At 38.8% G+C, this 144,179-nt stretch overlaps 3 protein-coding genes across 17 annotated transcripts in view; 1 reads left to right on the top strand and 2 right to left on the bottom strand.

Annotated features, from left to right (window-relative positions):
- csrnp1b (cysteine-serine-rich nuclear protein 1b) overlaps nt 1–17,978 on the top strand; it is a 127,050-nt gene extending 109,072 nt beyond the window's left edge. For 3 of the 6 annotated variants that reach the window (XM_077244592.1, XM_077244595.1, XM_077244596.1), the window contains 4 exons: nt 10,949–11,151; nt 13,488–13,747; nt 13,840–14,136; nt 14,751–17,978. In XM_077244592.1, the coding sequence (XP_077100707.1) occupies nt 10,949–11,151; nt 13,488–13,747; nt 13,840–14,136; nt 14,751–15,713 (1,723 nt within the window). In that variant the 3' untranslated portion in view covers nt 15,714–17,978. Of the gene's footprint in view, nt 1–3,029; nt 3,432–4,562; nt 4,584–4,806; nt 4,898–10,948; nt 11,152–13,487; nt 13,748–13,839; nt 14,137–14,750 lie in introns of those variants that run through there. The other 3 variants (XM_077244594.1, XM_077244597.1, XM_077244593.1) reach the window with 3 other exon arrangements.
- Nucleotides 17,979–28,823: 10,845 nt separating this feature from the next.
- Nucleotides 28,824–81,907, bottom strand: slco5a1 (solute carrier organic anion transporter family member 5A1). The gene is made up of 10 exons (XM_077244591.1): nt 81,802–81,907; nt 80,111–81,365; nt 53,788–53,920; nt 53,349–53,560; nt 47,186–47,350; nt 39,882–40,080; nt 36,344–36,503; nt 32,592–32,833; nt 32,043–32,107; nt 28,824–31,814 (listed from the first exon to the last, which is right to left on the bottom strand). Exons 2-10 carry the CDS (start codon nt 81,063–81,065, stop codon nt 31,369–31,371), a joined length of 2,577 nt encoding a protein of 858 aa, XP_077100706.1. The 5' UTR covers nt 81,066–81,365; nt 81,802–81,907; the 3' UTR covers nt 28,824–31,368.
- Nucleotides 81,908–100,582: 18,675 nt separating this feature from the next.
- sulf1 (sulfatase 1) lies at nt 100,583–140,069 on the bottom strand. Of its 10 annotated transcripts, XM_077244583.1 has the most exons (21): nt 139,772–139,965; nt 124,281–124,508; nt 122,492–122,731; nt 121,075–121,226; nt 117,975–118,144; nt 115,469–115,619; nt 115,199–115,374; nt 113,566–113,694; nt 113,207–113,263; nt 111,129–111,264; nt 109,051–109,261; nt 107,649–107,904; nt 107,435–107,531; nt 107,254–107,348; nt 106,284–106,355; nt 105,469–105,641; nt 104,742–104,884; nt 104,316–104,439; nt 102,636–102,669; nt 102,169–102,222; nt 100,583–101,504 (listed from the first exon to the last, which is right to left on the bottom strand). In XM_077244583.1, exons 2-21 carry the CDS (start codon nt 124,447–124,449, stop codon nt 101,471–101,473), a joined length of 2,673 nt encoding a protein of 890 aa, XP_077100698.1. In that variant the 5' UTR covers nt 124,450–124,508; nt 139,772–139,965; the 3' UTR covers nt 100,583–101,470. The 10 variants fall into 10 exon arrangements, with proteins under 10 accessions (XP_077100698.1, XP_077100702.1, XP_077100701.1 ...); XM_077244587.1 differs by lacking the exon at nt 106,284–106,355 and having other exon boundaries at nt 139,772–140,069; XM_077244586.1 differs by lacking the exon at nt 102,169–102,222.
- Between the last annotated feature and the right edge of the window lie 4,110 nt (nt 140,070–144,179).

Below are 144,179 nucleotides of genomic sequence, written 5' to 3'. Positions count from 1 at the left end.
ATAAAAATTATTAAAAACTGGAGATGTCGAGATTTCAAATACATTTAAACGCTTTTATTCAAAGCAACTTACATTGGATTCACATTTTTATCATTTGTTGCTTTCCCTGGGATTCGAACCCATACTTTTGTGTTGCTAGCAATACAATGCTCTATTGTTATAGCTATAGATGAAAAAGCACCATAAGAGTCATATATGACCCACTATATTTCAAGTCATGTGAAGAGATCAAGTTCCTTTATGTAGCGGACAAACTGATATTGAAGTCATTATTCACTGATTATCAATCCCTCCAGTGGGCTGTTAACTATTCCAAACAAATCATTGAATCAATGAGAAATGGTTCAGTCTGACTGGTGAACAAATCTTTCACAATGGATTTATGAACTGAAACAGATTCACTAAAAACCTCAGACTCAATTTGTTCAATATTGATCAGATATTGTTACTTCTCTCATGAGCATGCAAGAAGAACTAGGGGATTTTCTAGATTTTAGTGCACTATAGTCATTTTTATGATAATAATGTCTTTTTATTTATTTTTTATTTTATCTCTTGACAAAAGGGGATCTTCTTAAAAAAAATCATGAAGTTGATTAAAGTATTGTCAGAATTGTCATTTGGGTGAACTTTTTAATTGGGTGAACTTTCCCTTTAAAACCTGCATGTGAGACTTGTATGTACACTTTTTCTAGCGTATGCTAACTAAGGAATATGAGGCCAGCTCAGTAATGTGTGATATACGAGTCGGTTCATGTGAGGTGCTCCCATGAACACGTGCAGCAATGGCTTTTTTCCCTCTCTGCAGATGGTAAGCATTGAGGGCCATTATTGTTCTCGATGTGGGGCGTCCTCTGCGGTAAAGTCTCTGGCACACTTTTAAAGACACGGTGGGTAATATATGCAGGCCTGACTCAGTGGCCCTGGCAAAAGCATTCCCCGAGCCTTCTTTTCTTGGAAGAGAAGACAAACATTTGTGAGTATCAGTGTTCATCCCCTCAACATTTTCCCCTTTAGGAATTTGTGATGAGTTCTTTCATGTCCTGATCTTTTAATCAATATTTTTGTGTGTAACAATAATGTCTTAATGTTAGAAGCACACTGAGTTTCTGTTTCTCTCTTTAACAAGTTTTTCAGCAAGACCACAACAAAGGACAACCTATGTCTTTAACTAACAGATAAGTGGTTTTGCTGGCGAGAGTTGAATAGAGAAAGTACCAAAAGTCTGACTATCTAGATACGCCTGAACAGTGTTTAAAACATCAAGGCGTCTGCCAAGTTAATCAGGAAGAGACTATCTACATTCCAGGCACTTTAACACACAATTCTTATGGTTTTGTTGTCTCAACACGTGCACTAATAAGTAATCCAACACTGATGAATCACACCAGCAATTATAAGTAAACACCCTTTATAACACAGAATTAGCCCTGTAAACAACAACATGAATTGAAAAAGTGCTCTAGAGAAGTGATTTGAGCACAGCTTAGCCTAACAGTTTGATTTGTGTATTGCAGCAACAGCAGACCTGGGATTCTCAGCATGCCAACAGACCTGCGTATTTAGTTTTGGGATTGAGAAAGATAATGCTCTTTACAGGACCCTGAGGACCGAAGCCCTCTTAAATGACATCCGTGATCGTATGTTCAATCTGTACACAAACACTAGTTGTCTTTTGGTGGCTCCACCTAGACACATTGGCTGCATTTTACACCTGTGTTGACACTGGCAGCACTCCCTTTTTCTCTAGAAAAATGAAAGTTTACTCCACCTAAACACGAATGTGCTGCGTACCATTCTGATCCTGTGAATCCTGTGTCATGCAGGTGTGCGCAGTTAATGATGACACGGATGACACTGATGGTTTAGATAGGAGACATAATGTTCAGCCATACATGAAATCACATGACCCATCTTGAACTTGTCATCAACCCCAGCCTGACTTTTTTTAAATAAATGCCAAATGTAAAAAATGACGTTAAATTACTTATTCAGTATGTCGGAGAGTTGTTTCCATGTCAATACTGCACGTCTGCAACAATATGACCAATAAATGAGGCAATAGTTTTACAAGTTCTTCTACTGAATGATGCAAAAGTATTACAGGATTTACTAAATGATGGAAAAGGTTTATGACTCATTAATTTAGTGGAGGCTGACTCAGGAAATTATGAATAATAACCAACCAGACAACATCAAACTGCGTATATTAATTTATTTGGCTATAATTCAGCAATATCACACTATCAAGAGTGCTTATATTAAAATATAAATAAAGTATATAATGTGTGTGTGTGTGTGTGTGTGTGTGTGTGTGTGTGTGTGTGTGTGTGTGTGTGTGTGTGTGTGTGTGTGTGTGTGTGTGTGTGTGTGTGTGTGTGTGTGTGTGTGTGTACTGTAAATATATATAATAAAATAAATACATTAAATTTCCTTAAAAAAATTGCAAGATATTACATTTAATGTAAATATATATACTCAAGTTCATTTTAATGATATATATATATATATATATATATATATATATATATCATTTAAAAAAAAATATATATATATAGCAAAGGGACATTCAACTGATCAAAAAGGCAGTATAAAGTATATATATGAAGTTAATAAATATTAAAAAAAATACATATTCATTATATATTAACTGTGTTTATCAATAATAATAGTCAATAATCAAATATAATAATCAGCTTTGCCACCATGGGAATAAATTACATTTTAAAATATATTGCAACAGAAACCAGTTATTTTAAATTGTAAAAATATTTCACAGTATTACTGTGAATATTATATTTTTGATCAAATAAACGCAGTCTTGGTGAGATTAAGAGACTATACTTTAAAAAGCATTAAGAAACCTTCCAAATTTCTGACCGGTAGGCTATTGTATATGAGTGTACAGTATATAATCATTGTAAACATAGTACAATGTCTTACAGTGTTTTAAGGAAATGTAATTTACTGCGTAGCCTACTACGGTATTTTGGTTACCATAGTAGGCTACATTTTTCAGGGTAATGAAAGATTTAGGCTACTGTTTCCCATAACCCTCAGGTAGTTGTGTTCCGGTCCTTTCTCAATCATGTTACTATAGTGATTTTGTGTCAGGATGCGAGCGCGCCAGGAGGAGTGTCGCTCCGCGCGGAAGGCAGGAAGCGGCGCGTGGGCAGTGTCACCGCCTGCGTCACACGCCAGGAGGGAGTTTTCCACTGACGAAAAGACTGCGCTGCTCAGCGTCTGCTTCAGACAAGAGGAACAGCTTCAGCTGCTGCTTCAGTACGCCGAGCGCACAATAGCCACACGAACACAACGGGATCTATAGCTACACGCTCGATAAACGCTCGGTCGTGGCACTTGGATTATCACCACTTCATATTTGTCTATATTGTGGTATAGCCTACTAATGCTGATCGGACACCTTATTGGTGAGTAGCGGAGGTCCGCGCTGTTATTCACTGCGATCTGTAATACTGTAATGTAAACTGTAAAAATGTAATGTGTCTAATAGGTCAAGCTTGGTGCTGGAGTCCAGCCATATAGTTTCAATGTTCTTTTGTCGGCCGGTGTAAACAGATAAAATGTGTTGTGTAACTATTTCAAGTAGCCAAAGCAGGGGAAATTGTTGTGTGCTGCCATGACATGGAAAAAACTAACTTAACTTTACATAATTTAGGTTGTCTGGTCTTTTCAGTGTTAATGAATGTATGCGTTTTATTTCACTAATAAACTCATAAACGATTTATTATTTAAACCCTGATGCTTGAGTGTAGGCTGTGTTAAATGTGTATTGTTCGGAGTAAATATAAGCGTTTTCTCTGTCAGATTTTAAATGGCTGGGTTTGATTAATAGATAACTCTCATAAGCAGCTGTTGGCGGTTCTGATCGGATCAATTGGCAGAATTCCAGCATGGTGGTGCGTGCGTGTGTGTGTGTGTATCCGATAAGCCATAATTGCTGGTTTGGATATGTGTTCATGTGTTGAGTGCATTCCCCGTTCACGTTTGTAGTGCTGGTGTGTCTTCTGAAGCGCGAGCGACTCCTTAAGGTGCCACACCGCATCATTTCAATAGTGTGCCTGCAGAATCAGATCTGCTCTCAGCCTCATATGCTCTTCCAGTTCTCAGTGACGTCACCGGGGGTGCATGCGAGGCTGAATGCAGGTCTGAGGGAGACCTTACTTGATCCGAACCAAACTTCAGTTTGTTGACCAGTGTAAATATTTAATATTTTCTTTTATCACTTTTAGCAAAGATCCATATACACAAATTCAAATCATTTTACACCTAGCTACATTCTGTCACTGTTAAAACAATATATAAATCAGTCCTCTGGCTTTTTTGTTACTTAAATAATTGAATATTCGATGTTTCATTATATTGTATGTATGTATGTATGTATATATTAGGCCTACAGAAGCTCAAAATGTCGCATAAAAAATTCCAGACGCTTTTCAGTAATTCGTTGATTGCTGTGATTGACATCAGTCAATCACGAGAGAAGAGGCAACAATCACTGACACGTTGTGCACTGCGTGATTGGAAAAACTGACGGGAATTGATGTTCTCATTTCACACGGGTTTGTTAGTTGCTAACTTGTTACATAGTTTGTTATTTGCATATTCTTTGGATTCTTTTAAGAGATAATAATTCACAGTCCCTGTAAGCAGGTTGCATGTTTGAAAAGGGAAGTTATTGACTATATTCACTTATGAGCTTGTATGTAAACTTTAGTTATATTCTCTCGGTATATTGTTAAAATACCAACCAGCAGCACTTGTTATTATCTTCTTTGTTTTTGTTTTGTTTTTGGACTGTTCGTAAGTTTGAGGCTGTTTATGTTGCGCGTGCTTCTATGTTGAGGGAGTCGCGGTCTTTCGCGCGACTTTGTGGGTAGGCTACACTTAATACGCAATGCTTTTTTTTGTTTGTTTATTTATCTCACCTACATGCTCGCGTTTATTCCTTAATTGACCTAAGTACGTTATTATTTATTGTGTTTTACGTCTGTTAATAGGCTATGTGGGTGTCACTCAAGGTGGTCCACTGGTCACAAGTGAGTTGTTTTCTATGAAACAACAGTGTTGTTTTGAATTGGAGTGCACGCTAAACTTATCAAATATGACCTATAAAAGATAAGCATTATTTATACGTACTTCTGGGTTGATGAGGTGCGAACTTGCACGTGTGCATGGTCTGTGAAATCAGCCCTTGTCTGGGTAGTTTCCTTCCCTCTTTTCAAATGAGTCTTCACATGTCCCATTTAAACCAGACATGCTTTTTTTTAATCATTAGTGTATATGTATATCACAACATGTCATCTTTTTTATTAAACTCCCACCAACAGACTGGGTGTTCCTATTTGGGCTATAGTTCAGTGTGTGGCTTTTGTGCACTGGTATTGGGGGAGGTGGAGGTCCTGATGTCTCAAAAACAGAGAAGCAGAGGGATCCCATCTGTTTTATCACTCTCAAGCATTCCTCCCAGCTTGTGAGGTACCAGTGTGCGCCCCAGACATGAGTCGCCGACCCCTGAGCTCCTCCACCCTAGACGCACATGCTCTCCCTTGAGAGTCTTAAGAGACTGGTAAAGATGGCTGATATTTGTTTAGCCACCATTAAGTTAGTCATGATGACTTATCAGGGAAGCTACACTTTGCACACTCTGTTGTAAGTTTGCATTTTGGATATTGATGCAAATTTTTCCCGGTTCAATGGAAATATCTCCTTTCAATTTTGACAATTTCCTGAGCGGTCATATTTTCCACTCGTTGACTTAAAACGTGAGGACCGATTCACTCAGAACTGTTAAATATCTGTTTTGAGATGTCTTATTTTGTTATTCCTTTTAATAATCTAAGTCAGGAATTTTCATTGTTTTAGATGACACGAACCCCCAAATATGATCATAGTCATGTGAGGAAACCCATTCTAAAATTGAAAAGGCAGCTATATATTTTCATGTCTAAAGACTGTGAAAAAGTCATATAAATATAAATTAGGATTTAAAAAAAAAAATCTTACATTTAGATTTTTTTTTTCTTTGAACTAAACTGTACGGTTAGATGTATTTAGATATTTTATTTATTTCAATTATTTGAATTATTTTTAATCAAATGTATTTATTTGTTTAGTTTCTTTTTTCAAACATTTATTTTTACTTAATTGTTTTTCTCTAAACTTTGCACGGACCCCAGTTTGAAAACCAACTAAGTCAGAATTATTGTACATTTTTGTAGTTATTTAGATACTAAATATCACTTTGGATATCAGTAAAGTAAACTTATAAAACTTGTGTTTTATAAATCTTGTTTTTTCTGCATATTTCAAATTTGAGTCCATACAGCTACGTTTAGACAAATCTTCATCTCCACCATAATAACGTAATCTTTAATGACTCGTGTGCCCCATCAGGTGTTTTTATAGATGTTTTTGTCTGTGAGGCCAATAGTGGTCTGGATTACACAGACACATCTGGGATAGATAGAATGTGTCGCCGTGCCAGAGGAGAATTCCTGTGGGCTGGAGACATTGCATTATTTATATGTTTAAAGTTCTCGCCCGCTACCCTCCTCCCACATCATTGCACACTCCTATTTGGGATGAATGTGTACTCTGCATTGGTTGAAGCTCAGGAACAGAATGTCTCTGGCGTAGATGAACATCTAGAGTGATCGGGACAGCACACACGACTCCCTCCTGCCGCTGACTGCAGTTCTTCAGAGCTGGCCAGCAGGGGGAGCGTTTTCTTTTATTCTGGTGAAATTGTGGAATCTGGTTTTGATTCCAGTTATCTTGCAAGTGATTTTACACCATCTATAGCAGCCAGGTTTTATAGCCACACTTTTGTATATTTTTAGATAGTTTAGATAAGGTACATGCTCCTCATTACATTATCTGGATGGAAGCCGTGAGTTGTCAACTCTCTTGCATTAGATGAGGATGGGATTCCACTGTTTGCAGTTCAGACAGGCTGCTTCATAGTGTTGGCTGTTTTTAAGGTTTTTTTTTTTTTTTTTTTTGAAGCAGGGCGCTGAGTTAAATAATTTTTAATGAAGCTTTTTTTTTTGTTTAACTCATGCTATACATTAAACTGCAGTGAGCCCGCCGATTCAGTTTCAGTAATCTGCTGCTTTTGTCGCCATTCTCGCTTTCTGTGCGAGATTTATATCCGCCGTCCTTGGTGACAACAGCATTGAGAATTCCTCATCAGTGCACTGCCTTTATTGGAATGGCAGTCCTGCATAATTTATGCTCCAGTGCAAACGTCTCACCTGCTCTGAAAGTCTGGGATACCGCGGTGGTGACAGCTTTTGCTTAGATGTGAAATCCAGACCTGCTCTGTGGCGGATTTATGGGTGGATGGTGCGTTTTGACTTCTCGATTTTTATTTGTGAGATTCTTGCTCATATGCTGATGTTGGAGTGCAACAGGACAAGCTCCAGATTGACCTACAGCTGAGCCCGCCACATCCCCTCCTCTCTTGTTCCTGGGATTAGCTCGTCGTCATTGTTTCTGCCTGTTAAGCAAGATTAACAAATCAATGTGTCAGGTAGTCTGCAGTCAAGAGACAATGACCCACTTCTAACACCCAGGTTTTGCACGGTCTCCCCCTCTATCTCCATCTCTCCCGTGCCGTCCTCCCCCTCTCCTCACTGTCCAGAGTCCTTCATTAAAACTCCTCTGCTTGCTAGGCATTCATGCCGTCGTCAGGGAATTCTCTCTTTTTCTCTGGCAATTGAGGAGTAGAGTAGTGGTGATGGTTGAATGTGAAGGTAAACGTGTCTGAGACTCTGATAAGAACGAGGGTGTGGTGAGCACCAGATACCGTGGTCAGGTGGTTTCTTGTACAAACTAAGAGTGAGTGGATTGCATCTAGATATGTGACTGCCAATTTACTAGTCAAATGAGCAGATGATGATGATGATGAATTCTTCGTTGTTTTGCAGTCTACTCCACTTGAGTGGTGAGTCGAGTGTCAAGTTTTCTGCGATATTATATATATAAAAACTAAAAGATGTTCCTGCTAAGGTTTGTGCTGGTTTCAAATCAAGACGTAGCATGTAAGGGTTCACGCTCCCTGCGCTGGCTCTGTTTACATGCAAATGAGGACAGATCTGGACACATACTGTTTGGAATAAAAATAGATTATGTCCTTAGCCTGTACTGCCGTCTTCAGACAAGTCAGCTGTTTGTGGTGTCATTTTTCCATTTAAAACCCGTGTCCGAGTATTAACACGTGGCACAAACTATTGCATAACTTTCCAACTGTTTGGCTTGTAGAGTTCCTCTAGTCAAGGTTCAAGCATTGTTTGCTTCCAGCCGGTGTTGCACGAGCAGATAAGTTTGACTCATGGAAGATATTGTATGGTTCAGACGCAGATAAGATTCACCTTGTGCTTCCTGGCAGCGACATTTGGCAGCCGGGGAGACGCGGCTGAATGTGCAGACGGCACAGACTCACCCCCGATGTCTGGCACATTTACGATGGCAGCACTAATGTGTGAAGCGCACATGATGCATAGAGAGAGAGAGAGAAAAAGAGAGAGAGAAAGAAGTTCAGCTTGTAAACAGAGCAACCTGTGGGAAATGAAAGTCTACCCAATCTTGTCTGAAGATTAGGGACGCACCAATATCGATAAATCGCCAGTATGTAAAATTCTTCACTATTCTGTACTGTGCTTCATATAAATTAAAAATGAAACGCTTAAAACTATAAGTGAATTTAGGCATCACATCATTGTGTAAAAATAAAATTACATTTTTGCAATGTGCTAAAGATTTATCAGCGTTAGATTAGTGTTATTAAAGAATAACTTAAAATGAGAGTTTGATGATGGCAAAGGTAATCTAAATGGAATAATATTGGAAATTAGCATGCACAATTAATTATTCAGTAACTGTCAATATTAAATAAATGTACACATGTAATTACATGTTGTAAATACAATTAAGTTAAAAGTCCAACATATAATATCTAACATATACTTATACTTCCACAAAATATCAAATGTTGGTTATATCGTGCATCCCGAGGGAAAATTAGGCCAAATGAAACAACATTAGTCAAAGTATTGTTACGCAACTGAATCGTTGACTGCTAACAGTCAAAGTCAGTTAAAGTGCTCAATTTGAACTCAAACCAAAAAGTATTTGTACACTTTAGTAAAATTAATTTCCAAGGGTTGATTATTAGACAAATAGCAGACTACTATTGAGTCATATTGTGTTAGTCACACTCTGTATGGCAGGGATGAATCAGTGTCAGTTGGCTCTTTAATTTTTTTGTCGATGACACACCATAGACCAACATCATGAGCTGTATAATCTGCCAGTCACAACCGTCTGTCACTTTTTCTCTGAAGTGACTGTCTTGCTGGGAACAAGCCTTGTTATGAAACATTTATTTACTGCTCATCACTTCTAGGGAAAATGGCCGTGTTTTAGTCCGGTTGTCATAGGATATAACTCCAGAACAGACTTATGACGACTAGTTGTCACATCTTAAGTTCATTTTTTTTTCCGCTTCACTCAAGCAGCAGTAAAAACTATCTCTAAATCAAACTTTTTTCTTCCTTCCCCACTTCCTTCCCTCCATTCTGCCTGTTTCAGCACGAATGTGTCTGAGCTGTGGAGTGCAGCGAGAGGCTGAGCCTGAGGTGAACTAGCTGACCCAGGTTTATCTCAGGGCGGAGAAACAAACGAGTCCACAGCCGCCAGTATCAAATGATGGTTTTGTTTCTGCACCGGCTCTGACCCTTAAAAGCTGATGGGCTAGACTCTTCCTGCCAAAGGATTGATTGCTTTTATTGCCCAATAAGCAACCTCTCCACGGGAGCAGCGACAAATGCAGCCTAGTCTTACATAAACACGTTTACTGTGCCAAGCTGTACACACATTTACTACGGAGTCTCATAAAATGCATTTAGCAGCTGTGTAAAGTGTAATTGCCGCTACTGGCTCAATGATGTGTGCTTTTTGAGTGGGGTAACCGAAATTTACCCTCCTCACTAATGTGGCTGTGTAATCAACCCCCATCCTAATCAATGTATGTGTCTATGCGATTGGATTTGGAAGTGGGTGAAGGGTCTGGTAATTGTTGACTTGCACCGAGGGACGTGATTGATTACTTCCTGTTTTCCTGGCCGCTCAGAGGCAGCATAAACCGCCGTCAGCTGCTTGTTTGGAGTGTAATGCTCATAGCCTGTATTTAAAAACCTCACTGGACATTTAACTGCTATTAGGACAATAAGACTGCTACACTAGCTGATAACATCTAAGCACTTCTTGTGATCTCGATACAATTCATAGCTAAATTAGCTGTTGGTCAAAGCCAGATTGCTTGGAATTGCAGCTTTTGCCCCTTTGGTTACGTCTACACTAATCCAGATACTCTTGAAATTGCATATTTTCTCTGCGTTTTGGCCTTCCACCTACACTGAGATTGGTATTGTAGTGTGGAATGTGAAAATTGAATTATTTGTTAACGATGACACGTTTAGTCATGTGACATACCTTACCGGTATGTCCTGCTATGTGATTTTCACTTTCACAGTGTTACTAAAGATAAATGCTACTTTGTACAATCTTCATTTTACGTTCTTGCAAAGATGAGAATTTAATTGCAATTGCTGTTCTGCGGCAAAACATGAGGGCAATTGATTTTTAGACCAAGCATGAAATGGCGATTGAGTGTGACATGGGCGCACCAGTAAATTGCGACATATTTTGCTAATAAAATGATCGTGCCATAAGAATAGTGTGAGAACTTTATTATGTCCGGTCTCTTGGTATCATCTTACTGAGCTTTTATTAGGTGAAACTTGAAATCTTATGGAATATGCTAGTGTGAATGGAGCTCATTTTTAAATGAAAACACCATTTTCAAATTAGTGTAGACGCATCCCTCCTATAATGCTTTTCTGTCTTTGCTTGTTTCCCACAGATCACCAAACGCTAGCGCCATGAGCGGGGTTCTCAAGAGGAAGTACAAGGAGGTGGAGGAGGACCCATGCTACTCTTCCTCCTCCCCTTCCTCTCTCTCCTCCTCCGCCTACTCCGAATGGGACTCGGATGGGGAGAGCTGCTACTCCGACACCCTGGATTCAACCCCCAGCAACCCCAGCTCCCCTGCAACGTCCTTAAACAGTGAGTTTCCCCTTGATCGAATCATTTATTCTCTGATTAGGGTGGATGGTCAAACTCCCATTTCCAAGGCTATTTATTCATGCATAAGGGCTTATCTCAGCCATTCTGTGTCCTACCTGATAAGGTGTTATTGAGATACAGGATTAATTGCATGGATGCAGCTAATTACACAGGATGTTTTGGTGCATGCCACACTCCTGCAGGCCCTTCATCCAGGTTTTTTTGGGGTGAGTCAGGGAAGGGAAAGCAAACAGTTGTGAGTTTCCCAGGATGGCTGGGCAGGAAGCCAGAGAGTGTGCCATGTGACGGAGGCAGAATGAACGCAGAGCTTTGTCTGAGCACCGGGCATGAACCCAGAACAGGTGCTGAGAAAGACCGAAGGGGCACGGAGCAGGAAGACAGGCATGAAGAGAAGGGGAAGGGAAACGATATGGCTGTCTGCTTGTGTTTATGAAACAAAGTCAGACAATAGAGCTCAGTCAGGTTAGACGGCATATTTAATTTAATTTAGCGTGAATTGAAACTAAGCCGTGAGCGGCAGACATATAATAGCTTTCAAATGGACCGCAAGATTTTTGTTTTGTACAGAGCTCTCTTATATCACCAAGGCTGCAATTATTTGGTAAAAATACAGTAAAAACAGTAATCATGTGAAATAAATTCAAATTATTATTTGATTTTTTGAATATATTTTAAAATGTAATTTATTCCTGTGATGGAAAAGCTGAGTTTTCAGCATCATTACTCCAGTCTTCAGAGTCACATGATCCTTCAGAAATCATTCTAATATGTTGATTTGGTGCTTTTAAACAGAATCATTTTTTTTTATCATCAATGCTCAAAGCACTTTTGGTGTGATACATTTTTTTTTCAGGATAATTTGATGAATAGATAGTTGAGAAGAACAGAAAAAATCTTACTGACCCTAAACTTTTGAACAGTAGTGTACAGTCTGTTCAGTAGCATGCGCATGACTAATATATTCACAACAACCCATGTTTTTTTTGGATGTGTTTTCAGAGTTGCATAATGACTGGCACCAACACACTTAACAGTGCAAACCACTGAACACTCTGTTTGTCTATCCCTTACCGCCTACTTCTCATTCACTTAAAATAAAACATGCTGTCTACCCTGACTAACATCCATACATTATCAATTTATGGTATATATTTATGGATAATATCCATACATTATCAACAGCATATTAGATAAAGTCTCCAGAATCTGACTCCTGCATAACTGAGAGCTTGTTTACTCTAATTCATAATATCACCAATATCAACTTGACAATGCATAAAGCTGTTCTGTTCTTTAAACAACAGGTCATTGTGTTTCTGAGGTGCTGCTGCCTATCAGGTTCATGTGAGACCACAATGTACTTTTAGATTTGTCCATAAGATCTTTTTTTTTTTTTTTTAGATGAGCAAAACATATTTGCACAGGCTTGTGTGAGTTTGAGTTCCCATCATTGCAAGTCTAATATAAACCAGCTGTGGGGACAGTGAGATCCATCCCCTCCATTCCCTTCAGATAACAATCAGTGGCCCCGAGGGAAAATGAGCTTCTCTCTCACAGAGTTTAACAATTCAATTTACAGTAAAAAAATATTGTGTTTTTGTTTCAAGAAGAAAATTCCTCCCTTTGAAATGCTTCGTCCACTGACTGATTTTTGACTGGTTGTAGGAATAATTAGCAAGGAACGTGTGGACAGATGGCCTGTCTTATTTAAACATGGAGTGTATTTTATTAAAAAGCAAGTGTCTTGAGTGCTCTCTCCACTTCCAGAAACCTCAAACCTCCCGATCATCCAGCCGCTGGGTTGTGATTTTTGAACGCTTTGCTCCTCCTGCACATTTCAGCGCCAAGGGGAAATTCCTGGGTGGATTGTTTGTCAAGACACGAGCGAAGAGGAATACAGTTGTCTTTGCATGTGACTGGATTTGATTGAAAACTATTAGCTGAAATATTTGCACATCTGTTCTGATGTTGATGGGTGAAATATATATGTATAGTGCAGTTAGATGGAATGATTGTAGCTCTGGCATTTACAATATGCTGATTTGCTATGTGTGGACTGCCATCTGGTGGCGATGTAGTGCACTCGCAACAATGTTAATGTTATCTTGACGTTTACACAAGAGACTCCCAAGTCTTCCCATTAGGCTTGACACACTTCCTACTCAAATACTCCCCAATGAGATACTAGGAACAGAACTTTCTTTCTTTCCAACACTCTCTCAGACAAGTGCTCTTAATTTTCATTTCTCAAGTCCACCACAAGCTGGAACGTTTTATATATATATATCCTCTCTTTCTGTTCTTCTTTTTTCCAGCCACATCTATCTTGAAGAAAGCCAAGCGCACACGGCGAGGCAACGTGCAGTTTGACCAGGTTACGGTGTTCTTCTTCCCTCGCTGCCAGGGCTTCACCAGCGTGCCCAGCCGGGGAGGTTGCACCCTTGGCATGGTGCAGAGACACAGCGCACGACGCCGCTACACGTTAGCCGAGTTTGCCATAGCACAGCGCCACCTACGGCGAGAGAAAATCAAAAACCGAATGAGGGAGGAGAAACTGGAAGCTCTTAAGCTGAAGGTAGCGATTAAAATTTTCACACCGAGGTCAAACAAGCTGTATTTAAATCCAAACATCATCATAATCATGTAAATATCTTTTTCCTGTGGCAGCTTACCAAAAATGGTACCCAAGTGTCCGAAGAGGCTGAAAGGTTGACTGTCGATGACATCCCCGAGGATGAAATCGACCTCAGCGGAGTGAATTTGGATGATGGCTCCTTCCTTCATCCTTACCCATCTAAGAGAAGGCATACCATCCTCAAAGCCGCCGGCGTCAAAAAAATCGATAAAGAGGAGAAGCGTCAACTGCATGAGCTGCGTACATCGAGAGAAGACTGCGGATGTGACTGCCAGGGCTTCTGCGAGCCGGAGAGCTGCAGCTGTAGTTTGGCTGGGATCAAATGTCAGGTGAGCGCTTGAGTCCCGACAGACTTCCTTGAGAACACAAGGTTATCCGTAATATTTACAGTTATCATTCCTGTTGCTCCAACTGGAGACAATGTGCCAATTGTCTAAATTCATTGCATTAATGATTATGGTCAGTAGGTTTTTTTTTTTCTTCGAAAATAAGTTTTTTTTTGTAACACTATAAATGTCTACTATTTTAAATAAATGCAGTTTTTTTTAATAACTTTCTATTCATCAAATAATCCTGAAAAAGTTGTGTTACGGGTTTCACTAAATAAAGCAGCACTAAACTGCATATTAGAATAATAATTTCACAATTTTACTGTTTTCACTGTATTTTTGATCATATAAATGCAGCCCTTTGGGAGCAGAAGAGACTTCTTTTGAAAATATAAAAAAATCTTCCCAACCCCAAACTTTTGAATGGTGTAGTGTATATAATACACAAAAATAAATTGTATTAAAGTACATTTAAAAATGTATAAAAGTTTTGTATTGTATTTGTATTGTAAAAATGTATTTAAAAGTTAAAACAGTTTATAATGTTATTTGTATTATAAAATATAATTTATATATTCTTTAATATATTAATGCAATGTTTCTTGGCTTTACAGATGGACCACTCATCCTTTCCATGCGGCTGCACTAAAGACGGATGTGGAAACACGCAGGGCCGCATCGAGTTCAACTCCAGCCGAGTTCAGACCCACTACATCCACACCATCATGAAGCTGGAGCTGGAGAAGCGTTTGGAGGAGCACACGCCGGAGACCGAGTCACCGTCTGAGAATCAGCCAGACCGCAGTTCCCCGAGCCGTCCAGCAGAGAGCAGCACCACGCCAGAGACACCCACATTTCACTTCAGCTCGGAGCTAGTATCTGCGGGAGAGAACAGCTGCAGCAGCGACATGACCGATTCATCTAGCTCTTCAGGCCAGAGCGAGGACTCTGAATCCGCCGGGAACGCTCAGAGCGAGCAGTCGCCTCTAGGCGTCGACGAAAATGGACTTACGAGAATCCTAAGCTTTAGTGACGCGGACAATGAGGACTGTTCTGTCAGGGAGTGTAACAACAACTGCGACTACCAGCAGAAAAAGAGCGAGTCGATGGGCTACGGCATCTTCAGCGCGGTGGACGACAAGCTCAGCGCGTCACAAATGGACAACGGCCGCACGCCCATGTCTGAGCTCTTAGACGAGAACGCAAATCAAGGTATCGCTCTATTCCACAATGGCTCCGTCCCTCACACGCCCTCACCATCCATCGATCACTCGGCCAGCTACATGGACCTGAGCCTGTCATCCGAGTCCGACCTGGAGTTCTTCGACGGCTTTCCTTGTCTGGGACCGAGCTCGCTGTACAACTCCCTGAAGGAGTACGAGCACATGGACAACTTCTTTCAGTTCCAGTTGCCTACTTACCCTAGCCTTCCGCAGGTGGCCGACCCGGGAACTTGTCTCCTGGAGTCTCTGATCGGCTTGTCAGATTCTGTCCCAGAACCTCCGGCCACCTTCACGGACAATCAAATGCTAGAAGACGCCATGAAGCTGTCAGTGATGGAGTCTGTAAAAGTCTAATGGGGGCTCTTGTATGATCACTGTACAAATGAACTATGGGATTGTAAATGAATGCCGTTTTGTTTTTCTTTATTTTACGAATGGAGACCCTCCATCCCAGGATATCAATATTTGCATTATCTGCCTTTATGATGTTAGCGAAGCATTAAGTTATTATAACAATCTTTATTATCATTATTGCCATCGCAGTGGCAGCTAACATTTCAGTTCAAAAACAAGTCTGACCGACTGATTTTTTAATACTTGTACATATGGCCAGGAAAGTGAAGAACTTCTCACCCACATTGGTGGTATTATCATCAACATTTACCATTATTATTATTATTGCTAAGGTTATTTATATGAATTGAGAAGGGGCACCAATGGGAGTCATAGTGCTGATTATGTATCTCAGGGACTTTTTCTAGCTTTCAGAAGCAATGCATTTTGACCATCGCTATTGTTATTTGGCGTTTTTCTGAGAATTTCCACCTAAACAAACAGCATTTAAATGGCCTCTTTTGGAGGGCCTTCTGTCTCGGTCGCTTTTTCGACTTGAGATGGTGGTCTGTACTTTTGTTTGCAAAGCTAGAGGAAGGACTCCTGTTCCACAAAACAGCTCCTTGGGAACGGTACACAAATCCCCCAGAGGCTCCTCAGTTAGCACTTTATCTGTGAAAAAATGAACCAATCAGAGAGCAGATGGGTCGGTCTCACGCCTGACCCGTTGACTCTGAGTCTAAGATTGTTTTCATGCCATTTTATGGTGTTGGATCATCAGCACAAGGTGGAGAAAAGTGAGCGATTTCCTTTGAATTTATTTTATACGCCGCAGATATCGCGTAATATGATCATGATGTCTGTTGACCATTATTTCGAATGGCTTTTATTTATTCTTACCGAGTTATTTATTTTGTTTTTCTCCGAATGCCAGCTGAATATTATCTGAGCCACACTGTGCTCTGGAGAAGTGGAAATAATGCAACTTGTTCACGTTTCCCACCTACATTAACCTGTGTGAAGCACATCTTTATGTTTCAGCTGTGGAGGAAGGGCACCAACTGCAAAGTATTTAATAATCTATTCTATTACTATGAAGTAACACTTTTAGTTAAATTATTTCACGTTTAGCATTTCAGCATTAGGACTATTTAGTATTTATTCATGGTTTGGGCAATAAAGAGAACAATGTGTTTAACAAAAGAAAGGTTTAGTGTTTGTGCCTGTTAACACGAGGAGCCACTGTTTCCTGTCTAATTAACTTATATATATAACCTACCTATTGATTAAAAATCAGAGTTTCCGGCCTGTAATGTGACCGCCGATAACGTTGCCTATCATATAGAGAATTAACATTTTGTAACTATGTAGATTTCAGAGAATTCTAATCTGTTTATTGACAAATTATTTTATTAAGAAATGAAATCCACATTGTTCTTCAAATATTGAAACATTTGTAATATATAAATAGAGCTAAATCTATGCTTGGAAAAAAAAAAACTAAAGTATTCTGGACAGGCATAAAGTCAGTGTTTACTACGATGTAACAATCTAAACGAATTTACCAAGCTCCATTTGATTGTACTCCGACGGGTTGGTTGAACCCAAACGACAACACGAATTGTGGGTATAAATTTTGTAGTTTCAAAAACGTTTTGTTGATAAAACCTGCATATATTATGCACTATCATATTATGCAAATTTGTGTTGCCCATATTGTTTCCACTTCACAGTGAAGACGTTTAAGTTTGTATGTTTCTGAATAAGCTTTGAGGAAATGAATCGATGTACATATCTGACCATCTAGACTTCAACTGTCGGCACATCATTATTTGAGCCGATAGGAGCATTTGCATGCAAGACCCATTCATTTGTCTCAGTACTACATGCTTTTAGAGCAAAAATGCACAATCAGAAATGTACTTGCTTTATTTTTGCCTTCACGTGCTGTTCTTGAAGCTGATTAGGATGTGGGCACGGCTTAATTCATTTGAGTCCAGCTTACTATTCCCTTGTAAAGATGTATCACCTCATCGCAATGAAATGGAAATGATTGGTATTTATTAGTCATGATTGATGTATGTTTTGATCTCTGATGCTTTTCAGAGTGTTTCTTACTTCTGCCTTTTTGTTGTATATATTTTCTGCTTCAATGAAACTAAAGACAAAACCAAGCAGTTCTTTTATATTATATATTTTCACGCTTAACAGTTTAAAGCTATTCATTTCATTCAAGTCATTTGACAGTAGTTTGTCCCTAAAAAATAAAAGTCCAGCTTTTTCTTACAACTGCCATTTTGTCGTCTTTTGTGCATGTGAGTGCATGGGTGAAAATATTCGAATTGTTTTTATCTTAAAGAAAGGGGGGGGGGTAAACTTTTTTATAATTTGGGTGGATTGCTTGCTGATGATATTAGAGATAAAAAAGAAAATAGCATAGCACTGGTCATTTTCTGTCATTTTCATTCAAAATAAAGTAATTAAAAACCTATAAAAAAACTACATTAAATGAGATTTAATAAACATCACATTAGTACCTATATGTATAAACAATTGGATGAGGGCACGCTCATGTAAGGTAGACTGGTAGACTGAGTACATTTGGGTGTAGGCTACAGTTGAAACACCTTAAAGGGTTACTTCAGGATTTAGCATTAAGATTTGTATTAGTAGAAAACCAGTAGTATTTTCGAATTACCTTGCTTCCCCCCCTCATTTCCCCCTGATATGAGAGATTTATGTATTTTTAGTCTGGAAAAAATCCTCCGATGACGCAAAAATCGTCATTTTGCGTCATCGGAGGATTTTTGGGCCAGAGGCTTAAAACTACAGCCAGTACTAGTAGCTAGTTCCGCATGTTTTCACTACGCCCATATGGGGCGGGATCTCACTCACAGAAAGTAAGATATTGTCAGCCATCTTTCTGTAGAAGCTAAGCTAACAGGCTCTTGCTCTGTGTATAAAGTTTGTATAGTGGGCTAATCACGATAGCGGAAGGTAACGTTAGTTTAGAAGTTGAAATGACAGAAGGGGATTTCGAAGATCAGTTGCGCGAATCTGATGCTCGCGGCTACCTGTACGAGCCGCAATACAGCGATGAACAGTTGCGGGAGATGGAGGAACAAGATGCGGCCGGAGCAGCTGCTGCAGCAGGGGAGCAAGACCTGACTCGAGCCCGGCCAGACTCCAGCTGGGGCGGACTGGAGCTGTCAGTGCTCACGCTGTGCGCCTATGGAAACAGATAGAGAGTCCTATTGCTGTCGCGAATTTCAACGATCCCATTTTCTTCTGGACGAGATAAATTGGAAACGCCAGCCAAAGCCCGCAGGGACAAACGGACGGCTTAGTGTAAAGTGAGTAACGTTATTTGGTTTGTTTTTCTTTTTTTTACCAAGACGTAATGTACAGAGTTTGGACACCCGGCATTATCACAATGTTCTTCCCTCGTAACGTTAGTCAGCTGAGCTATTGTTGTTATATTTACATCTATGATAGTATACTGTGTGCAAATAGTTCGCATTGCTAACGTTGTGCTTACTGTTTTGTAGACAATATCGCCTAACAGCCTATCGTCACTTTATGGAATGGTTCCAGCAAGGCGAGCGACTTGGTAAAGACTATCGTCTCGTTTTGCCCACCTGTGTTGTCCAGGACATCAGACGGAAATATCCAGCTCCTGACTGACAATACTGTGAATGAATATAAGGAAACAGCCGAAGCTCTGGAAGAGCTTTGAGTGTAAAAGTGTTAATATTAATTTTAAGTTAATATAAAAGTTATAACTCCCATCGGTTGTGGTTCTTTTTATAAACCTTTAAACCTTTACTGTTACTAGAGTATGTATTAGCCTAGAGAATGTGTGGAGAAATTTTTCGGATTCTGCCGCCTGTAACCGGTAGGCGTGGTTTGGGAGTGGCCTGGCCTCGTAAGGGCAGCAAAGCAAGTGCATTCTGGGAGTTGTTGTCTTTCAGCCACATGAGTAAAAAATACATTTTCTGCCTTTTCTCAGTCTAGAATGCTTCAATTTAAAAAATAATTTCACATTTCTACTATATAAATGATCACTATTAAATACACATTCATGTTCCCAGAGCTGAAGTATCCCTTTAAATAACGTTCGTGCACAGAAGCCTGAGCCGTGATTATTGCTCCGCTCTTGCTCTTTCTATCGCATATGGATACCAGAGATAGACTGTGGCATATGCATATTACAGGCTAAGAAAACATTGCTTTAGTAAAAGTAACAGTCCAAATGGAAAACATCAAAAGTTCACGACTAAAATCCCAAGATGTCAGGACGAGGGGAAGTAGCCTAATGATTAAAAATATCAAAAAGATGATCTCCATAAAAAGTTACAGAATCAATTTGATTCAAATAAGATAAAATCAATATTACTCATGCAATTAATGTGTAATAATCATTATATATGGGAGAGTGTTTGATTTTTATGTCGAGTTCTGTTAATCAAATGAAATGGGTCATCTGAGGTGTCATTCTTTGAGTATCCAGTAGGGGGAGACCTGGCCTGGGTTGCGGGCGGGTAGTAATTGACGTGAGTCACGTGACTCACCTCACCTGTGCTGCAAGACAACTCCACGCATTGAGAACAGCACCGGGGTTTTGTCTCTTTTCCCAGGTATGTTAAGTGAAATTATTAGTGATGGCGAGATGAAGCTTCATAAAGCATTGAAGCGTTCCATCCAATTGGTTCACTCATGTGCCAAAGCTTCATGATGCTTCATTTGCTCTATTGTGTCATCAAGTGGACAATAAATGTAAAACGTGCATTGTGATTATAATGACATCGCATGGTTCCATCGCAAAAAAAAGAAGCTTGAATAGATCGCTAACAAACTCGCAAAGTCCCAAGTCCACAAAATGTGAGGGGGAATCCATTGCATTTTGCTGGCCCTTATAGTAGATCTGAATAAGAGTGAAGACGCAAAAAAGAGCTCTATTCGGTACGTTTTTCTGTGCGCACACACTCGACCCGAAGCGTGCAGCCATGCACATAGACACCTATACAGCGCGCGAGGACTGAATTGAGGTCTCTTTCGTGTCTGAATGGACAAATACACACTCTCCAAAACAGACATTTCGACATAAAACTGTTTACGACATAACCAACAGTTTACGTGGATACAACATTGAGTGTGTCGGATGTGCATCAAGGGGGTAATCCATCAGCCGGAAACTGAAGCCTCGCGGGGGCCACCATTGTAGCAGAACCTCACCTGCTGTTAGCATTCCATTGACTCCCATTCGTTTTGGCGTCACTTTGACAGCGAATAACTTTACATCTGAGGCGTCCAAAAACTTAATTTGTCCATTATTTATTTCTAAAGAAACACGACAATGTATAAAAGGCTCCAATACTTTGTATCTTACGTTATGGCCCCGTAGAAGCTGTTTTTGTAAAAATAGGCTAATGATTGCGCAATAGAGAAATTACCGTATAGACAGGAGGAGAAGCTCGCAGGCAATCTTTTACTGTCTATAAGGCAATCGGGGGGACATAGAGGCATAAAGTCAAGGGAGAAGCCCATAGATAGAGAGTCCATAAAAACAACAGGACAAAATATTTCAACAACGTTTTTGAGGAATTAGGTGATACAGATTTGTCTTGGCACAGCTACTAGAAGATTTACAACTGTCAGACTGTCCTCAAGCTCAGTTTGAGCCTGCGCAGTACGCTCAGCCATCAGGAAGTGAGTGCGATAATCGGGCTTCAGTTTGCTCCGGGGGGCGATATTTTTTTTCACAGGATGGTAGGGGAAGACTCATGAATATTCATTAGGGAACTCATGCCTGATTGGTCTTAACCCCAGTGACTGGTAGGTTTAGGGGCGGGGTTAGGGGTAGGTCATCAGACCCCCAGTGACGGGTAGGTTTAGGGGCGGGGTTAGGGGGTAGGTCATCAGACCAATCAGACATAAGTTCCCTAATGAATATTCATGAGTCTTCCCCTACCATCCTGTGAAAAAAAATATCGCCTCCGGGGGCGTTTTTATTATGTGACTAACAACTACAGATTATAATAAAGTACAGAAACAACATTTCTATTTTGGGACAGTTGACATTCACTTTAGGATGGTTCAGATAGTTTTTCAGGACAGTTCCAGGACGGAGGTGAAAAAAGTTAGTCTAGAGCCCTGCCATAAATGTAAATCTACAAAAAGTAAACCCCGCTTTGAATTTGTATCTAAATAAAATCTCAATGTCTATTAATTAAAGGTACTATCTGTAATTTTTTCGCCGCCAGAGGTCGCATTTTCATAACAAAGATGAAGCTTGACGACGCTAAAAAGGAGAGTGGGAGATGGGAGATGTCGTTTTCATAATCCAGAGATGTATGGATTTCACAAATCATTAAAATTATATATCAGCTAATAAATTAGTTTTTGTATTACCTGTACGTTTGATCACTAGGGCTGGGGGAAAAATGTATTCCTATATGCATCGTGATGCGGATGTGGACGATTCTGAGTTGATTCACAAATCAATAATTCCTTTATTCCTTTATGGCGGCGGCACCATCGTTACTTTCTAGAGCAATTAAATCCACCTGTTTTGTTATATACATCCATAAAAAGTGCCTAATAATATTTAAGCAGCAGAAAGGAGCAGCAACTGGCTGTGGTTGAGACGGAAAGATTCTAGCTGGCTGTCTACAGGCCGCCATGCTACGGTTTCGTAGAATTCTTGAAAACTTGAAGAGTCTGTTGGTTTATTTGTATAGGTTGTATAGTATTTACAGTCATTACGTTCCTGTTTATATTGCGTGAATGACGGGTGGTTGGGCAGATATTGTGTTTTGCGGTAGGTGGTATGCCATACGGAACCGTGGCCACTGAAACTGCATATTAACGCACCAGTGGGGCTCGACAGCCTTAGTCAAACGGGTTGGCGCGTATGGTTGGGTTGCGGAGAGATTGTGGTTAGGTCTCAGCAGCAAGAGGGAAGTAGAGGTCAGTAAGCTGGGCTGAGTTGAGTGGGGGACGGAGGGGGGTGACTCTGGGACGCCAGTGTCACTGTCGAGCCCTCTTGAGGTGTCGCGGGCTAGTCGACGAAACACTGAGGACGGAAGGTGCCCACTTGAAGACCCTAGAGATATCCCCTACTCAGCTCAATCCAGACGGTTGTCATGGGGAGACCGCTCTGTGGTTGCAGCCGTTGTGTGTGCTGACGCGTGTTAACACTAGACAGAAGGACATTTACATCACCAGATGGAAAGAAGCGTAAATGGATGGAGAAGCATAGGTTACTGTAAAGCTATGTCTTAGTTGGTGCTTATCTTGGCGAAAGCCGAGTACAAATCAGCATGAAGTTTTAACATCTACTCTCGTGTAATGGAAATCTGTCCTGAAATAATATCGACATTATAATTATGACTATGATATGATGTTTGATTTTTCATTAGGCCATTTTTGGTGCCCCCTCAGCACTTGGTGCCCTACGCACAGCGCGTGGTGGGAGCGGCGGCGCTGGTTATACGTAGGTTTACTGTACTTCCACAGTGTGTATCAGTGCAATGCCAGTCACAAAAATTACATTTTGACTGTGCTCTCTGCAGATGTTCATTTAATTTTTTTGTATAAGCTGTTTTTGATTGTGGTATACAGCAACAATTTCAAGTCATAAGTCTAAGACTCTTTATTATTTATTTGTGGATAAGAGCAGCTTTGTATGTTACTAATTATTCAGAATATGCGTAAGTCCACAAGTATTATTTCTGTATGAGAGCTGCTGGTACATAATTATATATGTTATGTTTATTTATGTTATACCTTTGTGAGTACTGTCTATAGAAAAAAAAACGAACCGGATTGGTGCTTGCCACACGGAGCTGTTCCCGCAAATGCCCAGAGCTCCCCTCAGCTAAAACGGCAGTTATGGGGGCATGGACATAAAGAGTGTCTTTGTGCCTTTTAACAGACACAAAATGCAATTAAAATGTCTGTCCAACATGAACAGGGCCCTTACATGTGAACAAGATGCGTTTAGCAACTTAGCCATTGTTTAAATTCACCTAAATAGTTTTTTAGACGGCTAGCTGTAGTCTCGCACTGACGTCCCGTGGGAACTCCGTTGTAGCCAAAGGTAAATAGTAGTGATGGGAAGTCCGGTTATTTTACGTCATCACGCAATGACGTAAATAAATTATTTCATCCCGCGGGGATCATCGGTTCTCAAATGTCGGGTCCGAAAGAAACAGTTTTCGGTTCGTTGTACTTGTGATTCGAAACTGCAACAATTACTTGAGAATCGCTGTAGCAAAACAGCGCTGATCGCGCGTGAGAGAGAAATAGCAGTGTGCAGGTGGGAGGAGCGTAGTGTGTGAAGAGTGATGATCGGAGTTGCTCACAAGTGAAGAAGAAATGGTTCGCGTTTGTGCCGTTCCGAATTATGGCAACAGAATGTGAAAATACAAGAACTTATTTTCATCGTCTTCCTTTCCATGACCTCAAGATTCTGCAGTTGTGGCTAGTTGTACTTCAACGTGATGCGCAAACTCCCATACAAGTACGTGCTAAAGATTACCGCATTTGCAGCGAACACTTTGACAAGGATGACTACACAGACACAACACAGCGGGGCCGGTTGAAGAAAAAAGAGATTCCATGGACGAAGACGTGTGCAACCACTGTGGAGGTAATGTAAACTTTATCTATCCTTCAATTTGGGTGCTGTGCTGTGTCTGTGTAGTCATCCTTGTACGGCACAAACGCAAACCATTTCTTCTTCTTTACCTGCACACTGCTATTTACCTTTGGCTACAACGGAGTTCCCACGGGACTTCCGCGCAAGACTACAGCTAGCCGTCTAAAACACTATTTAGGTGAATTTAAACAATGGCTAAGTTGCTAAACGCACCTTGTTTACATGTAAGGGCCCTGTTCATGTTGGACAGACATTTAATTGCATTTTGTGTCTGTTAAAAGGCACAAAGACACTCTTTATGTACATGCCCCCATAACTGCCGTTTTAGCTGAGTGGGAGCTCTGGGCATTTGCGGGAACAGCTCCGTGTTGCAAGCACCAATCCGGTTCGTTTTTTTTTCTTTAGACAGTACTCACAAAGGTATAACGATCAAGATTAACTTAAAAATTGCCCTGGGTTCTCCTTTAATGCATGTTTGAATAAATCTGAAGTTTTTATGACAGCCACCATTTAAATGTTTATATTTCATAAAACTTAGTATAAAAATAAATAAAAGTGTAATTTAAGTGTTTTTAAATCAGTTAATTTTTACCTCCAATATTATAGTAGGCTAATGAAGCCTATAGGCTACAACTGACTCCCATAGTTTACACTAATAATTAGTTAAGAGATTTATTTTCCTTGAGAAAATATGTATTGTACCTGACATCCAAAATAATCAAGCAAATAACCAAAATAATCAAAATAATTGCAAGCTTGTGAATCGAAATCGAATCGAATTTTGTGTCAATACCCAGCCCTACTAATAAATGTTTAAATTGATAGCTTTCAATTATACTGTAATGCTTGCTGAATGGATATAATTAATGGCTGAATTTGAGAGAAAATCAATTTCATAAAGACATCAGTAGCAGTATTTAATATCGGTGATACTGACCTTCTTTCAAAAAGAGTAAAAGTGACGTGACGTGTAGCCAAGTATGGTGTCCCATGGTGCATTTTACCCATCCAAGTGTAAACACTGTGAACACACTCGGAGCAGCGGGAAGCCATTTTTTTCTGTGGTGCCCGGGGAGCGATTGGAGGTTAGGTGTCTTGCTCAGTTGTGGGTAATGAGAGTGGAAGAGAGATCTGTTCATTCACTCCCCCCACCTTCATTCCTGCCGGTACTGCGACCCGAACGTGTAACCTTTGCGTTATAAGTACAAGTTAGGTGCGATTAATCACAGAAAAATGTGATTAGTAATTTTTATTAAATCAATTGACAGCACAAAAAAAAAAAAAAAAAAAAAAAAAATATATATATATATATATATATATATATATATATATAAACACACACACACTCTCTCACCTAAAGGATTATTAGGAACACCATACTAATACTGTGTTTGGCCCCTTTCGCCTTCAGAACTGCCTTAATTCTACGTGGCATTGATTCAACAAGGTGCTGAAATCATTCTTTAGAAATGTTGGCCCATATTGATAGGATAGCATCTTGCAGTTGATGGAGATTTGTGGGATGCACATCCAGGGCATGAAGCTCCCGTTCCACCACATCCCAAAGATGCTCTATTGGGTTGAGATCTGGTGACTGTGGCGGCCATTTTAGTTCAGTGAACTCATTGTCATGTTCAAGAAACCAATTTGAAATGATTCGAGCTTTGTGACATTATCCTGCTGGAAGTAGCCATCAGAGGATGGGTACATGGTGGTCAGAAACAATGCTCAGGTAGGCGGTGGCATAGGGCTGGATGACTAATCGAAAAATAATCGAAACCGAAATTCAGAGCCTAGAACCGACGTAATTTTACAATGTCGGTTATTTCGAATTTTTAATCCTATTAATATTTCCGCACACTGTGTGTTAATGTACTTTCCCTTTCACACAGCGCGTTGATCCCTGGAAATTGCCAGAACAAACACCTTCTGCAAACACGACCCGGGATTGATGCAGGTTGGGGACATAGTAACATTTCCGTGTTCAGTCCCGGAACGCGCGCTGTGTGAACAAAAACCATAATCAATGCCGTGTCGTAATGATGGCGCTAAGCCGGGATCGTTCGCCAGCGTGAAACGGTTCGTAATGCGCTAGTTTATGATCGAATCAGAGAAAAAAAATGCACAAGCGTGGTTTCTCGAGAGAAATCGCAGCTCATAAGCAAACTATAGACGCCGCTGGCACCAATCACGTGTCTTTGCGGGTTGTGTGTGTCTGTGTGAACGCACTCTGTTGATTCCGGAAAATCACTGGCAGTGTGAATGAACCAAAGTCAAACGAATCCGGGTCAAATCCCGGGCCACTTTATCCGTGTATTTTCCGGAATCTCTGTGTGAAAGGGAACTCAAACACTGAGTCAACTCAGCAACAGGAGCCGCTTGTACCAAAGAAACACGCGAAAAAAGAGAGAGACTGACAAACGCCCAGCAACACGTGCCTCCACTCCACAAAGCAGGTTTCGATAACACAAGCATTTCCAAATTCTACACAAAATGAAAAGGATTAGTTTTTTTAGTTTTATACAAGTTATATTTTACGTTTAAGATGGCAATATTTACAATAATTTATTTTGTTTACAAAAATAACTATTTTCTACATTTTTAGGAAACTTTCTTTTTACATTAAAACTTAATTACTTTTTTATAAGACGTTTTTATTTCAAGCATTGTATGCTTTGTTTGATTCAATTGTTTGAAATATTTAATAAGTAAGCATTAAAAGCTATCTGTGTGTTTCCTTATTTTAGAATCACAAAGATAGGATTATGCATTCTTTCATAAAAAAAACGTGAATATTTACAGTATAAGCTTTGCCAGTGACACATGAGAAATAATTTATTTTAAATAATCGTTCAATAATCGTAATCGAGGTAACTTGTTCGATTAATCGCGATTATGATTTTAGCCAAAATCGTCCAGCCCTACCGTGGCATTTAAACGATGCCCAATTGGCACTAAGGGGCCTAAAGTGTGCCAAGAAAACATCCCCGACACCATTACACCACCACCACCAGCCTGCACAGTGGTAACAAGGCATAATGGATCCATGTTCTCATTCTGTTTACGCCAAATTCTGACTCTACCATCTGAATGTCTCAACAGAAATCAAGACTCATCAGACCAGGCAACATTTTTCCAGTCTTCAACTGTCCAATTTTGTTGAGCTCTTGCAAATTGTAGCCTCTTTTTCTTATTTGTAGTGGAGATGAGTGGTACCCGGTGGGGTCTTCTGCTGTTGTAGCCCATCCGCCTCAAGGTTGTGCGTGTTGTGGCTCCACAAATGCTTTGCTGCATACCTCGGTTGTAATGAGTGGTTATTTCAGTCAAAGTTGCTCTTTTATCAGCTTGAATCAGCCGGACCATTCTCCTCTGACCTCTAGCATCAACAAGGCGTTTTCGCCCACAGGACTGCCGCATACTGGATGTTTTTCACCTTTCACACCATTCTTTGTAAACCCTAGAAATGGTTGTGCGTGAAAATACCAGTAACTGAGCAGATTGTGAAATACTCAGACCGGCTCGTCTGGCACCAATAACCATGTCACGCTCAAAATTGCTTAAATCACCTTTCTTTCCCATTCTGACATTCAGTTTGGAGTTCAGGAGATTGTCTTGACCAGGACCACACACCTAAATGCATTGAAGCAACTGGCATGTGATTGGTTGATTAGATAATTGCATTGAGAAATTGAACAGGTGTTCCTAATAATCCTTTAGGTGAGTGTGTGTATATATATATATATATATATATATATATATATAAAAATTAAAATACACTTATAAAAATGTAAAAAAAAATGCTGATAAGGTAATAAAGCTGTTCAGAGAAATTGATAACACGCTTAACTGTACAGTTTACAATCTGACCTAAATGTATAGTCTGTAAGGTAAAATGAGATTACATTTTTTAAAATGCAATAAATGCAGCATATTGATGTTAATGCACCTAATAACATTTTCTTAGACCCCCACCCCCCCTTCAAATGAAAAGATGTAAAGAAAGATTAAAGGTATAGTTTACCCCAAAATGAAAGTTTTGTCATCACTTACCCTCAAGGTGTTAAACAACCTTTTTCTTTTGAACACAAAAGATATTTTGAAGAATGTTGGTAATCAAACAATTGATGGTAGCCATTGACTTCGATAAAAGGAAAAAAAAATACTATGAAAGTCCGTGGCTACCGTCAACTGTGGTTACCAACTTTAAAAAAAATAATCTTTTTTTATGTTCAACATGAAGGGTGAGGAAATATTGGATTTATTTTTGGGTGAACTATACCTTTAACTCTTTTCACACTGTCTTTTTCTAACTCTTGATATTTCTCTCAGCATTATAAAGGAGTGTTAAGTCGTGGTCATAGGGTGAACTGTACTGTAGGTGGCGCCACTGTCTACTGGAAGACAAAGCCTAGTTTATCAAGAAAAAAAAAGTATTTCCTTATACATGACAGACAGATAGATATGGCCACTTCTCTTAAAATCTTTTATTTCAATAAATACATGTCAACATATTGAAGAAAGAAAGTAACTGTCTGGATGAAGAGTTCACATGTGGGAGTTCAGATCATCTGTCCATGAGTATGGAGATGGACAAACATAGCTTGCCTTTACACTGATCTGAAATCAGCCCTGCAGAGAAACCAACACATTCAATATTTTGATTACACAGCAGAAAAAAAAACATTACAGGATACTGACGGAGTCCTGCAATGTAGTAAATATGTAGTATTTTTTATGTTTATACTTGATCTCATTGATATTTTAGGCTGTCTTGGAGCTACTACATGACCAACTAACACATTACAACAAGGTTGCAGTCAGTTTATTTGTAGAATTACTTCATGTTTATTGATTTTGAGCAGCTCACAGACTTTCTCTCACCACTGTACACCTATTTCACATTCAAATAATTGCAGGGCTTGATTTAACCATCTTCGTTTTAAAAGCCACATTCTAACTGATTTTTTTTAAAATGAAAAACACTGACAATAAACATTCTAGAGGTCTCGGAAAAGCATGTACTCGTAATGTGGTTCTGAGATTGTGATAATGCAGTACAGCTTAAAAAAAATAATTTTAAAGTGGAGATTTGTTACAGGATGGAATTAATACAGCACAGTCTAAATTTTTCTGGGTTTTTGTTTGCATGCTAAGCATTTATTTAACTACCATGTTAGTCCCTCATAAATCATAACTAAACCTAATAATACGTAGCCTATGTAAATCAGTGCACATGGCTAAATAATTCATGACTTCTGTACTGTATTGATCTAAATGCTATATTTCTAATGAACTGCCAAACTAGCATTATAAACCCATCACAAAGTACTGAAAATCTGAGGTTTGCATATTATTAGGCAGAAGTTGAATTGTGTATATAGTTGTTGCTTGAGGACCACGCTTCAGCCGGAGCACATGCTCATATAAGTCGGCAGCTCCTGAACCGAAGCTGAGAATCCATTCGGATTCTGCTATGGCTTTACGAATGCTATCGCTAAAACTGCTCAGACATGCTTAGGTACTTGAACGCGGCAGCGGCATGAGTGGTCGATGGAGTCTTCCTCATTTGAATCTGAATTTGACTCGCTTTGTTCACACAGCACACAAATCCGGTTTCGTTTTCAAATCTGACCTTTAGGAATGACAGGTTTGATTTGTAGTCAATGTTTGGTGTTTCTACACGATGCCAAGAAACTCTCCTACTGAGTGCAAAGGGCCGTTCACACCAAGGACGATAACTATAATAATATAGCTTTAATACTCTAAAATTGATAAGCATTTTAATTCCACACCACAATGAGGACACAGATCACTTTCAGAATGCTTTTTTTTTTTCAGCTGATGAACAAAAATATTGACAGCTAATCAGAATCCGTCTGACTTTAATGTGCTTGAGTATTTAAAGCGGCAAATACATAATTGCAGCTCACGCTTAGAAAAAACGAATGATCCGTTGGTGTGAATGCTAATACAGTTGTTATCTTTATAGTTGTCGTTCTTGGAGTGTACAGGCCTTAAGAGTGGAAAGACAACAAATAAAACCTAAAAAACATACACATTCGATTTGTCATTCCATGTCTGACCGTTCAGACTGAGGAAATCAGTTTTGAATCAGATTTCAAACTAGATGTGAATGTGGTTTGTAAACATCATGTTTTTTGCTGTTCACACTTCAAAAAACAAAACTGATATGAATACACCAAAAAATCCATCAAATTGGTCTAAACAAACTGACATTTTTGAGACCTTATATTGGACCACTGAACATGTCTGCTAACATCTGATCCCACAACAGTATGCATCAAAACACATATCGACATTGAGTCTTAGAGTCAATCACTAAACAGAGAGTATGATTATGAAAATGAAGAATGAGAAGATGAGGTTTCAGTCCTCCTCCAAATGCATTTATCAGTCCACTCAGTGCTCAGCCAGTTACCCAGCAGACCTCACTGCTGACAGGGCAATTTGAGGCACTGAATTCACATACAGCACTGTGTGATCTGTCTGGAGGAGGCTGAATGCTCCAGTTCCTTGAATAACACCCAAATCACGATAACCAACCCCTCCAAACTAGCCAGAAGGGAGTTAACACCATTGCGATGTAAATTCGTCAAAGATTTGTTCAGAAAGACCATATGCGATGTTCTGCTGTTGTGGAGTGATGAGAATACACTGCCTGCAGGCTTTAATGCTATACGGTGTTGCATAGAACTGATTTCTATTTGTGCTTGTGGTACGTCTTTGATATAATCATCTTGTCATCCAAGATTGGAGACAGAGAAATGTCCTCCCTCTTCCCCATTTAGCACCATGAGATGTCTTCCATACGCTTCTACAGCAAATACTCTATGATTTTTACGTGACGTGTATTTGCTGTGACATTGAGATCGGTGAGAGCAGAAAGCCCCTGAAAGCCGCGCGGGACGAAAAACAGGCGTACTTTGGCCTTGCCTTTTGGAGGAGGACACCTGACAGGAAGGCACATGGAGGCAGATGTCGGGGCACGCGTCCTCAAATGTGATTAATTTCCTGCATTGAGCGGGCGGGTGGGGTTATTGCTTTGAGGCTGTTTCCGGGACAGCTCTGGCTGCAGTGTCCGCGGTTAAGAGCGGGCTGCTCAGGGGGTTCGGGACGGGGTGTGAAAACAGGGCAGGAGCGGGTGCGAGCGTGGCTCTTGTGGCCTCCCGCGTGACAGATGAGCTCACTGACGGTGCCCAGAGGAGGCAGATGCTGCTGCCAGCGCTTCAGCCGATCCTCTTTGTATTTAATGGAGTACCAGGTGAGGAAGATGAACACGAAGCCCACAAACTTGAGGCTGGCAGCCAGGCCGAAGTAGACAAAGCGGAAGGAAGTGACGTCGTACTCCCAGCAAGAGCCGTGAATGCCGCAGTCCTGCTGCCAGAGCATACAGGTGGTGTCGATCACCGCCCCAAAGTAGATGGGCGTGGGAATGTAGGCTGCAGACATGGAAGAAGAGGAGAATTATGGTTAATGAATTCAATTAAATAGATTTTTCCTTGGGGATTCACTCAAGCTTTCAATTTTATGCTGTATTTTAAGAAAGTTTAGAATAGGAGTTGCTGTATGAACTGCTCTGCTGCCGGGATAAACAAGGCTGATGGATTTCATGACAGTTAATATTGAAATCTTTGCATTCCTTGCAAAAATAAATCATTTTGACTTACCCAGAGTTCTTAGCAGCACAAACTGCATTCCTAAAGCAAACGGTCTTTCTTGCTCTTCTACTGACCTGCAACAGAAAATGATTTTATTGTGTCGTGTACTACCAATTGCATAGTGTTATTCAAATCCCTTATGTATAGATTACTATAGTATTAACTATAAATTATGCATAATTACATTCCTAAATCTATAGGAAGTACATGTAGTTAATATTACCTTTAAATAAAATGTATCAGTTTCCACAAAAGTATTAAGCCATTTATAACCATTTTCAATATTGATAAGAAATATTTGAGCAGCAAAAAATATTAGAATTAATTCTGAAGCATCATGTGACTTAAGTAATTATGCTAAAGGCTTTGACATCCCTGAAATAAATTACAATTTTAAAATTATATTAAAGAAAACTATTATTTTAAATTGTGATATTTTTGATCAAATAAAAGCCTTGGTGAGCATAAGAGACTTCTTTCTCAGACAGTTGAATAATACATATTTAAACATTTCAAAAAGTGTTTTAGTAGCTATATACATTAGTTACTGTTTCCTACCTGAGAGTGACGATAATGGCGGAGGGCTGTGCACAAGCTGTGATGAGCGTAACGATGAAGAGGAAGATGAGGAAGGGGATGAGCGTGTTGCAGGTGCGATCACACTTCCCCGACACAGCGAATCCGTTCTCGTTCAGGTACGTCTTCACTATGACCAGCTGCAGCTGGTTGCCTTGGCCGCTGGTGGGAGGGGTGATGACCTGTCTGCTCTGCACGCATGCACAGTCCGTGTAGTTTCTTATCTACATCAAAACACAACAACACAAGAGTTTACAGTTTATGTCAAGTTTAGGCTTACAACCAGCGTGAGGTGCTTTGCATCAGTGTTATTCATTTTAGGGTTATGGGTATGGCTAGGACAACATTTTCAGACAGAAATGTTGATCATGAACTTGTCTTATTTGGTAAAATCATGGTGACCATGACATATATTAATTTCTGAGATTAATTAAAGGGGACCTATTATGCCCCTTTTCACAAGATGTAAAATAAGTCTCTGATGTCCCCAGAGTGTGTATGTGCAGTTTTAGCTCAAAATACCCAACAGATCATTTTCTACAGCATGTTTAAATTGTCACTTTTTGAGGCTCAGAAAAACGCACCGTTTTCGTGTGTATCCCTTTAAATGCAAATGAGCAGCTGCTGCCGGCCCAGAGGGCGGAGCCTCACGAGCTCGCAGGACGTGTGTCAGGACAATCTCTCATCTCAAGGAATGATAATATCAAAACAAAAACTCTCAGTAGCCGTGTTCATTTCGACCCGGAGTCGGACAATAATGCCCACAGAGCCAGATAATATATGCTCTATGGAGACTGAACAGCTACAGGTCCTTCTCAAAAAATAAGCATATTGTGATAAAGTTCATTATTTTCCATAATGTAATGATAAAAATTAAACTTTCATATATTTTAGATTCATTGCACACCAACTGAAATATTTCAGGTCTTTTATTCTTTTAATACTGATGATTTTGGCATACAGCTCATGAAAACCCAAAATTCCTATCTCAAAAAATTAGCATATTTCATCCGACCCATAAAAGAAGTGTTTTTAATACAAAAAAAAAAGTCAGCCTTCAAATAATTATGTTCAGTTATGCACTCAATACTTGGTCGGGAATCCTTTTGCAGAAATGACTGCTTCAATGCGGCGTGGCATGGAGGCAATCAGCCTGTGGCACTGCTGAGGTGTTATGGAGGCCCAGGATGCTTCGATAGCGGCCTTAAGCTCATCCAGAGTGTTGGGTCTTGCGTCTCTCAACTTTCTCTTCACAATATCCCACAGATTCTCTATGGGGTTCAGGTCAGGAGAGTTGGCAGGCCAATTGAGCACAGTAATACCATGGTCAGTAAACCATTTACCAGTGGTTTTGGCACTGTGAGCAGGTGCCAGGTTGTGCTGAAAAATGAAATCTTCATCTCCATAAAGCTTTTCAGCAGATGGAAGCATGAAGTGCTCCAAAATCTCCTGATAGCTAGCTGCATTGACCCTGCCCTTGATAAAACACAGTGGACCAACACCAGCAGCTGACATGGCACCCCAGACCATCACTGACTGTGGGTACTTGATACTGGACTTCAGGCATTTTGCCATTTCCTTCTCTCCAGTCTTCCTCCAGACTCTGGCACCTTGATTTCCAAATTACATGCAAAATTTGCTTTCATCCGAAAAAAGTACTTTGGACCACTGAGCAACAGTCCAGTGCTGCTTCTCTGTAGCCCAGGTCAGGCGCTTCTGCCGCTGTTTCTGGTTCAAAAGTGGCTTGACCTGGGGAATGCGGCACCTGTAGCCCATTTCCTGCACACGCCTGTGCACGGTGGCTCTGGATGTTTCTACTCCAGACTCAGTCCACTGCTTCCGCAGGTTCCCCAAGGTCTGGAATCGGTCCTTCTTCACAATCTTCCTCAGGGTCCGGTCACCTCTTTTCGTTGTGCAGCGTTTTTTGCCACACTTTTTCCTTCCCACAGACTTCCCACTGAGGTGTCTTGATACAGCACTCTGGGAACAGCCTATTTGTTCAGAAATTTCTTTCTGTGTCTTACCCTCTTGCTTGGGGGTGTCAATGATGGCCTTCTGGACAGCAGTCAGGTCGGCAGTCTTACCCATGATTGCGGTTTTGAGTAATGAAACAGGCTGGGAGTTTTTAAAAGCCTCTGGAATCTTTTGCAGGTGTTTAGAGTTAATTAGTTGATTCAGATGATTAGGTTAATAGCTCGTTTAGAGACCCTTTTCGTGATATGCTAATTTTTTGATATCATTACATTATGGAAAATAATGAACTTTATCACAATATGCTAATTTTTTGAGAAGGACCTGTATAGTCTAGTTTAATTACGGTTATAACTTGTTTTCCATCTTCCTTTTATCCACTATTAGTACAAGCATGTTGTAGCGGACCGCGTCCGAATGTTGTAAAAATATACTGATGAGGTCAATGAAGTTTATTGTACATCACACAAAAGATGAAGCATCAATTTCACTCTAGAAAATCACTGTAAGAGCTGAATAAACACTGTAATGTTAAAAGAAGTCCGCATTAAAGTATTATCCATAAACTCTCTCCCTTTCATTATTATCAACATACACAGCGAAGTACAAAAAACACTAGTTACAACTAACAGTAAACAAATATTATACACACCTTTTCATGGGGTGCTTAATAAACTAGTAAACTGTATATCCGTAAAACAACTCCTATGAACTAGAGATGCGCGGATGGGCTATTATTTCACCCGCAACCGCATCACAAAAGTGCGCACTCTCACTTTCATTACTGCCATGATCAATAATGTTAGGCCTATCGCTCCAGTAAATAAACAGAGCTATGTGGATTAATACATGCAGCTACACAACACCGACAACGCTTGGGAGACATTCTCGTTTAAAAAAAGGAGTGGGTGGATTTTTATCACTGCAGGGTGGTTGTGTACACACACTGCCATCACACATTTATGTCCAAACACCATGCAAAAGTGAATTTTGCATAATAGGTCCCCTTTAAGGAAAACAGTGTTAAATTAAACACCTTCATTTCACTCTTAAAAATATAACAATTTAAAATTCAACATTGAATCTGCAATTTAAACTTTTTTTATGCATTAAAATTACACATGCTGAAACCAACTAGCTTTCAAATCTGTTTTTTTTTTAAATAGGATGTTTTTTATACTTTCATTTAAAATATTTTTTTATGTACATTACAACACTATATTTTGTATATTTTTTTTTTCATCAAATAAAAGGAAAAACTAGTTAGCGCTGCTGTAAGGGGGTTTCTAATACAGCGGCTGTCGGATTGACGGACAAATTGACGTCTTACTCTCTTCTGACTGCCGTTATCAATCTCTATTTTTCTCCTCTTTTTGAAAGTTGTGAAAACTATTATGGACAGTTTTTTTTTGTTTGTTTGCTATTTGCACAAACAGGAACACAAAAATATATATATTTAATGTAGTCTCTAATTCACCACTATAGAAGTTTGGCCAATTATAATGCCTTTTCGTTTCTGAGAAACCCGGAAATGTGAAAAGGGTCCATAGAAGGGAAGCTGCATCAATGATCCAGATCAGGAGGCAATTATAATGAGTTAAGATGTTTACATGTTAATAGAAATAGCTGCAATGGAAGACAGAAAATAGAATAGATGATTAAGATGTATTATCGATGTTTGCGGTGTTAAATCTTGAGCTAAAAAGGTTTGTGCTGTCCTTAAAATACAGACCACCTCCAGAAAAACATGAAGTCTGGCTCACCCCAGTGCTGCCATTGCCAACCGTGCTGCATCCCGCCAGACAGGGGTTGAAATATGTGATGCCATCGGAGCCACAAACAGGAGCATACTCGTTGATCCGACAGCCACAGTTCACATTACAGCCTCCCGTCAGGTTTCTGTGGGTCAGGGTCAGTGTCGGCCTGAAGAAAAACAAGCAGAGGACGGACAGAGCTGTTAGTTTGGGAATAAAATGCATAATATTAGCTGCTGTAGGCAATGTTTGGAATAACATACAACACAACACCTTGTGTTCTGAGAAATCACACTTGTCTATGTGACAACCCTAAGCATTGTATTTATGCATAAGCCAATGATAGAATGTATAAACTGCATTCATGTATTGTGTGTGTGTGTATATATATATATATATATATATATATATATATATATAAATATTATATATATATAAACTCCCAGTATATATATATATATATATATATATATATATATATATATATATATATATATATATATATATAAACTCTCATCTCCCTTAGTGGATAAAAGAGAGTAAGAAGGAAAGAGACAAGACAGTTAAATAAATAGAGATACTGTATAAACAGTTATTTTAATGCTGTGGGAATGTCAGGCAAATTCAAACAGCTCTTTCCCACATTAAACACAGCAACAGCTCTGGTTGACTTTACATTATCCTCACAGATCTACAGCAGAATGAGGGGATGAATCATGGCATAACACAGCCAGCAGGATGAACAGAATGAAATCCAGGTGTCCAAAACTAGACACCGTAATAGTCCGCTCTCATCCGTACAGGATTTAAGGGGATAACATGGTGCTTTTGTTTGTCATTTTGAAGCTTGGCAGCTCAGATCCTCTTTGATTTTATAGTAAATGGATAAGTATGGCCAGTTCTACATTTTGTGTTCCATAGAAGAAAGAAAGTCTTATGGGTTTAAAATGACATTGACACGAGTGAATTAAATATGTGGGAAAATGATTCCTTTAAGCTTCAGTTAACAGAAGCAGTTTTCTCGTCAAGGTCACCCGAGCTGAAGTAGCTGTGGTTAATAAATGAATAAATGATAAATAAGCACTTCTGAATGTGCATGTGAGTCTCCTTTAACCATAGGAGATACTGTCACTTTGAGAAAGGCTAACCTTGAGAAGATTAGCGAAAAGAAACACAAATGTTTGGACGGATGTGGAATGTGAGAATTGACTGAGCACAAATGCTTTGTATTTCTACACCTGTGTCTCACAGGGAAGCTCTATCTGTTGAAAGAGCCTCACACTTTAATGCCATGTGTTCCTCAAACACACTGTCTCGCTAGTCAGGGCCGTGCAAACCTACTACTGCAGACTTCAGCCATAGAAATCAACTCGTGTCACTCAACAGAGCGTGTTGAGTGACACGCTATATAGTGACACTATATACTATAGTTTCTTAGTTAAAAAAACATTTTTTGTTTTCAGATGGATTTGGTATAAAAAGTAGTTATTAAAAATGAGTTATAGTTTCTTCAAATAAATGAAAAATAATATGTGACAGACAAACAGACAGAATTGTAAGGAGAGAATAATTTGTGTAGGATTTGTTAGCTGACCAGACCATACGTGTAGACATATGTAAGGGCATTGAAAATGTGCAATGATGCAAGAAACTGCCCTTGCACCTGCTGTTCTGCATATGCCTCTTACATTGTTTATAGTATTTTAATGTTTGTGAAACCCCATTATAATTGATACCACAAAACATAAATAGGATACCCATATCCATGCAGTATACCTCAAACCTTACACTGAAAGGCTTTAATGCCTGTGGATTCACTTAGGGTTGGGCGGTATTTCGGTAATATCGTATACCGCGGGGTCTTAAAATAGCAACGGTATCAGTTTCAATACCGTCATTACCGGCACTTATATATAATAAATAAATATAATTTATTCAATGCCTAAAAATGCTTATGTAGTTGTCATCAAGTGACAGTGTGGAGGAGAGAGAGAGAGACGGAAGGGAGAGGCGGTAAATACTGACGAGGCAATTTGTAAATGTTGCAATAAAAAAGGTGACCGCGAGAGATGGAAACACCTCTAACCTAATGTCGCATCTCCGAAACAACCACCCACTCACTGCTGCGAGGATGCATTTTGCCCCGAGTTCATTAAATAAGCGCATAAGTTTATATTTGTTAAAATATTATAATGTTATTTTTTTTTACGTTGATAATGAAAACTGAAGAGCACTAGTAAGATGGGATGCATCGGGAGTCAGACATTGACCACTTAATTAAGTTTCATTTTGTAAAAGGCCTTTCTTTAAAGTGAATTTCGTTTTGTATAAATTGTATCCTAATTATAATATTTTTTTTTATCAACCAATAATAAATAAGAATCAAATATAGCAGACAACATAATCATGACATGATCGTTCGCTGGCGCGCCACGGTCACTTGCATTGAAATCTCATCATAAATTAACCGAAACTCAGTGTATGTCTAACAGACATGACAGATATCTAAATAAAGCTTGAAATTTCATTAAACGAAACAATTCAAAACGAAAAGAAATAGGCCCCTCGCTGATTATTTAATCCATGATGTGCATTTCTCTCTATGCGCCTTCATACGGAAATGGCGATCATCAAATTAAACGAAACTATTCAAAACGAAAAGAAATAGGATAGCCTACTCTCTGATTATTTAATCCATGATGTGCATTTCTCTCTATCGTTCACTATGGAGATGGCGATTCGTCAATTTCTTGAAACGAAACAATTCAAAAGGAAAAGAAATATAGGCAGCATACTCTCTGATTAATCCATGATGTGCATTTCTCTCTATACGCGCGTTCACTACGGAGATATCAATCATCAATTTCTTTAAACGAAACAATTCAAAACGAAAAGAAAAAGGCTAGCCTATACCTTCTGATTATGTAATCCATGATTTGCATTTCTCTCTATATATGCGCGTACACTAGGTGATGGCGATCGTCAACTTAATCTTTGCAGCACTGACAGAAAAGTTGTATTAATAAAAATCAATGGACGCGTGTCACCGGATTTACAAATGCACTTCTTTCTTGTTGCTTGTTAATTTAATTTAAATGAATTAATAAAATGAATACAATTGTCATGATTCAAATAATTAAATATTATTAATTGTCCCATTTTTGCTCATTTATAAATAGTATTTATATCTACCACCCCTTCAGCACCTGGGTTAAACAATTATTTGGCGCCACCATATTATAACGGCCCACGTATTAAAAATAGTCTAGTCTAAATAGGGCTCCAGCTCATATTACATTTAATGCCGTCAGCCGGGATCAGACACAACGTGCACGGGTTGGCCTTGATTTTTTTGGGGGTTTTTTTATGCCCGATCTGGTATTCAGTTTCTGAACGGTGTAGACACAAGCCAACAGTTTGGTGACGCTGTCTGAGCCTTATGTCATAATTTTTAATTAGTCACGGTAATACCGTATACCCCGGTAAAATAGGGAGGAGGTTTGACGGTATCAAAATTTGGATACCGCCCAAGCCTAGATTCACTTACCCGGTGGTATAAGGGATATTGATGCCACCCAGGTTTATGCTCTCACAGCCCACGATGAAGAGGGTGGAGAAGCACAGAAGAGACACCCCACTGCAGATCATGGCCAGCTTGGCCGACTCGCGAGCTCCAAGCTTAAGTTTCTTTATGATGTAGCCGCCCAGTACAATGCCCACGCCTGCACTGGGCACAATAATGACCCCTGAAAGAAAAAGAAGAGAGATCAGTCGTAATGCTTGTCCAGAAAGCCACATATCACAATACATATCAGACTTGAATGAACACATCAATATGTCCACGTTTATCAGAACAGAACTCATTCTAATATGCAGATTTGGAGCTCAAGAAACATTTCTTATTATTTCCTATCAATGTTGAAAACAGTTGTGCTGCTTTTTTGTGTTAACCATGACATTTTTTTTCAGGATTCTTTGATGAATAAAATGTTCAAAAGGAACAGCATTTTTTTTATGGATTTTTTCTAACATTATTAAAGTCTTTACTGTCACTTATGAAGCAAACTTTTGAACGGTAGTGTGTATATATAATATTTTGGGTGGAATAAACATGCTCTATTATTATAAATGGAGAAGACAAATAAAAATCTTCATAAGTAGAGAAGCAAAATGTGACAATGCAACTCAATAAAGGAATGTCAACATTTCTATTGGTGGAAGTTGACACAAAGACCTGAAGGAATGTGAACATCCTGAGCAGAATTCACAGGACCTGAATGAAAAAGAACAAAAATGCTCATAATGCTATTACCATGTGGCTGTACATTTTAGACTTAAGACTGAAGCAGGAAAAAAAATAGCAAAAAAATATTGAGTGACTAAGAACGAAAGATAGATATCACAGACTGGCAGAATAACAGCGAGGCAGAGCAGCTTCCATCAGCATGGCACATGTGCTGGCATCACAGCTTGGGATTTGAAAGTCAAAGCTGACTGCCGGCAGTCTGAGGTCACTGTGTAAATCCATTCGGTGGGCAAGGCAAGCACACGTCTGCTTTCAGCACGCTCAAGAGCGAGCTCCTCATAAAAGCACTTATATAATGGCAAAAGGAAGTGTATTTAATCATATTCAATATTCATGCCGAAAATGTTTTAATGACATATTTTTTATTGCATATTATATTACAGAAGCTAAAAAGGGTCAAATTAAAATATGTTGATTTCAGTCAGTAAGTTAACAGCTTAGTTTAAGCTTAGTATAGCGCTACCTAAAAATGACAACATCATTAAATATTAGCTATTTATAAAGGCTATTCCTTGCTAACGGTTTAAAGTTGCCGCGAAAGGAAGTTGCGATAGTCTTTCCTTCCCTAATGTGACACATCAGAGTGAAACAGGTTCTCAAACAACAACAAATATAGGACGGGAGTTGATTCTGTACATCGGGAATTGATTGGATCGTTGGATCATTGTGGTTTGCTATTGGTCAATCTCATGTGAGTGACAGGTTGACCCGCCCTCGCTCCAGTAAACACCATCAGAAAAGAAAAGAGATGTCACTGCATGAGGAGGGAAAGTTAGTTTGAGGGCACATGATCAATAATAAAAAAACGATGTAAACAGATAAATCATTTATAACAAATTCTGCAAAATTCCATAAAAAAAAAAAAGAATTGTCAAATTTGATTTCATGGTTGGTGACTTTAACCTACTATCTTAGCATAGTGATAACAGATACAACTGCACTGGTAAAACTAAACTATCTAAAATGGTATATAATGGTATTTCTATAAAAAAACGGTCAGAATGCACAGCTACTTTTGAAAGGTTTTCAATGAATACATTTCCCAGATGGTGTAGTTGCGACATCAGGTGCTAACTGGATCGTGCTAACCAGATAAACTTTGAGCTCAAAGCTGAACAAGCGGGGCTTACTTGATCAGCCAACATCATCAGGAAGTACACCGGCTAACCAGCATAAACAAGAATGAAAATCCATGCCACTTAGCTTCAAGCTGATTAGACCTCACTTCATTACACTCCAACAAATGTTCGTACACCCACACATGGATAAACACACATACCCTTCCAACCTGACAAGGTGGTAAAAACACCCATTCACGAGACAACCATGGCTGTGTGAAGCCAATACAATGTTCCTTTGGGCTATATTTAGCCAGTAGTGCGTCAGGAACACCTCCCTATCATGAGAGAAGAAGAAACGAGCACTATTCACACAAACCCGCCTCAAGCAGGGAAAGTTTGAGAGGATGTCCTGGGAGACTGCGTGCACAGCTGGCATAGAGCTGCGTGTGTATGTTGAGGAGGAGGGCAGCGTGGGACATGCACAACTATTCCTGTAGGCCACAAGCTGGAGCAAAGCAGGGTGTTAATGACCACAGCCTACTGACAGATCCCTCTTGCACACACACACACACCGCTGTCATTAGTGCCGTCTGAGGTCATGTGGACTTGAAGACACAGACAGTCCAATATCATCCCCAATTCTCTTAAATAGGGCACTATTTGAAGGGACAGCCATTTGTAGCGGTGTCCGAAACCATAGTGGATCGAGTGCACTCATTCAATCCCAAAATGCAACACAATAACGAATGTACAACCGACATATGCTCAACTGCTAGAAAATACCATAATGTACTATAAGAGTCACATGCCGAATTAATTCCTACATGTGACCAGAAGATGGCGCTCGCAGCTGAATCATTCATGCATCCATTTTCTAAACAGCTGGTCTAATGTGGCTACATAACAAATTACCTTTGAAATTATCATTAAATTGTTTAAATCAATGTTTATACAGTTTTACATGACAATCAAAGATACTATATATTGTTCGAACTTCAATGAAAATGATTGGACTGAAAGACTATCCTAGTATTCAGACTCTGTACGAGCAATGCACATTAAATGAGGCATAAAGGATTTAAAGCGACCCATCTCATGTACTCTACCGCTCTTATGAACTCCTACGTCTGGAAGAAGGCACAGAACTCTCCGTTATAAACGGAACAGGTTCAAAAACTCTTTTGTACCGTATCAATTAGACTGTTGAACATGAATTAGTGAAGTCTATTTATTTTTGTCTGTATGATGTGTATGAATATTTTGTGTCATTTTTTAATGTATCAGGTTTTGGCGAAATGCTGGCTATGGAGTCCATTACAAATTTCCCTATCTGGGACAATGAAGTATATTTCATGATCGAGTTAAAGAAAAATCTTTTCGTTACTACTGGAGCTACCAGTAGTTAAGTTTCAAATGCTTATTAAACAGCAAGCACAAACTATGCAAAAGCAGCAGCCTTTCCAGAGCATTCAGTTTCCAAAGTCGCTCACTCTTTTTTTATTCACTCCCTCAAGTGAACTATATTAGTGGAGTAATGTAAGGAATAGTGAATGAGGGTATAGGGGCCTATTTTGGACAGAGTCACGGTGAGATGCAAGAGAATGAAAAAGAAAAAATGCTTTAACATCAAGCCATTGTTTTAGTGTTAATTTCAATAACGAATACTTTAACAAAAAAAAGTTTGTTGACAACCTTTTTTCAATCTCAAACGACGAGACGATGACAAGGCGACACCAATGTCATTAAATGATAACGGATATTTCAACATGCAATATCGTTGACGGAAAAAAAGAGACTTAAAATGTACTTTAAATAAACAAAAACTCTCTCTTTGTTGAAAAATAGGAGACAAAATAATATAGTTTTATTTTTTAGTTTATAGACTGTTTTAAACAAGCCTCCACAAGCTTGGGGTTGCCAGATGTCAAGAGTTTAAATCCCCTAATCAGAACTTTTCTCTTAAAAAAGGATCCATTTTTCTGCCCCGTGTTTTACTCTCTCTAAACCATGGAAGATATGTCGATGATCTGAGAACACAGACAAACTAGTAAGCTACAGTTAAGCGATCTCCATTGAAATAATTTGCTCAAATGAAAGTGTAATACAGTCAAGTCTGTGTGCCTTCACAAGCCGCTTGTGCTGTATGCTGTGACGAAATTTGCAACCAAACCTTCTGTGACCAACTGTAATAAATCCAAACATGCATCTTGACTATATTGTTTGCGATTGTGGTTGCTGAATAAATGCACTTACAAAGTCTTTTCTGCTGCTGTTTTAATAGAAAAACATTCTTGTAATTTGGAATTACTATTCGGAATTTCACCAATTCAGATTGTGAAAGAAGTTTCTTGTTTTACCAGCTTTCATGATGTAGAGAGTGTGTTAATTTATATGATAAACAGCCTATAATAAATCAGTATACTAGATGAGGTAAAATAAACCACGCGAAAAAGTGAAAGTACAAAAATTCTGATGAAAAATTTTTTTTTTCTTAAATAAAAATCACTGCGATTATAATAATTAAATAAAAGTGATTATCAATTTAAGTTTTCACTGACTTTTGACTCTGTATTTTTACACGTCAACGATGTAGTAAAAACAGAAAAGGTTTCCGTACAGACGACAAAGTTGTCAAAAAGATTCCCGTTCACACTTATCCACGAAATTGACTAAAAACGTTGTATTATGCATGCAAGGCCAGTAGATGGCCATGCCACTTTGAAAATAAACAGTACTCGTCAAAACACGCATGCACATGACGTCACCATTTTCACAAATTCACGTTTTTGTAGTTTAAATGGAGACGATAACGATAACGATGGTATCGTTTTCAAAAACGTGAATTTTAAAACTCGTTTTCGTTCGCATTTTCAGGCCCCTAAAACTCTATTGTCATGTAAATGAATGGCCAAACACATTTTTTTCCGTTTTCAGTTGAAAAAAAGTGTTGTGCAAACAGCCCCTAAAACTAGACTTTTGCTAGTTTTGCCCTGACACTTAGTCAACTAAAACTTGACTAAACAAAGCCAGGAGAAGGTTGACTAAATAGGATAAAAACGAAAAAGTCTACATTAAAAAATAGACAAAATTAACACTACACTGTTTGATATTGAAGGTGTTTTAAGTGATGGCGAAAACACGTGCTAATTTTCAAGTTGGTCACGTTAATTTGCCAAGTTGACCAACAGAAAACTGCTTGATTTGAAAGTGAATTCTGTGTGAGCAATGCTTCACACATCTCTGTGCTATTGACAATAAACAGTGGACCTTTTTTGCTAGTGAAATATAACTGCAATTCCACTAATGTGTTTGCACCTTTATGGCTAATTAAATAAATGTTAATCATAGGATTATAGATCTAGGAACAGTTGAATCATTCTTTGATTTATAGCACCTTAAATTCCTGTAATTAATTTGTAGGAAAGATGGAGTGTATATGTAGTTTTGATGCTCCCTGGCCTCAGTTTTCTGTTTTATAGTACACCATCTGTCTTCTGTCCGTCTCTAAATTCTGCAGCTGCAGTCTTACAGGGAGAAGGGAATCTTGGCAGCCATAACTGAGGAAACAGCATTAAATGACAAACTGCTTGCATCTATTGATGTGTAAAACATCCAGGCCTTTGTGAAAGCTCTGACTTCAGCAGGCATATCAATCTGCTGTTAATATAGCACGGGTTTAAATCAGAGAGCATGTTTTACTTTCTTCTGTTTGAAGGAGAGACCTTATCCATGAGGGACTGTTGGGATGTCATACATTTCTACCCAGTTTATCAGAGTCCTGACAGCTCTAGCCAACAAGTTGTTTTCCTGTTATAATCTAAGAACACACAAGCATAGTTAAGAGTCAACATAGCAAGCATACCATTATTTCGTTTCTCTCCCTGTATCCTGGCAACAAGCTTAGGGGACACAATAATGACTCGAAATTAGAATTCTGCTAGTTTATATACAGACACTGGTCATGGAGATGTTATTACGGTTCCTAAGGCAAGGATCATTATTATTATTGCTCATATTTGAACAAAGCCATCATTATTATGATTCATATTTGAAAATTCTGTCATGACAACTCTCAGAGTGTTTGTCTGACAATGTTGATATTGTTGAATGTTTGATCTTAGTGGAATAGATCTGCTACGCTTCTGCTGTTATTAATTGTTAGTGCAAAGCAAGTACGGGACTTGCTACTGCCGATACACACACACGACACTGCTGTGAGCTACTTATTCTCAAAAGTATTTTATTTAAAAAAAACACTACAACAACTACTTGCATTGTGGTATTGAGTTCACATTTAATTCTGCTACAGAGCCCTATAAATTACATGTACAGTAGAAGCCAAAAGTGATATCCGGCCTATTGACATCTGCACCCTTCATTCAAATTATTGCAAATGAATTAAAGCTTTTATAATCATATTGGGTAGTTGCGCTTGGAGTCAGTTGTTTTATATTTAATAACAAAATTAAATCTGCCAAATTGTGCAGACATAATTTTTTAGCCAGGCTGTCATACAAAGAAATTATGAACACATGCAAAACAGAAGAGAAACAACAGAATACTAGTAACTGATTATGTTGCAATCAATATATGCTTTTCCCTGATATATTTTTGTTTTTCTATGCATTTTTTCATAGTAAAATTAAACCTGTAGCTGAAGTTTGCCTTTTTTGCCAATAATTTTGTCAGATAAATACCTTTACCAAGTTTAATGTTTTGTTCTTCTCATATAGATATATTATAAATATAAGATATATAGATATATTATAAATATTTCGATGGTTTCATTTCAAATTCAAACTTGTAAGGTCATTAAAAACAAATACCCAAGCCAATTCCCTCCGGGCTTCACTTTTACCCACTACTGAAAGAAAAGAGATTATTTTTCAAGTATTTTTTTTTTAGTTTACATTGACATTTTAGTATATAATACTATAGGAATATACATTAGTATTTATGAAGTACTGGATCAAAGTAGCAGTGACCCGTGCTGACAGAAGTGGATCATGCCCTCTACTCTGTTTAAGGATCCTGGCCAGTCTCCAGTTACCTTATGAGAGAGCATCTGTGCTGAGATATTTGGACATATGCATGGCTTAAAAATGATCTTGAGTCTGGAGATGGAGGGCAAGATGTTTTTGAGGGCTTATTTAGATGAGCAAGAACATAAAAATAGTGAGAAAGGGATTTTATGGTATCTTGAAACCCAGTGATAAACGCTGAAAGAAGGTTGTACAGCTTTATATAGTAGCAATCAAATATGCCTCTACAAAATAAGTGGAAACAGCAGTGACAAGAAATATCACATTTTCACACGTTATTTTTAACACATGTTCTTTAATGTGATGAACAGAGTGTGAATCATGTGAAATGTGTGATATGACAAGAAAGGAAACCATACGTAAAAGTGTTAGGGAGAAAAAAAAGGGAATATAGAAAGAGAGATTTAATTACTTATATCCTGAAAGCGGGATAAACGTGTACCTGTGTATATGCTGGCATTGGAGGCAGGGATTCCAAACTGCGACTCAATGAACTTGGGGATGAAGGTGATGAAGGCAGTGACAATAGCGCTCTCGGCCGTGTAGGACAGACTCACGAATAGAAATGTCATGTTGCTGAGAATCCTTATGGCCGCCTTGGGGAGCTCTGTCCAATGAAATAACCAACAAGCAAAAACAGCATCAGCAACTATAAATACACTGGCTCAAATACCCTGGCTATAGATGACATTGAAGGATTAGTTCACCCAAAAATGTCAATTACTCACCCCAAACCCTTAAGATCATTGTTCATCTTTGAAGCACAAATGAAGATATTTTAATGTAATCTGAGAGAATTCTGTCCATCCATTGACAGTCTAGGCAACTACCACTTTGAAGCTTCATAAATTTCATAAAGAGATCGTAAATCTAATGCATATGAATTTTCTGAATAGACACGATCACTTTGATGAATGTTTATATGTGAATAAAAGCCTGTTCATCATATAATGGACACACCAGATATGGTAAACGGACATGTGGGAACCAATGAGATTCATTCTCATGTTACGCAGCACGTTTGAGCTTCCGCAAGAACCAATGAGGTTTGTACTCGCACATCAAGGATGGTTGAGCTTCTGTTAATGTCTGCTGATGTTTATATTTTTTTATATGTGAAAAAAACCTAAATTCAATCTGTTCATCATATAAAAGGATTGACTGGATTCATATAGATTGATTTTATGATCTCTTTATGAACTTTTTGAAGCGACATGAGGGTAAGTAATTGATTTAATTCATTTAGTGTAAACTAACCCTGCATAGTTATTATAATTCAGGCCAACATCAATAAGTAGATAATTATTTTCATGTTATGGTTGATAACCGTTAAATGGCCAATATTACTAATAATATATTTTAAATATAATTGTTTTTTTATATTTATATTTAAACATTTAAAATAAAACACTAAAGACTAAAAACAGTCAACAAGTGAATTTAGGCATCAAAACATAATTGATCATATTATCATATACAGGTCCTTCTCAAAAAATTAGCATATTGTGATAAAGTTCATTATTTTCCATAATGTAATGATAAAAATTAAACTTTCATATATTTTAGATTCATTGCACACCAACTGAAATATTTCAGGTCTTTTATTGTTTTAATACTGATGATTGTGGCATACAGCTCATGAAAACACAAAATTCCTGTCTCAAAAAATTAGCATATTTCATCCGACCAATAAAAGAAGTGTTTTTAATACAAAAAAAAAAGTCAGCCTTCAAATAATTATGTTCAGTTATGCACTCAATACTTGGTCGGGAATCCTTTTGCAGAAATGACTGCTTCAATGCGGCGTGGCATGGAGGCAATCAGCCTGTGGCACTGCTGAGGTGTTATGGAGGCCCAGGATGCTTCGATAGCGGCCTTAAGCTCATCCAGAGTGTTGGGTCTTGCGTCTCTCAACTTTCTCTTCACAATATCCCACAGATTCTCTATGGGGTTCAGGTCAGGAGAGTTGGCAGGCCAATTGAGCACAGTAATGCCATGGTCAGTAAACCATTTACCAGTGGTTTTGGCACTGTGAGCAGGTGCCAGGTCGTGCTGAAAAATGAAATCTTCATCTCCATAAAGCTTTTCAGCAGATGGAAGCATGAAGTGCTCCAAAATCTCCTGATAGCTAGCTGCATTGTCCCTGCCCTTGATAAAACACAGTGGACCAACACCAGCAGCTGACATGGCACCCCAGACCATCACTGACTGTGGGTACTTGATACTGGACTTCAGGCATTTTGGCATTTCCTTCTCCCCAGTCTTCCTCCAGACTCTGGCACCTTGATTTCCGAATGACATGCAAAACTGAGCAACAGTCCAGTGCTGCTTCTCTGTAGCCCAGGTCAGGCGCTTCTGCCGCTGTTTCTGGTTCAAAAGTGGCTTGACCTGGGGAATGCGGCACCTGTAGCCCATTTCCTGCACACGCCTGTGCACGGTGGCTCTGGATGTTTCTACTCCAGACTCAGTCCACTGCTTCCGCAGGTCCCCCAAGGTCTGGAATCGGTCCTTCTCCACAATCTTCCTCTGGGTCCGGTCACCTCTTCTCGTTGTGCAGCGTTTTTTGCCACACTTTTTCCTTCCCACAGACTCTCCACTGAGGTGTCTTGATACAGCACTCTGGGAACAGCCTATTTGTTCATAAATTTCTTTCTGTGTCTTACCCTCTTGCTTGAGGGTGTCAATGATGGCCTTCTGGACAGCAGTCAGGTCGGCAGTCTTACCCATGATTGCGGTTTTGAGTAATGAAACAGGCTGGGAGTTTTTAAAAGCCTCAGGAATCTTTTGCAGGTGTTTAGAGTTAATTAGTTGATTCAGATGATTAGGTGAGCTGTATGCCAAAATCATCAGTATTAAAACAATAAAAGACCTGAAATATTTCAGTTGGTGTGCAATGAATCTAAAATATATGAAAGTTTAATTTTTATCATTACATTATGGAAAATAATGAACTTTATCACAATATGCTAATTTTTTGAGAAGGACCTGTATATTCATTCAGAGATTTGCAAAAGATGAACATTTTACGGTGTTCTTAAATTTGAATTTTTTTAAACAATTAACTTTACATTATCATTACATGACAACAAAGGTAATCTAAATGTAAAGACACAAGCATGAACCATATATAGAGATTTTGTTTCATATAAAAAAAAGAATATAGGCTGATTCACAATATATTGGTTATCTATAAAATTGGCTATCAATTAAGAAAAGGTGATACCCTTATATAAAAACCCTTAAACTTATCGGTTGACCACTAAAAATGTGCTAATTTCTATAGTCTTCATGAAATGCTTTTAGTCACAGACGCAACATGCTTTCTTCAACCAGTCAGCTCTCAAAGCAGTCGTAATCCATACTAACAGATGATTACTGTCCTAACAGAGTAAAGACAGCTAAACCTAAACATGGTGTCTCCACAGCTCTTCTGGATTCAATCCGTTTAAATCCCATAGGTTTTAGCTAATGCTTCGTCATGTCCAACAAAGCCAATTCTTTTAATTAGCAAGTTATCGCTGTAGCATTGTTTCCATGGTAACCGACTATAATCAAACTTTAATTTGCTTCCGAATGTTGAACTCTTAACCCCTCAAGCATCTATGGGACTGACAGGAGAGACACAGGAGTTGGTACAAAGCAACCATATTAAATACTTAAACCTACTAATGAACAAAACAGCTTGCCTGTCTGTCTCTACATCAAAGTTTCAGAAACTACTCTACCCTACTTTAAGCATTGCAGTTATGTTGAAAGCCTACTTATGCAAACACATGCAGGCCAGGGGGGAATGGATGTGGGTTACAGTTAGGGCTGGGCGATAAAACGATAACGATAATTATCGCGATATAGTTTTTCTCGATAAAACGATATCAAGAGGTCGATAAATGTCCGATAATGTTTCCCAAAATGTTCCCCAAAAAGGGGAACGAAACTCGTTTGAACTTCGCGCCACACGGACCATTTATCCGCTCGGTTCAAAGTTCAAACCGAAGCGCAGCTCGAGCTCACTAGAGCAGACGCGTTTACTCTGATCGGTCATAGTGAAGCGCTTCAATTCAGCGAAGAACACAAATGTCCAGTTTAAACCAGTTTAAAGGCAGATGAAACAGCGCTAACAAAGACAAACAGGAGAAACACTGTGCGCAACGATACAGTCAGAATCTGAATTGATACTGAATCCATTTACCATTGATTTAATAACTGCACCATGAAATGTGGGATATACATATTGAATTGTATTATTATTACTAATTATTATTATTATTAATGTAGACAATGTATTAAATAACTAATGGAATATAATTACAGTATTTAATAATGTATTTAGGCTACAGTTTTTCATACAAATACCATAGAAACCATAAAGTTACATTTTGCCATGATAGTTAGCCTATACTTTAGGCTATGCCTGGTTTTATCTGTGGTTATCATGATATAAATGCATGATACTGGATGACCAAAGTTCATTTTAATAAAACTCAAACAGTCAGAATATTACATTTTGCCAAATAAAAATGCGGTAATTACTTTTTTTTTAACAGATGTTACTGTTTTTGTTAATGAACATAAATTTAACATAGTAGTATTAGCTTGAGTTAGAGTGCAGATTTACTGGCAATTCACTGTCAAATATGCATTTCGAGACAAAACAAGTAATATTAATATTGCAGCCTGCACTGCAAACTGCTGAAGATACGTGCCATCAAAGTCAGGCAACACAAACCTGTTTCAAGACTTGAAACAATATCCTCCATTAGCACATGCAGAAACTAAGAAATATATTATTCTATTCAGATATTTATTTTGTTAAGGAAAAATGACAAATGTTTTAATGTTCTGCCTGAGATTTGTGAAATGTTCACCTGTTTGGCAAATGTTTGTCATGATATGTTCTGACAATAAAGAGTAGTTTAAAAACACAATTAACACTCTGGTTTCTACAACTTTCACTTAGGAGCAAAAATTAAACTCCCTTTAAACTTGAAAGAAATAAATATTTGACATTTAACGCGATAATTATCGATATCGACTGATATAAAAAAAATCATCGTGATAATTTTTTTTGTCTATATCGCCCAGCCCTAGTTACAGTGGGTTTTCTTGATTGTAGTCACTTGTGTGACTTTTTCAAAGCAGGACAAAAATTGCCATTAAGCTGGTTATAGTTTAGACACAGTGTGACGAGAACAGCAATGAGATTTATATCACTCATTATGCACTACTGTTCAAAAGTTTGGGGTCAGTAAGATTTTTTTTAATGCTTCTGAAAGTCTCTTATGTTCACCAAGGCTGCATTTACTTTATAAAACAAATACATTGTGAAATGCTAATACAATTTTTTAAAAAAATTCTTACAATTAAAATTGATTTCTATTTGAATTAATTTTAAAATGCAATTTATTCCTGTGATGGCAAAGCTGCATTTTCAGCATCATTACTCCAGTCTTTAGTGTCACATGATACTTCAGAAATCATTAATATGCTGATTGGGTGCAATGTTAAAAAAGGTCAATATTTTTGTGGAAACTGTGATACTTTTGTATTAGGATTCTTTGATGAATATACAATAAAAAATAACAGCATTTATTTGAAATAAAAATCTTTTGTAATATTATAAATGCATTTACTGTCACTTATGATCAATTGAATAGATCTGTGCGGAATAAAAATATTAATTAACTTACTGACTTTATTTGCTCTACTTTTCGTACAGTCAATATCCTTGTTTCTGAAGCCTTTGGTCATTTGTAATTCTCTATGGTGATATTTTGCTGTATTGTGGCACTACAATAGCTTGATTCAATGCAAATTCATGGTGTACTGTATATACATATATACCAGTGCATAAAGTGAAAGGAGGCAAAAAAAAAGCACATTCTATTTTACGTATGCTGCTTTAAATCTCACAATTCCGACTTTATTTCTCTTTAATGACTTTATATTTACAACGTGACATTTAATTCTTATTTTATACATTAATCTCAGTTAATTACGAATTTTATTTCTCATTGTAAGGCAGAAACAGCTTTCTATCGTCACTTAGATAAAGCTTCAGCAATATTTTCTCCTCAGCAGCAGCGTAACTGTGGTTCAGTAATGTAAAGGAGGACCATATTAGTGATGAGGTTGGCAGAATTGTCATTAATGCTCTTCCCAGATGAATAATGAAAGGCAACTTCTGCAAGCTTGCGCAGTCTTTAGTTATAAAGACTGGTTATTGGTCAGCAGTGCTGTAAAATTAAGTGAGAGAGAGGTGGAGACAAATGATTAAAGGTCTGGGCTTCTAACTGAACGACTGCAGGTTCAAATCCTGTTTTTATTATAACTGCACTGTAATGCTTTGGACAAAAGCATCAAGTCACTACTTTATATAACACAATTACGCTAATTAAAAGAACTAATCTGCAGAAAAGCAGATTTACATTTGCCGAAGGCTTCTCAATATGATGACTGAAGCGCTAATCTCTGTTAATCTGATGTTTCTTAGAATGTGTTGAGAGCTAGAGGGACAAAAATAGCCACATTTTCAAGGTAATACTTTAATATGTAGATGCACGCCTCCTGTTGTGTGCATCATCACATGATTTTTATCAGACACACACCTTTGATATCCTTCCCAAAGCCCATGGAGGACGCCACGGCCTGGCCTTTGCTGTTGGATTTCTCTTTCAGGACATCGTCATCATTAGAGGTGCTGTCCGCCACGTGCTTTTTCTTCTTCTTCTTGTGACGAGGGGGCAGTTTTTTGGGGAAAGTGAACATGGGCAAGATGACCAACAGCATGGCGAAAGCACAGAGCAGGAAACCACTCCACCTAAGAACATTGCGATATGCATTAATGATAATTACATTACATAGTACAAAGTAGCTACAGACGGCTTATATAAAGTGTGACCAAAATCATAAATAAATTAACTGAAATGGGAAATTCAAGCGCAATGTTTTAGCAGAATGTGCTCAAAAAGTGGTAAAAGTTTTATTTGTAATTCTTTCATAGGCTGGAATGAAGCTACACACACCTAAATGCAGAACAGATCTTACCAGTTGCCAATAAAGCGTGGATCACTTTGATCAATGTTGGCAATTGTTTTGGGATCCACGTAGAAGCCGATCAGAACGCCTCCCAGGAGGTACCCCGCAGCTGGTCCCAGAGCACCCATCACATACATAATAGCTGAAAGATGCAAAAACAACCACATGTTACAAAACACCCACATAATAACTTTTTTCATATCACAGCTTGTCTGATTAAGGCAGGTAATATTCTCTCCACTTTTAGTCCGACTCTTGACTCATTGGGCGAATGAGTCAGCCACACTGAGATAACGGGCTAATCATTAATAGTGCGTCATGCTTCCACTCAGTTGAGGAACATCAAGTATAGTAGCAGTTTTCTAACTGATATACGGCTCTGTTTATACACCAGTATATGGAGAAGACCTGCTGAAAAACGAATAAGAGCAATCCTTACGAAGCCGGTTATTTTTGGTGAATTAAAAACATGCAGTGCGACCAGTGTAGTCTGCTTCTAAACAAATGACTTTTCCAAGTGATTATTTTTAGGGAATCAAAAATAAACTGCATGACCTGTGCAGTCTGATTCCAGAACAAATAACTGAGTTCTTACGACTCTTACGAGTTATTTTTAGAAATTAAAAGACACATACAGTGCCACCAGTGTAATCTAGCAGTGTAGTGTAAGCAAATCAGTGTAGTTCGATAACTCTTATAAGCCTTTACTTTTGAGGGATATCATCCATTTAAGTAAACTGAAGCTGTACTCGCATGACTGGAAATAGTCCATGACTGAGTATGTAAATGACTGACGAGAGCACTGACTTTCTTTAAAAATGACTTCGGTGGCATTTCCTAATCCTCGACAGGTGCATATGCAAGGCTCGATTGCTTTGTGTTGTTGCTTTCGAGGCTGGAGGGATGAGTGTACTGTGGGGAGAGCATTATTCCTACAGTCATCTGTTTACGCCTGTTCACAGAAAGCAGCAGTGGACTCTCTCCACTTCCACATGGCCAACGCGGCTGCCAAGCTGGTTCTGATCCAGCCATAAGTTCACACAGAACCGAGACAGGTGCAGCAACACGACTAGGCCTAATCTCTAATCTTACTCAATATGGGAGAACGTTTGGCCAAAGGCCTGCCGGGTTATATAACACAAGTACAAACATGTTGAGTGAGACAGATAAGTCACATTCTATTTGATGTAAACTGGACTACACTAGCTTGGACTCTTGTCTCCTGTCCTTACGTGAGACCTCTAAAGCCAGATCAGAGAGAATGAGCCAAATCTAATATGCACACACACAGTCACACTGGGCAGAGAGGTATGACATGTGGGCACAGATATTTCACACTCTGAACTATATTTAGCAATGGGTGATGATCACACTGTGATATGAGACAGGCTGAACAATTTAATTGTTTCTTTTCTTTTGGATGAGCTGATGATAAAATTCCAAACATTAATGATGTGAATTATTTAAATGTTATGGTTGGTATCCAATTAACGGTTGATATTCTAAATGCACTAAAAACACCCAAGAATTTCAGGCATAACAACATGACGATACGGCAATTCACTCAAGCATTTACTCTTAATGGGACAGCACTTTTTAAGAGATGTCATGGCCAATATTCTGCATTTTTAAATTGTGACATTTTTAAATTATGGGCCAAAAAGTCAGTGCTTTGACAGTGCTGAGAGAGAACAGTGCCTTAGAGACAAATGAAGACACCTAATGATGAAAATGAGAGCTGCTGTGCATCTACACTGTTTAACAGTTCTGTCTAATAATTGTGCACTTCAGAAGAACTAACAGCTGGATTATGTCAAGATATGGTACACTGGTTATATGGGGTGCTTCTCAATCGGAAAGCTGCATCTTAGTAAGGCAGCATATCTCAGCTGCCACGTCGCGACGCTCCGTCAAAGGACGTCTCAGTTTGAAGGATCCTTTGAAGGCAACCTTCGTTTCGTATACTTCATTCAGCCTATTTGGAAGGATACATCAAGTGTATCCTTTGTGTCCTCACCCACAACCATTTGCACACATTCTAATTCACAAAAAAGAATTATTGAAAACTGAATCGCCACTGAGCTCATTCAGTGTCACTATGTATTGCAAGACAAAAAAAAAATATTTTGAAGATGAAGGCTGTAACAATTTTAAAGGCTCAGAGAAGGAGGAGGTGGGAACCTTAACCACAGTAAAAGTAACTTTAATCACAAAATAAACAAACTAAAAAACTAAAATAAAGCAGAAGCCCCTCACAGCGACTACCGCATAAACTAAAACAAAATAACAACACAAAGTCTAGGCCTGGTCCTCTCTCATCTTCCACTGCCATCACTGCTTTTATCCTTCCGGAGCTCCTCCATGGGACTAGAGACCAGCTCATTAACACTCACACCACCGGCCTCGTTCCGTTCCCACAGCTCTCGGCCCTGCCCTTCTTGCCACAAAGGAATCATATTTTCTTATGTTTTGTTGTAAATTAATCGATAATGCGAAACTGTGCAATGTAAACCACTGGGAAACCACAGAGGGTTGTCATTACCTGTACTGCTTTAATAGAAAGTCAGTTTTTTGATAAAAAAGTATTTTACAAATTAGCATTTTCGCGTCTAAACCGCGGGGGCAGAAACATTTATAACGAAAACACTTTCTAAACCATCTCATTCTAGCTTTTAATTTTGAGGTGGACTCTAGCAAGCCTCTGAAGGACTGGACTAGGAAGGACACAGCCTCACTAGGATGCAGCCTTCAATTTGAGAAGCACCCATGATTGATCTCAATCGCAAACACATTTATCCTCCCCTTTGCCTTCAACAAATCCACAATATATCAGTTTAAAAAAGAAAGCTGTGTCAGTGAAGTCAATTATACACTTTAGTGTGCACAACTGAGAAATAAATGGCATAGAGTCTGAAACATACCACCCATAATTTTCTTGTGGACTTTAAAGTGTGAGCCGAGGAAATAATGCTACAGGCTTTTCCCATAATGCTATTCGTTTATTCACATGGGTGGCTTTCTTTGCAAACTCTGGAACACCAGGGTCTCGTTTAGTTTTAACTTCTTAAACATTCAATCAGTCTTATCTACAGCCTAATTATAAATAACAGGTTCCTTTAAAATACCCATGGAGACTATGGGAGGGGAGAGAAATTATTCCCAAAAAAACAAAAGCTGCTGATAAAATGTTCTTATCAGCCCAAAGCAGAAATGCCCAGCACACAGAACCAAACAGCCATCCAACATCTAAACAAACAGAGAGAGGAAACATGCACAGCCTTCACCAGGCAGTCCGATACAAAAGAATAAACTGCCTTAGCATTAAAGTCATCAATTAATTCATCATGAATTCATCAACAGTCCAAGCCATTTTATTAGTGCTTCTGTGGTAGCAGGCCTCCTACTCCACTGCATAAGCAGATGGAAATGTATTCTATTGACAAAATGACACATGAAGAGTGAGTACAAGTCTGTGTAAAGCATCTGAAATCAGAGTGGCATGTCATACATTAATGCTTCAATACTAATCCACATTAACACTGAGTACATAATGAATATTGGTAAAGACTAGTAAGAGTCTCACTTAATAAAGTTAAATCTTGATTTCAATGTCAGGTAATTGAGAAACTACAAATTATGTGTAATTTGATCTCCTTACTGAACAGAAGAGACATGAAACAGAGCTAATGTCCCTGGATAAACATACCGATTAAATCATTCCAATAATATTCACATTTTTGTGGGGTGAAATGTGGTCATGAAATGCCAGATATAGCTTTGATATAGAGATATGTGGTGCATTTCTATTGCGTAAAAACATACCCAGCATTTCAGTTTATCAGTAGGTGTTGAGTCGAGAGCGTTTGAGGTGAGCCAGTTTTGAATTCTTCGGCATAGTATACGTCACAGAAATAGACTTTGCTTGATTTCCTGAATGCTTGAAAGCCAGTTTTAGCCTCAGTGTAAAAAAAAATATATAACAGGTAATTTATATGCTCACATTTGGACAGGCAAGACGAGACAGGCAAATTGTCTCCTTCCATTTGTTCAAAGACGCTCTTACAGCATACCAGAACACTGCTAAGTCAGCTAAAGCTGAATATTTCTCTAACTTAATTGAATCCAACCACTCCAACCCAAAGGTCTTGTTTTCAGTCATTCAGTCTGTTATAAATACTTCTTCTAAATTGTCTGTTGCCTCGGATGCTCTATGTGAAGATTTCCAGAGAATTTTTGTTAACAAAATCACTAAATTAAGACTTAGTATCTGCCCTAACTTAACTCTCCCCCCATTCGTGTCACCTACTAATTGTGTTTGGGAGGTTGTTGATCCTATCAACCTCCAGACACTAAAGGAGGTGAGCGCCAAGCTCAAACCTTCATTTTGTCCAAATGATATCATTCAGCCGAAATTTCTAAAGTTAATCATCGACTCTGTGGGTCCAGGTTTGGTATCTCTTTTTAACAAGTGTCTCAATACGGGCTCTGTTCCAGTCAATCTCAAAGTGGCTACGGTCACTCCTTTGCTCAAGAAGCCTTCACTGGATCCCTCTATTTTACAAAATTACCGACCCATCTCTGTCCTGCCTTTCATTTCCAAGTTATTGGAGAAAATCGTGTTTAATCAACTCCAGCACTTTCTTTTAAATAACTGTATCTATGAGGCTTTTCAATCTGGGTTCAGGACTGCCCACAGCACTGAGTCCGCCCTTCTGCGAGTGCTAAACGACATTTTTATCTCCACTGATTCTGGTGATTCTGTGGTTCTAGTTCTCTTCGACCTTTCGGCAGCTTTTGACACTGTTGACCACCCTACTCTGTTGGCTAGACTTGAGACTGAGGTGGGCCTAAAAGCTTCTGTCTTGTCATGGTTTCGGTCGTACCTTTCTGACAGAAAGTTTTTAGTTAAGATGGGTAATTTCGCCAGCTCCATGGCCCCTCTAACCTGTGGTCTTCCACAGGGCTCCATTTTGGCTCCCTCTTTATTTTCTCTATACATAATACCGTTGGGTGCTATCTTAAGGAAACACAGTGTATCATTTCATTTGTATGCGGACGACACCCAAATTTACATTCCATTCAAGAGAAATGATCCTGCAGCGTTAAACTCTCTTCTGCTATGCCTAGAGGAGGTGAAGGCATGGCTGGCTCAAAACTTTCTCTCTCTAAATGATGATAAGACCGAGGTCATTGTTTTCAGCCCGAGTGAAAGGTCTCAGTGTATAAGCCCAGACTTGGGGAGCCTATCTCCCTTTAAGTCTACAGGAGTGCGGAACTTAGGTGTTCTTGTTGACCAGTCTTTAAAATTTGACAAACACATATCAGCTGTAATCAGCTCCGGTTTCTACCAACTTCGTTTACTATCTCAAATCAAAGGCTTTCTTACTCCGATAACTTTGGAAATGGCGGTTCATGCATTCATCACATGTAGGCTAGACTACGGCAATTCACTTTATTGTGGGATATCAGTTTCTCAAATTGCCCGTCTTCAGTTGGTCCAAAATGCTGCGGCTAGACTTATTCTCAACTGTCGCAAATATGACCATATCTCTCCAATTCTTAAATCATTACACTGGCTGCCAGTCCGGCAGAGAATAGATTTTAAAATCCTCCTATTTGTTTTGAAATCTTTAAATAACTTAGCTCCAGTCTATCTTTCCGAACTTATTCATCCCTATACTCCGTCCAGAAGCCTAAGGTCTCACGACCAGGCTCTGCTGGTAGTCCCTCGTGTCAGACTTAAGCGTAGAGGGGAGTGTGCTTTTGCAGTGGCAGGGCCTCCTCTGTGGAACACCCTGCCCCTAGAGATCCGAACTGCCACCAACCTTTCTATCTTTAAGTCTTTGGTAAAAACCTACCCTGTTCTCTTCAGCATATTGATCTCTATTTTTTATTATTTTACTATTTTACAATTGCGTCTCTGACAAGGCTACTCGTAGCTTTGCTGCTTTTTATGTGTTCTATGGGTTGTTTTATTGTTTATACTTTTCTTATTTGTGTGTTCTGTAAAGCACTTTGGTCTGTCTAAGCGGCTGTTTAAATGTGCTATATAAATAAATGAATTGCGAGATGAGGTTCAAATAAAAAATAAAGTTGGATTGTGAGATAAAAAGTCACATTTACATGAAATACTGCAAGAGATAAAGTCCGTTTGTTAGAAATAGTTGCAATCTCATAAAAAAAATATTCCTTTTTACCCCCCTGGAACATAGAAATATAGTCCTAACCCTATCCTTAACAGCACACTCCAAAAATATTTAGGCCTAAATTTAATATTTATGTATTTGAATTGCATATAAGGTTTCCATTCAATTGGATTACATAGTTGTTTAGTTAAACATAAACTAATAAACAAACGTAATGTGATGCATATTTGTCAGTCATACATAAACATACAAATTCCTGTAATAGTCCTAATAAACTGAATACGTTTAAAATAAACAATAACCAAGTTTATATATTTATCATAAATAAATCAATCAATCTCATTCATTTACTGAATATTGCTTAAAAAAAATCACATGAGAGGAGGCAGTGCCACACATTACTAAAAATGGAATGGTCTAATTACCAAGTAAACAACTGACTCACTCTCAAAAACTGAATCACAATCACAATGGACTTAAAAACACAATATGACCTGTGAGCCAATTATTAACAGGTTCATTTAATTTTCTATCCATCAATAAATTTGCAGTGTTTTAATAAAAAAAAGATAAAAATACACAAATATTAAAGATATACAAAATATTCTAATAACTTTACTATTTTTTTTAGGTAACAATAGTTATCGGTTTTTTTAAGGCAACGTAAAGGCAAAAATGTATTGATACTTTATACTAATTAATATACATTTTTAAAAGTAATTTACAATCTCATTAACATTATGACACACATACAGAAAAGCAGGTTTCGAGCCCACAGAGACAATCCATAATCATTAACATAAGTCCAACAACAATTGATCACTGAGTAGTCAACATATATACCAGAATTCAATATAGTATTCATCATTACTGGTCTCCGCTCCATAACTGACAGAGCTCACCTCAAATATCACAGGTGAGCTTGCACATATTTCATTCCTAATTGTGTAACGGCTTTGTTTGGCTCAATTGATCATGTTAATAATGTTATGCCTGAACGGAGGGTGAAGGAGGGTCATTTAATTGGAGATACTTCAAGGTTGCCTGTTGCCTGGCAAAATACCAGCATAGATGTGCTTTTTCTCTTTCTTCCTGGGAAGGACAGAGGAGGTGTTTGCTAAGGAGAAAAACATGCTGGCTATGCAATACCCTACTGTCAAAACCAACGTCAACAACTGACGTCACAAAAGCATGCTTCATGAATTTCAAATCAACCTTTGCAATGAAACTTACACAACAGAACTTCAACAGAATTGTTGTAGTGGACACTATCCACCGGTTTCACAGACAAGGCTTAAGACTAGTCCCATACTAATATACATGTTTGAGCTGTTTTAACTGAAAGCAACTTGCACTGACATAATCTTAAAATATGTCAGTGTTTTGTCTTAAGATGCACATCAGTAATGTTTTTTAAATTTTAAAAGCTACTTACATATTCTAATTGAACTAAGGCCAAATCCTGGCTTAATCTAAGCCTCGTCTGTGAAACCAGGCCTAAAAGATTCAGATCTAATACCTCAGAGACAACAAATAAGAATCACCATAGCAGATGTATGCCGGACATAATTATAATATAATAAATATTAGTGGCCTGTTAAAAATAAAATATAATAAACTATATTTATAGAAAATATAAGTATTCTTTAAAACATAAATTGAAATAATGCAAACTGATGACTTTAATAAACGCATAGATTATCGATAAAAACCTTTCATAGTTACAGTAGGTCTACTTACAGTATGTCCGTCTTTAACACTAAGTTTTTACTATGGAAATAGTTTAAGTTATGACTTTTTTTTCATTTGATTTAGTGTAGTTACTTTTGTATCAAATACAAATGGATTTTGCGTTGGTCGAGATCTGGCAGCAACAGCACATTTTTCCACTTGGGCGACTGATCTGCGGACAGCTTTTCCTGTGACTTGAAATCTCCCATTTGCCAGCAAGCCAATGAGAACGCGCGACAGTGACGACGATACATCATAACAGAGCAGACGCCAAAGCTGTTATGGACCCGCGTACCCCAAACCCTCCGTAACTGGCAGATTTGAATCAAATTAACGTTAATTTGGCACATAAATAAATGACGGACAGTTATGTACGTATTACCAACATTTTTATCATGTAAGCTTTATGGTACACCTCAAACAAGGGAATTTATAGTAATTTATAGTGTTATTAATTAGCGTATCCACAAATGGCTTGGGTATGAAGAAAATTTTCAGCTTATATGGACCGCACGGCCCCTGATATACATTAAAGATATACACAACATTCTAGTAACTTTTTTGTTGTTGTTTTTAGGTAAACAATATTTATTAGTTTCTGAGCAATGTAGAAAAATTTAAAAATGTATATACTTCATACTTTAAATGTTGTATTGAAAATAATATCTTAATATTTTTAAATTGCATTATTATGATTAAAGATTTTTATATAAATTAATATAATATTTGTATGGATTAATATTAATTAATAATATTAAACTTTAATTTGTGTAAAAAGTCAAAGTATATAAAAGTATGCAGTACATAATATATAAATAAACAAAATAAAATAAATAAAACATAATAAATTACAGAATTTTTGTGTAATAGTGTGAGATTAAAGGTTTCCGTATGACTTTTAAACATCAAATATAACTGAAACATTAATTTGTATTAGATTAAAAGATTAAAACAACTCCACCACACACCACTAATCGCTTTAGAGAAGTGCAGCTGTTTGTGTTTTCTTTTCCCATGTTTGATGGATGTAGATATGGCTAGTAACATGGGGCAAGGAACTGCTATTTGTTCACTTTACTTTCGGCATTATAGACACAGTACTGCTCACAGAGGTTGACTGAAACACTCCCAACCCCGACTGACTCCTTGAGGATTTGTTATCTCTACAGAAGATGATGAAGTCTGAAGCGGGCACCTTTCATGCTAAATGAGCTGTGTCCCCAGTGGCAAAAATAATTAGGGAAGATTAATAAATTGATTTCATTACATACCGAAAAATTAAAGTCAGAATGTGCACACTGACGTTGCTGTGAAAGGGAGTAAAAGGTTGCGCAAGGTGAATTCCATAGTGCTAGAAATAATTAATGGCCCTTAACAGCCTTTAAACAACTGAGCATAAAGCATATGATGAAATAAAACATTGCAACATCCCCCAATGTCACCGATTGTGCCCTATGGGGGATTCATTGCAGGACTTCTGTCCTGCTATGAGCATGAAGCTGATTAAATATGGGCATGAGTTGTATAATCTCACACTGGGCTCTAATGAAGCCTTGTACCCCGAGAGAATTGTGCTTGAGCACAACAACAGCATAATACGCAGCAATTCATCACACAGTGTTCATTGGGGTAAAGCCCAAAAATATCTCAGAAGAGGAATTCAGAGAAAGCCTTTCAGCCTTTTTGTTGTCACGATAGGAAGTGATGTAACCAATGAAAAGCAGCATTATGTGTAAAATATAGCGCCATTTAAATGTAGAGGAGGTGACGGAACAATTCCCAACTACTGTAAGTATATACCACTGAATATCTGTGGTTGTTCGACCTTGTAACCTTGCTAGGAGACAGGGGTAAAAGACAATGAAATGGGGAATGACATTGTCATGGCAACTTGCTGATGCAGCAGTGTCTTCTTACAAGTTCTAACCTTATATATATACACAGTATATCTCCCAGAGAGCCCCATCTGAATGGCCTGACATAGCTGTCCCCTCACCGGCCTGTGCTGCCAGTTCAATCCAGTCAGAGCCCTGGATGTGGCTTTGAGAGGATAGCAACAACCCTCATTACCCAGAGAAAGTGTCTAAATAAGAGTTTTGAAGGACAGCCGGGGGTTTACTGTATTAAAGTCCAGAGAGCATATGGGGTAATATGAACTACACCACTGATTTTCCACTGACACTGTTCCGGTGCTGGTTCCTGGCCTTAGTTCCGTTCTCAAACTATTCCACTCATTTCCACTGCAGAAAAGGGGGTTTCGGGACAGAAAGATCAGTTTTCAGTTTTCAGACTCCAGCCCTAAAAACTTGCTGGTTTCGAACGGAGCCAGGGAGCGGGGGGTGAAGAAATTCTGTCGCTGTCTACTTTATGGCAGCCTCGTTGAGCAATGTAATAACATTCCATTACATTGCTCCTTATATCAAAATATATAAAAGAGAGACACAGTGTGCGAGAGAGCAAGTAAATCAACTGTTTCAATAGATCTCCAAAAAAGAACGGGAGTTAATGTGAGCTGCCGATATAAGCTAGAATTATGCCCGGCACTGTGAACAGCAAAACAGAAGTGCCACACTGCTTGCACAGACACCGGGACACGCACCGTTTTATTTTAAGCTAGGGACACACCAATCCGCCGGTCGGCCGTCGGGCAACGTCTGGCTGCTTTTGACCATCAGCCGACTTAGTTTTTTGGTTCCACACCGTTGGCTCTAGTCGAACGGTGTCCTTCTTTTTTGGGCTTTTTTGGACATGTAGAATCAGCATCGGGCCGTCAGTGAGAGAGAGATCTCTGAATGGCTGTTCAGCTTAGTGAACGAGTCAGTGGACGCGAATACGAGCAAAAGTGATGAAAGCAAGCAAAGAAGTCATGACGGCACAGACAGAAGGCTGTTATAATTTTATATCATATTACCTGAGCTTTCTGCTGCGCGAATATTTTCATAATAACATAAGTGGAGTGCAATAAAGAACAAGATCTTACCATATTCAAAATGGTAAGCAAGCACTGCTTTGATCATGGTTTGTATACCTGCAGTCTTAGTTTTGCTTTCCATTTTGAATGACAAATATCTGCTTAAATAGACAGTTATCTTCTTTCACGCAGGCACGGAATGCGCTTGCTAGTTGACAGTCGCCTGTAGTTCTTTGTGTTTTTCAAGGACTGATTTTTTACCCCAACGTGAGGCAACAACAGTCGGCTTTCATCAGCGCTAATTCTTAGTCAGGTAAACAACACGTAGCAGCATTACGTCACCGTTCGTTCCTCAAGTCAGTGGAAACTGGAAACATGCGGCAAGTTCGCGACATGCTCCTCCAGTTCACCTGGCCGAGAACAGGCTCTGGCTCCAGAACGCAAACTATCCTGGTGGAAAAGAGCTATGAATAAAGTGTGAACTAGGGCCAGGTGCTATGATGTTATAAACTGTGAGACGTGCTATACAGTTAAAACAACATAGTGTGTATATCAATGAGGCTCAAGCAAGAGTGAAGAAGAAACAGAGTAATCAATACTGTGTTTTAAGCAACAACTATATTACAAAATCTTCAAATGTCTTTAAATGTATCCCATCCAATCAGATTTTAAAGTTGAAACTATTCATTCAAATAATTACTAAACATTTTTGCATTAATGCCAGAAAATGTTTTTATATGTAGTTTGCATCCAGTGCCATAGCTATGGGAATCCCTGGCCCTGGTGCAGGTTGTTGCTGTGGGGTGGGGTGTGAATGTCTCCCTCGTTCAGAATGGCGTTGGAAATTAATTAACTGAAGCACGAGAGAGCAAAATAAGTGGACAGACAGCACGAGAGAGCAAAATAAGTGGACAGACAACATCTTTTGTATAGGACGCTCCAAGAATAGGAATGAACTGAGTACAAAGCCTTGAGGTACTCCTAAAATTATGGCCAGAAACTTCACAAGGCATAGTACAAATAACTCACTTCACTAAGCTGTACCTCAAGCACAAATCTGTGAATGCAGGAAACCACAGTCTTCTCGCAGGGCATTTGCGTCCCTGGGGCAGGTGTGACTTTGAGGCTAATGAGGTGCAGAGAGGACACAGGGGCCTCAAGGGCAACAGAGCAGCAATGATCCATCAGACAAAAAGAGCAATGTAGCTGACACAGAGGAGACAGAAAGAGTAAAATGAGAGAGAGAAAGAACTGTGCTTCATTCAGCAAACAACTAACAGGACTCCAATGATGAATCTTTTCATTGACATTGACCAACTATAACAATATCTTAAACATACTGACAGAGCAACTTCCATGTCTCGGAGACATCATTTTAGGGAGTAGAGATGTTACTAGTGAAACAATGATGCAATGCTCATGTGCTGTAATTGTTTTGGACTCTGGGCCTTGACTTTTGACATGGACAAACACTTCCCATAATGGTCAACAGGAAGGTTATGAGTTTCGGATGTGAGAGATGGGTGATTCTATATACACCCACAATATATAAAAACTAAAACTCATACTCAGAATATGAATTGTCACTTCTAAATACCAGTCCGTTTCTCATTCAAATCTAAAATACAACCTGAGACTCAAAATACAATGCAGTAGTTGTATGGACTAAATTTATAGTACTTTTATTGTGATTCATTTGTTGTTAAAGGTTGAGCTTAACAGCGTCCGTCCCCATTCACTACCACTCTGTGAAATGAATGGAAGTGATTTGAATTCGGCTAAACACTTCCTATTGTGTTCTGCCAATGAAAGAGTCATACAGTAGGTGTCTAGAATGACATGAGGGTGAGCAAACAATGACAATTTTATTTGTTGAGTGAATTATCTCTTTCACATAAGATGATGTATAATCAAAGCGACAGCCCTTAATCTTAACTGTCAGTGTTTTTTTTTTTTTTAAATCATTATTATCATATCCTTTGAAAACTTCAGAGGGTGTTTGAGGAAAAAAACTGTGCCTTTCTATGTAACAAAGAAAGGCATTCTGGAAAATATCAATGTTGTTCAGACCCCAACATTCTTCAAAATCTTCTTTTAAGTTTTGCCAAAGAAAGAAAGTCATACAGGTTTGAAATGACATGAGGGTGAGTACAAGGTAACAGAATTTTCATTTTTGGGTGAACTACCCCTTTAAAAATGTTTTTGCTACAGCCAGATCTGTGTTAACTGGGTAATGTGTCAATACTGTACAGGTTTCCTCATAAGACCAGATCTTATTCTAGAAGCTATCTCCTTCGGCAGGCTCTGCCTGAAGATATGTTAAGATCTATTCTAACCTTTCTTTTCAAAGCAAGCTGGTAAATCAGTCCACCTGTACACATTTGCATATGGTCAGCCCCTCTAGCTACTGTACATCTGATGCCAAACTACATTACCGTTCAAAAGTTTTTTTTTTTGCAATTCAATACTTTTATTGAGCAAGGATGCATTAAATCAGTCAAATGTGACAGTAAAGACCTTCATAATGTTACAAAAAGATTTATATTTCATATAAATGCTGTTCTTTTAAACTTTGAAAAACTAAGCACAAGAATAAAGCAGTACAACTGTTTTCAATGTGTTAATTATAAGAAATGTTACTTGGGCACGAAATCAGAAGATTTCTGAAAGATCATGTCTGAAGACTGGAGTAATGGCTGCTGAAAATTCAGCTTTGGCATCACAGGAATAAATTGAATTTTAAAATCTATTTAAAAAGAAAAAAAAAGTTATGGTTTTCCTGGCCTTATCCAAAATCAATTTTGGCTTATGCTCAAAAAACGTGATTCAACTAACAGCATGAGTTGAGATGTTCGAAAAACAGACTTTGTTGTTTCTCCAATGGAACCGCTTATGAATTCTTGTAATTGAGATGACACATTAGATCAGCTGCTTGATTAATATTTTCAATCAGCACCACTTTTGAGGGAGTCAAGCTATCAAGAGAGTATTAAACATTTACACCAACATGATCTCAACGCACTTCCACTGCTCAGCTATAAATTAAATTTGTCTATAGGTTATTACATTATGGAGGTTGTAATATTTATAAGTCAAACTAGAGCCACAATATGCAAGCACAGAACACTTTTATATAATAGCTATTATAAATAATTGATGCTCTTGTATGTTATGCATTAGATAAACTTGCACAGGGCATTATCAAAATAAGACCTCAAAGATTGTTCTGGGTTCTTTAATTCCTTTAATAAAAAAGTCAAAGAAAAATAATCAGGACAGGGCACCCAGCCATGAACATTTCACTCACACCAAGCGACTGCGCACTTTATTTGCTGAACCGGTGGGTCTCTTCAGGGGTTCTGCTGCACATTGCTGACTCCCTTAACGGTTTCTGCTGATTCCGATGCAAACGCGTGGAACTCCGACCGAAGCTGACAGCAACATTCACTACAAATCTCAAACACTACTGCTGACGTTCCAAGCTCTATCCTAAACTTAAGACTATGGCAGGAATTGCCTTGATTAAAAATGCTTTGGCCTGTTACAGGAATTCCGGACCTGTACCTTTACAAACTAACATTTTAATTGCATTTAGTGGAAGGAGAAAAAACAAAAGCTTTCAATATAGACAAAATAATCATGTCTAGTTCCTTTTGTTCTGCAGAGTTAAGTAGTGACAGATCCAGAAACTGTCCATATTTGAGAGTATCAGCATGATTTCATGCTTTAAAAATGTAAAAGCACCATTAAAAGTGTTCCATACAATCCCAACAATAACATTTAGCAAAGTATGCTATTTTTACTGAAAGAAGAAAGAGCAAAGCCTTCAACTTAAGACAACGATTTCCCAATGTAAAGTGGTGTGTGGGAGCAGCGCATTGGTGTATTCCAGATTCCCCAATGCGCTCTCCTCCAGCTGGAGATATCACAAGGTAATCTTTCAAGGGACTCCCATCACCCTCCCACATTCTGAGGTGGCGCCAAAACTGCTGATATGCTCCTCATGGACCTGACCTCCTGTTCCACAGACTAATTGCCACCTTAATCTTATTTACTGCTTTGGTTTTATTGGCTGCCAAGAAATGCACTTGGAACCAGTTTTCAGTAAGGTAAGACAGGAAATCAAAGCAAGAGAAAAACTCTTTTGAATGGACATGTTACCTGCTAATTTAACCAAATATAAACTGACTTATCAATTAAAACAACCCGTAAAACTGGAAATGTTGTACACAGCAAGAACCAATGACATTTTGACATCAATGACAGTGCCAAGCTCTTTTTTTTCAACTGCAAAAATGTTCATTTTGGGGTGAACTATTCCTTTAACTAGGCTATAGCTACATTTACGTATAGTCAAATAATCCATTGATAATCGTATTGGTGGCTTAATTGGACTGAAAAACGTTCATGTAAAGCACCTAAATCAATGCGACTGAACGGTCAGTGGATGAGACTAATAAAAGCTCTGCTGACATATAATCCAGCTTTCTTTTATAATCCAGCTTTCTTTTTAGTATCTCACCAAGGCAAAAACGGCAATTATAGCATTGCTGCTATAATTGTTTTTCTCCATTTCTGAAATTGGGGACTGGGCACTATACACATGCGCTGTGTGTTTGAAAGAGATGTACATGTAATGCATGTTAAATAATGTGACTCTCATTGCAATATTTAGGGTTAAAATAATAAACAAAACTTCAGAATCTGAAATCAGATTGTGTACTAGGACTATAAATATAGGGCAAGTTTTTATGACAGTGATGTCGTAAAAAAACACACTTTCATACTCACTAAGGAAAAGTTTTTTTTCACTGGATTTTTTTTTAGACATATTTAGACGAAACTTGTTTTTTGGATGATGTTAGAGAAATTTGTTTCACAGGTGTACTGTGCTTATAATCCTGCCCGAATCTGCCATGTGTTTTTCCTCACACAACCTTTTACTTTAAGTTTAACTGAAAAATCTAATCCTGTCAAAAAGCAAATGTCTGTGCGATATTGTATTATACAATTGCTATATTGTATTATACTAACACTTCTCCATGTGTTTTTTGACCAAGCTGAGCTACCGTTTTAACACCAATCTTTCACATGCTTTAATTTCATTTCAATATGGATGGTGTCGGACAAAATAATTCAATTATAAAATTAATAAATAGAGCCAAATCGTGGAAACTGCGAAGAACGCCCATTTTAATTATTTTAGCGGAATTCTGTGAGTGCACACCTAAAAACAGTTACATTTCAGAAGAGACAAGTGTATTGCATCAACGGAGCTGATGTTTCATCACATCCTCTGACAGCACCTGAGAAAGGAGATGGCTGATGCTAAAGACCGTCCTAGCCCAAAATGGCTCAACACACTCTGGCGATCACCACCTCCATGTGACCTGCTGATCAAAGGCGTGCAGCACTCATTAAAGGGCTTTAGCGCAGGAATGTTATTACGTGGAACTGCCCAAAAGAAATAGTTGGTAATCCCTTTGTACCTTTCCCCTTGCCAACCACTGCGTCAGGTCATTCACCGTGAGGTCAGATGCTTACTCTGGTTTCCCAAATCTGAAATCCCATCCACTCAGGGAGCTCTGTCTTCGCTTTCTGCATTTCCTTTCCTTTTTCTCGTGTTCACACACTCTTTCTCGGTAACCTGACCATATAATAAAAGAAGACATGTGGTACTAAACTACAGAGAACTTTAATTGGGAAAGTAAAGACAGAACAAGAAAGAGCTTGAAATAGCTGACCTACTGTATTTACTGCATAGCATAAATAAAATAAAAAATAATAAACAGCATGAGACAAAATAAAAACTAAAATAGCATAAAACTATAACATACAATACAACATAATCGGATTAAGACAAAAATACAGAATAAAATAAAATGAAAAAATAACCAACAGCCTAAAATAAGATTATTGCATAAAATAAACACCATAAGATAAAGTTTTAGCATAAAACATAAGATAAAAATAAACATCATAAGATCAGATCATAGCATCAAATAAAATGAAAAATTATTAATATAAAATAAACAATATATAAAAAAAACAAATAAATACACACAATGATGCTTTAAAATTTGGTCAAGAGGCAATAGAATCAGGTTGCCTAAATGTTGATGCGTTTGGTAACTTTTGATGTCACTATTATATGTGCCACAGATTATGTCATCTCTATAATAGTCGAATAGGCTGACAAGTTCACAAATCACAGAGGAAGTCTATAATGAAGACCAGCACAGGCCATCAGAGTGCATGCCTATGTTTTCCTCCTCATGCTGGATTACAAACTGGCTTTGAACTGATTGCATGAGCTTTAGAAATGCCTTTGCCGTGACCCAGTATTCTGGGTAAATGACAGATGATCCCTCGGCACATTCTTTCTAAAAGAGCCATCTGGACCGAGTGGCTTGTGCACACTGTATTTATCACTGTATAGTGGTCAGAGACAATGAGGGCCCAATGGGGGAAGGGACAGTGAGACGGGTACCCACTCTTTTGTATGCGTCTGGGCATTGGTGTCAAAGAATGAACTCACATACACCTGCAGCATCAGTGACAGGTTGGTGTAGTGTAGTCTGGGTCAGGGGCTTAGACCAGACATCTGTGGATGTATCTGGGACCACCCTAAGTACATTTTTAAATACAGTTGAAATGTTACATTTTTCATAATCATGAAATAAATTCAGTAGTAGTGGAGTTAAAAAATGTCCAATTAACTCAAACTCACCCTAAGACTCACTCAAGTTTGACTGTCAGATCATGGCATTACGGCCTTCAAAAAGAGTTTTGCAAGAACTGTAAATGTCCATCCTTGTGATTTAAAGTTAGAAACTACTTTAGGCACAACAATATTATGGTTTATTCTTCAGTCTCTGAAATAATCATATTAATCATTTAAATATGAATATGAAATATGAATATTTATTTTTTTGAAAGAAGTGTTCATGTTCACCATGAAAGGCTGGATTTTTTTTATCAAAACTATAGTAAAACACTAATTTTGTGAAATATTATTACAATTTAAAATAACTTCTATTTGAATACTTTTTAAAATGTAATTTATCCCCGTGTAGCAAAGCTGAATTTTCAGCATCATTACTCCAGTCTTCAGTGTCACATGATCTTTTAGAAACCATTCTAATATGATGATTTGCTGCTCAAGAAAAAAATATCATCAATGTTGAAAACAGTGCTGCCTAATATTTTTGTCAAAACTGTGATACATTTATTTTTTCAGGACTCTTTGATGAATAGAAAATTAAGAACAGCATTTATTCTTAATGGAAATCATATAACATTACGTCTTTAGTGTCGCTTTTGATTAATTTAATTGGTCATTGCTAAATAAAAGTATAATTTTCTTTAATAATAATAATAATAATAATAATAATAATAATAATAATCTTACTGACTCCAAACTTTTAAACATTCACTTTTAAATCTCTAATACATTCAATGACTACTGATCGAGATGGAGGGAAATCTGAATAACAAGTTCTAAAAAATGTTCTTCAGCTTGTAAGACTATAACTGAATTACAGTAACATAATTGCCCTGAAAGTTTTCTTTATTATTGTTATTATTAAGTGACATACATCCCCAATTATGAAAGGTAATTTAAGGGTTTGAAAGTTTAATCCCTGGATGGCCATCTGTACTGGCAGCATGTGGGCGCACATTACAAACCAAATCTCCAGAGTCCCCAAAACCCTAAAACCAGCAACGTGAGGATTCTAAGGAACATAACCCAGTAGAATTCCTCAGAGTCATATAGCCAAAAAACATACAGTTCCATCCATGCAAAGAGTAACTAAGCCCTATAATAAATCAATACTCCAGCCAGGCTTCAGTAGCAGATGTTACTTCAACATTCAGATGCTGCTCTGAACTGGGGCAAGGTTTTCAAAATGAGATTAGCATAAGAATTGAGAATTTGGGCTAATTAAGTCTTACATAGCAATGACTGCACAACTAAAGTCAACCAGCGAGCCAAAAGTGCTGTTACTTTTATAAGACTCCGCACACAACGCACAGACAAATGACCTTTCATGCTAAATTCCTGACTATGTTTTCTAAATAACAAATCAGAATTTCAACCTTTAAATTCCTGTACAGGCATACTTCATGGATACATAACTAGCAAAGAACCTCAGAAAATATCTTTTTCTGCAGCCTCTGAGCTGGGACTGAGACGTGGCGAACATTCTGTGTTTCAGAGAGCCTTATATCCTGAGGGAAGGTCATTAGATAAGAAAGTCACATCGAAAACCCCAGAGAGGCAAAAGAGAGATTAAGGGATATAAGCCCTGGTAAATGCACCAAGAAGCTGCAAATTATCACCTTACCATGTATTTATAGCAAAACAACAGGTTTTGGTGAAAATAAGGACAGGGTATGAGGGTTTGCATAACCTCTTTTTCCTCTCGTTCAGGTTTATGATTCCAACTGCATATCGTGCCATTTCAACAAGCAGCAACAAGATGTATTTTGAGAACGGAGGTAAGCAGAGACAATAGGTGTCTTTCAGACCAATGATGTAATGGAGAGATTTAAATGTCCACAGTACACGCAAAGCTAGAGGCGACTGCACTTCTTAAAGGAATAAAGTTCACCCAAAAAATTGACCTGTAAGACTTTCTTTCTTCAGGTGGAACACCTGGGTCAAAGACTGCGCTGGTTGTTCTTTTCCATGCGGTTGCATTGAATGGGGACTAGGGATGGCCCGATACCATTTTTTTTCAAACCGATACGAGTACGAGTATTTACATTTCTGTACTTGCCGATATCGAGTACCGATACCGATATTTCTACCGCAAAAGTAACTATAGGCTCCCAGAAAAGAAGACAGAAGACTATTTTAGAACACAGGTTAGAAGACTGTTTTTATTTTCTTCTCTGCTTGTTTTAACAAGTCTAAAAATAAATAATAATGAGTAAAATAATAAATGTATTAACACACAAACCACTGTTAATTTAACATAAAAGCAAGCAGTTACTGCGTGCATGGTCTGACATGACTGAACGCGCCCAAAGTGCGCTCCCTTAATAGTCGAATTCCTAAAAAGCTGACAGTTCATCACGATCTCACACATCTGTTATTATCAATGAAGCTGACTGCACAATGAATCTTTCATAATATCCACACTTTGTTTGTTATAATTAGAGGATTTGCCAGCATACAGAATTCAGCACTGAACAAAAAAGTTTTGAGCAGTGAGGGGAGTCTATCTTAAATGCTTCTGATTAGCCATTGCGTTCAAGAAATCAACACACATGTCTGTGATTGGCTACATCGCTCAACGCTGCAAACATGTTATGAATAGGAACTCTGGCCTGTAAATCGTTTCTATTTTGTTTTAGTTGTTCTTCTTGCTTTTCTGCAACAGATGAATGAAAATCTATTAGTTTTAATATGTTGTATTCATAGATATTTCTAGTTTGCGGGAGTCCCGTGAATCGTTTTATTCTCCCGGAACCCGCACACACAGAGTGAGTGCATTACCGCCCGCGCCCGCGCTCGCGCTCGGCCATCAGATCTAGTGCCGCGCCGCACTCTTTTGCGTTGGGAGTGCACGTCCCTATGCCTCAGTTCACCTCGACAAAGCACTCAGTCGGCCAGTTTCGTTTCGCAAAATGTACGTGGTATCGGGGCGTGGTATCGGCGAATTTTTATGAGTACGAGTACGAGTATATGAGGACAGTATCGACCCGATCCCCGATGCCAGTATCGGTATCGGGCCATCCCTAATGGGGACTGAAGCTTTCACTTGTGCGCTACTTTCCAAACAACAGCTTTATGTGAGAAATGGACAGAAATTCAAGTCACTGTAGTGAGAAAAAGGTACAAAAGTGTACCCTTTGAAAAGGTACCGCCCCAGTGACCGCTTTCTGTACCTTTTTCTGAGTGTATACATCAATTCACAGTGTAAAAAATCAAATATGTCATTTTGATGATCAAAGATGAGTTTTGAGGGATAAAATTATTGACTGCAGGGAAAATAAAAAATAGAAAGGTTAAACAAAATTAGAAATGTCACAAGAAAATGTTATTTAAAAAGTTTAAGATGAAGTACAAAAATGACAAACATGTTCCACAGAAGAAAGAATGTTATAGAGGATTGAAACTGGTGAGTAAATGCTTACAGAATTTTTGAGTGAACTTTCTCTTTAAAAATTCAACAGTTAGAAAGCAAATGGAGTTGGAAAACATCCTTTTAAAAGAGGTTCTTTATTCTTTGTGAGAGGAGTGAATTCCCCTCAGAAAGTCAGTGTGGAATAATCGACTCAATCCTTCGGTCATCCATTCAAGTGTTTACTCCGATATAAACAGACCTGTATTTCAAGCATTCAGAAGCATTCAAACGTCATGAATCACACAGGAGCACTTATTTAAGAGTCAAGTAACTGCTTGGCTCATCTTAAAATAAGCTTAAGATAAATACCTGAAATGCAGTAATCTCAAAATGCTTTGAGGTAAACATCAACAAAAGACTACCGGCACACAACAAAGACAAAGATTAAAGGACTCAAGATGAAATTTAACTCCTCGCCCTATTCTTTTCAAGTTTTAACAGCAACTTAATTTCAAAGGCAGAAGGCTTTAACTCTCCAAGGGATAAAGCAATGAATAAAGTGATCTGTAATAATTTAGCTGAACCCGCTGTCATTTAGTGAAAAACCCGGATCTGCAATTAGGGCTAATTTGCAGAATAAGATTGTTTAATCTGAGTTGTTCAAATTGACATGCATTGTTAGCAACCCCTGCGAACAGGCACTAATTACGATTAATGCCATAACAAGTGCTCTGATCCCATTTGAAACACTATGTGACATCTGTCAGAGCCAATCTGGCAGCTCACATGCACATAGGTGTAATGGCCCCATTTGTAATGTTCACGCCATATAAAATGCCAAAGTGTCATACAAGTCATTCGAAACTAACACACATTCATACATTATTCACTCAATCCAGATATAGACTGTGTGGATTTTTGAGTGGCACTACTATAAAATGCGCCCCAAAGCAAGCCAACTATTTCAGATCATACGGAAATTGAATACCACGTTTTCATGTGACCTTTAACGATACCAAACACTGCAATTCACTCACTCGGACACCCAGAGTTAGAATCCATTTCTGCAGAAAATCAATCAGAGTTTGTATTGAAATAGAAAGACTTTCTAATAATACAGTTCATGTCCGGTAACGTGAAGCATTTACAAGGACGATGATGTGTTTAAAGGAGGAGGAGAGTATGGGAGGGTAATGGTGGGAGGAAAAAGCTTAACGTGTAACTTCGGATGAGTTGGGAAGTGGCTGTTCCGTGATGTGTGCCAATGTTCTGTAAGGCCACACAAGAGCACAAGCACAGCCCTGGGAACATGATCGCACATAATGGATGGAGCGTGTGGAGGAAAATATTAAACTCAGGAGCAAGAGAGGACGAATGGATGTGGCTCTGTGTGCGTGTGTGTGTGTGCGTCTTAAGAAATGTTTTCTATGTTTCTTAAGAACTATGTTTGTTTTTATTAGAACTAAAAGACTTCATATAATGGGAAGAAACAATAAATTAAATGTATATTTATGTATACACCAGAATGTTTTTATTACACGTCATTTCCAGTCAAGTTGTTATTTTGCCAAATTATGCAAAAAGTGTAAGATAAGTGTAGGGAATATTATTTAATTGCTTATATTTAAAATACATCTAATTATAGCTGTGAAATTATAGCCTTAGCAAGACAAAGGAATACATTTATTACATTTTTAAAAATTTAATTTCCATCACAGAATCATATTATATAGTGATGGTGTGGTGGGAATTTGTATTACTTTTCTTTAAAAATTAAAAGAAAAAAAAAGAAAAAAGTGAGTATGAAAATTACGTTTTAAGACATTTTTTTTAAAAACCCACAGGACCAAATGTGTGTGTTGTTGAAGAAACACCCAACAAACTCAGAGTCTCTCTTTCTCACATACGCACGCACGACATGCAGCAGCTGTTACCCCCCTTCTAAATTTAACAGAAGCAGGCTGACAGAGTAGGTGTTTTTACACAGGGCGTCCTGATATTGTGCACACCAATATACCAGAGCCTTCATCCATCTCGCAGTATTCCTCAATTACTACCATAAATAAAACTGCTCACCCACCAGGGAGCCGTCAGCGCATTGACAAAAAGCGCAACAGCCAAAATAGAAATAATGCAGGCCCTTAGTTATTATAGTGTCAGAGCTTAAAGTTGCAGTGCTGCCTACTGAAGTAATATTACTTCATTCTTCATTTGGCAACACAGACTCAAACACACAGAACCAATCCAATCAAAACTGACCCCCTCGGCTGACTGCAGTCTATAAGCAACGATAAGCTGTAAATCAGACAAAGAAACACCTGGGCCCCCACTTCATTAATGAATTGACCCTCAATTGGCAGCATGCAATTTCCTCTTAGGGTGGCAAAGTTCAAACTATCCATTGTTCAAATGAAGAACAAGACCATTAAAGGCATAGTTCATCCACACAATTTAAATTCTGTCATTACTTACCTTCATTCCAAATCTGTATACATCTTTTTCTGTAGAGAGCAAATTTGATATTTTAGATGAATATTCTGGCCTTCCAATAAAATGCTCAAGTGGTATAAACTGGTTTGCGTTTTTTTTGTTGTTTTTTTATTATTGGAGATTGACAGCCCCAGTCTTCATTCACATTAATTATATTAAAAAGAGTAGTCAGGATATTCTACAAAATTAATCTTTTCGGTTCGAGTAAATAAATATGTTTTTACTATGTATACTATTTATTGTAACTGTAATTAAGTATGTAAACTATGAATATTCGTGGCACTTAGACTAATTGCTTATGTTCTTCTATTTTATGTTGCTTTGCATAAAAGCATCTGCTAAAGGCATAAATGTAATGATAAAAAAAATGATGTTTGGATGAACAACATCTTTCAGTAAAGAGGTTAGTGTGCAATGCTATTCAAGCGTCACTGCCGACTGAACAGGGGTCGGCTTTAGTGTGTGAAAGTGTGTCAGAAAAAGGAGGCGGTGGATTTGGTTAACTTCAGCTCATTAAAATGAATTTGCCTGAGGGATTTTGTGGTATGTAAATGTTTTCATTGGGACTCCTTGTCCATTGAGCGCAACTAACTCAGACACCATAGGTAAAAGGCGGCAGATGAAAGCAGAGAAAAGAGAATAAACATGTTTTGCAATGATAAACCCTGTCTGAACCATGTGAAGAGGGAAGTACAACGGCTCTAAGCGACACTATCCAAATGTGTGCGCAGTTCAAACAAGTGCTGAGAACGAAGCAAACATCCCAATCCAATTCCTCTCAACGTACAGATTTCAATTTGTCTTTTTGCCCCAAGTGCTTTTCACAAATTCTGATGGGGTTTGACTTTGAACTAATTAGAAAAGTGAGATGCCAGAAAGAAAGTAGGAAAATTTGAGACACAATAATGGGACGTCGTTTTATGATTCATGTATTATATTTTAGCTGTCAGTTAGTTGCAATCTCTGAAATGAGACTCTACCAAAAGTCTCATATCTGTACTTTTTCCTATAATTCAGTAATTTTACTTTATCTAATATATCATATAGAAAAAAAAGCACATGGTAAAGCAATCATGCAGTAAATCAGGAATGAAATCAAAGTTAAAAACAAAAATTGCACTATTGCAAACTGCCTTTTTATCAACTGAACCGATTTAATGCTTTATACAAGATCAGGAAGACCAAGACATCAACATATTAAAATAAAATTCTCTCAGTTATGAAGCAAAGCTTCACGGGAGAATGAAAACCCCAGGCTGTCAGAATGTAGCGTGCGAATACAAAGAAAAGCTAGTTGTTTTGTCTCTCGACCTCACATCACGCTCACTGGAATAGCTTGAGGTGATGCAAGCGGTGATCAATACATTGACTTTAAGGCTGCAGCATATGTACTTTATAATGGGATGCTCTTTATTACAAAGACTGTGTGCATGTTCACCGAAGCATTATCCCCCATCACAAAGACCCACCCGGTTCCTAGATCAACCCTGAGCTTCTTAAAAAGACGCTGGGAAACCACAGTCAGACACGGGAGCTGCCACAGACAGAGGGTCACTGCCCCACTTACTCACCAAACTGTAGATAAAGGGGTCTTCCTATAACATTCAAAATCACTGGTCCGTCCCAATCAATCATACAACTAAAGCAGCTTTGTTATGTCAAAACCTCTCATTGTGCACACTCTCTGCATACTTCATATTTCGATGGTTATGACATGCTGAATAAAACCAAAACAAGAATATTACTTATGTCACATTTGTTTTAAAGCATTTCTTCCACTAAAGTCTCCTTAAACACAAAGGAGATTAAACACCAAAGGGGCTTCATACAAATTCATCAGCATGCTCAAATCACAGGGTGTAAGGAATGGGATTTGGAAAAGATTAAGGATAAAGGTATATATAACAGAGGAAAGAACAAGGGTCATGTGATCATGTAAAATACCCCCTTGACTTGCAATTAAATCACTTAAAAAAAGTGTGTGTATGTATATTTATATACTGCCCGGCCAAAACACAAATGTCACTGTTTGGATTTAAATAGACACATGCAAAGAGTCAATAATTGGATCATTATTGCAGTGATTATCATGTTTCTAGCATGTTATATGTTTGGCAACAGCTCTTCTAACTCTAACTGATACCATATTAGACAACTTAACTGATACCATATTAGACAACTTAACTGATACCATATTAGACATCCAAATAGGAAGAGACATCATGACCATATTCCAGGATGACAATGTCAAGATTCATCATGGTTGGAAGGGAGCATGAAGAATCATTTTTACACACGAATTGGCACCTCTGAGTCCATTGAAATTATCTGGGATGTGCTGTGTAAACTTTGTCAACACACACACAAAAAAAAGCATTGTCAATTCAAGATCTTGACCAAAAATGTATGCACTTCTTGATGGAAATAATCACAAGTTCACAACATTTATTTCCATCAAGAGGTGGATATGGCCATGACGTGTCTTCATACATGGTTGTTTAAGAAATGAAAAGCTATACACACTCCAACAATTAGGTTGAGAAGAACTGTTATAACATGCTAGAAACATAATAATCACTACAATAATGATTCAATCATATTCTCTTAAGCAATTATTTTAATTGATCTGATTAATTTAATATGGCCATATTTATATATATATATATATATATATATATATATATATATATATATATATACACACACACACACACACACACACACACACAATTAATCAGATCAAATAAAAAAAGTGTATATATTTAATATTTATACTGTACATCTACATTTATATACATATATATAAAATGTTTTGTTTAAATAAAATTTAATTAAAAAAACAAAAAGAAACAAAAAAGGATTGATGGCAATGTTAAAAGATATTAGAAATTAAACGTCACCATGTGAACAACAAGTAGTAGCTAGGTAATGTACACAGTAAGTAGGTTATGGCACAAAACTACAAAGAAGGTTCTTACCAAGGTAGAGGGATGCGTTCTCCTTTTTCACGTTATCATCCAGGTACGTTGGTCCCAGCGTGTAGATGGGAGTGGATCCCATGCCCACCAGGACCTGGGCACAGATGAAAAGGGCAACATACATGGAGTGATCGTTGCCCTCTTGGTCTCGTGGACAGAACGACACGTCCAGGCCGTCCCTTCTGCTCCCGTTCCCGTTCAGGCACAGGCCCTCATTCCCCGTGGAGGAGTTGACCTCTTGAACTTGATAGGGTGGAGAGATAAAATGTGGAAGGGAGAAGAGAGCTGCTCCCACAGCGATAAACACCCCACCTACCGCCAACCAGCGTGGCCTCTGGCCTCGACCCCCGAAATAACTGATGAAGACCACTACCAGCAGACTTCCAATGTCAAAGCAGCTAACCAGCAGTCCTGATTCAGAGCTTCTAAGGCTGTATCTCTTCTCTATAGTGGTGATGACACTACTAAGGTAGCCAGAGACCATCAACGACTGGATGAACGTCAGGTAACACATACAGAACAGAAAACACCTAGAGTCTGACAGAATCATCCTCACGTACTTCCTCACAGGAAAGCGGATAAATCTTGCCAATGAAAAGCTTATTTTTTTGCCACCAGCTCGGTTGGCCTCAGTTTTCATAGAGCTACTAAGACCCACCATACTGGACATTGAAGGGGAGAAATCAGTCCTGGTGGGTGAATCCAGTTCGCTTGAGTCTCCTTTCTGCCGCAGCTCGTTGAACACCAAGCACTGGTCGGTGTTTACTAAAGTCTGTGTCGTGCTAACCAGCCTCGGTTCCAACGTCTCATTGACAGTCGGACAGCTGCCATTAAGAACAGGCAAGCTTTTGGATTTGTAAGAACCAACCGGATCTCCGTATTGTCCCTCGAATTCACAGACTTCCAGAGACTCTGATATATCACTTCTGGTCTCGTCGTTATACGATGAAGTCATTTTGGCAAATAGAACTATAATTTAATTATAAATTAAGTTAGACTACACAGACGCACAATAAAGAGGTCAAAGAAGACTATACTTCCAAGCATGGTCCCTCTGTATAGCTGTCCAACTGTTTTTCTACTTATTCCTCATCATAACAAATTGGAAAGTGGTCATATCATATGCTGCCTCACCTATAAGTTTAGCAGCAAAAAGTTCAATTCATGTCATGTCAATATAAATAGGAGGAATTGATTTCTAGTCATAGTGCTGGAACTATTGTTTGTGGTTGAATGATTCAGAAGTGATTGAATCCTGAAAACAAGGGGGGAAAATAGTATTAGTATTTGCTTACTAACTGTTCAAGAAGCAACATAAACAGCGTTACATAGCCTGTCATTTGTTTTGTGAAGTGGAGCTGCTGTCTGGTAGATTAGTGGTGGAGGAAGACAAAGAATAACAGTAAACGTGCGACAGACCACTGATAGAACATTACAAGAACATTTTAAAACCATGTCAACCTGCCAGAACTGTTTGTTTATGTTATATAACTAACTACCGACCTAACGTTTATGAATTTACGACTTTATAAATTAATTTAATTTAGAGAAATATATAGTCCAAACACTGATCCTTTCATTAAATTCATTCACAACACATCTCTTTCAGCCCGACTCTAAGCTCTAATTAAAATATCGAGACATAACATTAATGAACAGCATGAAGAGTGAATTGAATGAAGAGTACTTACACGAGCGATAGAGACAGACAGAGGTAGTGAGTTGTTGTCCTCGACACGGACAGTGAGTGTGAGATTGCGGATTTGATGAAGGGGATGACCAATGAGCTCGCCAAGTGCATTCTGGGAAATGTATTTCCCAAGTACCATTGTTTCTAAGACAAAGTCATCAATCGCTATTTTTCACGAATATTTCTCACATGACGCTCATATATACATACATAGCCTATACATATATATATCACTGATTCTTGAGATAAGAGACCAGACGTGTCACACAAAAGCCCTCTTTATAATTATTAAGAATAAAGAAATTCATCAGAATAAAAAAACTCAAAAAGTTACATCTAATCTGCAACCTTAGGACATTTATTGCTTTTTTATTTTTTAAATAATTTCGTTTTATTTTAAATACATGCAAGTAATTTAACCTGTCCTCAGCATGTCACAATGTAAAACTGCTAAACAAAGTGTTTAAAAGTGCAATAAATTCAAAAATATACATTTAAATTGAAAGCAAGATATCGGTAATATATCAAACAATACAAAAATTAAATCTTGAATTATATTTTCCATAAAAAAAAATGCCTATCAAAGTTGTGTCATCACTCAACCCCGTCAGGATTTTTTATAATTCTGAATAAGTCAGGCAATGTCATGGTCATCTTTAATCCGAGGACCCCTTTCGTATTTGCTGTTCTGCGGATCTCACAGTAGGACACATACTGTCCTGAAAGTTTTGTATTTTGATTTACCTAAAAACATTTGGTCATGTTTAATATTAAAAAAGAGGGCAGAGATTTAAGGAATTTAGCAACTGGATTGTTCATAATTACCCTAACGCAGGAAAAAATATATAGAATGTATTTTTTCACTGATCTTCTTTACTGAACATTACATATTTGAAGACTTTACACTGTTGTTGGATTAATCAAATTAAAAAAGCTTGCTTTTTAATGTGTCTGACGGAGTTGACACCTATTAAGTTATGAAGTAAATGTAGGCTACATTTTAAGAAAAAACATTTTCAGAAAAAACTGTTCCCTACATGGTTCATTAGTGGAGAACTTTGTCTGCAAATATATAAGTTTATAATGAATGTATTAATAAAAACTTCTAAAACATGTTTTGTCACTTAGACAAAAGTGTAATCATTGAGGCAAACCTAAACTTTATGGTCTTCCTCAGGGGTCTCTCTCACCCAGGTGTCCAGCTGACCTTTGACCCATGTCTATGGACAATGCCACTCTTGTTTAGTGTTCATCACCACCCTACTCACCGAAAAAGTCGTAGAATGAGCATGTGCCAGTGTTTGTCCAGCTTAAGGAGTTTCCAACGAAAGTCTGTGAGAAGCATGTTGATTACCATAAAATATATTGTAGCTACATTGTATATAAAATATATTGTAGCTTTTACATTGTTTATAAAATATATTGTAGCTGCAGGTAGGCCTATAAAAATATTGCCTCACTGTTTAATAGTTCTTCCAGGAATGTTTTTTGACCGAGTCATGTCTCGGTCTTGTGTCCTCTGATGAGGAAAGCAAACCACCCCATATAACTTTCCCACATCCCTATTAAGTTGTAGGGAAGAGCTGGGCACAACCTAACGCAGGGCAAGTTGTAACACCCATGTTTTAAAAACTTAAATAAATGTATTTACTAGTTGCCATATCAACACTATATAGCCAAAATTCAGAAATCTTTGGAAGATATCACTGAACATTTATTTAACCATAGCAAAAGTAAATTTCTTACTTATGTTAATTTTTCATCTCTATTTTTGGTGTTTATTTTAAATTAGACAAATCTGATATTATTTTAATCTCAAATATGTTATTTAACAGTTGATATGGTTCTTTAATGCTTCGCTAACTAGCAGAAGACACTAGCAGGGTTTAATAAATCACAGTTGTGCAGGTGGGGAACGTTGTAACAATGCATTGCAATGTGCCCCTATTAGAACTATGCTATTCTATTCTATACTTTTATGAATTCTATTATTTAAAAAATGCCATTTTATATGAAAAAGTTAATTGAATTTTAGTGAGAAAATATTTGAGCCTGTCTTGTGTGTGTGTGTGTGTGTGTGTGTGTGTGTGTGTGTGTGTGTGTGTGTGTGTGTGTGTGTGTGTGTGTGTGTGTGTGTATATATATATATATATATATATATATATATATTATTAGACCAGATAGCATTTTAAGCTGTCAAATGGTCATGCTACAATGTGCCCCTCACATACAATGTACCCCACCTATGGGGCATGTTCTCACATTTCACTTTCATTCTTTCGGGGTATATCAAGAAAAGTATACACTGTATAAATAAAACAAAACCACATAATTGTACTACATATGTGGAAAAATAATCTGGGGAAAAATTAATACTCTGAACCCTAAGTAGATTTACACAAACTCAGAAAGTCAAAAAGCGTTAGGTTGTCCCCCGCTCTCCCATTCATTTGTGGAATAAGTGCAGTGGTACCTCCTGGTGGGCAGATTTGTCTACTACATCGTCATTTCTCAGATCGCCGTAAATGTTATTAAACATGATAATGATGCATTTTTCAACATCGGGATGTTATTAATTTTTTTTTGTAGCCGAGACTTTTAATTGCATTGTTTTAAAAAATGTATTAAAACCGTAACATCCCACATCCTACACCTTCAGCAAAACGATACTTTGAAAAACTGAGCAATGAAAACCAAATCAAGATCATTTCTAGGTTTAGACAAACTATAGTGCTGCCCTCTAATGGTAGATTACTATTGCTAGACTTCAACTATAGAATAGAAAACGCTTCAGCAACAACACTCAGAATTTGTAAATAATACATGAACGAACAACATAACTCGTTAAAATCAGCGTGTAAAAAAATATATATCATTGCAGGAAGGCCTAATGTCTAATATTTTAAAATACGTAAAATTAGGCCTTAGGTTTAAACTGTGCCAATCAGCAGAATCTGATTTCACCATGAACATGTTCCTGGATCATCATCTCTGTTGTTCCTGGAACAACATTCCAGTTTAGGCTTAGAATCAGGATGAGGTGCTTCTACATCAGTGTTATATCATTTCCCTCTGATTGTAGGGACAACCTGGGTATGTTTGGGTTTTGAGGTAGGACTAAATTTTAAGAAATGAATGTTGTGGACATACCTTTGTAATTAATTTCCTTATCATAGGATTCTGGAAGGTAGAAATGCACCTTCTACACACAAATTACACCAGATAGGAACATTAACTATAAAATCGTTTATTGTACATTACAAAAAGCTATAAAACTTTAATTTGTAGTTTTCTACATTTTTTTTAAAATATAAATTTAATGCATTGTAAATTCTAATTTATATATAAAAAAAACTTAAAAGTGAACTGTTGCAGGTAGGTGAATAAGGACGCTACACATACAGTGTGTTAAGATCCGTGTATTTATATATTGCCGAACTCACATGCTCACGCAGCACACAACAACTGCTGACTTTCTGTTACATGTTAACCTACCCAAGTTTTCCACAAGGTGGAGCTGCTGCCTAGGCAGTACAACAGGATACCCTGTAACATCTCCCTTCCTGTAGTAAGATATCCAAACATTAAATGCATTGCCCACAGACCTGAACTTCATGAAACTCTACCTGTTAACTCTGCAAAGAACACCCCAACTTATTAACAGGCTATTACCATGAACTGAACAAAACCTAACACAGCGGTTGGAACACAACTAGCGATATGACAGCTATTAGCAGTGTTCTTGTTTTCCAGTGTTCAACTTCCTTGTTCAGTTTGCTCCACTTACAGGTTCAATCTATCCCGAGGCTTAATTAGCCTGCCACTCCGGGAGTATGCCTGGCCCTGATCCGCTCGGAGTGGCATGCAACTGGTTTGTGATGAATGGGTTACCCCCCATGACTGGTGCCTGTCTCTTCACTGCTGTCCTCGCTCGCAGAGACCTCCTCTGTGGCATGTGCGTCCCCGGGACACTCAGGGGAACGTTCTAGATGCCCTGATGACAACGGGGGGACTCTCTCCGCATGTCTGAGATCGACCCTGTTGCGACGGTATGTTGTCCCCTCCACATTAACAACATAGGACCTGGGGCCCGCCTACTGCAGGCAGACCCCTTTTCTCCACCGGCCAGTCCTGTCCCCAGGGAGTGGTTTCATCCTGATGGGCTGGCCGATGTTAAGCTCAGGTAAATCCTTGGCTGATCTGTCATAACTCAGTTTCGCCATCTGGCGTTTCACACACAGTCTGTCCGGTATCTCATTGATGACCCAGGGCATCAGGAGCTGGTCCGCCACAGGGAGGTGCGTCCTCAGTCTTCGCGACATCAGCCGCTGTGCAGGACTGCAGTGCAGTCCTTCGGTGGGTGTGTTTCTCCAATGGAGAATAGCTTTCCATGGCTCCTCGCCAGCCAACGCGGCTCTTCTGCACAGGCTTTTTACAATCTTTACTGCCGACTGCTTTGCCATTGGCTTTTGGGTGTCTTGGCGATGAGGTGACATGCTCAAAGGACCACTCTTTTGCAACTGTCCTGAAAACTCCACTTGCAAACTGACATCCACAGTCAGAAATGACCCGGTCTGGTATGCCATGGCGTGCAAATTGACCTCCCAGAAGTCAGAGTAATGGTCCACCACGAGCAGGAAATCCTTTCCTGCATGGTTGAACAGGTCCATGCTCACTATCTGCCAGGGACGTGTGGGTAATGGGTGTGACATCATGGTCTCCTTCTGTTGTTCATGTGCATACTCATTGCACACAGAGCATTGTTGCACAAAGTCTTTGATTTCCCCCTGCATGTTGGGCCAGAATAGAGTGTCACGGGCTTGCCTGTAGCAAGCCTCTCCCCCTATGTGGCTGTAGTGGATCCGTCTCAGCATTTCCTGTCGCAAAGTTTTAGGAATAATAACACGCTGGCTTCTGAAGAGTATGCCGTCTTGCACACTGATTTCGTCTCTGATGGCCCAGTACCCTCTAATCACTATGGGCGTCTCCTCTCTGCAGTCTGGCCATCCTTCAAGCACGACAGTCTTGAGCATCTGAAGGCACTCATCCTTCTCTGTGTGTTGTCGGATTTGTGTGAGGCGTTGGCTGGTGACGTTCAGATAGTCTGTCTGCTGAATTGCTGCGGTGTCGTACTGTTCCTGCTGCAGGCTGCAGACCATTTCCCGCCTGTACTGTGTGTCTGTGCTCTGTGGTGGGGTAGCAGCTCTGCTGAGCGTGTCACTGATGTACATTTCCGGGCCTGGCTTGTACACAACTTTGAGGCAGTAGTTCTGAAGCGTAAGGAGCATGCTCTGGAGACGCTTTGGTGCACTGAGGAGGGGCTTAATGAAGATGGACACCAACGGGCGGTGATCTGTCTCTGCTGTAACATCACCTCTCCCATACAGGTAGTAGTGGAATCGCTGACAGGCAAACACAATGCTCAGGCATTCTTTTTCTATTTGAGCATAATTTTGCTCTGTCTGGGACAATGCACGGGATCCAAATGCAACTGGCTGCCCTTCCTGCAGCAAGCAGCAGCCCAGGCCTGTCTGGCTGGAGTCACTCTGTATGGTGACCGGCCTGTTAATGTCATAATATCTCAAAACAGGTACAGCTGTAATCAGAGTCTTGATCTCCTTCATGGCCGTGTCGTGTTTTGGCAGCCAGTGCCACTATACATTTTTATCCAACAGCCTCCTCAGTGGTTCGCAGACCTCTGCTAACCGCGGCATGAACTTGGACAGATAGTTCACAAACCCCACAAAACGCTGCACTCCTTTAGTGTCTGTGGGGTTGGGTATGTCCAGAACTGCTCTGACCTTGTCAGGGTCAGCTTTGAGGCCCTCGGCCGAGAGGACATGGCCGTGAAAGCGGACTTCCTTAACTCGAAATTGCAGTTTCTTCAGACTCAGCCTCAATTTTACTTCTCTGCATCTGTTCATCAGTGCGGTGAGGTTTGCATCATGGTCTCGAATGGCTTCCTCCTCTGTGTCGCCACAGCCCACAATTAAGATGTCATCAGCTATAGGCTCAATTCCTTTCAAGCCCACCAGGAGCTCGTGCTGCTTCCTCTGATACAGCTCTGGCGCAACTGACACGCCGAAAGGGAGTTTTAGCCAGCGTTTCCTGCCCCACGGCGTCCAAAATGTAGTCATCAGGCTGCTCTCCTCATCCAGGCGGCACTGTAGAAATGCGTCCCGCGCGTCCACCAGCGTGAAGGTACGTGCTTTTGGCAGTTTGTACAGCACATCATCTAAGGTGGGCATAAGGTAATGGGACCGCTTGAGAGATCGGTTCAGGGGTCTGGGGTCAATGCAGAGCCTAAGTTTCTCTTGCTTCTTCACTATGACCAGATTACTTATCCTGTCAGTGGGTTGTGTGACTGTGACTAAGTGCCCATCCCTTTCATACTGGTCCAATTGCGCTTTAACGGCTGCTTTGAGGGCCACTGGCACGTTTCTGGGTACGCACTGCACAGGAGCCACTCTGTCCAGCTCAAAGTGAAGGTCGCCAGGCAGGGAGTCAATGGGGCCGTTGAAAACATCATGGTACGTGCTGATTAAGCCCTCTTTAGACAGCATGCTCAACTTGATGTGCTCTACACTATTCAGCTCCTCTGGAATAGTGAAGCGTATCAGGCCGAGATCCTCGCATGTGGAGCCCGAAAGCAGTGGTCTCTGGCCGGATTTCACGATTTCAAAGTCAAGTTTGTGTCTCTTGCCTCTAATGACGCACTGAGTACTGAACAGGCCCATTGAGTTCATCCAAGCACTGTTGTAAAGTTTCAGTCTGGTGAGACTGGGCTGAAGAGCCGTCGTGGGTGATAGTCTCATTTTGTCCTTAATGCTCATCACGTTGCAGGTTGCTCCAGAGTCGAGCTGGCATCTCTGGGGCCCATTCTGCAGTGGGAGGTTGACAAACCACTTCTTTCCTTGTGTATTCACTGCTCCTATGCTCATTGCTGTGTAGATCTGGCCCAGATTGCCGCCATCATCATCTTGGTCCTCTTCAGAGGGGGCGTCCATAGTGTGCAACTGGGGTGTGTTTTGGCCTCTTTTCATGCACACTTTAGCGAAGTGATTGGGGGTGCCGCACGAGCGGCATGTTTTCCCAAAAGCGGGGCATTGGTCCCTCCCACGTCTGTGTCGAGTTCCACAGTACCTGCACTCGCCTGTCCCTCTCATGCTCTGGGCAGGTTGGATGGTCTGCTCAAATGGCCTGCTGGTAGGCCGCCGTCGCTGTCCCTCTGCCACATTAAGGCTTTCCCCAGGCCTAGAGGTGTCCAGCGCCATAGTTTTCAACTTACTGTCCATAATCTCTGCAGCGCGACAAATCTCAACCACCATTGCCAATGTGAGGTCTTTTTCTCTAAGCAGGCGGCGTCTCGCGCCCTCATCAGTTATTCCAAGAACAAGCCTGTCTCTTATAAGCTGGTCTCTTAAGGTTCCATATTCACATGTTGCCGCTTTTTCTCTCAGTCTCGTAACAAATGCATCAATAGTCTCACCCTCCTCTTGTCTAAGATTTCCAAAGACGTACCTCTCAAAGATGACATTTTTAGTGGGTGTAAAGTAGTCTTCAAGTGCTTCCAATATGGCTTTTACGTCTTTCTGCTGGTCTTGTGTGAGACCCAGGTTGTGCTTGTATAAGTGTCGGCACTTGCTGCCCATTAACCGTCTCAGTGTTGCCGCTTGCACGTCCGTATCTTTCTCACATAGTCCGGTCGTCAGCAAGTAATCGTCAAACTCTGCTCGAAAACTTGCCCAATTGCTGCTCAGGTCACCAGACTTCTTCATCGGGTCCGGTGGCAGAATGGACGACGCCATATTACAATCACAATGTTATGGCTAATGTTAACTGGTTTGCCGCGAACTTAATTTTCCAGTAAACAAACAAAACGCGTCGCGTTAGCGATGGGCTACATAAGCTCACTTTTGGGTCCTAATCTATCTGACACCATGTTGCAGGTAGGTGAATAAGGACGCTACACATACAGTGTGTTAAGATCCGTGTATTTATATATTGCCGAACTCACATGCTCACGCAGCACACAACAACTGCTGACTTCCTGTTACATGTTAACCTACCCAAGTTTTCTGCAAGGTGGAGCTGCTGCCTAGGCAGTACAACAGGATACCCTGTAACATGAACCCTTAATACCTTGGGTCTTTTTTGACCAGGGACATCAATCACCACCCCCCTCCTCCATTTAAGTTAGACATCAATCTTCTTAGTATTCTTCAATCAATTCATTACAAATCTTATAACAAGAAAAATAAAAAAATAACAATATAAAAGAATGTCTGTTTTCCCATTCATTTTTTTTTTAGAAATTGTTTAGGGTCGCAAACACTCAAGGTGTCTGCACAACAATAATTGAACTGAATAAGTTCACCTTTATTCCACAAGGTGGCAATGTCTGATACACAATCATGAAGTGACGTTTCACTCAGTTATGGCAGGCAGAAAACAAAAGAATAGGAAGTATCATCAGCAAAACTTGAAATTACTCAGATTTACTGCAGAGCAAGTACTGAAAGCAATGAAATATTAGTGTCACGGTCACTTGATGGTGGATCTGGTGAAGAAGCTGTCAGCGATTAAAATATTGATTTTGAAGATGTTGAAAATGATAATTTTGAGAATGTTTGAAATGGCAAATATGATAATAGATCCAAGATGGCGCCGCGGATGGCTGCCTCGGTGTGGAGCTCTCCAGCTATTGTGTTGTTTTTGTTCGTTTGTTCTGCGTTTAGTCATTCTTTGCTTATCAGTTTCACCAAAGACGAACTACTGGACATTAGGAAACACACACCAGAAACCTTTTCTACAGTTTTTGATTATTCGGACGTTTTGCTGGACATTCTCGTCGGAGGGGCAGCGTTGTTGTTCAAACGCGCGTTCAGACGCAAACGCGGGAAGCGAGCCGGCGCGCTGGTTAAACTCCGCCAGCGCGGCCTGCGCACTGCACTCCCCAGCATTCATCTCGCGAATCTCCGATCCCTTCCTAACAAAACGGATGAACTTCTTCTCCTCACCCACACTAACAAGGATTTTTTAAACTCTGCTGCTTTGTGCTTCACTGAAACCTGGCTGAGTGAAGCCATACCGGACAACGCAATACATCTGCCGGGCTTCCAGCTGTTCCGAGCGGATCGCATCGCGGAGCTAACGGGGAAAACGAGAGGTGGTGGATTGTGTTTCTACATTAACGAAAGTTGGTGTTCAGATGTAACAACACTGAAGAAGATGTGCTCTCCTAATTTAGAGGCACATTTCATAAACTGTAAACCCTTCTACTCGCCTCGGGAATTTTCCTCTTTCATTCTCGTGAATGTTTACATCCCTCCAGACGCGTGCGTGAGCGCGGCGCTACAACAGCTGGCTGAACAAATATCTGAAACGGAACAAAGGTACCCAGACTCTCTTTTAATCATTCTTGGGGATTTTAACAAAGCAAATCTTACCCGTGAACTACCAAAATACAGACAGCACGTTACATGTCCCACCAGAGACAGTAATATACTGGACCACTGTTACACCACAATAAGAAATGCATATCACTCCGTCCCACGGGCAGCTTTGGGGCTCTCTGATCACTGTTTGGTTCATCTCATACCGACCTACAGGCAGAAACTGAAATCAGCTAAACCTGGAATAAGGACTGTAAAAAGATGGACTAATGAAGCAGAGCAGAATCTACAGGCCTGCTTTGATTGCACTGATTGGACTGTTTTTGAAGCTGCTACCAATGATCTGGATGAGCTCACAGATACTGTAACATCATATATAAGTTTCTGTGAGGATACATGCATTCCTACCAGGACATTCTTATCATTCACTAATGATAAACCATGGTTTACTGGGAAACTCAAACACCTTCGTCATGCCAAAGAGGATGCTTACAGAAGTGGGGATAAAATCTTGTATAACCAGGCCAGAAACAGATTGACAAAGGAGATCAGAGTTGCTAAAAGGAACTACTCTGATAAACTGAAAAACCAGTTTTCATCCAACGACCCATCATCAGTCTGGAATGGCCTGAGGAACATTACCAACTACAAGTCACCATCCCCTCGATCTGTGGACAATCAACACCTGGCTGACGATTTAAATTCATTTTACTGCCGGTTTGAAAAGCCCTCATTCACACCACACACCCGGTCTGATCTGCACTTCACACATTCAGCATCACCTCCTGTTCTCCAATTATCACTCCCCCCTCCTGCCATCCAACCTGAGCTTAAGGTCTGTGTGGAGGACGTGAGCCGAGTCTTCAAAAAACAGAAGACTAGGAAAGCCTCAGGCCCAGACGGCATCTCATCTGCTTGTTTAAAAGCCTGCGCTGACCAACTGGCCCCGGTCTTCACGCAGATCTTCAACAGATCATTGGAGCAGTGTGAAGTTCCCTGCTGCTTCAAACGCTCCACTATCATTCCTGTCCCCAAAAAACCCAAAATCACTGGACTTAATGACTACAGACCTGTCGCTCTCACGTCTGTGGTCATGAAGTCGTTTGAAAGACTGGTGCTGGCCCACCTGAAGGACATCACTGGACCCTTGCTGGATCCCTTTCAGTTTGCTTACAGAGCAAACAGGTCTGTGGATGATGCAGTCAACATGGGACTGCATTATATCCTGCAACATCTCGACAGACCAGGGACTTATGCAAGGATCCTCTTTGTGGACTTCAGTTCGGCCTTCAATACCATCATGCCTGGTCTTCTCACAGCCAAACTGACCCAGCTCTCCATACCATCCTCGATCTGTCAGTGGATCACCAGCTTCCTGACGGACCGGCAGCAGCGAGTGAGACTGGGGAAACACACATCCAAGACACTCACAATCAGCACTGGTGCTCCCCAAGGGTGCGTTCTCTCCCCACTGCTCTTCTCCCTGTACACTAATGACTGCACTTCTAAAGACCCCACTGTCAAGCTCCTGAAATTTGCAGACGACACCACTGTCATCGGTCTCATCCGAAACGGTGACGAGTCTGCTTACAGACTGGAGGTTGAACAGCTGGCTGCCTGGTGCAGTTATAACAACCTTGAGCTGAACACGCTCAAAACAGTGGAGATGATCGTGGACTTCAGGAGGAACAGCTCAGCACTGCCCCCACTCACCATCATGAACAGCACTGTGGAAGCAGTGGAGTCATTCAGGTTCCTGGGCACTATCATCTCTCAGGACCTGAAGTGGGACAATCACATTGACTCCACTGTGAAAAAGGCCCAGCAGAGACTGTACTTCCTTCGCCAGCTGAGGAAGTTCAACCTGCCACAGGATCTGCTGATTCAGTTCTACTCAGCCGTCATTGAGTCTGTCTTGTGCGCTTCCATCACTGTCTGGTTTGGTTCAGCTACCAAATCAGACATCAGGAGACTACAACGGACAGTCCGGACTGCGGAGAGGATTATTGGTGCCCCCCTGCCAAACCTCCAGGACCTGTACTCTTCCAGAGTGAGGAAGAGAGCAGGTAAAATCATCACAGACTCCACTCACCCTGGACACCACCTGTTTGAACTGTTACCGTCAAGACGGAGACTCAGATCACTGGCCACAAGAACATCTCGGCACAGGAACAGTTTCTTCCCACAGGCCATTTCCCTCCTGAACAGTTAACACACCTCCCAAGGCATATGCCTGTAAGTGCAATACTCCCACCGTTTAGTGCAATATCCCACAACTCAGGTGATACTTATATGTAGATTTATTTATTTATAATATTCAAAACACTGTAAATAGGTTCATAATCTGTAAATCTGAAAATGTCTATTCTGACTAAACCCAACTGTGATAGTTTTATTCTCATATATTTATATTTTTATTTTTTATTCTTATAATTTGTAGTATTATGTTTCATGTTGTATTTGTATATGTCCACTGGAAGCCTCAGTACCAAAACAAATTCCTTGTGTGTGCAAGCACACTTGGCAATAAAGCTCTTTCTGATTCTGATTCTGATTCTGATGATGCTGAATGTACTGGGAAATGAGCTCTGACCAGGACAGTGACGATGGTATAAAACATCTGCTCAAACTGAAACCTTTCCAAGCTCCAAATGGTAATAAAATATGCTTTATTTTTTGTTCTTCTGTAATTGTTACTCAGAATCAGGAGAATTTTATATTATCGTCTGTAAGCTCCGTATAGTTTTCTGTTTGAATCTCTATTTACTATCATTCCTTGCTGTTCTTATTTGCTAAATTTAACTTAGTCATCAACATATATTAGATATTGTCTAATATTGCCTATCACATTAATCTGATTTCGCTAGCTTTTATCTAAATCATTATCGCTAGCACAACACGCTAGTATCTCGCTAGCTTGTTAATCTACCATCCGTGCTTGCCGTCTTTTTTTTCTCTTGCACGCTGGCGCCTTTTACGATTCTATCAGGCAACTAAGGTAAGTAGAATCAGTCAACAAACACGGTGAGTAATGTCTTCTGTTATTTGCACTTCGTGTCACAAAAGATTTCAGAACTAGAGACACAAAGACATTACATTGTCCGGTTCTGTAGAGCCCGTGCAGCAGGGCAACTGGATGACCGTGAGACGCTGTAGTCGTGGGACAAAACCCCGCTCTTTCGTTCCAATAACAACATTAAACAGGTTCGCCCCTCTCAGTGAAACACCCAATGAGAATCCTGTTGAAAGTCCCCTAGTTTATTGGTGATTCTATTACACGGAACGTGAATATAGAGACACAAGCCAACATCGTCACATGTTTGCCGGGAGCCAGAGCCCTGATATCAAAGCAAATTTAAAAGTGCTGGCTAATGCCGTAAATTCTCTAAGATTATTATTCACGTCGGCAGTAATGACGTTCAACTTCGCCAGTCGGAGATCATCGAAATTAACGTTAAAGAGGTGTGTGAACTCGCAAGTATGATGTCAGCCACTGTAATTTGCTCTGGCCCCCTTCCTGTTCGCAGGAGTGATGAGATACTTAGTAGACTGTGCTCACTCAATGGCTGGCTGTCTAAGTGGTGTCTGCAAAATAATATAGAATTCATAGACAATTGGAAAAGTTTTTGTGGAGAAGTCTGTTCACCGAATTGGCACATACAAAAAACTCCTAAACCCATGGAAGGGTAAAAATTTAATTGATGTTCAACAAAAAAAGGCAGATATAATACGGATGAACAAATGATAAAGCTCGGGTTGTTGAATATTCTATCCCTTATCTAGTGTAAATGATAAATCACGTTTGAGGTTTGTGCTGGCTACTTTATACAGGCCACCTGTGCTGGCTACTGTATACAGGCCAAGAGTTTACCATGCAGACTTTATTAAAGAATTTGCTGATTTTCTATCAGAGTTAGTACTGGCTGCACATAAAGTCCTAATTGTTGGTGATTTTTAATATACATGTATATAACAAAAAAGATGCATTGGGATTGGCATTTAAAGACATTCTGAACTCTATTGGAGTTAGACAACACGTGTCAGGACCTACTCATTGTCGTAATCATACTCTAGATCTAATATTATCGCATATAATCAATGTTGATGCCGTTGACGTTCTACAGCAGAGCGATGACATCTCAAATCATTATCTAGTCTCGTGTATACTTCATTTAGCCAAGGCTGCAAAGTCGACTCCTGCCACCTCCTCACTTCTGCCACTAAAGATCACTTTATTAATAATATTCCTGATTAGTTTCATCTCCTCAGCATCCCAGATAGCTTATCTTAATATAAGCTTAGCTTAGCTAATAGATAGCTTAGCTGTTCGTTATTTATTTAAGGGGCCACCGGAGGAGTTTTGAGATCTGTAGTCAAAAAAGACTTGACCCTCCCTTCGCCAGTAATAAATTTTTCAATTACCCTCCAAAATTATTGTGAAAAAAGGCATGACCCTCCCCTGGAAAAAGGCATGACACCTTTGCGCTTGGCAAAGATGTTCAGATAGCCATTGTTTTTTTACAACCATGAAAAACGACTAAACTCCTGCTTTCTCATCTTACTAAGGCTGTAACGATAGACCCAACCTACAATTCGGTTCATATCATAATTTTTTATTTAAGATTTTAGATTTTTAGTGCTGATGCAGTTCATGTAACAAGGGTGGCGCTACCAATAAAGTATCTTAAAGCTGCCACAAAGAACTGGCAAAAGTAATGATTATGAATATGTCAAATATAGCAAGGAGAGATTTTAATTGTTTATTAATACACAAGTTTTTTCTGTGTCAGTGTGTCGGCTTCAAGATGAAGTTGACGATGCTGACTCGCGATCTTCACAGTAGAGAGATGCAGATTTCATAAGGATTACATAAGCAGAGAGCAGTCTGTTTTTCGTTTTTAAATGTTCTGTTTAAAAGTAGACATCAAGCTTTCTATATTTCTCAAGTCTGTCAGGCAAGTACGTTATACGCTGAGTTTCGGTTCATTTATGAGACGAGAGTCCAGTTTACGCGCTGGCGACTCCGTGTCATGATGATCCATTTTCTACTATATTTACTTCTTATTTATTAAATCCAGGCAATTGGTTGATGAAACATTAATTAAAATTAAGATAAAATTAATAAAAAACTAAATTTACTTTAAAGAAACGCTTTGTGCTTTCTGAAGTCGCTTTCAGAGCGGTCCTGTCCGTAACGGAGAACTGTCACGTCTGTAACATTGTTTTTTTCCTCATAAATGCGAACACGAAAAATAAAATTAAAAATAATATATATTTTCTGTGGAGGCCGACCCTTCTTCATCCAGTTATTAGCCTACTTTTGTTTTGTGCAGTGCAGCGTAATTCGTAGAATTATTAAAAAATATTTTGCCACCTAAAAGTTAAAGATTTGTTGTGTCACGTCACATGTGTATTTCGCTCATATTAAATATAAAACGAATGTGTAGACTGATATTTTTCTAATGTCTTGACTCCTTCATTAAGGGATATGGATATATAAACAGATTCAGTATTAAATGCATTTTCTGATAATTTATATTTCAAGTTTTGACTGCAAATGTCCCGTCCATAACGCTGGAATTGCCCAATTTTAAAGAATTTATCCTCAACTATTTTTTTTTTGGTGTAGGTCTGCGTATTTTATTATGTTAACTTAAAATAATTCTAACAGTCATTTAAAAATGTGGTAGCCCTACGCCTAACACATCAAACTCCACTGTTATGGTGGCAATTTCAGTATATTTACTCACTAACATTGTTGTGGAAACACAATAAGAATGGAGACTCAAATATGGTAGTATCGTACAGCGCACATTCTATCAGCTGCAGTTCTGGCACCTCAGTCCCAATACACTAAACGTACATTCATATCACATGTTAATGCCGCGGTAGAGTTACACTCACAGGACACTGCACTTATTCGCAATCACAAAAGTTAATTATTTGTTTGTGCTTTAAAGCTATGCCGGATAAACATTTCATTGGCGTTCTGTACATGATGGACTTTTTCTGAGCGCGTACTGAAGTGCGCGCGCACTGTCAGACAGCGCCAAACTGGATTTTTGTTGGGTCAGACCCATCTGACAGGGGGACCGAGAGAGCTACATAAAGCTACATAGAAAAAATATTCACCAAACAAGCCACTTTGAAATTTTGCTGTTTTCATGAATGCAAAAGTTGGGTGACCCTCCCCCTAGACTAAAAAAAGTTGAATGACCCTCCCCTCAACAAAGAATAAAAAGACATGACCCTCCCCAATTTTCCTCCGGTGGCCCTTTCCATAAATATCGAACGGTCCCTTAGAAGAACTCGATATTGTGACAGAAACTTTTGACTCTCTTTTCCAGCACTTTAGACACAGTTGCTCCTTTGCGCTTAAAGAAGATTAAAGAAAATAGTACAACGCCGTGGAACGAGCACACTCAGGCCCTTAAGAGAGCAGCCAGAAAAATGCAGCGCAACTGGAAGAAAACAAAAGTAGAGTTTTTTTCTCATTTCATGGGAAGAGAGCACGATTGCGTACAGAGAGGCCTTAAAAGCTGTTAGATATGCTTATTTTTCAACCCTATTAGAAGAAAAAAAACCTAGGTATTTATTTTAAACAGTGGCTAAATTAACGAAAAATAAAGCTTCAACCCCAGACGTTTCCAAGCAGCACTGCAGTAATGACTTTATGAACTCCTTTACTTACAAGATTGATAATATCAGGGAGAAAATTATAACTATGCAACCGTCTACTACAGTATCGCATCAGACAGTGCATTGTAGTCTCCCTGAGGAAAAATTTGATTCATTCATTGCTATAGGAGAGGAAGAATTTTCAAAACTCGTTAAATTATCTAAATCATCTAAACTCGTTTAAATCATACTTAACGGACCGTTATTAGTTTGTAGCAGTGAATGAAGAGATGTCTTATCGATCAAAAATTCAGTATGGCGTACCACAAGGCTCAGTACTAGGACCGTTGCTGTTCACTCTGTTCATGGTACCCTTAGGAGATATCATTAGGAAGCCTCTGACACTAGTTTTCACTGTTATGCTGATGATACTCAGCTCTATATTTCTTCATGTCCTGACGAAAACTACCAATTCACAAAATTAACGGAATGCATAGCTTATATAAAAAACTGGATGACTAGTATTTTATTTTATTTACTACTTATTATTGGACGAAAAACTTCCTCATATACCTAGAATACTGTCTAACACTTGATGACTGCTTTGTCAAGTCTTTGTCGTCAGTTAGGAACCTGGGTGTGCTCTTTGATACCAATCTTTCATTTGAAAGTCACGTGTCTATTATCTGTAAAACCAAATTTTTCCATCTTAAAAATATATCTAAACTACATCATATGCTCTCAATGAAAAATGCGGAACAGTTAGTTCATGCGTTCATGACCTCAAGGCTAGATTATTGTAATGCTTTTATGGGTGGTTGCTCTGCACACTTAATAAACAAACTACAGCTGGTCCAAAACGCAGCAGCTAGATTTTTTACCAGAACCAGGAAGTATGACCATATTAGCCTGGTTCTGTCAACACTGCATTGGCTCCCTATTAAACATCGTATACATTTTTAAATATTGCTGATTACTTACAAAGCACTAAATGGTTTGCCTCCCCAGTTCTTGAGCGAGCTCTTTATGCATTATAGTCAGTCATGTCTATTGCGATCTGAAAATTCCGACCAGTTGATAATACCTAGAATATCAAAATCGACTGCTGGAGGTAGATCATTTTCCTATTTAGCACCAAAACTTTGGAACAGTCTTCCTGACATTGTCGGGAAGCAGACACACTCTGTCAGTTCAAATCTAAACTAAAAACACATCTCTTTGACCTAGCATAAACACATTATAGACTTCTATAATTCAATGTTAGGCTGCATAGATTAGGTCAGCCAGAACCGGGAACACTTCCCATAAATCCGGATATACTTGTTACATCAAAAGAAGGATGCTACGCTAATATTTGTCTCTGTTTATCCCGAGGTTTACCGCAGTCCGCCGGATCCAGGCCGTATCCGGATCTGATGAAGGACCTGCGCCTGGACACGACGACAACGCAGTCCTGAAATGTCAACTAGTCTCTCCACTGTGTACAGATAAAACGTTGTTGGGATAATACCAGTTCACGTGGCTATGCGGAAGCGATAAAAAATTCTGTATTATACATTTTTCAAGGCTTGCTTTCTCGAGCCACCAGGCACCATTTTGTGCAAATGAGCGGCCGGATCGCATTAAGTGTTTTCTGTTAGAACAGTGTCGTGTTAGCGGCCCCTAAGTTAATAACTAATGATCGTTGCAACGCAAGTGAATCAATCAAAACGAAATTTAGCTAGACAATAACTTTATTCTAAAGCTGCTGTAAAGCCAAAACAATCTCTGTTACTTTCATTTCCTATTATCACTGTAAAGCTGCTTTGGAACAATCTATATTGTTAAAAGCGCTATATAAATTAAGGTGACTTGACAGGCAGAGGTCCATGTTAGATATAGATCCGGGTCGCTAAAGAAATTAATATGTAATAATGATTGGCGAAACATTTATGCATTCAAGGGTTAAAAGCACAATGCAGGTGAAACAAATGTTTGGAAGATTTTTATTTCAAAACAGCTTCTTGGCTTTCCAGAAGCCAGAATTGTTCCAACACCATTGGTTAAAAAGTAACGTAATATTTGCAAATTTGGAAGGTCACCTCATATTCAATTTCTTCAAAAATGAGTTTAGACGCAATTCTAAAAGACAGGACAAAAATGGTCATAACATTCTGAATAAAGGCCCATCTCACATTCTTCACAAATGAAACAAGCTACTTTAAAAGCAATTATTTGGGGTTAGTGAAAACAGAGTAATCCATGATAAAAGCACATACAGTGAATGCCCTTCTTACATTATATGGACCAAACTATACAAAATTTGTGAGAAAAACATTTTGCCAAGAAGTCAAACCATTAAACCCACAATCAAAGTGTATAAAACATTTTCAAGCTGTGTTTTATAGTGTAAACCCAATAAGCTGAAGTAAACAGAAGAGGAGAACAATATTAATTATCAAACGTGATTCCAACAATGAATGACTTGTGTTAGTGTCAACATTTGTTGTTTATGTCTAAATGAGACCGAAGAATGCATTGAAGTTGAGAAACATGAAACAAAAGTGCATCAAATATCTTGGGGACACAATCTGCATGTGGTTAATTCAAAACTGAATGCAATGGTTTCACCATTTTAACCTCTTTCTTTCTTTTTGATTAAAAATATATTAAAACCTTACTTTGATGGCATTTTTCCACTTCAGATTTAAAACCAAACCCAACATTTAAGATGCATCCAATACTTTACCTCTAAATTTTTATATTTATATATATATATATATATATATATTTTTTTTTTTTTACAAAATACATAACACTGAATTCTAATAAATGGAAGCACCTGTAAAAAATAAAATAATTAATTGGATTATACAGGAGATCAGTCCATGCTCCGTGGAGTTAGAGTCTCTTAGTTTGCTGGCTTCACAGTGCATGGCAGCAGTCCTTTCTCAATGGGATGGGCCCGCGGCACTGCCCTCCTGAACGTCCCTGGGCTTGTGGGTAAAAGGTTTGGAGCTTCCGTTCCACCTCTCCTGTAAGGTTTCACTCCATGCTGGAAGAGTTTCCCGAGCAGGCTCTGGAGGTCTGGCTGGCTGTGGCGAGAGGGGAAGGTAACCCTGGGCCTGAAAAATGTCCTCCTCTTCTTCTTGCAGGTGGAGATCCACAATTTTTGTGCTGCGCATCAGAAAGTCATGGCGGATCTCCAGTTCGGTGACTCCGTTGCCACTAAACGTCATTCCGTCATTGTCCAACTCGTTTTCCAGCTGATGAACCCAGGTGTCTCCTCTTGGAAGAGCGCTCGGTTTGGTCGGGCGGCCCTCTGGGAGTTCATTAAGAGACTTTAAGAGACTCTCTTGAAGCATTTTGGGGCTCAGGCCTCTTGGGGGATCTGTGGTGAGGGGGCTCGGGGGCCATTCCTCTTGGATGGGGGAACCAGCACCGCTGGCCTCCTCCGGGACCCCGGAGCCCAGCTCAGCCAGGGGGTCAAGCTTATCGGTTTGGTTGAGTTTCTTTAAATTTCTCAGCAGTGCAAACATACTATCTACATCCTTCCAAAAGTTCATCCAGTCATCCAGAACAGGACTGTAGTTGTGTCTCTGTTCGTACAGACTCTCATTCACGCTGTACAAATCTGCCAGTCCTTGCCAGATGAAGTCCTCTGTGAAATTGGGCAGCTTAACCTTTGTGGACATCCCAGGCTGGTTGTGTTCTGGGAAACGGGAAAAGGGGGGGACGGGGTGGGAAGCGAGAAAAGTCAGTAAGGGCTGGCGATAGCTGCGCAGAAAAGCTTTGCTTTGCAATGAGTCTAAAACATGCAGTTATTCCCGGCCTACTCCTGCCGAGGGTTCTTGAATTAGTGCCCCACACACCACTGCTTAATTTAAGCCTTAGACCAATAGAAAAGCTCTATTATGAAGCAGTAAAGCAGTGTGAATGCAGATCAAGACAACAAACGTCCTCCAAACGGACACCCAAAACCAATACATCATAAATAAAGGGTGCGCAGACAGACTGAAAATCTGTGCAATGAGTTTCAAATCAAAGTAAAACATCCAACAAGAGACTGAAAAGATGGAAAATCCTGGAACCAAGAAATCAGCAACCGAAAAAAAGAAATAAATATGAGGCTGGAAGGGTGGGTGAGAGGTACAGGAAATGAAAATCTGCAAAAACAAAAGCGTGTTAAAGGAGGGTGAGAGAATGAAATGAGCATTCCCCGAGTGGGTCAGGCAGTAACTGATGGCCTAGGAGACACGGCCCGCGCTGAACCAGAACTGCCACTCAACGTCTATGGAGATATGGTATGCGGTGTGGAGAACTACTTGAAAGTGTAATAAGGACAGAAATGGATTTGTATGGCCTCAAAGACTCACAGAAATGAAAGGCTTGGCCTCCTCAACTTTGACCATTTTCGATGCTGCTGTTGCCTGGTAAGCAGGTAAGCCAAAAACAGAGATGTCAAGACAGGCGTGAACGAGAAAAATGTAATTAAAAAGTCTTAAATATTGATGATCTGTACACTGAGAGGTCTATGAGATGCTATTCGCCACTAAATGATGTGAATGAAAAAGTCTTGGATTTTAATTATGTAAATAATTTTAGTTTAAATAACATCTAGGCATACATAAATTGCAACAAACTGTTCAAGAGTTAAAATGAAATTGTAATTGGGGCTTAAAATACTAATATTTGTGTGATTTTTAAATTTACTTAAATTGTTAGCTCAACCCAGCATGCAACCACACACAACAGTAGCTCAATGGAACATGGCGTATTAGTGGAAACAAGCTGCCCATGCAGTTATTTCAAAAGCCAATGAGGGATTTAAAAATGTGGATACCTGTGTGGATCATAGCTTCCTCCATCTTTACTTCCTGATCAGGAAAATAAAAGCATTTAACATGTTAAATGTCTATTGTAATTAAAAAAAAAGAAGAAGTAAATCACATTGCAGAACTTCATGCATAACCCTCAGCTCCTGAGGAGAGGAAGTGTTAAAGACACAATGAAGGAATGATGATTTGAAGGATAAATGAAGAAAATCCTCTGATGGTCCTGAAGAAAAAGATAGTAAGGAAGTGTAGTGTTAAGAATGGAATGACTGTTAACAGCGATGAATGAAGTTAGGTCACAAATAACATGAGACTGTGCCAACATGCAAACTAATATGGTTAAACATGCATCTGTTTTTGTGATATTATGTTACATGACTAAGTGGTAAATCCTATTTTTTTTATTTGCCTCTCTTTTGTTTTTTAATGGAACTGAGTCATACAGATCTGAAAAAAATTTCTTATGAGTACATGCTGACAATTTATTTTTGGGCAAACTATTGATTTTAGATTAGTGTTTACTACAAATCAATGCCATTGTTTTTGCCCCCCAAAACACGGGAGCTGACCACATTATTAATTCAGTTAATGAAAAGCTATGACAACTTGCATACATCAAAAAATTCAATATTGCAAATCATCTCAGTAGCATTTATAACTGGTCTGATGTAATTGTGATGAGTCAGTCTCTCCTCATAGGAAATTCTAAACTGTTTTCAGAATAGTGAAAATCTCAGTGGTTCTGATGATAGCAGGTTTTATACAGCCAATTGCCCAATGTTATAGAGACCTCTTCCTTCCCAGTAATGAATAAAGTCAAAATTCCTGCTAGAATTTTTAAACCACAATTCCACTGCTAAAAATGTATATGTATAAATAAATAAATAAAAACACTCAGAGAGGAATGTGTGTCAGTACGTTTATAGTTGTAGATTTTCAAATTTACAGAGCACATAAACAGGTTCTTACACCTATAAATAGCCTGTATATAAATATTAAATAAACCATCTCTATTGGTACAAACTTTCACAGGAGCCATTCATATTCACCAGGAATGGGAACAAATGCAAAACTATGAGATGATGTGATTGCTAGACTGCTGAAATCACCGTCCCCTGTTGAGGGAATAAAATGGAAAATATTTAAGGGAAATAAAGAGATGAACAGGCGGTTTAGAGAGAAACCAAACTCAGTGACCAATCCATCATCCACCATTTAGAAATCCAACACATGGTTCATCCCATTCATGCATCCTCAGAGTGTGCCAAAACATGCTAGACCATGTGTTGCTAAACATTCAGCACTTTCTTCTAACTTGGACAATGAAATATTGACTAAAAAAATTAGCCAACATGGATAATTGTGTATACCTGCTAGAATAAAAAACAATAAATTAGCTTAAGTTGGTTTGCTGGTTGGTTTTAAATGGAGCTTCAGGTAGTCAGGCTGGAACACCAGCTGAAAAAAATCAGCTAAACATCAGCTCAGACATGCTGGGGAACCATCTTAAACCAGACCAACAAACCCCCTTAGGCTGGTTTAACCTGGTTTCTCACCAGAGATGCAACTGGATGTTTCAGATTTGGACATTGAAAGCATCTTAGAATCAAAAATAAAGGTGTGCTAGCATGTTTCCCCCCCCCATTTCACACAGAACATGTGGTGCAGAGACTGGACAGGAGTGATACCTGCATCTGAGCTTTTGGGTCTGGGGTTGCACTGCTTGTGGCCTTGACAGCTCCTCATTTCCATCAGCTGCAAATGCAATTGGCTCAGAATGTCCCTCTCCACTGTGTAAACGGCGTTGGTTAACTGCAAAAACATAATATGTATTATTGAGCCAGTTATTGTAAGTGCTGTAATGTAGATGAAGGATAATAGCATGTCTTTACAGGAAGAGTCATTATCCTTAGAGTTCTTTATTTAAATTATGGGCTTTTAAAGCTTTTATTTAACAGTGCACTGCATACAAATAAAGTAGTGAGGCAGAAGCATCAGATTCAAACCTGCATCCCCACAGCAGCGCTAAAGCATTACTGATGTACATAATCTCAGACTCAATAGAGCAATTTAATCTACTCAAATGCAACTGAAAACATGTCACACATCCTCACCTGATACGGGTCACTGTTTAGGTCAAAGTACTCCAGGAAGCCAGTTGCAAATTCACAGAAGAGCGTGTTGTGAGTGTCATTAATAGTTCTCAGACACCAGTATGTGTTGTTGTTAGAGCTTGTGCAGGCACAGAAGCCACCCACTATGGAAAAAGAGAAATAGTTTTGTCAATGAACATATTAACTAGAAAAAAATAAGTTTAAAAAGAATTAGTGGCAGTACCCTTTCAAAAGGTACTAATTATTCAGTGTACTTGTCGGGATTCAGATTCATATTTGTGATTAAATTAATCATTCAGACCTTTTTGTGAACCAGTTTTAAAGATTCAAAGGAACTGAATTAAATCAGAAGATTCATTAGAGAACTGGATATCGCTATGACCAATCTGCATAGTGCATAGCTTTTCTTTTTGGTGCTTGCATTAGAAAATATAACAAAAGTGTCTTGAAAAATATCAGAGAATTAGTATACATTTTCTCTTTAAAATGTAGTGGAGTCAAAAATATATATACATGTTAAAGTAGAAATATCCAAAAACTGTACTTCAGTACAGTAACAATATATGTGTACTTTGTTACAATACACATTTGACTAATACGTACACTTTAGGCACTAATATATACCTTTAAGGTACTAATATGCACCCTTTAGGGGCAAATAAGGTACAAAGGTGTATCATTTGTACCTTGTTTAAGAGCGCAGCAAAAACAATGAGCATTTCCTTACAGTTCCAGAAGGGGGCGGTCTGCCAGTGGTCATTATTATGTGCGAAGCAGGTGAGACCAGGAAGACTGCAGTCATCGCCCTTCTTCTGCCTCTTCCTCTCCTTCCTCTCTTTCTTCTTGCGACGGATCTCGTTGTAGAGTTGAGCCTTGCTGTCAACTTCCTGCGTGGCCTCTCTGGTGGCATAAATGAATGAGACATTAGAGCCAGAGCAAAAGGGAACGCCATCCCAGGTGAGTTACACAATGATAGGGGGAGGTAGACCAGGCAGCTCCACACACAGATTGGGTCAGAGGTCGTGAGAAAGTGGAAGGATCGTGCACACAACACCACCCTCCCCAATACCACAAGGTTCTTGTCCTATTTTCAGATCAGGGCAGTTCATAATCTCACTTTGCAATTGTAGTGATTTGTTTACACTTGAAATGCTAATGTTTATGGGTAGAGACTGCTGCTGCTTGGGATTGTATGGTATAAAACAGTGACCCATGGACTGAAAAGTAGTCAATATACATGTACACATGCAACATTACACATGCAACAGGATCAACTGAGAACTCTTAGATTCCATGATTTATGTAAGCTCACCAACATTTCCACCAAACCGATTGTAAACATGATACTCATGTCCATACACTATTTCACATACAACAATCGTTGAATTTAGAAGAGACATTATCAGCGTGAATGGTGTGTTCTGTAAAGTGTGTTAGAGACGCTACACAGATTTAGACGTTAATCCAGCACACTTTAACAAAGAGACAATACTACAGAGTACAGACAAACTGACAAGGCACAGACACATGAAAATAACTCACTTGTGGAGGTGGTCATTCCTATTCTTCAATCTTTCGGGTTTGTTTTTCTGCTCTCTCTCTTTGCTATAGTAACTGGTTGTAATAAGGAGAGAACAGCACTAAATTTAGCTGGAATTTCTAAAAAGGCCTTTGACTAACTCAGATTGACTTGCTAAATATTGCTGTTCAGATTTAAAATAAGGAACTTGTTACCATTTAATCAGTATTGAAGAATTCAGATATTCAATATCCAAACTACTTTACATTATCATTCAGAAGTTTGGGGTTGGTAAGATTTTTTACTGTTTTTAAACAAAGTCTCACCAAGGCTGCATTTATTTATTAACTGAGTTTATATTCAAAATTAGAAAATAAACTTAATTCAAAGGGAAAACAAGATTATTTTTCTTATTCCATTGGCAGATTTTTTTTCTTGTTTCAAGGAAAAACTAATTTTTCATTTTGCTTCTCAAGTACAGTAAATGTATCTTGATTTAAGAAATGTCGAGATAAGACAAAAATAAGAAAAAATAAATTCTCGCAGTAATATCCCAATTTAAAACAACTGTTTTCAATTTGAATATATTTTCAAATGTAGTTTATTCCAGCAATTACTTCAGTATTCAGTGTCACACGATCCTTTAGAAATTATTCTATTATGATAATTTGGTGCTCAAGAATATTTTTTTTATCATTAATGTTGAAAAGTCAATAGAACGTCCAAAATAACAGGATTTGTTTTAAATGTATATTTTTTGTAATAATGTAAAATTATTTACTGTTGATTAATTTAATGTGCCCTCACTTAATAAAAGTATTAATTGCTTAAGAAAAAAATCGTACTGACCCCAAACCTTTGAACAGTAGTGTATCTAAAGAAGTAAAATACAAGAGAGAGGATGAGTGGAACGATGACCAATCATATTTCCATTGTATGCTTAGAGTTGCCTCAAAATCATCCAGTTCACATTGCCTAAATGTCAAAACTGACCCTTTCTTTCCACAGTCACACTCATCTGGTCTCCTCCTCTTCAAATGACCTCTAACCTCACGCAGTTTCTTCATTTTATCTTGGAGAAGTTCAATCTATGGGAGAAGCGTATGAAAAACATCATTCATGTGGTTTTAAAACAGCAGTAATCTTAAAGTTAATATGGGACAGTGGGTCTCACCTCTTGGTCTACAAAGTTCTTGTGGTCTTTCCATGCTCTGGAAGACTGGTAAATCTCTCTTTCACAGCGCACCGTGTCGTTCATTAATATGAAACACCTGTGATCCCAAGTCAAAATTAACAATAAATGAGCAACACACACTTTAACCCCACTTTAACACAAACTAACCCTAAACTACAATAGTACTGAATGTCCAAAGGCTTGCAGCTCTTACTTGTGTGTGACTTTGAGAGAATTGGGGTATCCCACAGCATTAGTGTCATCCGACTGCATCTCCTCCGATCCATCATCAGACTCCAGCCCAAAGTCCGAATCAATACCTCCCTCAGGCTCATAGTGCTGTTTGCTGATTGGTCGAGGCTCAAGAGGGGTTTTGTCATCAGCCTGCAGGTCCACATCATAGATTTGGCCCTCAAACTCCACTGACAAAGATCTGGCAGGCCGTGTGTGCACAAAGCGAGGTCTGTAGCCTTAGAGAGGACATCAGCTTAAGCTACACATACTTAAATACTCACATTTCATAGATAAATATTTATAAACATTACTGGAGCTCCTTAAATTTCCACTTCCACAAAAATATGCCACTTCAGCTCCTAACCAATAGATGGCACCAAAAATATATAATTCAGATTTCTCTCACTTTTATGGGAGTGAGACTGAAGACTGGAGTAACAGCTGCTAAAAAATTAGCTTTGCCATCACAGACATAATTAAATAATATTAAAATGAAACAGTTATTTTGAACTGTAATGATTTCACAATATTACGGTTTTTACTGTATCAAATGCCTTGGTGAACATAAGGGACTTTTTAAAAAAAACATTTAAAAAATGTAAAATTTATATTATATGTATATTATTACATCTATCCATCCATACATCTATCCATATTCTTACAGTTATAGATTACTTTTATAGTTTATATATAGCTTTTTATGTAGTTTCAGTGTAGCTAACTAGTTAAATATTAATGCTTTACAATAAGGTTTCGTTAGTTAACTACATGAACATACAATAAGGTTTCATTAGTTAACTACATGAACAACATGAACTAAGAATGAACAATACTTCTACAGAATTTATTAATCTTAATGTTAATTTCAGCATTTGCTAATGCATTATTAAAATCTAAAGTTGTATTTGTTAACATTAGTTAATGCCCTGTGAACTAACATGAACAAACAATGAACAGCTCGATTTTTATTAACTAACATTAACAAAGATGAATAAATACAGTAACAAATGCATTGCTCATTGTTAGTTCATGTTTGATAATACATTAACTAATGTCAACAAATGAGAACTTATTGTTAAGTGTTACCCGTTAAACTAAAAGATGAGTAGTTTGTATTTTGGGAAGATACAGTTTCAGAGTTGAACAAGATTAGTTCATTAATAGTGAGGACTTTGAGGAGTTTTGAATCACTGGGAAGAATCAGTTCACTCTTTACCAATTTGATAAGTGACTCTTCCTGTAGGCTACATTGTTAAACCAGTAGGTGGCAACTCGTGAGTGACTTTCAACCCAAGTCTAAAAGTTCCAGTGTTTTATTGAACAGCTAGCAGACCTACACCATGAACTCAATCTCTCCACCTCATTTGAGTGCACATACTTACGTGGATTACTGCTGTGGGCAAACTGTCGGTGTGCCCGCCGCGCTGCCTTGGCCTTTTTGTAAGGTCGTTCTCCACAGTGGCAGTCTTTCTCCCGGCTCTCGTAGCTTCGAGAGCGCAGACTCCTCGTTCTTTTCTTGGATCCCTCCTTCAGAGAGCTCTTACACTTGTGTAAACGCCACTTCCCACTGACCTCCTCCACACAGTGCCATTTCTGTAACAAAAAGGGAAGGAATTCAGCTTGAGGACAGATATTTTTGTCTGGCTAACCACTTATTGTGCTACAGCCGCCTCATTTGCATAACAACATCTGTTTTTATGAATTAAACTAATCTTCTGTCTGTGAACGGTGAGCTTAGCGGTCAAACATCTGCATTTGTAGAGTAATCCCATTCATTCACAATCATACGGCACAAGACCCACCTCGCAATTCTTTCCCATAAAGACGCAATCAGAAGCCAATTTAGACTTAATCTCCTAATTTCGCAGAGCTGTTTACTTTGCAAACTGACCACAGCTCAGACATGTGCTCACGACTATGGGAAACCATATCCAAACAATGGCCACAACCCTGCTCTGATTCCCTGTGAAACTCTTGAGTCCAGTCAATGAGTTTATGTATCAGCAGATGATGCTGTATCTGTTTGCAGCAAGAATGTTTATTTGAAGGGCGGCAAACCAAAAAGGAGCCAACGCTAGCTTGAGCATTTCACTCATTTAGTTCATCCAAACGTAGTACACACACGCACGCACGCACGCACGCACACACACACGTTGAGTATTTCTTGTACCTCACATCCACACACAGAGACTGGTTCCAAATAGCCAGAAGTCAAACAGACATAAGCAAACAGTGCCATAGCCAACTATGTAAGGCCTCGCTTCTTGAATGACGGAGACACAACTCAGACTCAGTAAGAAACAGGCATAAACTTTCGCACAGGCTCAATCTCAGACACACTGCCCTCATTGACCCCACTGCAGGCAGTAAGACTGCGTTAATGCCGTCTTTGCTAGGCTTTTTCAACAACATTCCTAGTCAAAAAGAAAGAGGGAGAATATATTGGAAAAACAGATTCTGATACTCTACTCAAGCTAAGACTTGAGCTGGAAGTAGCAGACCATAACAACTTCATGCTTTGTCTGTGCTCAACACCTAAACCATGTCAGTCTTCTTAGAGTGTGCATTTCACACAAAATCGACAATGTCAATGTCAGTTTAGTGGTGAGGGGGAAGAGAATACATTATACATTGTGTATATTTTGCTGTTTAAAGTGAACACAAAAGCACATGCAATACATTTAACTTAAAGCTGCATTTAAACTATAAGACAAGGGACTTGTATTAAAGCAAATGGCGTCTATTCTAATTTCATGTTGACTTTAAATATTTAAACAATGAAATGAGGTCTATTCATGTGTTCAGATCTTTCTCCAACACTTCAGTTTTGTTCTGGCAGGTGACTGAACTAAAATGTGAATACGGAAACCTTTGTGTTATTCCAGGCGCACACAAATGACCTTTCTGCATTCAATCAAATTTCCAGACAAAGTGTTGCAGACAAACACTTAACTTGACCACAAAACGAATCTGGTTTGCATTAGTGTAGTCCTTGAAATACTGTCTGCATTTACACTACCTGAAATTGTACCAATTTGTAATGTTCAGCTGTCTCTGATTCATTGCCACGCCACAGAGGTTCTGGTGCAGCAGGCACACAGTGTGCTGATGAAAGAAAACTACGACCAATCTCCAATTATCCTTAATTTGTTGTAAATATCGGTTTCAATTACAGTGGCACCACTCACAGGACACTGGCCATGTGCTGCACACTCCAATCTCCGGCTTCATGTTGAAGGTGCAAATGAATGTATTCAATCATTATAAGCTTCGTTATAACTCACAGTTCTTTTCTTGGCACATACTGTAGCCGATAGCAGAGGAAACCAGGACCAGGTTGAGACTACGTGAATGTTTGAGGTCAAACATTGCGCATAAGTGGGCAAGTTCACATATACAGATATATATATATACAGTGAATGAGAATAACAGTGATGCATGTGTGTATTTGAGTTTATACCTGTCCTTGTTGTTCGCAGGGCGTCTGAAACTCAGCCTGCTGACACACTTCCTTCAGTTTCTTGTACTTGGGTAAGCTGTTGGAGTGTTGTGTGTTCAGGTTGCCTCCCGAGTCATCTTTCTTGCGCAGGATTTTACTAGAATGACAAATGTGCTTGGGTGAGTTGCTAGGCCACGTTTTGAAGTTGGCAACCTCACTGAAGTTTCGGAAGCCTGGAAATCATGACCGTCCCTGCCAGGTCCGCATCTCATAATTGTTGTGAGTGCATACAGCTTTCACAGCACATAGAACACTTTAAAAAGTGATCAGTTGACTTAACTTAAAGTTTGAAGTTTACATAATCATTATAAGGCAACGGATTTCCTCACATTTTTTATTTAAGTCAACTGATCACTTTTTACAGTGGAACAATGGGACCAAAATCTTCCAGGATATATTTGTCCTAGTTATCGTGCTGTAGTCAGTTCAACAGGATTTTTTTTTATTGTGAATTTGTACACAAAACATATTGGAGTAAGTTTTACAAGAAAATATATCAGTCTGTATGTGTTACTTGCATTTGTCCTGTAAATATTTTTTTATTTATGAGTAAACTTGTTTCTAGAACCATTTCTGTGAATTAGATTGTACATAAGACATTTGTTAAGCCCAGCCACCCATAACAAAGTATTCAAAAGGTAGAATTTAACGTGAAGTGAACCCAAAATTGTTCAAATATGAATGAAGTCCCCCCAAAAGCATGAATTCAAAATATTTTATGAAATTCAATAGATATTGGTTACACGTTATTTTAAGGTGACGTAGTTACATTGTACTTAAATAAGTAGAGTAATATTAATTAACTTACGGAGTTACGGTCAGGTTTAAGGTTAGTGACTAGTAATTATGCATCATTTACTGTTATTACTATAGCAAGTACATGTAGTAACGTGTAACTACGTCACCTTAAAATAAAGTGTTACCTACATGCAGAATTTAGCCTGTTTTTACATTCAGAAATTACCTTTGGCATCATCTACAATCATTTAAAACTTTTTAAAAATATAAAGCCATTCCGAATCATTCCGGCCTCCGTCTGTAGCGGAAATGAAGTGCTCTGCATTATTTCACCACGACTGATAAATGAAGTACTCACTAATCTGACTTCTCACAAAATGGGAGCTGTCGTGACCGTGCAAAATAGGTTTAATTAATGGCATTTTGGTATAAACATGCTTCGAGTCCGCGGTCTGGCTTTATACACAACAGTTACTGAGTCACGGAAGCAACAGCCGGCACTGATCAACAATGTGCTTTACGATTGCGCCATCTCTGGAAAACCTTCTTTTACTTAGCCTTAAGGAGAAACTAAGCACGGGCTGACTGTGGGAGCGATAATGTGCCATTATGTAGACTGACAGCTCCATGTGAGTGACACAAGGAATGTTAGACTGAAATAGCTGCGCGGTTGAGCCCACGGCCACAGTTACAATATATAAGAGATTGCAAAGGCAACACGAGTTAAATAGGTTAACCTCAATACCATATACCCACATTCCTAACATCAGTCACAGAAATCAAGGGAAACACTACACACGCATATCAAGTTTGAGTCTGATACCACAGGTAATATCATATATTTCCCCAGGGGAAAGATTTTTTTTTCTGTCGCGAGTAGGTTACTGAAACGTATCCGATAATGAGTCTGCCATGTGAACAGTTGAGCTCCTGAGAACACATTTGATCAAAGAATGTAAAAGTATGATCTTACTTGTGATCCTGTAGTGATATTTAATGGTAATATAGATATATAAATAATATAGAATAATTTAGAAAAGGTTTTTATTTTTTTGCTTTATTTTTAGGTGAACTTGTACCAAGACACGTCTAGGAAGAAGGATGTTTGTGCAATGGAATCCTAAAATCATAACAAGTACTTCTGATCTTATCTTTTGGCGATTTTACAACGGAATCCTGGAATGGTTTGAATTGTATGTGGTGAGCCTCCTTTACAAAATGAATCAATTCAAATTTATTTTGCACATTCTGCAGTGATTTTATAGTATGATTGAGAAGAGAGGGAATATTGTTTGTCTTACCCCCGCTCCACGAGGAATGTGTCCCTCCAGACTTTGGGTTTCCGGTTGGGTTTGAATCTGCAAAATGAAAACGCAAATATTTTATTTCACTCAATCTTCGTGACATTTGCATACCATAAGATGATGTTTAACTTGGCCTGAATTATGACACATTAATCTGCTCAACATCTTCTGCCATCGTGAGTGGCAGTGACCCCAAAACATTTCCAGCGTTCTTTACTTGGCAGAAACCCTTTATAAATTAACTCCAAATGTTCACAAACCATTAAACTTGAGTTAATTAAATTAAAAGCAATAAACAGATACTACCCAACCATATATTATACTGGGAATGTGTTTATGGAGAGGATTTTGCTCACCTATTGCCAGTCTTTTCCTGCTCCAAAAGCTTCAGGATAGATTTGCCATCCATATCGGGGGGAGTGTCCAGGCCAGCTATATCCAGGATTGTGGGTGCTAGATCGATGTTTAGCACAAGATGGTTGTTCCTGTGGAGTGTATATTATATTACATTACATTACATTATATTATATTACTAACGGCAACACTTTATTTTAGGGTCCAATTCTCACTATTAACTAGTTGCTTATTAGCATGCATTTTATGAGGATATTGGCTGTTTATTAGTACATATAAAGCACATATTAATGCCTTGTTCTGCATGACCAGAACAACAACTACCTTAAAAAAAACACCTAATTACTGCTTATAGTTAGTGAGGCAAAGTCATAGTTAGTAGTTAGTTAATAGTGAGATTAAGATCCTAAGCTCAAGTGTGACCTTAAAGGGTTAGTTCACCCAAAAATGAAAATTCTGTCAGTATTTACTCACCCTCATGTTGTTCCAACCCCGTAAGACCTTCGTTCATCTTCGGAACACGAATTAAGATATTTTTGATGAAATCATAGAGCTGGATCACTCCTCCATACTAGTCCATTGGCTTCAAAAGGATTGAAACTTGCCGGCCTCGAAAAGTTATGAAAGACATCGTTTAAATAGTCCAAGTGACTACAGTGGCGCAATCTTAAGTTTTTCAATCAACAAGAATACTTTTTGTGCGCAAAAACAAACAAAAATAACGACTTTATTTCAACTATACATTTCCTTCTCTGTTAGCCTCTAGTCAGTTAACTTAATGTAATAGCGTAGACCTACATCACACGTAGGCTCACTATTGGCCGACGCTGGTCATGTGGGTGATGCGTGTGACGTACAACAACAGAAGCTCTACGCTTTTACACTAGTGAACTGACTTGAGGCCCACAGAGAAGGACATGAATAGTTGAAATAAAGTCGTTATTTTAGTTTTTTTGCGCACAAAAAGTATTCTCGTCGTTTGATAAACTTAAGATTGAGCCACTGTAGTCACTTGGACTATTTTAACGATGTCTTTAATAAATTTTCGGGGCCTGCAAGTTCAATCCCTCAAGAAGCCTATGGGCTAGTATGGAGGAGTGATCCAGCTCTCAGATTTCATCAAAAATATCTTAATTTGTGTTCCGAAGATGAACGAAGGTCTTACGGGGTTGGAACAACATGAGGGTGAGTAAATACTGACAGAATTTTCATTTTTGGGTGAACTAACCCTTTAATAACTATTAATTTAAAAATATATATTTAATTCATCTCTAATGGGTATATGTTAATAATTAATATATTTTAATTTTAATATATAAAGTAATTGAAATGATATTGTGCAAAAAGTGTATTTTTCTTTATTATATCGCTAATCATTATCATCATCTTTATATACATTTATATATTTATTTTTAATATATCAGTAAAGATATATAAGGTGTGAAAAATGTTTTGTGCAAAATGTGTATTATACTATATTGCTAAAAACTAATAACAATAATTCCTAAAATAAATGTAGATCATTTATACGTAGAATAGTTAAATTAATTTCGATTAGTTATATAAATAAAGAGTGGAAAGAAATTATATTGTGCAAAAGGTGCATTTCAAATTGTGATTTTGAAGTTATTTTACCTTGCCCCTTGCTCCACATTAGGACCCCTGACAAAAAAAGGCACTCTGATGTCAAAATCGTATGGCATAGACTTCCCTTTGACCAAGCCAAACTGGCCGATGTGGTAACCATGGTCAGCTGTGTAAATGATATAAGTATTATCCAGCTCCCCAGTGTCGACCAGAGCATTATATATCTGTAACGCAGAGCAAACACACATTTCCTTTCAATTCATATACAAAGCCAATTGAATATCCAGAATTCAGAGCAAGAAAGCCTAAACCACTGACCTTTTCCACCGAGTCATCTACAGACATCAGCGTCTGGAGCCTCTTCCTGTGCAGGTAGTTGGTGAACTCCATGTGAATCGGCTTCATCGGGCCGGTGTACTGCATGATCCAGTGCTTATCCATGTTTGGTGCGTAGTTATAGCTGGGAGTTCTGTGCGAATAAACACAAACATGCTACTGTGAGAAAAACATGCACCTGTCTGCTATTTCACAACCACTTGTGCTTAAAGTTGACTGTTGTAGGCTATAACACACTTGACAAGCATCAATAACAGAGCAGTCGCCCGTCCCCCTCCACGGAAACACACTAATTCTCCTCGCTAGGTGTTTTTCTTGGGTTCGCTCTCCATCTCTCCTCACACCATGCTGAGAGTCTCAGGGTTTCTTGGCAGCATTTAATCGTTTGAGGGTTGGCACATGCAGAAGAAAAATAATAGCTTCCCCAGCCTTCAGGCCCAAAATAAAGTTTGTAATAAGTCCAGCAATGACAGGGCTATAACTCATTTGCATTTGAAGTGGAGAATAAAAAGCTGGGTAAACAGGAGGCTGCGGACTTGTTTGTGGAGCTTAGGCTACGAGATGGCCACCTGTTGACTGCAGTTGGCCTCCCTCCACAGCTGAAAGACATGGTCTTCCTTTGCTTTTCTGACCATACTCTTGTGCCTGGTGTCAGAATGAATGATGGCCACAGGAAAGCTCCATTCGGTCTGAGTGGATGGCTTCTGCCCTTTCCTCCTCAGTTCGTCTTTGTCCGCTCACTGAACTCTTCACCCAGCTAGTGAGGCACACTAATATACCACACAAAAGGAACCTGTCTCTTCGCATAGGTAGAGCAAATTTGGAGGTCAAAGGATAGAATTAGTCTGACTTTGACACCTGTCACAAGGCAGGGTGAAGAACATTTGTCTTTGAGATTAAATTCTCCTTTGTAGTTTCTGCTTTAACATTGAAAGCATTGCTTTTCATGAATCGTTTGCAAAACTCACACTGTGAAAATCTGTTTAGATTTTTTTACAATTTATACTGAAAATACTTTGTCAAATCAATTTCATGAGCAGATTTATTTTATAGCAATATAAACAATGTGTTTAAGATTATTTGCATCAATCCCCACATTAGAAAGCTCAGATGATTATGTAATGCTTTTCTTCCAGACTGGCACAAAAATGATCTGTGGATTTATTTACCCTTTACATGATGACGTTAGCAAGGCCACCTACGATGATATTCTTTTATGAAAATTAATAATATAGGCAAAATATTGCCTATAAAAAAAACAAGAAAACTAATTAAAATAGTTCAAAGTAAAATATAAATTAATTGAATTATTTCAATTGTACTTACATTATTTATATATGCGTAAAATATAAATAAATCTGTAAATAAATACGTGTATAAATAAATGCATATATATAGGCCTAATTTAAAGAAAAAAATATAAATTAATTAATATTGTTGGATCCTTAACTTTTTTATATTTAGCTTTCTATTTTTGCTTGAACACTTTATTCTTTTGTTTGGATGCTTTTGTTCATTTTCACGTAGATGTTAAATAAACCCCCCAAAAGTGTCTGAAACCATGCTGGATCATTCCAAAATGCAACCTGCGCCTGCCATCTGTTTCCCTGTTCTTTTGGTACAACTTGCCAGGCAACCCTTTCGGCACTAGAGCGACTTGCCTGCCGATGTGAACCTTGGGGTATCCAAGTGTGATCTATTCAGAGCCCATGCACTTAAAAACATATTAATAACACAAAAGGGTCTTCTAAGACAATGCATTCCCCAAACCTATATTGTGAAAGGCATGATTGATATGAGAGCAGCCAGAAAGTTGTGTAGGAAGACAAGCTGAAAGAATTGTGAGAAAGAAATGGATAGGCCTGAGGGACAAAAGTGTGATGTCGCCCTGACCAGGATCCTGACATGCTTGGGATGTTAAGGACTTGGAGATGGATGGCCTGTTGCCACAGCACAGTGTGTGGAATAGGAGCCTAGCCACAAAACTGATGATAGTGCAGTGAAGCCATCAAGGTCTTGGCACCAAAGAGAGGACCATAAAAATCTCATCCCCCATCATCTTACTTGGCATGTGCCAGAACTTTACTTGGGTGATAAATCACTTCAGTTTCATGGTGGTAGTGTCATGTGTGAAGTGTATTTCAGTGCACTGTCATCTCTTAAGAGTCTAATTTGAATGGCGTATCCAAATATATGAGGCCACAAAAATTCCTAAAGCTACAAACTTATATTTACCTGCAAGCCAAATTATAATGGTTTAAAAATTATAGGAAAATGATCTGCTTGGAATGCTACTGTTCTTCTGAAATATGTCCCTTGGAATATCCTATTATAAATACATACAGGACAATAAAAATATCTAGACTCAATTCAAACTCCAGGGCATATTCCAGCCGGGCTTGGCTCTTGGACAGGATACACTGGGTTCAGTGGAGTTCAGAATTGTTGCTCTAACAGAGTGTAACTGAATGTTCTGGGAGTCACTCACATGTGCTGGGAAGCGTTTGGGAAGAGCTCGGAGAACTGGGGTGCTGAATCCTCTGGGCCATGAGGGGCTGCATGACTGATCACCATCATCACCGGCCGATGCGGGTACATGCGCTTGGACATTCGGAAGTAGTTGATGCTGTCATTGGTAATCAAATCAGTGAAGTAGTCCTGGAAATGGGCAGAATAAATTCAGGCATACATAAACTGAATGCTGGATATGCTTTCTTTCAAGGCTTGAACAATGAAAACAAGTATTGTTTGTACAGATCTATTTATTTGTGTGTTTATGAATTTATTCAATTTATTTATACGTCTATTTTATACACTGTAAAAAAAGTTGCTGCCTTACATTTTTTAGGTACAATCAACTTGGATGTTTGAGTAATTTCAACTTAAATTACATTAAACTGACTTGAAAAAAATAGTTGAATCATGTATAACTGGTTATATGTTATATTGTATAGGCATGGTTTGTAAGGAATTACAAACCTGCGCACATATATTCAAACGCACATAACTATAGAATCAATTCTTAATGCGCATGTGAACGCCATCAGCGTCTATCACAGGTTCACGTTTAAAGTCTGTTTAGAGAGAACGGTGTCGTCTTAGCGGCCCCTAATTTAATAACAAATGATCATTTAGACGGAAGTGAATCAATCAAAACTAACTTTAGCTGGAAAAAACATTTTTCAAGAACCACTATAAAACCAAACCAATCTCTGTTACCTTAAATGATATGTGTATCTCTGTAAAGCTGCTTTGAAACAATCTACATTGTTAAAAGCGCCTAAAAATGAGGATGACTTGACTTGAAAAAAATAGTTGAATCTTGTATAACTTATTAACTTATTTTAAAGAGTTAAAGCATTGTATAAACCCATGTTGGCAACTTATTGATCATAACTTTTTACAATGTATACTGTACATATTTATGCATTTACGAATTTATCTGGATTTTTGAATTTTTCTTTGTATTTGTAATTAAGTATTTTAAGTAATATTTTAAGTATTTGAAAATAGATTTTAGAATACTATATTCATAACCAAAAAGGTAACGCTTTGTTTTGATGCTAACATAACATGCCAAAAACTGAATTTATACTAACCCTATCCTAACAGTATTTATATTCTAATGAGAGTTAATTGACATGAAGCTGCAAAGTTACTCATAGTAATAATAGCTAATAAAGTGGACAATCAAAATAAACTAACCAAAAAAATATATATATATATATAAAAAAACCTAAAGTAGGTTGACACAATTATTATTTCTTAAAAAGGAAAAAAGATAACAAAAAACATTTAGTCAGCCAAATCATTCATGTGATGCATGACATTTTAGAGTCATTACATCTCAAGTTTTCTTAAAAATAGAATAGATGTGGTTCAAAACCATGAAACCATTATTTATGCTTATTCTTAATCATGGACACTATTATTTGTATTGACCACAACAACAGAACTAATGCCCTGATGCTAACAACTCGGTATTGTTGACAAGGGTGTTGACTGCGTCACTCAACGGTAATAGAGGTTTGTAGCCCTCCATGGATCTGGTGTTTTGACAACACTAAGGTCTCAATCTTACTGCAATGAGGCAGAAGCAGGAATGCGCACAAGGGCTTGGGGGTAAAAATCACGTGATACTGAAGCCGTAAGCCCTTTGATGGCAGTGCTCCTGGTCTGGGCTGGTTGTGGGAAAGTCTCCATCCCCCCTTTCTACCCTCCCCATTGCTAAAACATGCAGCTACCGGCATCTGTGGGAGTGAAAATCTTGTGGAAGTTATTGTTTAGAGATGTGCTCAGTGGACCTTGTTCCTCAGCATTACAGCAAAACGCATCTATGTCACTTCAGTCCCTGTTGTACCACTGATTGAACCAGCATGTTTATTTTGGAAAACTATTCAGCATCATATTGTATGTTTGAGTGAAATAGCATCCGAATGTACCTAACCTGTACAATTCATCAAAATATATTTTGCCTGGACTGAATTAAGGGACAAACTGCCTTTGCAGCAAATTCTTGCTGATTCACTTGACTAAACAGGACTAAAAGGCCACAGGTGATTTGAAATGTGTGGAATTCTTCAACAATAAGAATCATAGTGCATTCATTTTTGATGCAAAATTTGGGGTTAACATTTCTGTCCAAGATGTTCTACTATACGTTTGTAGCTCTGCCTACCTATTTAATCCCTTCAAATATGAATCTTAACCTTTAAACAGGAACTTAAGTGTTTCTAAGGGTTTCCAGGAACCACTTGAACACCTAGCCACAAAATTCCTCCAGAACTAATGGAGAAACCTTCAGCCTCTTGTGCCTCTCCGCTTGTGGGTAACTTAACACCTTCATCCAATTCAACAAGCAGGTTATTGACATCCAAGTAACAGTCCAAACATATATTTGCTCATCCCTTAGACTACCTCCAACTCAATTTATGCCCAAACCATGAAACCTCAGCACAAATTCCCCAAAAACATGCTACCTGAGAAACAGCCATGAGAAGATCCAAAACACTCTAGAGATGGAAGGTGGCCATATCAAATCAAACTTTTTAAACTCAGATTTTATCACTTTGCTCATATTGTAGGTCTTGCAGCAGGATGGTAAAAGTATTGGATGACCTGCAAACTATGGCTGTTTGAAATGGAATACTAGTTTATAATTGCATAGTATATCTAATATACACTACTGCTTGCTAAAGAAATGTAAAAGCAGTATGTGAAACAAAATGCTGTACTAGAGAAGTATGCCATTCTTGACAGTCTAAACGTCCACCCCTTTTAAATCAGCAGCACAACAACAGTGGTTGTTTCCTAAAGAAACTTGGCCCCAAGGACATCATCTGTTTGTCTACCAATCTTATTCAACGTACCCACCTGATGATACACAAGGCACCAGTGTAACTCCCCATGCCCCCTTTAATCTAACCACATTCCATGTGGAGTCAACCAACCCAAATTTTATATGTAATTAGAGGCCTGAAATTAGTTGAGAACAGAACATACAATTGAGCATAAACTGAAAATTGAGTTTAAAAGAAGCCTTTGGCACGCTGACAGGGCTGTGAACTTATGTGACCAGGCGCACATACCTTGGCATAATCTGCACCGTGCTTCTCCTTGTTCCCGTTCCGACAGACAGTGTAATTATAGAAACGGGAATTTTTGATCAGCCCCACCCATTCACGCCACCCAGGTGGGATGTAGGTGCCGTTATACTCATTGAGGTACTTCCCAAAGAAAGCTGTGGGAAAAAAAGACAACACATAAACTTGAGTATGTTCAGTGAGGTCGACGCAAAGACTAAAATTATCATTTTATGACAACTGTCTCAACACACTGCCTTTGAACAGTACCTGTAAACATCTGTCTCTACATTGTATTCATATCTTCTCTACCCTTTCCCCTTAAAGCTAAGCCAAAACATCTTCCAAAAGAGCAGGGCACGCAGCCAGTCTGCCTGGAGAGTTAATTGTAGACTAACACATCAGCTGGAAACCACAAGCAGTGGTAAGGCCTGAACCCCTGTATTCAGGGTCAGAACTTGCTGCCACTCAAGACACAGCACTGGGTTACCGGAGCACTGGGTTATTTGGCTTCCACGAACCAGACAAATGAAAAATTCCTGTAAAACTTTTATTTGACTTTGAGAAACAAATGTGAAGCAAAAATCCATGAAATTGCAGAACCAAAAAACTCCTAGTACATATTCAGAATAGTGCTCATGATAATGTAAACTAATAATATTATTAATAATAAACTTTCATGAAGACCTTCAGGTCAAAACATTGAGCATAATTTGAGCATTATCAGTCAACAGATATTTATTGTTTTTATTTTATGTAACATTTTCCCAGCAGAATTGTGTTTGCAGTCAGTTAGATTTGTTTATTATTATTTTGTATAAATTAATACTTTTATTTAGCAAGGATGCATTCATTTGATCAAAATTGATGGACTTTTACTATTATAAATTGTTTTAATATATTTAAAAAAGTTGTTTTAAATTGTAATATTTTACAATATTAAATTTTTTCAATGCATTTTTTATCAAACATGCAGTCTTTTTTGACTTTTCAAAAATATAATATTTATATTAGTGCTGTCAATCAATAAAAAAGATTAAATGGCACACGATTAATTGCGTGTGCCATTTTTAGCGGGATTAGTTTTGAATTCTCTTTTGCATCTAATCACACTTAAATGCTTTAAAAGCCCTTGAATGAATGATAGCGTGATCATTTACTGCTAGCCAAGGGATGGCAGGAAAAAAGAATTGCATTGATTGCGTAAACTGCAACGCGTTGAATAGAAAAAAATTCTACCGTAAAACTAGCGCATTCATTTTGACAGCTATATTAAATTAAAACATTTTATTTATAGGCTTTTTGTATTTATTTTATAGGGAATTCAACATTTATGAAACAGGACATGATGCAAACTGGATTCAACCCTGTTTTGAATCATGCTGGTTAGAATGAGTCAGCGGTCTCTCATTTGGTTTCTCACCTGTTCGGTATCCAGTGTTGTTGAGATAAACGGCAAAGGAGCGTGGCTCATGCTGAGCTTGCCATGAAGGCGAGGAACAGTTCTCATTGTTGGTGTACGTGTTGTGGTTGTGGACATACTTCCCAGTCAGCATGGAAGAGCGTGATGGACAGCACATGGGCGTAGTTACAAACGCATTTGTGAATGAGGTTCCACCATCCTCCATGATCTTGCGAGTTTTGTTCATCACCTGCAATGAGCCTGACACACAAAGCCAGACATATGCAAGTTCAGTTATGCATGCTTGAGAAGTTCAAACCTTTTACACGTCTTAATATTCACCATGCTGTCAAAAGTAGCCAATGAAAGGGTTAGATGTGGAAAAGGATCCCTGCAGTTCTGTGGCAATGCAACGACTGGTTGTGGTTCCAGGACTAAGGCCCTTATACTCTCAGATGTCTGAGGGAAGCCATTAAATATTGAAATAGGAAATAAGTCAAACCTGTGATGACAGTCTGAGATTGAGACTCATTGGATGTTATGCTCTGAGAGGAAGGAACTTGATCCAGTTACGACATGCTTACAATATGGGACAGTTACCAAGAGAGGGACTTGTTGTTAGTCTACTTGATCTACCACCCAAGCAAGCAAATGTTTCCAGGATTGAAGTCCGAGAAGGCTAAAGTCTTTTTCTTTCTTAGGCTGAGTTAATAATGAACAACAAACTAAACAGAACTCCTACAAGAGAGGACTGACAATCCCCCTGAATAAGACCAGCATAAATGGTCACCAGCACGTTTTGAATGCTGGTGTTCTCACAAGGCTTTTTAAGTATAGTTTAACCAGCATGACTGGATTGGTTTAGCTAAAACAAATAAACATAACGTAAATAAACACTCCTGAAGCTATTCAAGGTCTTTAAGATTACAAGGCAGATGTGTTGGAACCAAATTCTGAAGGAACAAGACCCTCCGGGATCAAGACTGAACTTTTTAGACCTTCGTCAGCTGTTATCACTAGAAATATCATGTTGGTCAACCAGCATTACCAGCTATTACTGGCTGTACTGGTCCACCAGCTAGACCAGCACTAACTTAAACCAGCATTGAACCAGTATGGAAACTCACGTTGGTTTTAAGACAGTCTTTCCAGGAGAGCACTGTAAAAAGAAGTGATGATCTTACTTGGATATTTGTTTTGCTAAAATATCGAAAACACTAAACATTCTTAATTTAAGATATATTTACTTAAAACTTTAAGCAAAATTGCTCTGGATTTGAAGTCTTGTTTTCTGAAAAAAAAAAAAAAATTCAAAATTCAGTTTATGCATAAAACAAGAACAACATCTGACAATGGGGTAACACAATTAAACTTACTTTTCTTATACCATTGGAAGATATTTTTCTTGTTTTATACAAAAAAAATTATTTTCATACATTTTTCAGAGAAAACTGATTTTCTCAATTAAATGTACCTTGATTTAAGAATGTTTAGATATTTGTACTGGAAAACAAGAACTTGAATGAATGAATTAGTTAAAATGTCTACAAATATTGAAGTGTAGTGTGCAAATTCAAACATCAGTGAGGTCAATAAAAATCTGTTTCATCTGAAGTTCCATTCCCATGTTTCTCCAAGTATCATCATGGTATTTGAAGATCTCTACAGTAACTTTCCAGACGACTTGCTTATTCATAACTGATGCGTGCCGAGTGCTGACAAAGCCTCAAGAGAGTCGTATGAGGTCTCCACCTCATTCGTCTGCAGAACAGATGGGCCATTAATGATGAATTGCATCTGGTATACTCACCCAACTCCACATCCTGGTCATCTGTCATGATGAGTATGATGTTGGGTCTGATGTTTCGGCGGTCACCTTGAACCCGCCCACGCAGGCCCTGACCGCGGGTGGTGAAACCAAAGCAGACCAGCGGGGCGGCCAGGACCATCATCCAAGCCAGGTTCACCAGCTGCATCATGGGACTGCGTAGCGGGCTTGCGAACACTATTTAGAAGGCTGAAATCCTCACAAGGTAATCTGTTTTGGAAAAATAACAGAGATGATTTCAAAAGAGGTCAAAACAAATGTTACTTTGATTAACAGAAATTGGAGAGACTTAAAAGTACCACTTTTCCTTCCTTCACAAGACAAATGACAATTCCAGATCATTGTCTGCAAATTCATTCGCATCTGTTTTAAGCTTGATGCCATCTATTTTCACATCCATCCACAAGCATAGGAACAGACCATAGAAAATCTCAACCTTTGCACTTGAAAATAAACATAGCACACCCTCTTAAAGGAGTCAACATTTTAAACTCCAACATGCCTGCAGGATGTGCATGCACCAAAATCAACATGAAAGAAAATTTTAAAAACACTAGCTGAATCTTTTACAGAAAATTTGCCATTTCACGAACAGTAAAACAAAAAAAAACTCTAAACCCTACCTGTACAGTTCTTAGCTTAGCAGAATCAAAGGTGGCAACAATACACCCAATATCTTTACTTCAGTTTTGCACTCATATTTACAGACACTTTCTTCAAGTCAGAAAGACCTGAGTGTCTCTCTCCGTGTGTGCAGACAAGCCAGTTCTTTCTTTCCAATCAGTCACACTACTTCAGTACTATTGAGGCTTTGCTATTGGCTATTAGGGGCTGCTCTGGCCCAAACCCAGCCAATCACATTTTATGGCAGAGTTGTCAGTCAGACAGCCCTGAGCTTGTGACCCCTAGCGGACACCCGGTGGGAATTACGAAGCCAGTACAGGGGGTAGAGGGTTCCGCTACATTAACCCTTGTGCTGTGGTCGCCAGTCACAGATTTACACACTGGACCCCATTACACTGCACTGCATTCGCTCTACGCAAATTTCTCAATGAAATCATACACATTCATCAGACATGCTCAATTTCCTAAAAAGCCATGTCTTCAGTTTTTGTACTTATGCATGAGTTGATTTCTCACATTTTAATTTACCTGACGACTAGCATGCGCAAAAGTAGGTTTGATTGATATAGCGTCCAATTTCTCTCTGAGTTTATTGTATAAACCTTATGGAGGACCATATTGCCTGTGGCCTCAAGCTGAATTTTGTCTCCAATCAGTGAGCGGTTAAACAATATGGGCATTTATGCACCTGAGACTCGTCGCATGGCATTCATTTGGCTTGATAATTTTGCTTGCAATGAAAATGGCTTAAGTCATTTATGCAACAATAAGACCAGTGAGAGTAGAAATAAATTAGTAAATTAGAGTCAGCACTGGTGCTACAGTATCAACTCAAGGCCAATGTGTCCACATATTCAAACTAACAATATCCATTTTGAAAGATGCGGGAAATCCCTTCAGAATTAGTGATGTAAATCAAATTCTTTTATTCAAAGAAATTAAAATGAAAAGAATTTAATGGAATAAACAAAAATAGAAAAACAAAGATGCTAAAAAGTATAATTTACTGCAAACTATTTGCATTTACAGTTTTTATTTTAAAATATGCACACTTTCACTCTTAATCATAAGCCTAACAAGACTAAAACAGCTCTGTTTAATGTTTCTTGTCTCATCACATTCACTTATAAATTAAATTACATGAATCACATATATGATTAAAGGGTTTTCAATTCAAAATGGCAAAATTTGACAATCGAAAGTCAACTACTTTGCATCACTGAATATTATTGTTGGTTGTGTAACAAGTCTATCATAAAAAAGTTGTTAACCATTAATTGTTTAGCTTCTTATTTTATATCTTACCTAACATTCTTTTACCATTAAAACCAAAGCTTCATTCTTGGCTTCTGTACAGTCGACTGGTCATATCACAAAAATTTACATTGATAGGCGCTGTTAAACCTACTGAGAACACCTTAGAAATGTTTTAATTTTAAGCTTTTTATCATCTCAACACAGAGCGGTGTGTAATGGAGTGCAGCAGAGCAGCATCAAGAAAATTGATATCTGATCAATGGGAGGCAATTTTCATTTACTCACTCGTGACATTCCAAAAACATTTATGCTGTTATCATATATATCAAACTAAATATAGGAAGCATAAAAGTAGTCAATATGGAGCTAGGTTCAATCTTTTGAAGTCATGTAATAACATGTAATAAAGTCAACAATTTTTACATTGCCTTTGTATTCCTTTTTTGTAACTTAACAGATTTGATCACTATGAACTGTGACTATGGATTGATACCAAGGTAAAAAAACAAAATTGGATAACAAAAACACATGGATTTAGATTGGCATTAGGGTGAGTAAATAATGTCCATTTTAATTTTTAGGTTTAGACCATCCCTTTAAGTTTCACTCTGAGTACATCTAATGTGCCATCCGATAAGAAGGAGCCATTGAATGGAAAACCATGTGCTTGTCCTTCATCATTGTACAGATGATGGTCTGCCTCTCAGATGGGTCTCTAAGTGCTTTTTTGGACAGAGTGGATTTCAGACAGGCAGCATGAGGAATAGTCAGTCCAGTCACCCTGACAGCACTGTACAAACACTGGTGCTGTTTAGACAAACAGCAGGGAATGGCAGGGTCCAGTCAGACCCTGTGCGCACACACACAGTGTGACTTCCAGATCTCATGAAAACCTCCTAAGGCCCAGAAAATATATGGAGAACAAATCCTTCAAACGTTCATTTAGAAGTATGCTTCCTTTCCATCATTTGTTTTGTTATATTAGATTGACTTTTCTTTATATATATATATATATTCTATTATATATCTTTATTTATATATATATAAATAAAAATTCCAGATATGAGCCAAAACTGTGCCGTTTAGCTAAATCATGTGTTTCTCCTGCAACCATGAATTAAACTGTCTCTGCCCTCAATGATGACACATTCACCCTCATTCCAGCACTGTAATCTTAGAATACAGTCGACCCAAAATAGCTATTCCATTTTCTTCCCTTGAGGGAAAAGGGTCGTGAATAATAATTTTGTTTTAATTACCCTTATTACTGTGAAAATGTGTTCCCAGTTGGTGGCACTGGCAAGAACATAAACCACTACTTTGCTTTTCTTTGACGATCTGACCCTTTGCCTGCAAAAAACAGACCTGTTATCCTCCATTTCCTTGAATAGTGGGAAACAAAGCTTCCACACTCCCATGGCTCCCTGACACTGAATCAGCACTGGGCTGGTTTGCAAAAAAGACGTGATGTTTGTGTCAGAAGCCTTCATTGGAAAACGGGTGTCTACCTCTGGCTTTAGTCAAATGGTTATTCAGATTAATGTTCTTGTAATGTGCAGAACAAAAAGTACTTCCAACTCACTTGGTTTGAAATATGTTTTATGCAACTATTTGTTATAAATTTGTTAGTTATATTGCAGTACAGTCATCGTGATTTTGCAAAGACAGACATGTTCCTGGATCAACATATTTTCTTGATCCTGGAACATTCCTGCCAGAAAATTTAGCCCTAACTATATCTATACCCCTAAACCAAACCATTCCCATAACGTATCCCTAAAATCAGAGGGAAATGATTGGTGAATAACACTGATGCAGAAGCACCTCATCCTGGTTGTAAGCCTAAACTTGACATAAACTGTAAACTTGTCCCTCAAATCGGATTAGTTGATTGAAATGTTGTTCCAGGATCAACAAAGATGATCCAGGAAACATGTTGTACTTGGTGAAAATCACGTTCACCATTGAAGTACAGTGGATATCTGGAGATGGAGTGTCCAGATCTCTGCAATAAACTCTGGAGAGGTCAAAGAAGTGTCAAATTCCTAAAATATATATTCTGAAAAATTTAGGGATGCACTAATATTAAAATTCTGGCTTTTTAAGTTTGAAGTATGGAAGACAAATGTTAATTCTGCGATCTTTTTAAGATTACATTTGTGGGTTAAATAATTAGTGAAAAAAAACTAGTGAGCACTAGATGACGTTCAAATACATGTAACAATTTCATAACTTAAAATCATTTTAAATTGTAGTTCATGGTCTTCATTCACCCCAATAGGCTGCGCACATTTGCCAAGCGTTATGCCTTTGTAGACCTGCATTGCTGAGGAACACAAGAAAGCTTTCTTCTGGGTCACAGATGAGCACCAGAGCAAGCATCATCTCAGCTCCTTATTGTTTTTAGGGATTAGAGGAAATGACCCAGTAAATTAGCCTCTACTGTACTAATCAGGGCTAAGCTGGTCGAATAATATTTGGGATTTCTTAAGGGAAAAAAAAGGTCTCGAAGGTTCAAAGGAGCAAAACAAAAAGGCTACTATTGGACTTTTCAAGCCTGACACACAGCTGCCAAAAAATAACCCCTTATGAAAGAGGTGCAATTTTCAGATTAATGGATGACAGGACCAGGGTCCTTCAATGCGATCCAAATTCTGTACTTTTATGATTTCACTATGCTTTCTTCCCCCCTCCATGTATACTAAAGCATCCAGCATCCCTCCCACCTTCCTACCCACATAGCGGTGTTTTCTACCATGTAGTGCTATCAGAGACAGCGACTCCGAGGTTCTTGGCAAGCAAAAAAACGCCACTGCTGCTTGTGGTAAAGGCCCAGACCACGTACTTTCATGCGCCCTGAACCCCCCTTTGACCCACGTGGTAATGTGGGGTGGTTAACCCAAACCTCAAACACCTGGACTCGCAGAAGACTCTCCAAAACAAGGTCTGCAGAATTCGCAGGTAAGGAAAGATGAGTTCCTGAGGAAGAGGCCATACGATTAAGATCAGAATGTCATGACCCGGCACATTCTTTCCAACCGCACTGGGTTTAATAACTTCTAGACTGCATCACAAATAGCCTAGTTTCTGTCAATCCCTCGTCCAGGAAGACGAAAATGGCAAGGCCGCATTCGTAACATGTGCAATCAGCTTCTAAAAATCACTTAAATGAAATCCCTGATCCCTGTCAGCTTGAAATAATTCTTTTTAAAGCAAAGCACCATGCAAGAACTCGTCCTTCACCATGGCAAAGTTGTTTGTGCATCTTCATTGCAAATGAGAGTCCCTTGTGAGCCAAGAACGAGAATAAATCAAACCAGATGGCACAGCTAAATAGTGAGTCAGCCATTCATAAATGCAAGGTTTCCATAGACGAACACAGTCTCGAGGGCTAATCCCCCTTTCCATTCCCTCACTATAGAGACTTTGCTCGCTCACTGTAAAGAAGCCAAATCACTGAAGAACAATCAGCAGTAAGAACACTTCACAGTTTATTGGTTGTGACAGTTGCATTTCAATTATCAAAGAGTCTAAGATGTGTTTTAACTTTAATGGCACTGTTAAAGCGATTTTTGCGGGACGGCGCTCAACATATCCCATTTCAGATATCGCTGAATGACATGAGTAATTAAATAAAAAATTTCATTTTTGGGTGAACTGTTTCTTTAGGATCATCTGGTGAGTTTTACATAAAAGACAGGCTGTTTAAAGACATGGATCGTATAGGGACATGCACATAAATGACTATTTTTGCAGAGGCTGTTTGCATATATCTGTATGCTGATTTTTCCCCTTGGAAGAGAAATGATTACTTAGCCACAGAATTTTGAGGTTTGGATTTTGCAACGTTTCTTTTTTTAGGAATCAGCCAGGACTTCGCTGCTCCATCCACAGCGTCAAACCCTACGGTGTCGTGGAGGACTGTGGCCAGGGCACACCGCACGAGCCTCCGTCAACAAGAGCCATCCACCCACATGGGAGCAAGGAAGGCCAACAAAACTAGTGTGATGTGACCAGTTTTAGAGTGTGTTGCTCCTCTTTGCTCAATCACTTTCAAGGCACATTTTGTTTCACTGATGGAACAGACGACTGATTATGTGGTTAGAACAAGAATGTGGAATCCGACTGAAGTGGCTTCAGTTTGTTCTCACGCCACTGGACCATTCTGCTTAATCACTGTAGAGTGAATGGATACACTGCAGTCGCATGAACAGCAGCCATGCCAACCGACTCGCACGCAAACACCTTTTCTAAATGGGAAAAGCACATGCAGCTTTGCTTCTCTGCCTGAAAGCTCAGAAGAAACTCTTTTTCAGATTAGTTCATTGCAGTCCTAGCTGTACTAATTGTTATATAGATTTTTAATTAGTCCCATATCACAGTACGTTCAACATTAAATTGTTAAATGTATATCAAATTTATTTCAATAAATTAAATTATTAATTATAATTTTTAAATAACATTATTTTATATAAATATAAACTTTTTTTAAACAGAACATGAGAAATTTAAAAAAATGTCTCCAATATCTAATACTAATATAACGTGCGTCCCTTAAATGAGATTATGACGGTTCTCTGAAGCTCCCATTACCTAAAAACAAAGTAATGAGAGCAAATAATGACTTTAACAAATTGCTAATGTGGTGTACAGCAAGATGATTATAGCATTTCTACATAAAAAAAAACTTAATTAAATCACAAACAGAGAAAGCCCTTTTTCTACATTTAAATGACTACAGAAGTTCCAAAGCCACCTTTTCAAGCCAGAGCTTTGCCCTGTAAGTCACACAACCCAAATGGGAGATGGTCTTTCAAAAAAAAGGTTCTTTCAAATGCAAGCCTTATGCTTGAATCATCCAATTTATGTTCCTATGTAGATTTTCTCTTTGGCACTTTTCCATGTTTGTGAGCGTATCTATGACTTGAGCTGAGGGAACAGAAGCTTTTCTATCTTTTAGAACAGCTGAGCAAACCTCCAAAAATCAAATCAGGAGCGCCAGCAGTTGTCAGCAGTGTGATGCCAGCCAGCATAAAAATGACAATGTCCAAATAGGAGAACATGGCATATGGATGCCTGTAGACTAAAAATCTCCATCCTGACCACAGTATCTTGTGGTTTTTGAAGAAATGGACTAAAACAACCAAATTCTAGTGGTTGTCTATTTTTATTTTTTTAAAGGCAAAATGCAATAAGCTTTGGCCTTTACAAGATACACATGAACTACTTTGAACCATTACTTCATGATTTCTGTTTATTTTTTAGAAGCTTTTATAAAAACTCATTTCAACAGGCACTGGATTATATTTAGCAGCGAACTGTTAGTGTTTAACCACCACATTAAATAGCATAAAGGCTTTGACAGTGTGGTTTCAAAGCAAATGGCAGTGACTATCATCGAAAACAGGTCTTATGCTACTCTCCAACCCCAAAGAGGGGGGCTTTGGGGTCCTGTTACCTGAGGGCTCCATCTCATTAATTATAAATGTATGTAAATATCATTAAACTAATGTGCCTCCCACAGACTTCAAAGTCTTAAAGTTTTGTCTTGAAGAGGCTCTTTGTGGGGAGCAGGAATCTCGGTCATTGAGAATTGGGGCTACCCAGCATGACGCAACAAATAAAAACCTGGCAACGGACAAAATTATCTTGTGGCAGCTGGTTAGGACAAAAACCCAGATTTAAGGCATTGATATATACTCATGGCAAAGTTCTTTTTTGTTCTTCGCTCAGGGTAAAAAGATGTGTAAAATACCTTTGCAGTGGTATACTGTGTTAGCAAACATCCCAACTCTGCTGGGAGCAGAAGTTAATATGTAAGTGCTTTCGTCTCTGTCAGAAAGTAAACAAAAATGACAGTGGTGACAAAACCACAGTTAACAAAGCATGATGTGGATATGTTTCTGCATTACAAAACAAATCACGTCATGTTTATTTTTAAAAAGCATTTTATATAATAGATTGCTTTAAAGAAAGCTTTAGAGTATTAAAGATAAAAAACTGTCACGTTCAATTAGAATTACAACTTCAATTTCTACCATAATGCATCTCCAGCGTATTTATTTTTTTTGCTCGCATTTTTACAGACTGAACAGATGAAATGAACCGGAGAAGATTTCCACATCAAAGAAGGGAGTTCCAGAGCACACATACTTATTACGTAATCGCCACGGAACAATGGTAGTTTGAAAGTGGCAAGTAAAAACTACAGAAGCGAAATTTAAACAAACTTCATTTTGATCTGATTTTTTTCAAAAAGACGTCACAATAGTTTGTTCTTTGATTTGCTTGAAGTCGTGGCCTTAGGGAGGCAGAAAGAAAACATTAGGACAGTGGTAGAACGGATTAAGTAATTTATTCTCCTGTTAACTTGTGCAGACAGTTTGAGATCTAATAATTTTAAACATTGATGCCATGGCCACTTTAGTTCCCCTAGGCTGCCACGCTGCTTTGCTATGCCAGCTCACATTAACATGTTCTCCAGTGACACCAGCTTTGCACACACCCTTACCCAGCTGCAGCTGATGGCAGTCGACCGTGCCATCGCACAAGAACCCAAGCCACTGGGCCTAACTCACACCTTAGAGCCCACCCAAAACCCCTCTCTAATCTCCAAACTAAGCACACATCACTACCCTTTATTTCTAAATACCAAGGCAGGGGGGCTGGAGCCACCTTCGAGAGTATTATGATTTTTCCATAATCCAATATACTAGCACCAGAGAGGCCCCTGAAGTCACGCTGTCTGAGAGAAACGGTGGAGCTATAGGTGACCTGTACTGTGGCATACATGACTCAGGAGCGCCGATGGGTTCCGTACAGCATCTCAATGACTGTGGGAGAGAAAGAGAGAGCAGCAGCTCACAGGCTTAAACATACAGGGCACAGAATTCAGAGCTAAGCAAATTCCATTCAGCTCCTCATCGGCTTGGCTTTGGAAGAGATTAGCTTTCTCTTATGAAGGCCCAACTCATTAGCCACCTGCAAAGTCGGCACAGCATAAACCAGTCAAAGCTTCAGACCTCCTCGACATTCTCCGGCTACTTACCCTGCTGTTTAAACGCAAGTACAACCGACTGAGATTGCCAGGTAGGACTGAAATCAGCTCTGACCAAATTTGGCAGAGTTCTAGCGAAGCCTAACAGAGATTCTTCCTGGCGTTTTTGCTCGAGTTGGAGCAGCCGAAGCAAGCCATCCTCGCCTCTCTCAGTCAGCTGGGAGGTCTCGCTGGAGAGGTTTTCAGGCCATTCCTTTAAGTATGTGGTTAATGAAAGAAGCAAAAAAGCAGATCTCCATAGACAGCATAATGGAGGAGGGGCAATGTCAAACATTTGGCCTTTGATCAACTCCGTATATGACAAATAACAGAGAAACAGACACAGTAAAAGCATTTTATGGGTCTTTGGTGGGAGGGGGAGAAAAATTAATTACAGCTGCAACCAGCCATACCACAATAAATGTGCTTCTTTGTCTTGAGAAATGCTCATTTCATAGCCTTTGACGTATAGTTCATATTCTCCACAATACGTACATCAAGTAGAAAAAAAAATCTTTTAAAACTCCAAATTGCAGTATAAAACCAGTTAAAAAGAACCTCCTAAAGAATATGTTTCATCTTAAAATCATTTTTTAAGAAATATTCCCCTCTACCACAGTGGCAAATACACCAAACACATTAAAATGCCACATAAAGAAAATATTCAAATTGCTTCAGTGAGTTCCACTGACGTAACTGTCTTGAATAAATAAATCATTGTCTTTTCCATGAAATCAGAGGCCAGATCCCACATGAAGAACGTAGGGAGCCAAGCAAATCTGTTTGAGCTGGAGTATCCTTGCCGCTTAAGTGATCCTAATATTATGTGCAGTTCGCTGACTGAAGACGCGTGGCACCATTACAAGCCTGAAGACATAAATCCCTCACTATTATAGAAGAGGTGCCACCAGGCCACATCTATACCATGGGGGTTCTGTGTCTTGGAGAGCAGGTTAGTCATTGAGACCTGGCCACAGATGTATACAAATTAAATGATCCATGAAGATCTGATAAGGACTGATGAATATTCCTACTAAAACACTTGTCAAAACAAATTAGTACTTTTTAACACGATTCTTCAACAAGGAAGAAGGTCAATTCATAATCGGTCACAGAAGAGCACAGGTAAAAGGAGGAGAAAAAAAGCCAGGTAAAAACAGAATTGAACTGCGATTCCCTTGAATTATTTCCATTATTGCTACATTAATGAGTCAAACTGAAATGTGTTCTAACCCCGAACGCTGTGAGTGTGTTAGAAATCAGGAATGTTGAGAGAAAATTGTGCTTGGTACGTTTTCGTCTTCAAACCAAATTTTGGGTCTCCAGCTGACAAAGTTTAAAATCTGGCTATCACGGTTCCCACAATGTTTACACGTTATGTCAGTAGGCAGAGAATAGACGGTCTTTTGTCCTTGTTCAAACACTTCCGACCATGTGAGCATTTACACTACGAAAGCAATCCTGCCGAATGCGTTTTCGACTACCTCTGAAAGTGGTCGAAAGCTCAAAACGTTTTAGACCCTGTTTTCCCCTGTATTTAGCGTCGCCCACTTGTGATCTGATCGCCCAAAATGCATCTTAATATCAGGTGTAAACAGGGCCTTAGTTGCTGCACCTCAAATGACAAAGTGTGATCACATGGCTTTACATGTTGTCAAATGGGCTGGAAATCATAAACTTGATGCTAGCGAAGCCACCAGCACTGTCCAGTACATTGTTAATTTGAGACTATATTCTAGTGATGACTGTGGCTACCTGAATGCTGATAATGTACTATGGGAGCTTAGGAACCAAATTCCAGACTGTTTTTGGGCGGGGAAAGTAGGTGCATAGAGGGCTCTGTCAGCAGGCCCCAGTCAGAGCTAGCACACTTTCTGTCCTAGTGTGAAATGGTACACTTCCAGAATGTGGGGCATGTACAGACAGAATCTATGCAGAAAAACCGACAATGAGAATACCCATCCCTGACCCTATCTGTCACTCTGCTATAGATACGAGTGGGATGTTACTCCTAAAAGAAAAAAAAACCTATTTGTTATCCATCCCTTCAGCCACACAGAGACACGCAGAAACGCAACCTGTAATTTGTACTCTGATGCTCACTTCGCCAGTGCTTGAGGCGTGAATGCGTGTGGCTTTTTTTTTTTTTTTTACCGTGCGATCACATCATTTGTAACGTAATTAACTTTGAGTGTACTGCCATTTTTCTGACACCTGTACTTACAGGTCACGCCCCATCCACCGACTGTATGATCTTTTCAAAATCACAGGATTCATTTTCAAAAGCTGTGCAGCCAAAAATTCACATGCGTTTATGAATACACAGTCAGCAGGCCAAACCTAAAACGCTGAGTGCCAGAGACAAACATGCCATATGTAAATTAGCCTGAGCAGAATTCTGCAATTACCTCTGGGACCCTCAGCTGGCCAGTCTTTTTCTAATGAAAGCCTGTTTCAACCCTAAGAGTAAATTTTTTTTGTAGTATGTATATAAATTTAAACAATAAAATTTAAAATTAGAAAGTTAGATTGTGAGATAATCATAAAGTAGCATACGAAAAAAAAGTTAACAATTGTGAGACTGTTGAAAGTCGCAATCAAAAGAAAAAGTCAGAACTATGACCATTGTAATTACGGAAAAAGTTTTAATTTTGAAGTTGTAATCTTGAGATGTAAAGACGTAATTGTGAGAAAGTTGCAATCACAAGAGAAAGTATGAGAAATAGTTGCAATTATGACAAAAAGTTGCAATAAGGAACAAGTAATATTTTGAGATAGTCGCGAGTCATTTACAATTACAAAAAAAGCCAAATCTGAAATCGCAATGAAGCGGTTAATTCAATATTTTCCTTTATTTTTTACTTTGATATAGAAACAGGTATTCATACTTGTCCTGGAACAGTTAATAAATAAAATGGAAGCAGACGTTTCTTTTGTATCATATAAAAAAAAAGCGTCACTCAACTAAAAACAACATTTTGTCTAAATTAATTAAAAGAGGAGAAAACCAAATGCAATTTCCCTCCCCTTGATCTACGTCTAATTTCTTGACTTCCACATCGATCACACCATGGCAACCAAACAGGAAAACCACAGAACCACTTCATTTGGATGGTACGACTCTCCAGTGGCTTGCCTGTTGGGCTCTGGCGAGACAAACCCAAAGCAATGAAAGGTTTATGGGCATTCCACTCAAGAGCAAGCCACAGCAGAGGTCAGACTCATATCCCCATGGTAAAGATGTGAAAGAGACATGAAAGCAAATCAAAGTCGTTCAGCAACAGAGTATGTTTGAGTCTGGATACGTTGCATGCTTAGCTGTCATGTCCAAAAGAGGCCTTTATGGAGCCGCTCAATTCATTCTTGCAAAAGTTGAATAAAAATATTAAGCAAGAAGGGTGGCAGGTTACATTTTTGAAACCATTGCATGCTGTCTTTTATTAGGTGAGCTGTCGGCAAAGCTGCCTGCCTTTTCTTGCCAAAGGTCAATAATGACTGGATGAGTTACCTAAATTATAATGACCCCAAGGGATTCAAGTAGTCAGCGCCTAACTCTAGAATGCCTATCTGAATTAAGGAGGGCATTATTGTAAAAACAAAATACGTGGAGAGACCATTGCCAGAACCATTGAGAACCTATACATACTGTCTCAAAATCATTTCAAGTGCCTTAAAACCTTTCCTTTATGGTGGAGTTAGAGGAACCACTAGTCGCCACGTTTTTGAAAGAAAAGCGATATTTGCCTAGAGATTCTCCTAATGGTTCTTACAATCTGGCAATCTGAGGAACTCAAGTGTTCTTAAGTATCTTTGCATTTTACAGTTGATTCGCCTACCGTGACCCTGATGGAATAGAGTGACGCTCTTCAAACACTTGGGGGCGCTATTGAAAGTGCCATTTGTGGCAGTGTTTCCCATGAGTCTGTTGTTCCTAGATCAGAAAGCATCATCCAAACATCAAGACCCCCCCCCCCCCCCCCCGCCCCCCATGAAGAGACATCAATAACATTCACAGTGAAATAATAAACCGTACACCACAGATAAGCGAGACAACATCATGCCGAAGCATTGTCAACTCTCAATTACAGCCTTGATGTCACCCACCCTTCCCTTTTAAATTACCACCTCACTTCCTGCAGGAACACTATTATTGAGCAGAGATAAACAGATACTAGACAGTGTGGCTCAATTTCCTCTCTCACTGCCTATCTAAACAAGACTTTTAATGTCCATGTGGTGGGAATGGCTGGTCAACTAATACAATGGTGCTCCTCAGAGTATCCTGGGAACAGCTGGCACCGGTGGCCAACTCCACATGCTGCCATTTTTCCAGCACTTGACAGAAAGGATCGTACAAATGGGCTGTTAAATGTCCAGCACCCTGGCAACTGTGATTTGTTTGACAGAACAGCAGTGAATATATGCAACTAGTTAAAGGCAGAGGCATATTATAAACGGCACAAGAGCCATGCGGCACAGTGGCACATGGGTTCCCGCTGCTTTTGATTTGAGTTGGTTAGTGAATACGAATGGCAAGGGGTCAAAAGCTTAACATGTCCAAAGCTACAGGAAAACTGAGAAGACATACATGATATTAGACCATAGAGTTTGATAGTTATTGACAGTTAGACAAAGATTCTCTCTCTCATTCTCACACAAACATGCACATGAGTGCACGCACACACAGACACACACACACACACCTTAAGAGTTCATGCTCTCTCGTGGTCCTACTCTCACGGTACAGCTGATCCCCGGTCTAACTCCCCAAAAGACCGAACAGCTACTGAAACAATATTAGTGTTGGCAGACCCAAATCTAGAATTGCAAATTATTCACAACAGCTGTGGCAACTGTTTAGACTGACACAAAACCACAACAATCTCTCAACGATGTTGGGTTTAAGATCATATATCAGTTTAGCCAAATCTTTCAGCCGGATCTTTCACTTTAATTAAGATAAAGAGGGGCCAGGACATTCAACATTTCCTTTCACATTCCACAAAAGATATTCATACACGTTTGAAAAAACATTTGAGTGAGTAATTGACATTTTCCTTTTTGACAATACCATTCATTTAAAAACAGTGCACAAAAATGTGAAGGAGGCCTGTATCTTTAAAACTAATTGCACTTGGAGAAAGTGACTGATGAAGAACTGTAACTGACAAGTTTACGGCATGGCTCTGTTCGCAGAGAACGAACAGGTCAATGGAATTGTCTGCTTTCAAATGTAACCAAGGGTTTGAGACCATAAACAGTCTTTAGTTCAGATTTCCTAAAAGACCTCAGAGCTAAAACACCTAATTACATATGGCTCTTGTTAAAGAAATGTAATGAAAAGCAGTTTTGGGCGACTAATGCAATCCATCAAGATTAATTTAGCAAGGTCATTTTTAACCTCACATTAAATCAAATCCACTTGTGCATTAAATTGGTTCAACGAAAGGTAATGTCTGCATAAACTTCATCTCTCAAATGATTTTTCAAACACTAATGAAGTCACAGCCAAAAAAAATTCTGCTAATAAGGCATAACTGTACATATACAGAAACGAAAACACACTGAACGAAAAGAAACAAGTTTCTCAAATCACGTCCCTTCATAATCCTGCAGTTGTCACTGGTACTGACTGCCCTCATTGTAAAATCTCAACACTAGTGCTGACGTATTTGTGGTTTTCTCAAATGAATTTCAGTGTGTGAGTGAGTGATGTTGACATGACTGATTAATGTGTGTAAATAAACATCATTCACACAACTCTGTCTTTGTGGCATTCCTGGCATCATTCTTCTGCCCCCCTTGCCCTTACAGCTGTACAGTCCCCTCAGCAAACACTTCACGCTGTATACATGCCCGGCAGCAACATATTAATGCTAGACATCTAGTTCTTCATTGGCAGTTCTGCCTTTTTTGGTTTACCGGAGTTGAGTGAAACTTGTGGCATTATTTCTTCAGAGGCACCCCGCCATTTGCATATGTTGCAACCTGGTCCAGGGGATGTTCTTAACACCACATTTCTTCAGTATGAAGACAGTGTCAGCTTAATGCAGGACACAGCTTATTTAAACAACTGATGCAAAAATGAATGGATTAAACTTGTTTGCCGGCAACATGTGCAGGGATCAGTCTGAAAAATAGTTTGTGCAGCAAGGTTTAGCTTTCACTTCAAATCAAATTTATGTGAATGCATAACTGGCACAGTCTACAGGTCATGATCTATAGTGAGATGTTCCCTTCAACTTTTTAGCAGGACAGAAACAGCAATTAAAATCAAGGTTTGCAAAAGGGGATGTCATTTTCATGTATAGTGAAAATCCAATTACATGGATCATTAAAACTTGCATAACATGCAAAAAGACGTCTCATCAGTCAGAAACAATCTCTCATTCAGAAATACCCCTCTTTAAATCCCAAACCTGACAGCACTTCAGCTTCACACAAGAGAACCACCTGAGACAGCCAAAAACATTTAATACAGCTAAACTAAAAAATTCCAGACCCTCCAAGGAAAAACAAACTAGTTGGAGAGAGTGAGAATCAGAAGTGTTAGTACCTGGATATCAGTCTTGCTCATGGAGTTGATCTTTCTCTCGCTGTGGGTTGTTCGCTCTTGAGCTCCTCAGAGTGTTTGTGGGGACCACACTGCTCCTGGAAGACAACCTTCCTCCTCTAATCCGTTCTCCAATGTGATGACACACACTAACCCCAACCATCTGTTGAAACACGTCCTCCAGCACTCAGCACAGTGGTGCGTCAAGACAAACTACCCAGTCCAATCAGAGAGGGTACTGGGTGGCTCTTCCCAGGCTGGAGGCAGGGACAAGGACATAAGGGAAACACTAGTCAGAGATGTCTAAAAACTCCAGCCACGGTAACCTGAGATTCAGAGAGAGAGAGGGAGGAGATGAGAAGAGGAGGGAGGGGATTGAGAATGCGAGTGAGGGAGGGCAGCACGTCTATGAACATTTATGTTGCCACTTGTAGCTCACAGGAATCCCATAGAAGCAGCATGGTGTTCCTCAAATCTCACTCACACATATAGTTGAAATGCAGTACCTCTAAAGCATAGATGGGGTAAAAAAAAACTCCACAAATGAGTATGGTCAGTTAAAGAAAGAACAACTTGTATAGACCACAATTCACTGCTGTTTGTACTACACTGTTACATCTGCCCAACTCACACCTCCCTGTTATAAATCTTCAGCTGTCTCGGCAGCATTCCTGTCCTTCGCAATCTACTGCCTTAAGTTAAGTGAGAAAGAGATTTTCCAGAGATAAGAGACTGAGCCAGGCTCATTAGCGCCATTTAGTTTCATTTATTTGAGCTACTCTCATTTGTAATGCTGTGTGGGATTTAAATAGCTTCACTGTAATTTATTTGAAGACAGGCTAAATATTCAATGTTAATAGCATACTTTCCATTGAATTTTACTTTAGTGAAGCATTTGCTTTACGGTCAATGGCAGAGGAATGTCTTAGAAAATAAAATAAAAAATACAATATGCCACATTCCTAAAAGTGTAATTTTTTAAAAACTTTCAACCACAAGTTTAAATTTAACAGACTCTGAAAAAATGTTGTGTTGGTGTAACCAAAAAAAAGTTACACAAAGGTATACACTTTGTATACACATATTAACCAATATATTAAAGAAAGTGTCAGAAAGCTATAATTCATAATAATTGTATGAATTGCATTGACAATGTAAAATTTGAACTAACCTTGTCCTGAAAAAAAAAAAAAATCTTATAATAAAGATTTTTTCCTATCAGGACAGTAAGACAACCCTGACATTTTTTTTTTACTTTTTAAAAATGTCTTTTTTATAAAGTAAATTATTTCCAAAATGACAAGTCCTTGTATGTATGCATTGTAATTTTAATACCTTGTGAATATTTCTTGGATAAAAAAAAAAGAAAATTCATGCTACTGACCCTTTAGCCACCAAGACTCCAGAAAAACAGTTTGAATGGGTTGCACGCACGGACAATTGAAAGCCAATCATTTCTCATTCTCATGTTAGAAGGTCAATAGAAAGTGGCTTTTCTTTCATGAAACGTCAGCTCAATAAACATGCTAACCCTGGTTCTGTGCTATCTTAGCAACTGAGTTCATCAGTTGAGGAAATGAAAACAAAGGCTGCTAAGTGACCTATTAGCATTCTTTAAAGCTGCTTTCACACCTGGTAAAAGTTTCAGTTATCCCAGACCAAACTCAAACACTGATCAATCTTCACTTGTGACAAACCCCTCAAAAGCCCCAAATCAAACAAACACTGTGAGCACGTCATCACGTACCCTACTCAGGTAGCCAAAGAGAAGACTAGCACCTTTTATACTTTAATTCTACATTTGTTTCATCTTCCATGTGCTAATGGGTGTCAATCTGTGAAAGATACTTGACTGGTGACAGTTTCAGGAGAGGCTGTAAGGGAAGATAAGAACCAGCGGACGACAAAACATGAGTTTTAGCATAGCATATCTAATGGAAAAAACAGAGCGACTCAAAACAGCATGTACTCAAAGAGTCTTGTTTTTAAAAGGGTTGCCAATGCAACAGGACACAAATTTCCAGCAAATGCATGCAACACATCTTAATTCCATTTGCATGCTGTTGTGCGACTCGCTCTGATCCATTTTCCGGCCAGGGTGTTCAGCGGAACTACTGGGTGAAAACAGATACTTCCAGCATTTTAGCAGGATTCTCATTTTCACTGCTGTTTAAATGCACAGGATATTAGATTAAGAGCAACAAAGGCTATTTTCATCAGGGGCATGAAAACCCCCGGTTTTGGTTCACATGAGGTTTGGAAAAAGGGGAACGAGATGAGGGCTTCAGAGGAAGAGCTCAAATTAGATTGACTGAATTCACAAAGTGTGACCCCACCCCCTTACAACTAGACACTTAGTACATGCCGCACCTCAAACCCCAAAGCCAACCCCCCAACCCCCACTATTTCTAAAAGCCTTTGAGGGAGAGAAGTGGCAAACAATCCTATGCTTTAGTGGACTCACTGATCACTGACAAGAAATGTCTCTTATTGTACCAGTAGGTATGGTCTTTTGTTAATCCAAAACAAGGTTTCCCACTTTTGTCACCTAAAAACCCATCCATCCCAAGATTAAAATAAACCCATCTTAGTTCTCAAGGGAACTGCAAGCATCTTTCAAAATATAAATGACAACATCTTTTAGAAAATTTTAATTGAATTAATTTGTCAGAGTCATATTGTGAGCAGGCGCTTTGAAATACAGTGAAGCAGTGCTTCGAAAGTCATGAGTTTTAGTCCTCCCAAAATTTCTTTCTAACCTTGCACTGTCAAAGACATTTAATTTATTTTTGTCTAAAAAAAAAAAAAAACTCTGCAGTTTCTTTGCAAACGTCTAGGTTTGAAAAGGGATCTGCGCCACGTTTTTGCAGGGGTTTTGTGAGATAGAATTAAAAATACTTCTACATTGTCAAATTATAAGATCAATAAGTTATGCAACATACGTTTTTACATTGCTTTAACTCATCAAAATAAGTTAAGCAATTTTCAACTTTTATCATAAGTTTGTATCATGATTTTGCTCATTTTTATTAAGTCAGTTTAATGCAATTTAAGTTGAAATTACTTAAACATCCAAATTGATTGCATTTCATTTAAGGCAGTAACTTTTTTACATTGTAGTACAAAAAAAAATGATTCAAAGAAATAATTTAACAAAACTCTTGTATAAGAAAAAATAAATGGTTGGTATGTGAATCCATAGACTAAAAAATCCTTAGGGATCTTTGAGCCTATGTGTTTGAGGCCTCTAGAATAGGACACTATGAACTGTTCTTGTGTCATTTAAGCCTAAAGACCCTGCAGGAGGTCACTTAGACTGCAGAGCAAAACCAAAAAAAGTCCCCCTCCCAAAACACAAAAGAGGGACACAGAATTAACCCCTGCAAGGGCCCTCTCCCATCTACAAGCCTAAATGAGCCTCACAGGTGCAGCGAGAAACTTGTGCATGTGTATATCAGCTAGAGGGGGCCTACTTGGTTCATTTATCTCATTCATTATGCTTGGATGAGATTTGGTGTCTTTGGGCCAACGGGAGAGAGAGAGAGCGCGTGAACAGGCTCTAAACATAAATGACATTTGTGGTGTTGTCTTCCACGGTCTCGAGTGCCAAAAGCACGTGTGCAATGCAGTCGCACTCTGGATCAAAGACTTTATAGAGTCAGCTGTCTAATGCTTTGACCTCAAGTATGCTCTGATCTCAGCAAATAAGCCCATCACTATCCTGAAATATTCACATCTTTATCGCCAACGTATATGAAAACGGCTAAGCTTAGGTGTCAAACACAGAACACATCCCAAAGGGAAGACCGTTTTCACTTTGGATGCACCAAAACTCAAAAGCTATTCAGAAACATCATTGAATGCCATTCATCAGACTAGGACATCACTCAGATCAAACGGTAAACCAGTAGGCTAATTGCAAACTAATTGGACCACTTTGATTTCCCAGACAACTGTCACCATTGTCAGCAGCGTTCTTTGAGATTCAACATCAAAGCCGGTTGCTAGTTAACGTAATTATCAGTATACAGACAAATGTCATGTGTCACTGGCTCTAATCAACCAATAAATATGGGGTGGAACCTCAATTATTGAAACTTAAATCAAAGTAATTTCACCCTATTACTACAAAGTGTGTTTACACACTGTCAAAATTACATTAAACCACTATTTGCATATCTGTCTCAATCATTTTTTTTTACAGAGAGCGGAGGGGGATTCATGCCTCACTGGAACCAAATAATTACCAATAACAGACCTGCTAATGTAAGGAAACTTCTCCAGAGAGCTATAACATATAATGGCAGTTAAACTGCTTAGCCAAGACTCAACATACTTTTATTTCTTGACAAAACATGTCTGTGCTTCAGATCAGGGAAAGCGAACTTCAAGCTAATTGCCCACACATGTC

This window comes from Siphateles boraxobius, unplaced genomic scaffold (assembly GCF_051911475.1).
Source record: "Siphateles boraxobius isolate OS27281-9 unplaced genomic scaffold, OSU_SipBor_1 26, whole genome shotgun sequence".
In the NCBI taxonomy this organism is placed as follows: Eukaryota; Metazoa; Chordata; class Actinopteri; order Cypriniformes; family Leuciscidae; genus Siphateles; species Siphateles boraxobius.
This window is presented reverse-complemented; position numbering and strand designations above follow the sequence as displayed.

Excerpts from the sequence above, each read along its gene's own strand:
- slco5a1 (XM_077244591.1), bottom strand. The coding sequence starts at position 81,065 with ATGACTTCATCGTATAACGACGAGACCAGAAGTGATATATCAGAGTCT. Across the intron at positions 36,504-39,881 it reads AATATCCCTTATACCACCGG|GCCGACACTGACCCTGACCC; the intron begins GTAAGTGAATCT and ends GTTTTTCTTCAG. Across the intron at positions 32,834-36,343 it reads TTGGCAATGGCAGCACTGGG|ATAAGAAACTACACGGACTG; the intron begins GTGAGCCAGACT and ends GTTTTGATGTAG.
- sulf1 (XM_077244581.1), bottom strand. The coding sequence starts at position 124,449 with ATGATGCAGCTGGTGAACCTGGCTTGGATGATGGTCCTGGCCGCCCCG. Across the intron at positions 115,620-117,974 it reads CCAAACGCTTCCCAGCACAT|AACTCCCAGCTATAACTACG; the intron begins GTGAGTGACTCC and ends TTATTCGCACAG. Across the intron at positions 113,695-115,198 it reads AATGTGGAGCAAGGGGCAAG|GAACAACCATCTTGTGCTAA; the intron begins GTAAAATAACTT and ends TACACTCCACAG.